Raw genomic sequence first — 139,975 nt, forward strand, 5'->3', positions numbered from 1 at the left:
CTGTTGCATGAGCAGTTACTCCAGCCAGGAGGAAATGCTGATCCCTCTGCCATCAAAATGGAAGTTACAAGCCAAAAAGGTACTCCTGCAGCCTTATTTTGATAGGGGTGTTAAGTCCTTGGTGTTAAGCTGAAATCCTAAATGGCTGAGTTAAGGACTTCTACATCCCCTCGGTCTGCATGGGAAGCAGGTGTCCACATCCTTTGGGAGGCTTAACTGTGGCACATAAATAGCCATGAGCAGATAAACATAAATCCATCAGCAATGCTGAAAAACTAGGGGCAAAGCATCCCCCTGCTAAACTGGTATCCTGGGAAAGCCTGAAGGGTCCCCCTAGGCTAAGTGCACCCCAATCCTCATGCCCACCCTTTGGGCACATGTGTAGCACCTTCTCAGACTCTCTCCAAATACTTTGCATACTAGTGCCCTGTGAACCTAAGGGATTTGTTCCCATTTAACAGACGGTAAAACTAAGGCCGAAAGCGAGAGAAGGGGGTGTGGAAAGGCTGCAAAAAGAACCCCGGGCCTGGCCTCGCCCTACAACACGCGCCGGTCCCTGAAAACGACCCCCTCGCCGTTCAAAGAACTACAGCTCCCAGCATGCCCTGCGACGCCTGCGCGCCCTGCCTCCTTATGGTTGGGAGGCGGGGCCAGCCCGGCTTAGAGCTGGGCCAATCAGGGAAGGAGGCAGGCGGACCAATGGGAAGAGCCGCCGGCGGATTTGAACGAGGCTCGGAGGGAGGGCGGCCCACGCTCAGGTAGGAGCCGGGCGTGCGGCCGTTAACGGCTCCCGCGGCGAGGGAGCTTGTGGAGCCCCGCGGGGGCGAGGGAAGCGCAGCCCGCTTTGCTGTGGCGGGGCCCCGCGCTCCGGTGGGGCTGAGAGCGGCTGGTCGGACCGGCCTGTTCCCGACGGGAGCGTCCCTGGCTCGGCCCGCCCCAGACGCGGAGTCGTGAGACGCTCCGCCCGCCGGCAGGGCACGGCCTCGCGGAATAGCACAGGCCACCGGAGCAGGGGTGGCGGGTACATGCATGTCCCCACACACATCTTTTCTATCCAGGTGGTCTGTTCAGTGCGTCTGTGCCCTGCCTGTGGGCTGAGCAGCTCACAACTCCGTGTTATACACACACATACACGTGTGTGCGTGCACATGTATACATGCATATATATATAGAGAGAGAGACACCCCCACCCCCCATTTAGTTAGTCTATAAAGGTGAATATCTACCCTATATACACACGTGCATGAAAACACGCATATCCACACACAGCCTGCCTTAATTAGTCTATATAGGGTAGGTGTGCACCTTTTATAGACTAAATAAGAGGGTGCATGTATGCATGCACATGTGTGTGTATGTATATGTGCAGGCAAGGTTCTGTGGGTAGATATGATATCTTTTATTAGACCAACTAAATAGTGGGGGGGGAAAGTTCGTTGCAAGCTTTTGGACACAAATACCCTTTTTCAAGCATAAGGAGAATCTGCTAATGATATGAGTTCTCCAAGGTAGAAAAAAAGCTAAAGTAAACAAGTCTGAAAATGCAAATGAGTGAAAGTTTGGAAAATGGTACAGTATGCGTGTGTGTGTATAGATACACATACAAATACATGTGCACTTTTTTGCATATATGTATGTGTGGGTGTGTATGCATCTATATGTATGTGCACAGGGTAAATATGCATCATTATAGACAGCTGTATGTAATTTTATGTATATGCACGTGTGTGTATAAAATTCAAGAATATCAGATGTTTGTGTGAAATTTTATTTGTATACATACACATGTGTATATATGTTATATATAGAGAGAAAGAGAAACTAAATAAGGTGTGTATATTATTTTATAAATGTAATACATTTTATATATATATTTCACACACATCTTCTCTTTAGTTAGTATGTATATATATAGAGAGAGAGAGAGTTAATATATATATATATATATATATATATATATAGAGGGAGCCCACAAGCTTTCGTGAACACAAGTTCACTTAATTAGATGCTGCGAAAGGACTGGCTGAGAACAGTTTACAACAGTGGTTCCCAATCTTCTTTTTCCCGTGCCCCGCTGCTGGGAGCAGTGTGTGGCAGCAGCCCGAGGGCAGGGGAGCTTCCAGCACATGGTATTACCTCTGCAACCCTCCTTTGGGTTGCCACCCGGGGTTGGGAACTTCAATTTATAAGATGGAGAGAGAAATCAATATGCAAGACAAATTGGGAGGGAAGGGGGGGCAGGGGTACTAGGAGAGAAAAGCAAAGGAGCAGTAAATCCATAGGAACAGGCGGGGGATCACAAAAGCCAATCCAAGTAGTGAGTTGGGATTCCACAGTCCCTGTTTAAATCATACTTAACCTGATCCAGTTCATGAATGATTTCTTGTTTCACCATTTCCTGTGCAAACTGGTTTTTAGTTTGTTTCTTGCCTGAGAATAGTAATCCTGAAGTCAATGATGCAGTGTCCAGGAGAGTTCTGCCACAGACTTTTTTGTCTTTCTGTACCTGATGTTCCAGTCAGGTGTGGGAAAGTGTTGTGAAAGATCCCTTCTGATACACTGTTACATGCAAGAGGCTGTGCAACCTTAACTCTCAGCTTGTATTGGCAGTGACCAGCAAGTGTTTCTCATGTTTTGTGCCCTGAGCTGATGAGATCTCAGTTTAATTTCTGATGGATGAGTGGCCCAATAAATCAGTGCTTCTCGGATTTGTAGACTCCTGGCATCCCTCTATAACGCTTATGAACTGAGCGGCACCCCAATTCAGGAAATAATTTTTATTGCAACACTTAGCTCCTGGAGGGGGAGCAGGGAGAGGAGTGAGCATTTAGTTCCTTGCAGGGCTAGAGGAGGGAGGGATCATCATGAACTTACTGTCTTGCACTGGAGTCAAGCATAGGAGACTAGCTCCTTGAACAGGGGGAGGAGATAGGATAGAAGAGTGAGCACGTATCTCCTCACACAGAGCCAGGCATGAACAAGTGAAAACTTACCGTACTTCCTGGCACTGGAGCCAGGCAGAAATAAGTCTGTGCTTACTTCCTTGCTTAGGGGCCCGTCAGGGAAGAGTGAGTGCTTATCTCCTTGCACCCCACAGCACCTTCAGAAGGTGATCATGGCATCCCTGTTGAGAACCATTGCAATAAAAAATACCACTGCTGTGATTGGCACTGACTTTCTTATATTAATAGGCACAGCAGAAAGGCTGTGATCTGAATGCCTTTCCTCCAGGGGTGCCTGAGCCTGCCTTACTGACAGGGGATGCAGGCTCTGCTTCCACAGATTAACAGAGGACTTCAGATTCCAGTGCGTGGTATTTAGAGCATGTGTAAGAGGCAAGTGGGCTTTAATTAAGACCATGTAGAAGCAAACAGCAGTCCAGTAACTTTAAGTAGGAGTATGCCCCAAGAAAATGAAGGCCTTTCACTGCATGATCGCTAAATCCATCCTTTATCTTGCTAGTCCCTCTTGAAGGAAAATGTAGTAAATTTGGGTTGTTAAGTCCGTGAAACCAGTGATTACTTCGTCATGGGAGTTAAGTGCCTTGTTCTTGACTGGCTTTCATTCTCTCTTTGGACACAGTGCTAACTACCTGAAGGGGCTCTAATCATGGCATCAGTCCCGCCCCCTGAAGAGGGCAGCGTGACAGTGGTGGTGCGGGTACGGCCACAGAACCAACGGGAGCAGGAAGGGAACCAGCACAGCACAGTGCGGGTGGTTGATGACAGAATGCTAGTGTTTGACCCCGAGGAGCCCTGCCTCCTGGGGGTCTTCATGGGATTCCGGGGACACGATGCCCCCAAACGTAAGGGCAAGGACCTCAAGTTCATGTTTGATCGAGTATTTAGCGAGCATGCTACGCAGGAGGAGGTGTTCCAGCACACAACGAAGGAGATCCTTGATGGAGTGCTGAACGGGTACAACTGCTCTGGTAAGGAGCCTTGCAGTAGTGTTCCATGATACAGACTTACCAGAATGTATTGCAGAGTTAAATATTCAGTTTGTCATTGTTCAGGGCACAGGCTGACTGCCTGCAAAGGTAAAAGGAATTTTTCTGTTACATCCAACACTTACCTGCAGGGAACTGCTGCCTTTTGAAGATGGGTCTTTTCAGCATGTTTTTTTTTTTTAATTCATCTGACTCCACCCAGCAGAAACCCATCCCCCACCATTTAGTCTGCATGATTAAACTTAAATGATCTATTTGATGCTTTAGGCAGGATCCTGGATGAGATTGGCTCAATAGAGGATCAGGCCTAGCTAATTTTATGTTCCTGTAGAACACAGTATGCTGTTTTGCCAATGAGCAGAGAGTAAGGCTTGCAAAACTTACTAACATAGCCTGTCAGGTGCTTCTCTCCTCCCTGCCTCCCCCAACCATTCTGCTCCTGGAATTTCTGTGGTCCAGTACAAAAATTTAGCTCTAGCAGTTTAGGAATTAGGAGGGTCCTGATGATGTAGAGCAGGGCTGTCCATCTTCTAAGTGACTGGGGGCCAAAGGCCCCAGAGGTGGCACCAACGAGGGGCCACACCCCAGGGCAAGCTGTGGGTCTCCAAGCCACATGCTGCCTGGAAGCTGCATGCCTGCATTTCCCCCCTGCCAACATACACACCCATGGCCCCCCCCACCCGCAACTGCTGCACTAAGCACATGCACCTCTTCCCACCCCCCACACCACTGCACCATGGAGCTCCAGGCACACCCTCCGTTCCCCACAGCTGCTGCATTGTCTCCAGATCTGCATGGGCCAGGGCTGCAGCTGTGCCAGGCTCTTTCCGGCAGGGTGGGCATTGGGCCAGGCTGTGCTCAGGGCGGGTGGCGGGAGGGGGGGGTTGGGGCTACGGTGAATTTTGGGGTGGTTGCAGCCCCCCCATGTAGCTCCCCTCCCAGCACTGTTGCCACCCACCCTGAGCGCAGCCTGGCCCAGCCCACAGCAGCAGCCACCCCCCCCCACTCCACCCCCTCCCACGCTGATCCAGGGCCACCCCCCCCATGATGAGGGCCCCCACTTGCCCCCCCATGCCTTCCTGGGGTTCGCGCAGCAGTGGAAGCTGCCCCCTGCACCCCCCAGACGAGCTGTGGCTCTGTCCCATGCCCTGCTCCACCCCAGCTGGGCAGCACCTGCCCCAGCCCCACTCCCTCCCTCACTGCAGGGACCTTAATCTGCCCTCAAATGCCCCTTGACTCCCCCCTCCCCTTGCACCACAACAGACTTACCAGCTGCATGCAGCTCTCCATGCTGTATCAGAAATTGGATGGGTATCAGCCAATATGCCCCCTTAAAAATCAGCCATCGGTATTGGCCCCAAAAATCTCTATCGTTGCACCCCTACTTATAATACTTGCAGATGACATCAAATGAGAAGGGTTGCAAGCACTTTGGACCCAAATTCAAATGATTTGACCAATTAGAGTAAATGACCTGAAGTCAGTAATATGAAATTTACTAAAGAGAAGTACAAAGTACTATGCTTAGGAAGGAGAAATCAAAAACACAAATACAAGCTGGGGAACATCTGGTTAGACAGCAGTATGATGGCAAAGGATCTGGGGACCACAAACCAAACGATTCAAGAGTTAGATGCTGCTGCAGAAAGGCAACCATCTTTCTAGGATCTCTTAGCAGGAGTGTCAACATTAGACACAGGAAGTTATTGTTCTACTCTACTCAAGGCTATCAGGGACTCAGTAAACACTGGGTGTATCTACACGAGATGCTAGAAGTGCACTAGACTAATTCTAGTGTGTATTAGCGCATCACAGCGAAAGCCATGCTAATGCACTAATGTGCAGTAGAATTAGTCTACTGCATGTTAGCATCACGGAAAAAATATGCACCAGCACTACTGCACAGTAGCACCGATTAGAGTGCATTAAGTTAGCACCTGTTATTACAGGTGGTAAACTTAATGCGCTGTAATTACGGCTCATTAATGCATGTGTAAACATGCCCACCGAGTCCTTTTTTAAGTTCTGAGGAAGTCTAAAAGGACTGAGTTTTTCCTCTGGCACGTACCGGGCTTTCTGTCAGTATATCCATCTTGCAAAGGATAGTGTGAGGCTTTGTGTGTAAAGTTTTGAGATGGTATCAAAGTACAAAGTGTTGCTAATGGGAAGAAATAGCAAATTCAGTCTAATGTCATGTCCTTTCTGGTGTCAGTGCTTCAAAGAAGATATTGAAAAATTGGAAAGGGTTCAGAGAATGGCTTGAGATCTGGAACGTTGCATCCTAGTGACAGACTTGGGGAAACTCTGTCTACTTCACTTTTTAAAGAGAAGGTTAACACATGACTTGAGCATGATCACAAGTGTCCACATAGGAAGACCTGATAGCAGAGGGCTTTTTGATCTAGCAGACAAAGCCTGAATGATATCAAATGATTGGAAGCTAATACTAGATAAAATTGGAGAACAAGTGCACATTTTTAGCAGTGAGGGCAACTAATCACTGATATACTTTCTCTAGGGCTTTAACTGGTTCTCTGTCACTTCCAGTTTAAATCAAGATTATTTTTATATGTAAAAAAATCCAAAAGGCCCTGGCTGAAGTAATGTCTTGGTGCAGGCATTGATGGGTGAAATTCTCTGGCCTGCATGTACAATGTCAGACTAAACTGTAATGGTTCTTAATGGCCTTAAAAGCAAAAGCTGAATTTCTGGTATATCCCATGTTTCCCTTTACAGTGTTTGCCTATGGTGCAACAGGGGCAGGGAAAACCTACACTATGTTGGGATCTGAGAAGAGCCCCGGTATTATGTACCTCACCATGGTGGAGCTGTATAAGAGGATTGAAGCCAGGAAGGATGAGAAGAACTGTGAGGTGCTCATTTCCTATCAGGAGGTACAGTATTCTGACATTGCCATCTGCTACCATCTTACAGGCTGAGGGATTGCAATACTTGGGGACATGTGGCTCTGTCCCCACAAAAGGTATACAATGCAGGCAAGACATTTAGATTCCTTAATGCTGTATTGTTGAGTAACTCATTTGGTACCGAAACACTGCTTTTCCCTTGGAGAGGAAGAAATGCGTCTCCTCCACTTGCTTTTTGACTTCTATACACTGCTTCCCAGACCCCAGAAGCCCTCCCATACCTGTCCTTGTGCATTAGGGATTTTGCATCACTTCTCTTTTGGGCCACCTCAGTGGCTTTGTACTCCTGTATAGCAACAGCAGCAATTTTCTCTAAACCAGCGGTTCTCAAACTCTGACAGATTACACACCACCAATTTAAAACAATACAACCTTTAAGTACCACCCACCAGCAAATTTTTGTCATATAAAGTAATTATAGTAAATCTGTCAACCTGTACCACTGACAGGTTGTCTGTGTACCACTGATGGTACCTGTACCACAGATTGGGAACTGCTGCTGTAAGCCCTCGGGACCAGTTCTCCCAAGATCTACAGAACCAGCAGGCAACTGGTAACAAAATCAGTGTGGTGTTCCTCATTTGCAGCTGACTGGAGGTGTGAACTTGTATGAATTGCTTAATTTCATAGAAGTCTATTCTTCCTCATAGGAATAAGTTGCACACATTTTAAGGCTTAGTGTTTGCATAACTTTCCAAGATTCCTGGGTGATGGGCTCTTCAAGGGAATGGTAGTAGTGAATTGAAGACAAATTTTTTGTAATGATGGAAAGTCCTCCTTAGGACCAAGTACATGAGGATAGGGTGCTGTATCATGATTTTCTCCAAGGTAGAACTTAGGTAAAAATATCTTTTCAGGAAATCGGCACTTGGGGATCCATGCCTCACTGGTCTGAGCCCCACTCTTTCACTCCACCTGAAGACCTGCCCCTGGTTCCCTGAACCCAGCTATCAAAGATGCTTTTTAAAATTCTTACCTTTGGTCCCTTTTTCTAGGTGTACAATGAGCAGATTCATGACCTACTGGAACCAAAGGGACCTCTGGCAATCCGGGAGGACCCAGAGAAAGGGGTAGTGGTGCAGGGTCTCTCCTTCCACCAGGTAGGTGTAAAGTCTCCCTACAGCAAACTGCATGGGCTAGCCATCTCTGCAAGTCTAACTGGTCTTCAATAAAAGGGCACAGAAGGGAATTCATTTTGCTTTGAGCCTTCTCATTTCTTCTGAAGAGCTGAGGTGTGGGTTATGATTGGGTGAGGAACGGCCAAGGAGCTAGGCTTATGAAATCCAAAATAGGTTATGGAAATTCCTCCACACGGGCTTTGTGTTCAGATCCAGACCAGTTCCGTAGGCCTGTCCGAAGCGGCTAGTATTTGCTTCGGATTCGGCTGATTCGGGGGACAGTGATTTGATTCGGTGATTCAGATTACTGTCCCGATTCGATTCAGCTGAATCTGATTTGGAGATTCGGCTGCTGCCAAATCTCCGAATCAGCCAGGCCCCTCCCCTGCCTGCTCTCCCAGCCCAGCAATGGCTGCCCTGCCCACCCCAGTTCCTGGCACTTAAAAAAAAAAAAAAAGCCCTGATTCGGGAGGGGGGGGCGATCCCCACTGCCCCACACTGTGTGGGGGGCTCTGCACAAGCCCCTTGACACCCCATGGCTGCCCTGTTTGCTGCAGCTGTGGCCCTTTAAGAAAAAAAAACCCGAGAAAACCCCCCAGACTCACCGTTCCTGCCAGCAGGTGGGCAATCCCCACTGCCCCATGCCACATGGGGAGCTGGGAGGGGATGGGACCTGGCTGGGGTCCCCCCATAGTCCGCTCCCCCAGCTCCCCCCCTCCTTCGCCCTCTACTTACCAGATCCAAGTCCAGCTGCAGCTCCCTGCTACAGCCACCAGGGACTGTCTGAATTATCAAAGCTTTCTGAATCTTTTCAAAAGATTCGGAGAGCTTTGAATCAATTTGGACCTTTTAATTGGTTCGAAGCTCTCCGAATCTTCCGGAGAGCTTTGATTTGGATTCAGAGATTCGGCCACCAAATCGGGCTAAATCTCTTCTGAATCGAATTACCACCCGAAGCTTTGCTCAGCCCTACAGTTCTGTAGTAGCTGACATCTGTTGCAGTAGCTGACATTACCATCTGTTGATGTCTGCATATAAAATCAACCTAGTTCTTGTTGGACAGATGCATTTATTGTGGTTGATTTGCTTGTTGTCCAGTGAATAAATTAACTTTGGAAAGTTTATGTTTCTTAACAAAGACAGTCCTTCATGTTTAGGGCTAAAGTGCTGCATCAGATCTGCACAGGGGAGTCCTGTCCTGCTGTATTCCATGTTTGTACCTGTCTTGTCTATAGAAGACTTCAGCCTCAGGGCGTGTTTACCTGGCACCTTTCCCCAGCTCAAAATTCACCCTCCCCATAAAGTTTGTTTTGTACTGAGAAGAACAGTAGTTTATGTGGGTACCTTTGACTGTAATCCGTGGGAGGGAGCTGTGTAGCTTCCCTATTTAGATTTGAGCTATAAAGACCTTCCTTTTGAAGCACTGTTTTGGTACTAACTTTTTTCTCTGTGTTCCTTTCAGCCGAAGTCAGCTAAGCAGCTTCTGGAAATGTTGGCTAATGGAAACAAAAACCGCACGCAGCACCCCACAGATGTCAATGCCACTTCTTCACGCTCACATGCTGTCTTCCAGGTGAGGGGCAGCACCAACTTCTATTAGGATGTCATGGGGCTTTTCACTTCAGGTATGGGTGCCCAAATTGACCCAGGTGAAGCTGGGAATCAAAATCTTGTGAGGCCGGTGTTTAAGGGTTCCTTATGATTTTTTATTAAGTGTATTGTGAAGAAAGGTTATGATTTCTTCTGAAGCATCTGACAGTAGCTACTGTCAGACAGGACTTGGGCTGGGCCCAGCTGCCAGTATGTTCTTATAGCTAGGAAACACCTATTGCTGTAAATTCTGACCAAAGTGCAGGATTCTTTCTGCAGTGCATTCAGCATAGTTTTAAGTGTCCCAAATGCTTGAGCTGCCCTTCCAGCTGTCAGGAAGCTTTTTTTAATATTTGGCTTAAGTTTTCCCTTGTTCATTCCTGTGCTCCTGTGTATTTATTACATTCAACCAGGGGTCGGCAACCTACAGCTTGCAGGCTGGATCCAGCCTGCAAGGAGATGTGGATTCAGCCAGCTGTGGGGGAGAGTACCTCCACTGCCCTGTGCTATGTATTGCTCTGTCATGTGCCACTTCCCTCCGCAGCATCCAGCAGATGGCTGTTCTGTTTTGAGGGCTGTTTTGTAGCCTTCACTTACCCTCACTGTCAATCCCTTTTCCCAATTGCTGCTGCTGACAGAAATCTGCAGCACTTGGTGGCAAGGGTAAATGGAGGCTCCACTGGGGTAGAGGGGGCAAGAGAGTGGCCAGTGGCACAGAGAAGGAAAGGCTGGGGTGCTGCAGAGAAGGAATCTGCAACCTGGTTGCAAGTGACAGCCCTCAATTCTTAAAGATTGCCAACCCCTACGTTAAACATTTAGACTGCTTCCATGGTAGCTTATGAATAGGTATTTTTTCCACACCATCCTATTCAGCATTTCCCTAGCTTTACTGATTTGGCTGTCAATATCCTCTCCAGCCTACTGATTATTTGTTATCTTCTCAGAAATCTTCCAATGTATCTTTACAATGTAACATTCAATTGAAAAAAAGCGGTCACACCTGGCCTGTGCAGAGAGAGCCTGGGACCTCTGATTGCAAGCTCATTTCTAATGTGCTGCCTTTCATCCCAAATCCATTCCTGAATTCTCCATACACTAAGCTTGTATGACTGGAATGATTTTCCCTTGAGTCAGGAACCTCAGACTTCTTGAAGTACCAACTGGAGCACCAGTCAGCAACTGCCCCCCTCCTCCCCCAGCTTTGCTGGGGACATTGTTGACTGCTTCAGAGGAAGGTGGAAACCACCCCCAGAAGCCAGTAGCATTCATGAAGGTGCCTGTATTGGGGGGTGGGGGGGAGGGCTTCCTTTCTGGTCCCTGCAGATAACCAACAAAAGTGCATGGTATTGTCAGGCACTTACCACACTGCAATAGAGCTACTACATTTACTCCCACACCACATGCGACCTTTTTTCCAAAATTTGGAGGGGGTGTGTCTTAAGTTAGAGCTGATTTTTCTTCATTGGAATAAAGTATGACAAAATAGAAGCATGGAGATGTTGTGCTAGAATGGCTGCCAACATTGCTAACACTTCCTTCTGGCCCAGCAGGCAGAAGGAAGTGGAGTTCAGTTATAACCTTCACAGCTGCCCAGGAATTTCTAGTAGCTATTGGCTGAACACTGTAGCTTGTGCCTGAAGGAGCCACTGGGCTGGCTCAGGGCAAGTAAACTGCTGTATGCAGTCTGTAGTATCTTGATGAGGTTTGTTGTTTGGAAACATTACATAAGTCCCTGTAATTTAATAATATAATAATAATAAGATGCTTCTAGGAGAACTTACTGGGCACATTTACACGTGCAATTAATGTGACTGAATAAACTCTGGTGCGATTTGAGCTGGAGTAAACTAATCCCACTGTCACCATCTGCACATGCATTTAAGCCAGTGGTTTTCAAACTGTGGGGAGCAAACCCCCCCCCCCCCCCCCCGAGGGGCATGAAGGAATGTTGGAGGGGCACAGGCAAGAAGGTTGGAAGGAGCTGGCACCACTGCAGCCTTATTGGGGGAATGTGGGGGTGGCGAGCCCTGGGCAGGCTCTGCCAGCAGGCTGCACTGCTCCTCTGAGGGGACGGGGGACTGGGGGTGGGGGGGACGACACACACACACACGCCCTAATTGCAACGTACATAGACAGTGATGCTTTCCTGTGCAGTAAATTAGTCTACTGCACAGTAAAGCGCACATGTAGATGCACCCATTGTGTTGCACAGTCCACCATGATTCTGAAAAAGTGTTTTTTCCCTACATTTTGCCTTCCAAAAAGGATGTGCATATATTATTTAGGGGTGTATGATATGTGAAAAAATACAGTGACTCCATGTCCCAATTTGGGGATGCAAATACTTGATTACACATATCATAAAATCATAGAAGTAGGGTTGGAAGGGACCTTGTAGATCTTCAAGTCTGACCCCCTGCCTGGGCAGGGGGAAAACTGGACTCAAATGACCCCAGCCAGGTAGGCATCAAGCCTCTTCTTAAAGACTCCCAGGGTAGGAACCAGCACCACTTCCCTTGGAAGTTGGTTCCAGATCCTAGCCGCCCTAACTGTGAAGTAATTCTTACGGATGTCTAATCTAAACCTACTCTCCAACAACTTGTGGCCGTTATTCCTTGTTATCCCGGGGGGCGCTAAGGGAAACAAGGTCTCCCCCAAACCCTTCTGGTCCCCCCTAGTGAGTTTATAGATGGTCACCAGGTCCCCCCTCAACCTTCTGTTGTGAAGGCTGAACAGGTTCAGGTCCCGTAGCCTCTCATTGTAGGGTCTGCCCTGCTGTCCCCGGATCATGCGGATAGCCCTCCTCTGGACCTTTTCAATGTTGTCCACATCCCTCTTGAAGTGGGGTGCCCAGAACTGGACACAGTACTCCAGCTGTGGCCTGACCAGTGTCGCATAGAGGGGGAGGATCACCTCCTTGGCCCTACTTGAGATGCACCTGTGGATGCACAATAGGGTCTGGTTGGCCCTGCCGACCGTGGCCTCGCATTGTTGGCCAATGTTCATCTTGGAGTCAGTAATGAATCCAAGATCCCTTTCTGCCTCCATGCTCTCAAGAAGGGAGTTTCCCATCTTATAAGTGTGCTGCCAGTTACTACTTCCCAAATGCAGCACCCTGCACTTGTCCGTATTGAAACGCATCCTGTTTTTGTTATCCCACCCTTGCAACCTATCCAGGTCTTTCTGCAGTTTTTCCCTCCCTACTAGCGTGCCCACCTCACCCCAAATTTTGGTATCAGCAGCAAATTTGAACAGGTTGCTTTTCACCCCGTTGTCCAAATCACTGATAAATAAATTGAACAGTGCAGGCCCAAGGACCGAGACCTGGGGGACTCTGCTGCTCACTTCCCCCCAGGTCGAATATGACCCGTCCACCACCACCCTCTGAGTATGACCCTTCAGCCAATTCGCAATCCATCTGACTGTGTAGGCATCGATGCCACAGTTGCCTAGTTTTTTAATGAGGATGGGATGGGAGACAGTGTCAAAGGCCTTGCTGAAGTCCAGAAAGACTACATCCACAGCGACACCTGCATCCAATACTTTTGTGACCTGATCGTAAAAGGCAATCAGGTTGGTCTGGCATGACCTGCCCCTAATGAAACTGTGCCTTTGAGCATCATCCTCAATGCCAGCCCATCACAGATGTGCTCCTTGATGATCTTCTCAAAGAGTTTCCCCAGGATTGAGGTAAGACTGATGGGCCTATAGTTGCCCGGGTCCTCCCTCTTCCCTTTCTTAAAGATGGGAACCACATTGGCTATCTTCCAATCATCTGGCACCTGGCCCAAGCACCACAAGCACTCGTAAAGCCGTGGCAAGGGCCCTGCAATAACCCCTGCTGACTCCCTCAACACCCTGGGGTGGAGAGCATCTGGACCTGCTGATTTGAACATGTCCAGCCCCTCCAGAAGCACTCTAACCTGGTCCACCTCAACCTTAGGTCTGGAGGCTGGTCCCAACTCTGGAGGATAGAAAAGAGTTACCCTTGCTTCCATACAAATACCCAGAATTTATCACAACACTAGAAATAATCCTATGATTATATATATATATTTTTTTTTTTTTTTTTTAAAAGGTAATCATGTTCCCTCTCAATCTTTATTTTATAAAGTTTAAACCAGCAGTCAGTACTGTTTTTCCAGCAGCGGGCTATACTGGCTCAGCATGGGCTCAAGGACTATGACCAGCACTAGGACCCTGGCTACCACCACTGCTGCTTCCTGCTGTGTGGCTGCAATGCAGCACAGGCAAAGCTCCCCAGTACCCAGAAATGGCATGGGCAAAGCCCTCACAGCTAAACACTGAAGCTCCCACTCTGTGGGCCAGATCTGGCCCAAAGGCTGTAGGTTGCTGACCCCTGAGGTAAATAAACCAAGCTCCCTTAATATGCTTTCATCATAGAATCATAGAAGTAGGGTCAGAAGGGACCTTGTAGATCTTTCATCAGGTAGTCTTCATTCCCTTAACCATCTTAGTGGACCACCTTTGTACTTGTTCTAGTTTAAGTCTTTTTTTAACATTGGTGACCAGAACCAGTATTTTAAAGGAGTCTTGTATAGTGGTGCTAGTACTTGTATGTCCCTACTTCAGTGATTCGCAACCAGGATACTGTGAGATCCTTTCAAGGATACAATATTAGTACTGTTAGGTGTGCATGCAAAATTCACAAGATAAACCCACAAATTTCAAATAGGAATCCACAGTTTTAAAAGCATTATGACCTGTTGTGGTCTTTCTGAATTCTTTGCAATAACATTGCTTTAGTTTTTACTGTAGTCAAAAAACAATTGAGAATTAATCTGGCATGTTCAAAGGGGTGCCTTGAGTCCAAGCAGATTAAGAACCACCGTTCTAGATTTTCTAAATGTCTTCCCAAACTTAGCATAGTCATCCTTTATCCTGGTCAAAGGGTATTTGACCATATCTTTTCTTCCTACAGAGGAACAAGTCATGGATTCTTGCCTGCTTCCATGAGAATCCTCTTCATCCTCAAATCTGTGTTTTGTATCTTTATTCCTGGTAGACAGCACTCTCTCCTGATTTTTCCAGTCATCCTTTGTGACCCATCCGTCTGTTGTTAAAAGTAAATAATGATTACTGTTTAATTCTTCAGACAAGGGACACAGATTCTGCAAAGGAATTTCTTAAGCCAATCACATTTTACTCATAGGTAATACATGTGAAAGAGGGAGCTACAAAAAACAATGAACAACTACACACAAAATCTTTCTTTCAGTGGCCTCAGTATGCCAGATCAGTTCTGGGCTTTTGGTCAACCCTTCCAGGGTTCTGGATTTCTCCTCTTCTCCTGGCCAACCTTGCCCCTTTTTCTGATCAGTGAGATAGAGCCCCTAGTAAGAGCAGAACTGTTTTTTCTGTAAAGGTCCAACTCCTTCCCCCACTCAGCAACTTCAAGTTCTTCATCAGGTAATTGGTTCTAACTAGTAACCTAGCAACTAAACTACAAACTAGTTCTCCTCAGCTGCTACCAGCTTTTCTTTTTTTCTTAGGGTGCTTATAGTTGAATATAAAATCATCCATTACTCTACATTGCTACGGGTATAAGGCAAAAGTGAAGGTATAGTGCAGTGATTCTCAGCGAGGATGCCTTGAAGACCTTTGAGAGGTGTTATGGGTTGCCATGTAATATTAGCCCTGTTAGGTGTTCAAACGTGATTCACAGGAGAAACCCGAGTTTTCAAATAAGAAGCCATAGTCGTAAACACATTCTGACCTGTTGTGATCTTTAAGTTCTGTGCAACAGAAGAATTGCTCTAGAATTTTATAAAGAGTGAAAACTAAGATCTGGCATTTTTCCAAGAGGTGTCTCAACTAGTATATTTATTGTCTCTCACAAGACAAGAACTAGGGGTCACAAAATGAAACTAGTAGCTAGTAAGTTTAAAACTAACAAAAGGAAGTTTTTCACGTGGTGTGTAATTAAAGTGTAGAAATCATTGCCAACAGATGTTGTGGAAGCTGACAGTTTAGCCAGATTCAATAAGGGACTGGACAAATTCTTGAAGGAAAGGGGCATCAATACCTATTGAGCATGGGAGTTAAGGTTACAGCCTCTGAAGCAGAACCTCCTAGACCTTAAATACTGGAGGCTGCAAGTGGGAGAGAAACAGTGGGGAAAAAAAACCATGGTCATACCCAGTTCACTCTCCTTTTCAGCATTCACTTTATGACACTGTGTGACACAGGATACTGGACAAGATGGACCTATGGTCTGACCCAGTAGATGGCAGTTATTATGTTAGGTGTCAGGTATCGTGTCTACCAAGGGGTGTCTTGAATCTGTGGAGGGATGCCTCCAGTCTAAAAAGATTGAGAACCACTGTTATCATGTGAGTTACAATCAGAATGGAATTTGCAGGCTGTAGGCCCAGACATGCACTTATCTGTTGCATCTTGTACCTGTATCAGTTCTCTCCATGGAAACCCAGACAGGTAAGATCCAGCCTTAGAGTTTTTAAGCCACCAGAATTAGCCTGTGCCTTTTCCCTTCTGATCTCCCAGCAGTGGGTAGGCACAGTAAAGGAGGAAAACACTGTCCATAGAGGTCTACCTTCTAAGCTATCAGAGAGTCTCTGTGGGGTTCGGTGCTATCCCTCAAGGTAGGAGGTTGCCTGTTGACTGTGTCAAGCAGCTTGTGTCTTCCCCTCACTACTCTTTCCCTTTCACAGATCTATGTGAAGCAGCAGGACCGTGTTGTTGGCATCGCTCAGGATCTGCAGGTAGCAAAAATGAGCCTGATTGACCTGGCTGGCTCAGAGCGAGCTTCAGCTGCTAACACCAAGGGTGAGCGGCTCCGGGAGGGCGCCAACATCAATCGCTCACTGCTGGCCCTGATCAACGTCATCAATGCCCTGGCAGATACAAAGGTAACACTCCTCCATGGATCACTCCCTCATGTTCCTACTGCCCAAAGGGCAACAAAGCAAAGACAGTATGGTTAATACAAGGATTTCCCTGTGTGCTAAATGTAAGGATCTCCCTGCAGATATCATCAGCTCCATACTCTTAGTAGGAAATAGCTCTGGTAAAACAAGGACTAGCAGTGTGTAGGCTAACTTTCCTTTTCTAACTTTCCCTGGCCTCTTAGCCTAGGGCAATGAGAATAAGTGAGCACTTGAACTTGCCAGTGCTAGGCTTCTTAGAGATATCAGAAAGCTGAGGTGAGTCCCCTGATCTCTCTCACTACAGAGCAAAAAGCCCCACATCCCGTATAGAGACAGTAAACTCACCCGCCTGCTGAAGGATTCTATTGGGGGCAACTGTCGGACTATCATGATTGCTGCCATCACCCCATCTACACTGGCCTATGAGGACACCTACAACACACTCAAGTATGCCAGTCGAGCCAAGGAGATCAAAATGTCGGTGGGTACCAAACATCTCTAAGCAAAACTGTAATTGTATAGTACCATTGTATTAAGGGAGACCAGGGGTGAATGGGAAGGAACTGGTTTAGTGGGTTTCATAACGTCCTATCTAGCTAAAGGGATCAAGGTATACTTACTGGTAGACAGTTACAATCTCCCATGTGTCTTGTCCTTGTATGTGTGCCCAGTAGACTGTATTCCAGGGCCAGCCACTATCAGAGGTGCTGATGGTGCTGAGTGCTAGATTAAGCTATACTAGCAATTCTATTAATGCTGTTTGGAGCTCAGAATTTCTCCATAGGCTACTATCCATGACCCTTTCAGAACTGTCCCTGAAAAGTGCTCTCCAAATGATGCAGGTATCCAAGCATGTTGGCTTAAACTACAGCACAGAATCTATCCATGAACTGCTGAGATTGTTGTTGAATTCTGCTGCTGTGTTAGTTCTCTCCCAACAATCCACGGTAAAAGAGCTGTCCTGCATCTGATGGTCTGTTTGTTTAATCCAGTCTCTTCCTTTTCTATGCTTCCTCTTCCCATTTCTGTCCTGTAGTTGAAGAGTAACATTCTCAGCCTGGACTGCCACTTCAGTAATTATGCAGTTATCTGTGAGCAGCTGAAAGCAGAGGTAATGTGCCTTACAGGAGGTCTGATGGGTGGTTTTGTTTTAGTCATTGCCAGACGCCAGCACTGCTCTGGGACGGTGAGTGCTCTCATGAGATCTTTGTGATACTACTTAACTCACTCTGCAGGCAGCGTTTTGTGATGTTAAGGAGTAATAGACTTGAATAAGTACTTCTGGAGCAGCAGTCAGCTCTGCTGTTGGATGTCTCCTGGGGCCTGTGTTATTCTGTCACCCTTTGGCACTTGTTCTAGAACTTAAGATCTTATCTTCCAAAAAACAAATTTCTGCCCCTTATTTGTAAAGTGAGCATCCCTCATGAGAACTGAGTATAACTGATGGAGTACTGCCTGCTTACATCTATAGAAAGAAAGCCAGAAATGATAGCCTCATGATACCAATCCCTGAAATTGAGAGCAATGACTCATGAGCAGGTGGGATTCTTGCTTGGTGACCCATATGTGGTGTCCCTTGCTACTTTGGGTCCCATGAAAGGTCAAGAGAAAGTAGGGACAGAGCAGCCCACCCAAGTGTCCAGTTCTCTCCTGCACCATGTAGGCTGCTGTTCTCAAAAGAAATGCATTGCATTGCATCTAGAGTTGCAGGCAAACGTTGTGAATGGAAGGGAGAAATCTGATCTAAATGGGTGGAATTTCCCTTACAGGTGGCAGCTCTGAGAGCAAAGCTCCAAACTTACGAGAGAGATGCACAAGTTGCAGACCAACAGGTGCCAGCTTCTCTGGCACACTGTAGCCCGCACCAAGCCGAACTGCTCAGGTAACATTTTACCTACCTTCAATCTCCTTCAAAGGAAGACAAAGAGCGAACAGTGCTGCATGCTGCACCCCTTCTCCCAGGAAACCTCAGATCAAGATGCTTTTGGCCCATTTTTACTCTTGATTAGAGCCCAAATGATATATCTGAGAGCAGAGCTGACTCAAAGGCAGACAAACATGTTGGCTACCCAAGTGCATCCTCCCTTCATTCAGGCACTTCTGCTGCTAATAAAGCCAGGTTGTTAATCACCAGTGCTTGCCAGAGCCTGGACCTAGTGTGGAATGAAGCAGTAGGGAGTGTGGAGAAAGGTGGTTTGCAAAGACCTCCTGTCAAAATGAATACAGGATAAACCCTGCAAAATCTGACTATAAAACTTAAGTTCTCCACAAGGACCTCTATTTCTGTCCAAGCCCAAGCACGCTGCAGCTTTGTATCTGGATCTTCTTTGACTTGGGAGCTGTTTCTTCTCAAGAGCTTTTTCAGGCCTTGACTGCTGCTTCCTCTGGCTTGTTGTAGGTCAGATGAGGCAGCCCAGGAGGTATGCTCAAATGATGAAGCCCTTTGTAAGGGGGCTCAGGGAATGATGACACAGCAACAGGAACTGAACATAAAACCATCTTTTCAGCAGCAGGAGCTGGGAACAGCAGAAGAGGTAAGAGAAGGGCTGGTAACTAGAGGAACACTTGTACAGGTATGGAATCCTGGAGTAACTATAACAGGTGTGCAGTAGGGACAGAGCTGAATGGATAAAGGTGTCTCAGAGGAAATGGGACACTGCTAAGGAGTAGCACAGCATATACTAGAACTGATGGAAGGGTGAGCAGCAGGGTTAGTAGAGAATCTGGGAACTATCTGGGGATAAAATAAGCATTAGCATGGGAAAAGGGTAAAGCTGTTCTGAGGCTATACTCAGCTCTTGGATCTCTAGGGAATGCTTTTGGTGGTGCACAGAAAGATGCCTTGGATTTGCTTTAAGGCAAGACTCCAGCTGAAGACCTGTCCCCTTCTTAATGCAGTATAAGCTTCCCTACTTAGTGAGCAGGATGTCTGTGTGCTGCAGCCTCTGCTCACTCAGGCTACAGAGATGCTAGTAAATGGCAAGAAAACCCCCACATACACTGCAAATATGACTTGGGGGTGAAGGAGTCAGTTATGGTTTGGGTGCACCCCTCTACTTTTCCTGTGCCAGGTAAGATTACTCTATAGTTTTGCTGCCTCCTGGCAAAGTAATCAGAAGTTAAGATGCTCTCCTTACAATCAATTCAGGCTTCAGAGAAGAAACCTTGCAGCTGCATGGAGTTCCAAAGCACAGATACCCAGCAGAAAACCCAAGGAGAAAACCCTCTCTTACAGGGGCTCACCAGCACCCAGACAGAAAGGTGAGTGCTCCCTGTTGTATGTGTACACATGAAGGAACCTGTGCCTTAGCTTGCTGGGAAAAACTGGTGTATATTTTCAGCACTATGACTGTGTTCAGGCCCAAAAATCCATACTGGGGACAGTCTACCTCAGGGGCGGGCAATTATTTTGGGCAGAGGGCTGCTTACTGAGTTTCGGCAAGCCATTGAGGGCCTCATGACAGGCAGCCCGGGGCAGATTAATATTAATTTTCTACATTTTTAGGGGCCCTGCAGGCCGGATAGAATGGCCTGGCGGGCTGCATGCAGCCCCCGGGCCGCATTTTGCCCACCCCTGGTCTACCTGGTGCTTGTGTGCGTTATGGTAATTCTGAAGCAGAGAATATTTAAGGATATGGAGCTTGTGCTTTTAAACAGTTACTAATCCTATACAGTGGCCCACATAAAATTGATCAAATGGATTTCTGCTACATGAATGGGGGATACTGTGCTCTGTATGATGCCATGAAAACTGGGAATAGCTCTCGCAGTCCTAAGAATGATAATGGCCTAATCTACGGAACTGATATATTAAGATACTCTTGGTGCCAAAACAAGGGCATGGGCAAACAGACCAATTACACTGAGTTAAAAAGGGGGAAAGAAGATTGGCCCTGCATCAGCTGTTCTGTGGTAATTCTCGTGTGTCTGCTCCTATTATACATTAAACTGGGGCAGTTTAACCCTGTTTTTATTCAGGGATGAGTTGCTATGGTTTTAGCTTTCACTTAATATAGGAAAGAAAACACTTTTTTTTAACTGTCAGCTGTTCCGTGATAGGATGCTGTGTCCTTTGCCTTTTCTACTCAGTATATTTTCCGTCCATACTTTAAAATACTTTGTGTCAATGATACAGATTCCACTAGCAGAGTAGAGGTAGAATTCCAAACACAGCAAGTGTGCAAGTCTGAATTTCAGACTTCCAGGATTCACCACTCAGTTACCTCTCAAGTTCTCCTTATGTACTAGGCTTCTACATGTTTTGCACCGGCATGGTACCCAGGGCCAAGGCTGCTGGTGTCTCTGCCCCACATGTCCCACCAGAATGGCTCCCTTTAAAAAGTAACTTGTAAGCAGGATGCTGGCTTGGCTTTGTGTGTGCATAACTTGAATTTAAAATAAATAAAGGCTGACTAGAGCCTGTTTGGCCAGAAGTGCTTGAAGCCTTGCCTTGAGCCCCCTGCTGTCTGCTCTGTAGTCGTACCATGTACCCACAACTGATAACTTATACTTTCTATTGTTCATGAACTTTTCAAGCAGCAAGTCTTTCCCTGCTACTGATGTGTTACAAAAGTCTGAGCAGATCTTATCACCTTGCCTTTGACTTAACTGACAGATCTATTTAACAGTTTAGCTGCAGTCTTTGAACTTCTAACAAGCTGCAATCTACACTTGTGCTAAGCTTGCCCACCCCTTACAATAAAGCACACTTAGCAGAAACCTAAGGGGAAGCCAGAAGTGAACAGGCACATGTACAGAGGTGGTGCTTTGGGGTGATGTGCTGCTTACTGTGATCCTGGACCTCCACCCAGCCCAGGAGGCATGCTACACTGAAAAACTGCTGGAGCTGGCATTTTTCCTATCTACTGCCACATTCTTTTCTGTTTCAGGCTGGTAACCACTATATTGCATGTTGCCCAAAAGCAGTTCTCTCTGCTGAAGGCTGCCAATCTCCTAACCCCTGACATGATCTCTGAGTTTGAAGAACTGGAACACCTGGTGCATGGGAAGACCAGTAGACATCAAGAGCAAGTTAGGACTCTAGACAGATCCAATGAGACCAGCCAAGCCCAAGAAACAGGACAACACTCAGACAATGGTGAGCTCATGGTGTGTGATCTTTGGAGCTGCTCTAGCTGATCACCACCTTCCTAGCTTCATCTCAGAGTTAAAGTGTATATTATGACAGCTCTGAAGAGACTGAATGGCTTAGAGCCAAACTTGCCTGCCCCCCAGAGCTTCTCATCCATATTCAGATGTGGCTGTGGTCATGGGGGTTAATTGCCCCGCCGCCCTCCTCGCCCCCCCTCCCCCCGAACATGTTGTAAATGGGGCTTCATGCCTCAGATTTCAGTAGCAGACCCCACCCGTGAATTGCTGCCCTCTCTATAGCAGGCTGCAAGTTTGACACCCCTGGCTTAGAGCAGTGGTTCATAGCTATAGACAGTGCTGGAACGTGAGGTTCTCTTAGCCTCTTGACTGTATAGTGGTCCCTGCAGTGCTACACTGCTCTCCTTCCTCTCAGAGGGAGTGACTGCTGGCTTCAGAGCCAGTAGTGCTCCAGGCTAGCTCCCCATACAGTGCAAACTCTATTTACCTAAAGCACCTCTGAGTGAGAAGCATACAGCTACTGGGTTTGTGGAGTAATAATTTGGCATGTGTGACCTTCTTAAATGCATGCTGAGGTCCCCAGTAAAGCAAATATGAATGAGTGAACGTTGTGCCTGAGGCACTGGGCTGGGTGCCATAGCAGTGCTTGGAAAGAGAACAGACATCTTCCTGGGGGCAGAATTATTATCACAGTCCTGTGATTGCTTTGATTGTGGCTTCTCTGCACTCTGCCAGCTGCCAAAATGCCAAAGAGTTTACCTGCTTCTTGCAGTCTGCTGCCAAAGAGAACTTCTAGACAGAGAATAATCTGTTCTTCTTTCCTCCTGGCTCACCCCAGCACTTTAACAGGCACATTCTCATCCCGCCACAGTGTTTTGCCTCTACAAACAGCTATGATGTAGTATCACACTGTTGATTGGTCTAAAATGATTAAGTTAACATTGGCAATAGGTGTTAGAACTAACACCTCACTTGATACAATGGAGTTAGTCACTGTTGATCTGATTGTGAGTTTATCTGCACAGCCTTCTGCATGGATGCGACTGCACCTGTTTAAAATAACACATCTAGTTCAATCTATGTGACTGTAGCTGAGTGCGAGTTTGCAGAGAGTTTCTGTACTGTCCATGTTTGAAAGTCGCTGGAACCATTAAGAGCCAGAGGGGATTTTTGGTTTTAAAAAATCCCAGATTTCTCTTATGGATATCATAGTGGAATTACAAATAGATCTTCACAACTAAGGGGCCATGCATGGCAATCTAACCACATCTCCAGAAACTTGGGATGCATGACCCTATACACTGTCTCCTAGCACCTTAAAGCTGAGGCTCTAAAGGGCTTCGCTGTGAGGTGGGCACTTCCTGATCTTTCAGCTTAACTAACTGAAGCACAGAGTTTCAAGGGCTTATTTTATTTTGTGTATTTGGCCTTAAGTGGTCTGGGTGCAAGTACAGAACTCAACCAAATGACAGCGAAGAGTTCTCGGCTGTTAGCTGTAGAAGCTTATCGTTCACTGAAACTTAAAGAAACAATGCAGAGGAGACCTCAAGCTTACCTATCTTAAGATTTTATACAGTTTGCAAAACCAATCACAAAGTTCTTAGGATACCTTGCAGACTCTTTAAGACCTCCCCCTTCTTGAGGAGTAAATTCTGTAAGCTTTATGGTTTGATACCATTTTAGACTCTATTAACTCAGTGTTCTAAGTTTGACTTTGTTCCAAGGTAACTTTTCTGAGGTGGGTTGGTTAGAAAGCGGTGTCGGACAGAGCTAGTGCCGATGCCAAGTATCCCTCCCTGAGCACAGCTTGCTTGCAGGCTGAAGCACTCTGCTTGATGACACATGTCTTACACTCACAGGTACATGGGCCAGAGTCTTGCAGACCTGCTTCTTAGATCCTGGCAAGGCCTTTGTTACCTGTCCTAGGGCAAATACGGGTAAAAGGGAGCTCCTACTATAGTACTGCTTAGTGAAAACCCTAGCGTTTGCAATGGATGGGATGGTGCTTAGAGGCCAGGGTAGGAAGTAATGTAGTGATGCCCTTTTAATATTCTTTTTACCTGCACTTCTAGTAGTGCCCTCAGGACAAGATGTGTCTGTCACAGAACATTCCACCCCAATGACAAGGTCTGCTGCACGGCGGTTGCAGGAGCTGATGCTGCTTCCCAATCCCTCACTCAAGACTTTCAACATGCCAACGAAGAAGAGGAGGAGGTCAGAAATGAGCAGCCCCTCCAAGTCAGGAACACCTCCCACCCTGAAAAGGCAGGCGAAACGCCAACGGAAATCATCCCTTTCTGGCCTGAACAGCAGCTCCATAGAGCAAGTGGCTTTTCCTACAGAAATGCACAGCCATAGCACCCCTCTTCCAAAGGAAGTCAAGCCATCTCTTTTCCCTGATTATCACATCCCCAAATGCTGCCCATCAACGGTCATCAAAAGTCGGGTGCCCTTGGCAGTATCTACTACCCAGAACTGCTGCAGTCCATCGGCAGTAACCATCAGAGACCTGAACATGACCTTTGACCTTTCCGAGGACAGCTGTTCATCAGGCTTGACTAAACCAATAAAGTTCAGTGCACCACAGTTCCCTGGCTGGGAGAATGTCCAGTGCCTCATGAACAAGCCAGATGTCCCTTTAATGCCCAGGTTAGTGCTGCTGATCTCTTGTACGTAGAAAATTCTTGCCCAGGTGGCCAAGGGAAGAAGCTGCCTGTCAGTCTGCTTACTTGACAGCTCAGGGTTTGCACAGGGAAGCCAGGCTGGTGATTTTCAGTCTGACTTCTAGTCAGCCTCACTGTGTAGTTCATCCATGCTTTTGTGACTTGGTCCCAATGCTATGAGAGAATTCTTTTCGAGACTCTCAGGCATCCAAAGAGCACATTCAATCTGATGGGTTGGCAAACACCAGTCCAAAAATGCTCATAAATTACTTACAAAGAAATTGGAAGTTTGAGAGCTGTCCACGTCCTCTCTTTTTGAGGCCTGAGATGATCAGCTATCACACATGTTAGAACCTGTGTGTCCAGTGGCTCCTCCCTGCCACCTCCACCAGCATCCAACAGCAGCTGAGCACCCAGCCTCAGCCCACCCTGTACCCTCTCTGGACTCGCCCCAGCTAGAGCAGACCAGCTGGAACCTATGCACATAGCCTCAACCCTGGGCCACCTCACACCTGCTCCAGACACACCCACCCATGCTGAGCAGTGGTGCCGCTGGGCATGGGAAAAACGGCCACTATACCCTTGCCACTGCCAGGCCACCCAGAGCCTGTGCCCAGGCTGTCCTGCAGCTCCTCTCCACTTCTGCTGGGTGGCCAGGAGGTGGTGCTGCTGGCAGTGGTGACAGTGATGGAGAGGAGCCACAGGACAGCCTGGGCATCAGTTAGGGGGTGGCAGCTGTTTTCCTTCCATGCCCCATTTTTCCCCTGTGCCCAGCAGCCCAGTTTTCACTGCTTAGCATGGGTGGGTGGCACGGGGCAGCCTGGGGTTGGGGCTGTGCGTGTAGGTCCTGGCTGGTCTGGAGCTGTTCTGTTCCTGCTGGGGCAAGTCTGGGCTGGGCCAAGACTGGGGCCATAGCTATGTGCGTGGGTCCCCATCAGTCTCCATGGGGCTGGGGCCAGCGGCAGCAGCAGTCAGAAAGTACTACCGCCTGGGCTGCCTAGTACTGGAGTCCAGCTGCGGAACTGCCCCGGGTCCGCTGCATGCACAGGGGCAGCAGGACCAGCCACAGACCCAACAGCACCTAGGCCCAGCAAAACTGAGGGACCCACCGCAGGCTGGACAAAGTCCTTCCATGGGCTGGATCTGGCCTGCAGGCCATATTTTGCTTGCCCCTGAGGTGTAGACTCTATTGTGTCCAAAGCACTCCTCAAATGAGGATTAAGTCTACAGTGTAACTGTCTGTGACTTCTGCCTGCACTTCAGAAATTACCTGTCTTTGTGCTGAGTTGTGTAAATGCGAAGTGTGGTAGTCTTAAGTGGTGCCTATGAATCTCCATGGTAACGACAGGCCACCCTTCCTAAAAACATAATGGGGAAGTGAACAGAAGGGCAGTGTTTTGCTGACAATCACTATGCAAGTTAATACTAGAGCCATCAATAGAATCAAGGAGGCCTGAACTCAAATGTCTGCACAAATCTGTGGCTACTGTAACTCTTAGAATTCTACCATAAAGCTTTGCACGTCACTTAGCTTATATGTAGAGCAGCAGTTCCCTGAATGTTTGTGGAGTTGCCTCCTAGATAATCTTGATGTAATGTGGCCTGGGACATTAAAGGACAGACAATTGAGATCCTATCTGTGGGAGAGGGTCTCTAGTGTATGTGTACTAACAACTTTGTTTTATTCAGGCCTTCTGTACCAGTGTTCATCATGAAGGGTTCCTCTATCCCCCGTGGGAGCATCACAAAGCCATCCTCATCAGTCTCTAAGGTGTCTGGACAGAAGAGAAGGCATTCTGTGAGGTAAGAGCTTGTCTGGAGTAGCCGACCACAGACCAGACTATTTGCTGGTCAACTGTAGACTCCCTCTCTTATCTGGTGAAGCCTGGCAGAAAGTCTCATGTCTGAGGGACCAAGAGAGTATGAAGTGTTCTACTGGTTACTCTTATGCTTCTCTTATGACTTGGCTGACAAAGCCCCCAGCTTGCTGTCTCCCACTGAGTGAAATGATGTGGTTGAAAGGTAGGCCTGTGCAAAGTGACTGGTATTCGATTCGGATTCAGCCAATTCAGGGGTCAGTGATTCAATTCAGTGATTTGAATCACTGTCCTGATTCGATTTGGCCAAATTTGATTTGGAGATTCGGCACCAGCTGAATCTCGAAATCAGCCAGGCCAGGCCCATCCTCTGCCCCTCTCCCAGCCCAGCAATGGCTGCCCTGCCTGCCCCAGCTCTCAGCACTTGGTGGGGAAAAAGTCCTGGCTCAGCAGGTGGTGCCAGGTGGAGGGCAAGCCCCATGCTGCGTGGGGGGCTCTGCACAAGCCCCCAGCACCCTCATGGGTGCCCTGCACGGGCCAGCTCCGGCCCTTTAAGGAAAAAAGAACCTGAAGAAACCCCGGGACTCTCTGCTGCTGCTGGCAGGGGGTGATGTCCCGCTGCCCCATGTCAGGCTGAGGGCTCTGCTGGAGCCCCCGAAGCCCCAAGGCCGCACCAGGAGCAGTGAGTCCCGGGGCTTTACTCCACTTTTTTTTTTCTTAAAGGCCAGAGCCCGGCAGGTGGAGCAGCTGTGGGGGGCTGGGGGAGAGGGGGGGTCATGCCCCATGCAATGTGGGGCAGTGGGGGGCAACGGGGATCTCCCCCCCACACCCGGCAGCACCCAGTGAGCACCAGGGCTTTTCTTTAAAGTACTGGGAGCTGGGGTAGCCTTGGGGGGGCTGGGGGAGTGGGCAGGGGTGGGGGGCTGACTGGGGTCCCCCCATGGTCCCCTCCCCCAGCCCCCCTCCCCCGCCTCTAGGACTTACCAGCTCAGAACGGCTGCAGCTCCCTGCTGCATCCACCGGGGACTGCCCAAATCATCAAAGCTCTCCAAATCTTTGCCAAAGATTCGGAGAGCTTTGAATTGATTCAGACCTTTAAATTGGTCCCCTGATTTGATTCGGATTTGGAGATTCGGCCACCAAATTGGGCCGGATCTCCTCCAAATCGAATCACCACACAAAGCTTCGCACAGCCCTACTAAAAGGTGGAATCACATCCCAGCCAAACGTGATCCTGTTCAGAATGGCCCTCCTGTGGCATAAGTGATTCTCATTCCTGACTCTGTTTCAGCACTGCCTCTCGCTCCTTGGGTGGCCTGCAAAGCCAAAGCCGAATCGCCCGACTCCAGAGCAACACCAGGAAGTCCTTGCAGACCCCAAGTGTCCCAGGTAATCATGTTTCTCCTCAGTGCTTGGTCAGACTGTCAGGAAAGAAAGCCCCTTGGTCTGTCCCTGCTACCTTCCTAAATGGTAGTGGGCTGTAGGAACAATCCCTGTGGTCAGATGAGCTCAGAGCCTGGCATTGCTGGGTACAGGTTCCAATCAAACTCATCCACACAGTTTGAATAGCACTTCTGTCCACACAAAGGGAAGGTTTAGAGAACAGCTGTATCCCAATGCTAACTTGGCATTATTAAAGCAGCAAATTTGGGTTTTATGAACCAAGAAAACAAGCAAATCTTTAGGTTCCTGTTGTATCCAGGTCCCCATTTTGGGTGTGCATGTATGCATCCCCAGTGGACCGGCCATTGGCTCCCAAGGGCATGCTCAAGCACTAAAGTGCCAGAGTGCCTTGCAGTACTTTTGTTAGAGCAGCACTGCTAGAATCCTGATAGAACGTTTTCCCTAGAGCTTTCCTGCCTGCACAGCATATGGGGAGGGGAGGAAGGAACTTTCTTTTGGTATTTTAATGAGACTAAAGACTGGCGTGAAATGAACTGGCTACAGCCAATAGAATCTACAGGGACTAGCAGGCAGTGGCAGTGCCTTGGATCCATCCAGAGGGAGTAACTTCATGACTTGCTGATTGCCCAGGGGCTTCCTCTCTCTTGCTGAAACACTTGGAGGTGCTGAGTTCTCAGTAGTTCCATCAAGGATCCTTGGGCCCTGGCCCAACTTCTACATTTGTCTTTTTGACTTGCATCTTTTCCCCCCAGAACATCCCTCCTGCAGCTTTGCCTGGAGAGGCAGCAAGACGAGCAAAAAAGAGCTGATACCAGTGAGTGGAAATGTGCTGGCAGGTCCCAGGCCATGAAGCTCCTCTACTAAAGCATCCTCAGACCAGCGCTGTCAAGTCAAGAGCCAGATAAGGCCATGGACTGAACATTGAGCAAGTTGTACCCACCAGAATTGAAGCATGGATCTCCCCTCATTTACAGCCTTGAATTAGTGCCTCACCTCCCAGTAACAGTTCTCTGAGCAAGTGGCCTGTCCCTCCCCTTATCCTCTGTCCTGCATTTGGTCTGCACCTGGATTGGTTACCAAACTTTGCTTTCCTGTTGCTTACATTTGTTGATTATCAGTGGTGCAGTCCCATATGGCTAAACGCAGTGTTGTTCCAGCTCACCTGGAAATGTAAGATGAAACTAGAGCCTTTTCCGCAGGAGGGAAGCAGTCCCCTCCTTACCTCAACTGAAGGAGGGAAGAATTGGGTGGGGCATCTGCCAGCAGTTTCTTCCACAACCCAAATCGCACCAGCTAGCCAGAAGGAGCAATGCACACTTCTGTCCCCTACAAATGTTTGCAGGACAGGCTCTCTGAAAGGTAAGTTTCAAGTGTCCTGCCCAGGCTGCTTTCTATGGTGCAGACTGCTCTTCTGTACCGCTTGTGTTGTGGAGTCTCTGAAGGGCAAGATTCACATCTCGGTGACTTCACTGGAAGAGCTCTAGATTTATGGCATGTCCAGCCTAGTTGTACTGATGGAAACACAGTTTCTGTCAGCTTCCTAAGCAGTGGTTAGAAACCAGTTAGAAACTGGAAAGCACGTCCAGGGCCATAGAGTCTAGTCCCCTGTTATTGCAGGCAACCACATCATATAATCCCTTTCATATAATTCTTCCCTAATCAAACATTTTTTTTTTTTATACCAGATGGATTATTGCTATTCTGTCTTAGTCCCTGTGTAATCTCCTCTGTGGTGTTGAGTGATAACAGATGGGCAATGCCTATTTTTATTAAAACTCTTAGTCTAACAAAGTGGGTGTGCATATTTCCTCTTTGCCTTTCCAAATACAGTCTAGCATGGATCTGTTGGTATGCTCCCTGCTGCCCCGAACCCATTCCCCATGGTTTGCAGCCAGGACTCAGGTAATGGGTTGAATCCCCAACCTGAACCCTGTAAAAGGCCTTTGGGACAGGCTGAAGATGTCCCACACTGGCGCAGAAGATCATGGGCCGTGAAAGCCTGAGCTGATCTCTGCCACCTGGCTTATCAAATGCTGCGGCCTCTGCAGCTGAAGCATACCCAGTTGTGTGGTGCAAGTCACAGTTAAAAGTGAGCTTGCACCTGAGGGTGGATATTCCATGCGGGCTCCTGTACTGAAAAGGGGAAGAGACAGAAAAGAATTGCATCTGCCTGATGTGTCTGTGATGGTGGTTCAACAAGGACTAGGAACTGCTGGTCCACATCTTCCCTGTAAACTCTGCTTCAGGTCAGCTTGGCTGGGGATTGTGCTTCTCTCAAGGCATCTTCTGCTTCCTTGTCCATCTGTCCAGTTCAAAAAAGGAAGGGGGGGCATGGGATAGCCATCCCTCAACTGCCATGAAAGCAATATTTTGAGATGCCTGCTCTTTTACTTCCTATTGGCACCAGGCCAACTCCAGCAGCAGACCTGGTTTCCTGTCACTACACTCTGTGCTGCCCCAGGTGGAAAAAGTTGTCATCCCCTAAAGTAGTCTCTCTTCCCCAAACTATAGAGCTTGAAGTCAGCACCCTGCCCAAAGCACCAACTCAGATTAAATGCCACAGCCTAGCAGGGCCATTGGCTTTCCTTGCGCTCCTAGTGGCTTGTATATAAGCACAGGAGGTACATGGTCCCACTAGGGGGAATGCCATACTGGATCTGGTATTGGCAACGGGGGATGACATGGTAGGGGACCTACAGATTGGTAGCCATCTGGGGGACAGTGATCACCTAATAATAGAATTCACCATAAGACATCGAGTGGGTAAGGTAACTAGTAGGGTGAAAGTACTAGACTTTAGGAAAGCTGATTTAAATGAACTCAGGCGATTAGTCAAGGATGCACTGCAGAGTAGGAGTTTTGAAATGATGGGAGCCCAAGAAGGGTGGCTGTGCCTTAAGGAAACGATCCTTTGGGCACAAAGCAAGACGATCCCCATGCGGGGTAAAAGAGGGAAAGGGGCCAGGAGGCTTCCCTGGCTGACTGCAGAAATCCAGGGCAGCCTAAGGGCCAAAAGGGGAGCACACAAAAAGTGGAAACAAGGAGAGATCACCAAAGACGAATATACCTCCTCTGCTCGTGCTTGTAGGGAGGCAGTTAGACGGGCCAAAGCTACCATGGAGCTGAGGATGGCATCCCAAGTAAAGGACAGCAAGAAATTGTTTTTTAGATATATAGGGAGTAAAAGGAAGGCCCAGGGAGGAATAGGACCCCTGCTAAATGGGCAGAAACAATTGGTGACAGATAGGGGGGACAAGGCTGAACTCAACGAGTTCTTTGCCTCAGTGTTCCTAAGAGAGGGGCACAACAGGTCTCTCACTGGGGTTGTAGAGAGGCAGCAGCAAGGCGCCAGACTATCATGCGTAGACCCTGAGATGGTGCAGAGTCACTTGGAAGAACTGGATGCCTTTAAGTCGGCAGGCCCGGATATGCTCCATCCGAGGGTGCTGAAGGCACTGGCCGACATCATTGCAGAGCCACTGGCGGGAATATTCAAACGCTCGTGGTGCACGGGCCAAGTCCCGGAGGACTGGAAAAGGGCCAATGTGGTCCCCATTTTCAAGAAGGGGAGGAAGGAGGACCCGGGCAACTATAGGCCAGTCAGTCTCACCTCCATCCTTGACAAAGTCTTTGAAAAAATTATCAAGGCTCACATATGCGAGAGCCCGGCAGGACAAATTATGCTGAGGGGAAACCAGCACGGGTTTGTGGCAGGCAGATCGTGCCTGACCAACCTAGTCTCTTTCTATGACCAGGTTACGAAACGCCTGGACACAGGAGGAGGGGTGGATGTCGTATACTTAGACTTCAGGAAGGCCTTTGATACGGTATCCCACCCCATACTGGTGAACAAGTTAAGAGACTGTGACTTGGATGACTACACAGTCCGGTGGGTGGCGAATTGGCTGGAGGGTTGCACCCAGAGAGTCGTGGTGGATGGGTCGGTTTCGACCTGGAAGGGTGTGGACAGTGGGGTCCCGCAGGGTTCGGTCCTTGGACCGATACTCTTTAATGTCTTCATCAGCGACTTGGACGAGGGAGTGAAATGTACTCTGTCCAAGTTTGCAGATGACACAAAGCTATGGGGAGAAGTGGACACGCCGGAGGGCAGAGAACAGCTGCAAGCAGACCTGGACAGGTTAGACAAGTGGGCAGAAAACAACAGAATGCAGTTCAACAAGGAGAAATGCAAAGTGCTGCACCTAGGGAGGAAAAATGTCCAGCACACCTACAGCCTAGGGAATGACCTGCTGGGTGGCACGGAAGTGGAAAGGGATCTTGGAGTCCTAGTGGACTCTAAGATGAACATGAGTCTGCAGTGTGACGAAGCCATCAGAAAAGCCAATGGCACTTTATCGTGCATCAGCAGATGCATGACGAATAGGTCCAAGGAGGTGATACTTCCCCTCTATTGGGCACTGGTCAGACCCCAGTTGGAGTACTGCGTGCAATTCTGGGCGCCACACTTCAAGAGGGATGCGGATAACCTGGAGAGGGTCCAGAGAAGGGCCACTCGTATGGTTAAGGGCCTGCAGACCAAGCCCTACGAGGAGAGACTAGAGAAACTGGACCTTTTCAGCCTCTGCAAGAGAAGGTTGAGAGGCGACCTTGTAGCTGCCTATAAGTTAATCATGGGGGCACAGAAGGGAATTGGTGAGTATTTATTCACCAAGGTGCCCCTGGGGGTTACAAGAAATAATGGCCACAAGCTAGCAGAGAGCAGATTTAGATAGGACATTAGGAGGGACTTCTTCACAGTTCAAGTGGCCAAGGTCTGGAACGGGCTTCCAAGGGAGGTGGTGCTCTCCCCTACCTGGGGGTCTTCAAGAGGAGGTTAGATAAGCATCTAGCTGGGGTCATCTAGACCCAGCACTCTTTCCTGCCTATGCAGAGGGTCAGACTCGATGATCTATTGAGGTCCCTTCTGACCCTAACATCTATGAATCTGAATCTATAACACATGCACACAAAATGTATAAGCCTTTTGTACTGCAAAGTGTTTTAGTGTTATGTTGCTGTAAAATATTGTTTTAGTTTGAATATGACCAGGTTTAATACGTGTTTGCTGTGCTATATCTCTTCTGTTTCTTAATCTGAAAAGAAAGGTCCCAGCACATAGGCAGGAAAACTCTTTTGTTAGAGACCTTTTGTCTAGAACACACCCTTCTGTTTACTATACACAAGAAAACCTGGCTTCCTCTCACATCAAGAGGGGGAAAGCAGACCCCTAGCATAAGTGGCTAACTGGACAGTGTTCTTTCTTTTCAAATTAATTGGTTAAGAGAAAAAAAACCTAGAAGCTTGGTGACCCGTGATTACATACTTGGGGTGATGTCATCCCTGGTATATAGGACAGAGGCTGGGGGGAACCCCAGGGAGGGCCCCAGCCAGAGAAACCCCTGTGGAAGGGAACTCCCAAAGCTTGCCTGCACTTAAATTAGGTGCACTTGGAGCTCTGCTGGGAATGTGATTTGTCTTTTTCCATTATTACAAGTCAATACAATTTGGTACTCAGCTGTCCCCTTCACCGGCTGGGGCTCTCCCTGGGGTTCCCCCCAGCTCTTTCCTCTCTTCCTAGGTACCTGGGGTGACATCATCCCAAGTATCATTCAGGGGTGGCCAGGCTTCTAATTTTTTTCTCTTAACCAATTAATTTGAAAAAAAAAACACTGCCCAGGTAGCTACTTAGGCTAAGGGTCTGATCCCCAAAAGCCAGGTTGTTTGTTTACAGTAAACACCACAGAGTTTCTAAGACAAAAGACCTGAACAAAAGGGCTTTCTCTGTCTCGCATATCTGCCTAATGCAGTTTCTCCTCAGATTAACCAAGCAGGGAAGAAGAGACAAGATTCTTAAATACAGAAAACATGATTAGGGTACATGGTGTACAAATCAGACACATGCAAACAAAAGAAAAAACCCATAATCATATTTAAACTAAAACAAAGCACTTGGCAACATGAAAACTAGAACACACTTTGTAGTAAAAAGTGGCTGGTACATTTTGCGTGGGTTGTTGGTGTTGGGGGGGAGGGGGTTGTAGCCAAGGCCACATTAGCCAAAACTAATTCCAAATCCAAGAGTCTAGAACCATAAGTGGCCCTACTACCGGCAAACATCCTTCACCCGCACCTGGGGCTTCAGATGTTTCCAAATTCTTTGGCAGGCATCCTACTTGCAGGCCCCAGAGCCTTGGGGTTCGGATGCCCCAGAGTTTTGCTTGTGCCTAGCCATAAGGCCCTCGGAGCAAGCTGTGTGGGTTACACTTGGATATCCCTAGTATCTGCTCCATTTCCATTTGCCTCGGTCTTCATGTGGCCTGATATTTAACACTTGTAGACCCTACCTGCTCAGCTCAGCCTGTCAGAAGTGCCACACACCCCATGCCTTTTCAGTTTGTAGTGCCCTTCACAAAACTTCCAAGCTGCTTTACTTCTCTCCAGTAAATAGGTTATTATTACCTGGTGCTGCCAATCCTAGCCAAGCTCCACTGCTTTGTGGCTGCTTGATGTGACAGACATGGAGGAAACCTGGCCACCTGACAGTGTTCTTGGTGCTTGTATGCAAAAGCCTGTCACAAAGCTGAGCCGCATGGCAGTACCTTTCTCCTGAATGGTCTAGGCAGGAGTTAGGGTCTCCACTTGAAAGCCCACAGCCACGGTCTGAGGAGAGGGCTCCAATCTGCTCTTCTGCACCTGCATCCCAGTCAACTAGTGGGAGTCTTGTGTGAAGCAGACCATAATCATCTGCTCTTCTCTTGTGAGCCCTGGCAGGCTGATAAAAACTGGAATCCTTGAGGAAGCTGCTATTTTTAGTCTGGGGGCCATTTTCCTGGGCTAAGCCTGTGCATGTAGGGAGGGGCTGGGGTCAAGTCCCATGCAGAGCCTGCCATTGCACTTCTAGTCTGGGCTGCAACCTCCTTGCTCTCCCAGCCTGCACATCAGCCCTGAGCTGCCCATGCTTTGGGCCCTCTGGATAGCTGCCAATCTAGCTGTAACGTCAGCTATGCCTGTTCACTTTCATCCTGGCCTTGGGTCCCCATTGCTATGCTATCCAAGGGTCTAACCAGAGCTCTGCCAATGCATCTCAGAACCAGCCTTGAGTAGTTTTTTTGCCTGTCCTGTGTGGGTGCTGATACCTACATGAACCTCTCCAGGGCCCTGTCTTTTGCTACTACTTAAGTGCTAGCACAAGGGGCTCTTAGGTACTTAGCCATGTGTAGGTTTACCATAGGTCTGGGCTTTCCCAGACATGTCCTCTTTTTGGATCCTCCCATCTCTGTCTGGGTAGGTTTTTGAAATCTGAACAAATGTCTGGGATTTTGCTCCGCTCCACTGGTGGGAGTGGGGGGAGGGTGATGGGTGATTGGAAGCAGGGAGCGCTCATGCATCTACATCCCTTCGGAGGTAATGGGAAGCTGCGAGGCCGGGCTAGTGACACGGTGGCCGTGCTTGCGACACCTGGGAGACGCTGCCTGGAGGGGGGTGAGCATGGCCAGGCTGCCTGGCACAGTGTAGGAGCCCCAGCACAGGGCGGAGGGTGCTACAAGCATCTCCTCCTCCCTCCAGCCTGAGCTGGAACCGCCAAAGCTACCACATTCCAGCCCGGTCAGGATGAGAGCAGCTGGGGATCGTCCCCAGCAGGGCTGGGGAGAGCAAGGGGCTGCAGGTTGGGAGCAAGGGGCACTGGCAGAGCTGGAGGGGGCTGTGGGTGGAATGAGGGACACTGGGGGGTGGGGGGCTGTGGGCCAGAAGTGCAGGACACTGAGCACCGCTGTGGATTGGGAGTGAGGGGCACCAGCTTGGTCTGGGGGGCGGGGGACTGTGGATAGGGAGTGAGGGGCACTGGCAGGACCAGAGGTCTGCAGGTCAGGATTGAAGGACAACAGCAGGGTTGGGGGGCTTCAGTTTGGGAGTGAGAGGCATTGGCAGGGCCAGGGGCCTGTGGGTTGGGAGTGATGTGTCCACCCGATAGGTGTCCTCTTTTCTGAAACTGGAAATATGATAACCCTACCTATATGGGTTCTCAGAAGCCTCTGGTACTGGGACATGTCAAGGTGACACAGCTCCTAGTTCAGTGAAGATGACTTTCTTACAGAAAAGTTTGAAGCTAGGCAAACTCCCCAGTGGAAGACGTGCAAAAAGGTCACAACCCAGTGAAGGGGGTACAGGAGAAACACAAGGGTATTAAACACGTCGATCTACTTAGTATGGCTACACCAGGCTGATTCCTCAGTGAGCTGTCCCCTTGGCTCCTGACACAACCCTTTCTGACATCCTGTTGCCTGTCTCTCAGCCCCGGGTTTGCTTGCAGATCCACTGCTTCTGAGCTCTTCCCTCTGGGGAGTGGGGTTACAGACTTCTACTGACCTAGTTATCTTAGCCCCTTTCTACCATGAAGCCAGAGAGCTGAATCGCAGAGCCAGATGCTCACGTGCATGCAGCTTTGTATTGGAGTCTGGCAGATCATAATTAAAACTTCCAGCTTCTTCTAAGTTAGTTTCTCTCATTAAAAGGAAGATTGGAGAAGGGGGAGAGCCCAGCTTTGCCTCCCTGCAGCTGGAGTGACTGGCATTTCTCACAAGAGACGTTAACACTTTGATCCTGTCTGCGTGGGAGCTGGGAAAAAAACAAATATCTGGGGAGATTAGCTGAGATTTTCAGTTCACCCCAAAGACCTTCCCTTCCCACCCCGCATCCACTCCTGCTACCGCTCTCTCTCCCACTGTTCTTCCCACTTGCACAAAAAGCCACTGACTTGAAGATAACAAGCTTGTGAAGCAGAGCAGACAGAAGTGGCTCCTGGCTGGCATGCTGCCTTCCCTCCTCAGCAAGGTGAGATAGGCAAGCAATTATGAAGGCTTATGGTGGGTCAGAGCTGCCTGTTTATAAGGAGTGGGATGCTGCTTAGGACTGCCAGCCTGGGAATGGGGCTGCAGCTGTGGCTCACCTGTACTTGGCATTAAGGAAGGAGCTGTGTGGTCTGGGATCTGGTTTGTAACACTCAAGCTACTGGAGGAGCAAAGCTAGAGCAACTCACCTGGTGTGGTGCTGTGGAAGGCAGGGGGTGAACTAAGCAGAGCAAAGAGATGTATTCTCATTGTTACTGGCCCTTCGTGACTCAGGGCTGATCACACCATTATCTTGCAGCTATGGTTTGCAAATGGTCTTTGGCTGATGTCTCTGTTCTGTGAAATAGGATAGCTCGTGACCCTGCCCCCAGACCATTTCCTGTCATGTGATTGCAGACTGGAGCCCCAGGTAGGGATCCAGCAATGTGCAGAGACAGTTGACCATCTTTCCAATTGTTGCGCCCTCCTAGCAGAAGCTTTTTTGCCCCTGAGACTGTTAACACACAGTGTTGCCATAATAGGGATATAGGCAAAGGATTAAGTCAATCTTCCTGGGCGGAAAGGGAGACTAGCCATGTCCTGTTCAGTAAGGTAACCCCATTCATCACACTTGAATGTCCAGGATGATCAGCCACTATAGGCTCAAAAAGAAGCCATTGCTGAATGTACCAAGCAACTACAAGGCTTAGTCCTGAGACTCTAAAATGTGAGGAAAAAGACATTGCCCAGAAAAGTGTATGCAAAAAGGATTTGCCTTAAAGAGGATCAGCATTGGTCCCACAGATTTTTAAGATCTGATATCATAAAATGGCATGGACACATATCACGGGTGCAGAGGCCAGGCTCAGATGAGCCAAGGAGTGTGTCCACTAGCTACGTATGGATACTAATAGCGTACAGGGGCCATGCAAATCATGCAGAGCATAGAGATAAATGGTATGAGACACTACAGTTTCTGGCAATACAGGCTGACCCTGGGACAAGATCAGGACATCCATTCCCTTCCAGTGGTAGGAGCTCTATGGGCACACCAGGTTACTGCTCCAGTGCTGAGGTGGGCTATCTGGGGGATGGTCAAGCAAGAGCCACGATGCAGAAATTGCAGGTACATTTCTCAGAGGGTGGCAGAGATGTGGCTCAGACAACTGACCATTGCCACCATGCTCTCTCTTACCCTGGTGTGACTGGGAGCTAAGCCACAGTAGCTTAGTTCTCAGTAACAAAGGGGTAAATTAGTGCAGATTATGGGGTTTATCTTCCAAAGGAACCCAGTTGATATCAAGAGCCCTTGTGCCAGGTGATCTACAAAAACACAGGGAGAGTCCCTGCTTCAGAGATCTCACAAACTTAAGGTAAAGCATGTAACAAGAGGGGGTAACAAACCACTGATTAGCCTGGGGCAGGGAGGGGAGGGCCAGCCCTGGTCAGACAGGACAGGAGTGAAGTGGATGTTCTCATCCTCGCACCCAGGCTTGAGGACAGATCTCGGTGTTCACTGACTCCCATTGCCTCTGTTACACCTTCCTTTATTTTTCAGAAAACTACTTGCCTGTATCACGTAGCAACCCCATGTGGGCACCCTCATAGCTCAAGCCAGATGGAAGCCCACAACAGAGGCAATGGAGGGAGACATCCTGCACTTCTCCACATCACCTCTCACGGGCACCTTTCAGTGATGGCTGTCTCAAGGGTTTTCTGATCCTGTGGGTGCCACTACCATGCTCTGCTAAGCAGCCCTGTTCTCTGCCTTGCAGCCTGTCTCTGCCTGGGCATGCATTTTTCAGTAGATGCAGTTCACATCTTTCTGTTGATTATTAATATTTCCATTTGGGAAGCATAGTTTTCATTGGCCCTACAAACAGCCCCGCTCCTTTGCCATGTCAGGCCCATTTCTCACAATAACCTTGTTTCAACCTGCTTAGCTGCTGTGCCACAAGTAATTGGGTCTCTAAGTAGTACTTCTGTCACCTGTTCATATTCACATGTGTTGGCTTTATTACAGAGCTCTGTGGCTTAATGGTCAGTGGTCTCACCTGGCACTTGATTTCTTGTAAAGAAAATGTGCAGTTCCCAGATGAGCAGTATTGCTGGGGGAATAATTTGATTTCTTTTCTTTTTAAGTTGGCTGGCTAAAAGGAACAACTAGAAAGGCAATTCTTTGCAAGTGAGCTCAAAACAAACCAACCCAAGAATTTTAGCTAATCAAAAAGTATTCCTTTGGGCAGGCTGCAATGTGGTGTTCCACCCAAAATAAAACTTCAATTTCAGGCATTTTTAGTAAATGCAAAGGCAATCTTGGAAATAAAGAGCCAGTCTTACAAGGGGGCTTAGAGCCACCCCCCAGGCTCCAGTGGTTAAGGCCCTTCCCGCTGCAATGCAGGAATCTGGGGCCCAGTCTCTCTGCCTGAGTCAGATAGTTAAAATAGTTATTTTATTTTATTTTAAATTCTGTGTCTCGAGCCAAATCAGTTCTGAATTCTATCAACTGAGCATAGCTCAATCATTTGAGTCTGCATAACACTACCACCAGCAAATATCCTACCTCCCAGGCTGTTCAGATATTCCCAAATCCATGGCAAGGATCCTACATGCAAGCCCCAATCCCAGAGGCCTTGAAGTTCAGATGCCCCCTTGTCTCACTTGCCTCTAGCCAAAAGACCAAAGAAGCAAGCTAGAGGAAAATGCAATCATATGAACAGTTACTTATGCAGAACAAGAGTGCCACTGAATCTCTAGTCCATTGGGGGAGGGTGGAACGCCAGGCATTCCAGTCCCTGCTCCAGTGAATCCTCAATTATTTATATCAAGTGGAACAGTTTCAACAGGAGAGATTGAGATGAGCCCATCCTGGAAAAGCCAGCAGGTAAGGTCCTCTCCTGGGGGCTGGAAGAGCCTTGTTCAACTGTTGGTCTGGGCAGGAGGAGGCATAATCTCAGTTCTCCCACCCCACAGAGCCTTAACCCCTGGGCTGGGTGTACAAGGACTTCTTTCCTCTGAGTCTGTGAATCCCCTGGTGAATCCATCTTGAAAATCAGAATGATTCAAATGGATCTACTTTGATGTTTCTGATGGTATCAGGTGTGTGCCAGGAGGGAAGGGGGAGGGACTATGCCAAATTCAACCCAAATTTGTGAATCGTTTTGGCTGCCCCCACCTCTGAATAATTTTTCAAAAGAAAAATCTCTGCCAGGCCTTGGAAAAGGAACCTTCCCCCGTCCCCCACGCTCTCTGTCAGTTCTAGCTGGACTGAATTAAGCACAGTGCCTTGACATTTACTTTTAATAATAACATCTGAAGATTCTTGTGTTGTCTGAAACAAATACTGCTCTGCTGAGATCAAGAGAGGCCAAGCCTGTTGGTCTGTGCAGAGCTCTCCCAGCCAAGAGCTCTCAGCTCCATCACTGCCTCTCTCTCGGTGCTCTCCGTGCCTCGGTTTCCCCTGCCATAAAACAAGTTGTGCTGCTCTAAGGAGATAGGAAGATTGACTGTTCAGATCCAGGCCCAAGTGACGCAGCTCTGCCATCTGTGCAGAGTGGGGGGCGTCTCAGGCAGTTGTCATTATGCAGGAGAGATCACAGGAATGTTTATCAGGTGATGAATTCAGAACTGAAGAACACAAAGCCAGACATGTCCCAGGGAAAGATATCAGCTACTCATCCACCATACAGGGCTCTGAATTGGCTGTGGCATCTCAGGAAAGGGATCTGCATGTCAGTGTAAGCAAAGGAATTGGAGAACTCTGCTCAGTGTGCAACTGCTCTCATAAGAGCTAACCAGGGCTGAGGGCACCTGAGGGACTGGAGACTACCAGGGAAAATATTCTAATGCCTCTATACAAGCCAGTGATGTTGCTACCTTTCGATCCAGGTGCAGACTGCTCTCCTGCTTCACACAGGATGCTACAGAACTACAGGGGGTGAGAAGTAACTGATGCCACTGATCACAAGCCCAGGAACTTGCAAAGGGAAAGAAAAGGAAAAGGCTGGGTGGTTCCCTTAGCAAGGAGATGGAAAGCGGATCTGATGCAAGAATGTAACCAAGGGCTGGTGATGGAGGTGTGAGCCAGAGCTTCTGACCTGGCTGTGGCACTGCGGACCTGCAACAAAGAAAGAAAACCATCTTCCGCACAATGTCAGCCAGCTGGTAGAGCTCACTGCCACAGGTCGTGGTTGAGGCCAGAATCTTGGCCAAATCCAAACAAGGATTGGATGTCGCTGTGATTAACATGAATGAAGTTCTGGTGGGAGCCTAACCTTTGTGCTTCTGATCTATGCTGGCCTCTTGAAGACCAGGATGGGACCCGCCAGGGCAGCAAGCATGGCTGTGAAGCTTTTACACTGTCCTCTGAAGCAGCTGGTGCAGGTCAGCACTGGAGACCTCCAGGTTGAGCCATTCTGGCAATGCCTGTGTTCCTAATAAAGCCTCTAGTTGAGCTGGGGGTGTTCCCAAGGGCTGAGTGTGTTCCTTGCTGTCCTGTGACAGTGGCAAAGCATCACAGACAACACTGCTTCTAACACTGAATGTGGAGCTTAACAGGAATAAGAAAGCCAGTGTTATCCTAGAACCACACTGTCTCTGTTCACTGACCACTCTACCAGGAGCTTTCCCCAGCCCCTCCTTGTGCCTGGCTTAAAAAAAAAAAATAGCACATCCCTTCTCCAACCCTCTCCTTGACCTGCGGCCTCATGGGCTGCGTGGGAAACAGACACAGATCCAGGCTCTTGGTGGGTCCATCTCAAGCCACTGCTGGCAGAAGCAGCTCCTAGTGCAGCTGCCCTGAGCTGCAGCTCGCTGGAGAAGATCGCGCACTTGCTGTTTTCAGGGTTAATCATCGAGCTGTCATCTGAACAACGGGCCTCTCGCTGGAGTGGAAGTAATTCCTAAGCGATGTACAGTACACTGATAGAGGCAATTAAGTGCTCTAACGATGTCAAGGCTCAGCAAACAAATCAATGGAGTTTTTTTCTCTTACCCAGAATGAGCGAACGAGCTATCTGCGGACTATGCAGGTAAAGTCTGAGCAGAGCAGCCATTATGAAAGCCACACTGGCTCCTGTTCAAGATGGCAATTACCCTGTAAGTTATTCCATAACGTGCCTCACTGTGACCTCCTCTACAAATGGAGCAGCAGGGGCAGGAAGAGCAGCTCTGTCATTACACAGTCCCGGGCCCTGTCTTACCAAAGAATTTCCAACAGCTTTACAAGGCTCAGCATTTCTGCTTTGTTGGCTTCTGTTAGCAGGGGGGTTTGCAGGCAGATCAGAGGAAGAGATTGGGGGTGAGGATTCATGGGCTCTGCCTACCAGCTGTGACACATCAAGTGATCCTAAGCAGGTCCCCATCCCTTGCTGTGCCTCAGTTTCCCCATCTGTTCACTTGGAGAATGACAGGCCTGCCACAAGACTTGATGTAGCAAGGATCACATCAGCGCACTTCTCACTGCTTCACCTGTCACGATTGCCATCTCAGCGCACAGAGGGACTTGACCTTCCCTGGATCTGGCAGTGGTCACCTTGATCAAAACACAGCCATGACCTTGTAAGTTGGGCAGGTGTGCCACTCCCTCCCTGGCTCTCAGTGTCCGGGGACCTCTCCAGGGTTTTTGTAGTTTGAATTGTAAGAGCCCTTTGTCTTTTCCTGGGGGATTGCAAAGCTACTGTTGCAGATATGATGAATGAACCCTCTCAATGCCTCCACACTCTTTATACAAAGCCAGGGGAGAGTTAAGAACAGAACCCAGGAGTCCTGGCTCCTTTCCTTGTCTATAACCTATAGACCCCTTTCCCACTCTGCCAGACTGCTGGGGAGACCCATCACTGCCTCCTGCTCAACCCTGGCATCCCCTGGTCATCATTGACACCCACTCTTGAGAGATCCTAGTGTCTGAGCTCTGTGCTGTAGGGGCCATACCAGGACCCTGGGCAGTGGGGGCCCTCTGTGCTCTACTGCAGCCCAGATAATTAATAATACAGTAAATGGGGGCAGCCAGTTCAGGGAACCTTCACTGGCAGCATAGGCATGGCCGACGTATAGAGAGAGGTGTCAGCAAGGGTCACAGGCCTCTAGGGCAGCATCGCAGCTTTGTGCCAGTGTCTATCTTCTTCCCTGATCAGTGGTAGTTTGCTGCAAAGCAGAGCTGTCTGCTTCCCTGGCCAGGCCTTGCTCATCTGTGTTGGTGAGTGCTGTCTCCTGCCCTGCAGGTTTGGGCAATCTCCCTTATGCAGCCACATCTGTGGACTGTCCTAGCTTCCTGCTGCACTCTGTCCTCTGATCAGTTCAGGAGCAGTCCAGATAGGCCAGAGGTTTTGCCTTCCTATGCTCAGCCTGGCTAAGGACACTCTAGGACAGAAGAGCCTGGGGTGCCACTTCTCTAGCTAGCCACTGCCATCTAGCTGTCAACTCTGTCTCTGCTGAGCACGGCACACACCTGCCAGCCTTGCTCACAGCAGAGTACAGCACAGCACCAGCCCCTAGGCCCCTTGGAGTCTGTTTCTGCCATTGACTCGCTTGCTGACTGTGAGTGAGCCCCTTCCCTGCAGTGCCTCATTCTCCCCTCTGTACTGCAAGGCTAATGTTTGCCCCCACCTCCCTTGTGCTGAGAGGCTGTTAGTCCATGGATGGCTATAAAATGTTCTAGATGACTGTAAAGACCCTCAGCTGATGGGTGCTAGAGCCGAGGGGGAGAGGGACAGGGAGACTGAATTAGATGGGCTTTTGCTCCGGGATCTGTGTTCGGCTCTCTCTGTAGAGTCCTGGCACAGAGATCAGCCAACAGTGCCTCTTGGATGTGAGTCTGCTTCTGCCAAAGGGAGTGCTGGGATGACTTTAGACAAGGCCTGTCCAGCTGGCCATCTGCAGGCCACATGCAGCCTCCAAGGGATTGCTTTGTGGCCCCCAGGCTCCCAACAGCTGTTCTTCCCTCCATTGTTCTAGCTGCAGCAGCAGCAGCTGGGGGCTCCAGGCTCCCTCTCCCCCTTTGGCTTGTGCCTCCTGCCCTGCAACTCCGAGAGAGTCCATGGCCTGGGGTGCCAACAGCTGGGGAGGTGAGGATGCAGGCCAGGAAGCTGCCTGCATGCATGGTTCAGTGTGTGTGGGTGGGGGTACCTACACAGTGTGCACCCTGGGGGGCTTGTGGCTCACATGGTGTGTGGCTCCTGGCTGCTTAGAGGTTGAACAGGCCTGCTGTAGTGTAGACTAACTTCTCACCTGCTGAATGTAGAGGACAGTAGTACCCCTGCATCCCTGACCTGCACCCTCCATGCATTTGGGCCTGCCTTGCTGTGCAAAGTCCAGCAGGCTGGGCATCTTATCCAATAAGTAGTGAGACAAGCTCCTAGGGAAACATGGCCATTTCCTGGCCCCAGCAGCAACAAATGGGACCAGGGCAAAGAGCCAGCTGTTTGCTTCCTGGGCCAGGTGAAGTAGCCTTACCACCCCTGTGTCTGGTAGCAATGCCCAGGCTTTGGGGGTTCATTACCAACTTGTAAGAGGGATCCAAAGGTTCCTGTTAATTTAAGAGAAAAACCACAGCAGATATGTCTACAGACAGGTGCAGGCAGTTGAACATGAGCTAGCTGCTAGAGAGTAGGCAGCCAGGGATGTATAAGGTTACAAGTGCCTGCTGCACAGCTAGCTGCCTAGCAATAGGACATTATGACAGAGAAACACCTGACTAGAAGATGAGGCACTCAGGAGATATAAGCCTGGGTTACTAAGGCAGAGGGACCAGTGTGGCCTTGAACCCTGCCAGGAGGAGACCTCCTGCCATCTCAGGCTGGCAAGGGGCAGAAGCTGCAGGGCAAGTTGGGTATTCCCAGGGCTAAGAGAGCCAGTGAGTGGGAAGGTGGCTTTGGCAGCAGGATAGTGACCCAGAGGGGACTATGGGTGTTTTGTTGGAAGCAGGTTGCTTACGTTTTTGTTTCATTTAAAACTGGAGGACTGGATTGTGGCTGTAGGGGTGGTTAGGAGGCCATACAAGAGTGCCTGAAATCCCTGCCAGGGGAAAGGGTATGATGAAAAGCAAGAAGCAATCAAAAGGGCCATGAGAGTGGAACAGAGACAAGCTGAGGCTGAAAGAGCCAGAGCCTGAGCCAAAAGGAGGTGACGTAGACAGGCTGAGACTGAGAAGCCAGGAGAGAGCATGTATGCCTAGGCTAGACATCTACTGACAGAGCAACAGGTGAGCTAAAGCCAAGAGAACAGAGGCCTGTACAGGAAGGCATGTGATGACAGTGACACCTGCAAGGCATAGGCATGGCTATGGGGAAGTCTGGAGGCCATGATCACGTCTCTAAAGCTCAATCAGGGTCAGTAGGGTCATAGGTGGTGACCACAGACTCAAAGTAGTGCCAGCCAGGCATAAGTACTGAATTCCTTCAAAAAACAGCTGGATTTATTTCTTGCTGGGGTCACTTGATCCCAGCTGGCTTCATGCCTATGGTGGGGGGGCTGGACCCGATGATCTCTTGAGGTCCCTTTCAGCCCCTAACGTCTATGTCTGAGTAGGTCCACCTAGGCACAACAGATGCCCACAGAGGACAGAGAAGATTTGGTTTGTGGGAGGAGGGCCCAGAGACCAAGAGAGTTCGGTTAAGTTGGTTATACATGCCAGGACTCAGGGACAGCCTCCCAACTGATAGTGAAAAAACATCAAAGCATGGCAGTGAGAGAGAAAGGGGGTAGAGCAGGGGGTAGGAAAAATATGGCCTGCCAAGCCATTCTATCTGGCCCGCAGGCCCCTCCAAAAAACAATTATCCCCGGCCTGTGGCTGTCCTTCTGAAAGCTCTTGGGAGGCGCAGGCTTTCAGAGGTTGCGTCCCACCGGATCAGGCAGGCTCTGTGCCTCCACCTCCATGGGACTCCTGGCTCTCCAGCTGGGAACTCCATGTGGAGGCACTGAGCGTAATGGCGTGTGACTGGACAGCTGGTGAGTGGGGAGGAGAGCTCCTGCCTGTAGTGCCAGGAGCTGCACGTGGCAGCACAGAGCTCCGCTGGTCTGATGGCTTGCGCGTGTGTGGATGGGTCTGAGGAATGTGTGTGGGTGCATGTGGGGCTTGAAGGTAGGTGTGCCCCCCTCCCCCCTCTTATGGCACAAAGCTCCCACTGTCAGTGAGCAGCAGCAGCAGGCAGCAGGCTCCACAGCGGTATGTGGATCTGTCTGAGTCTCGGGAACTGAATGTGGCAGCACAGATTTTTAGTGTATGATTTGTCTTTTTTTCTGGTTCCAAGATGACAAACACCCCCTCCCAAAAAGAGTACTTCTGGGGACAATGGCAGGGACTTCCAGTGGCAAAGCACAGGGGTTAGAGGTGGGACTTCCAGTCCCCAAATGGAGACTAGGGGGCAGGGCACCTGTCAAGGAGCAGGGCTACCCTTGTGGCCCTCAACAGCTCACCAAAAGTTGTTAAGCAGTCCTCCAGCCAAAATATTTGCCCATCCCTGGTGTGTAGAGTTATACAGAGGACCCAGATTACAGGCAGAGTTAGGGTGGTACCTAGGGAGAAGCCCTTGGGACTTGTTTTGTCATGTCCTAGCCCTGGTCCTAGCTGCAGAGCTGCAATGTGCCGTCTCTGGGCTGAGTTATTGATCTGGAAATGGGCACTGCTTGCCAGGGTTTCCAGCCCTTCTGAATCCTGAGCCTTACAGAAAACCCAGGAATGCAGGCTCCCATGCACAGAGCCCATAGAGCTCTGTCCCCTGCCTTGTGCAGCTCCAGGGCCAGCCTGCTATGATGAGCTATCACTGCATCCTGAGGCTGCCCGGAGCAAGGTCATCCCAGGAAACTCATCATGCCTTGCCTAAAGGTACCAGAAGTCTATCTCTAAATCCAGGGTGACCCACCAGGTCAGGTCAGGTCAGGACAGGGGGCAGGCTCATCTTCTGTAGACAGCTTTGCTCAGTGCTGCTTTGTTGGCACATTCTGAGAGAGAACTCTAATCCTGTTAAAGGGGTGTAGGTTGTAGCCGTGTTGATCTAAGAACATAGACTAAGGACATGATTTTGACATATCACCCCTCCCTCAAACCTGTACAGAAAATCCTCAAACAATTACAAACCATACTAGAAAGAAACCCTATTCTTAAAGAGATCTTCCCAGAGCCACCCATCCTAGCCCTCAAACAAGCACTGAACCTCGCCAACCTCATCACCAGAAGCAAACTTACTCAGGCCCAGAACACACCAAATGGATCCAGACTATGCCACAACAAGAAATGCAAAACCTGCCAACACACCTTCACCACCCCCACACTCACTACACCCCGCAACAGAGCCATCAGCATTCCCAAATCTTTCAGCTGCACCTCCAGAAATGTAATATATCTCATCCAATGCACCAAATGCCCTGATGGAAAATACGTAGGAGAGACCAAACAACAACTGCGCACCAGAATGAACGCAAACCGGGAATCTATCAAAGACAGAAATACCCAAGTACCTGTGGGGGCACATTTCTCACAAGAAAACCACTCTCTCTCCAATCTCTCAGTCCTGATCCTCAAAGGAAACTTGCAAAACACTTCTCAGAGACAAGCCTATGAACTCCATTTCATCAACCTCCTGGACAGTAAAAATCATGGACTAAATATAGGCATTGGATTTATGACACATTATAACCTGCCTGACATCTGACTCCCCAGGTATCTCTCCACTATTCATCCCCCTTCTCTCCCCCACCACCCCGCCCAGCCTGTCTCTCACCCATTGACTCCTCAATCTACATTTTCACTGACTGCCTATCTTGCATGCATACCAGCCCAGCCGCTGGCTTCTTTACTTTTCATTCCATCCAGGAAGAGCACACACCAACTGCAGAAACTTCCTCAGCCTGACGAAGGGTTTTTGAACCCGAAATCTTGCTTAATAATTGTTTTACAACTATTTAAGTTGGTCTAATAAAAGATATCAGATTCACCCAAAGAACCTTGTCTCCCTAATCCTGTTAAGACATTGCTCAAGTGGACCCCCGTGGGTCCATTGCTGCCATGGGCAGCAGCAGTGCAGTGCATATCTGAAGAATTTCAATGAGAGGCCAGGTGGCATGGGGAGCAGCCAGCTTGCTCCTATGATTGAAATCATGATTGGTCTACTACCAGGCTCTGTCTGAGGTGAGAGCACCTGGTCTCCACCCAGAATCAGCTATGGCGTAGGCCCCTGCCCAACAAGACCAAAGCTGGTGGAGGACTTTCTTGGGTAGCTGCTGCACTTGCTGCTCTGTCTGTGGCACAAAACACAAACATGACAGCATCTTCTGTAGGGGGTGATCAGGGCTGAAGGACTCTTCTCCAGAGTTCCTGTCTTTAATGAGCCCATCACCCCATTTTCCACAGCCCCTAATAAGTCTTGAACTGTGCCACTTGCCCTATATTTGCCAGGACATGGATGCTTCCCGCTGCTCCTCAGCACTTGCAGCCACCACCACGCTTCTTCCTTTGCCTTGGCCATTGTCCTTCGCAGCTCAGAGTGGCAGCTGGAGGCTGGTAAGCCAGGGGATGCCCAAAGTAGGCTGCAGGCTCAGGGGGCTCAGGCACCTCAGGGCGTCAGTAGCTATGGGGCAGCGGTCTGCCCATGAGGGCAGGCTGCTGGGGGAAGAGGCAGGTGTGTGGAGGGGAGCTGCCAATGGGGAATTCGCATCTGGCTGTACCTGGCCCCATACAGCCTCCTCTGTCACCTCGGGCAACACCCCCCTGGCCCTCCTCCCTGTCTCTGGCACTATTCCTTGGCTTTGCTAAGTGTCGGAGACCACAGTTGAGTGACGGGCTGCCCCGCTGCAGGCAGCCTCCATGGCTGAGGTGCACTCCCCAGACCCCCAGACCCAGCAGTGAGGTGCAGCTCTGCCCAGCCCTCAGTGAGCCAGCCCTGCATGACTGGGTGCTTGCATACCAATCAGCTGCACAACAATGGCCCCTTTTCCTTCGTGCCCTGGCTAGAGGGTCTTGCCTCGAGCCAAATGGCTGTGACTCAGGAGACTCTTGACAAGGCCATGGTGCAGTGCGTTCCCGTGTCCATTCAGGAACCATGAATAGCTGCTCTGTTCAGCAGGGGTCAAAAAGACAGGGCCCTGCACAGGGAAGGAAGGCGGGGGGAACAACCTGCGTGGGCCAGAGGGGCAGGGAGGCCCTTCTCCAGCATCTGTTCCCTTAATGAGCCCTGTAGCTCAGAATATAAATCCTATCAGCTCAGGAGAATAGAAACCCCATCGTCTCCCTAGGTTACTAATGGGCCCTGGGCTGGGCAGGGCTCAACAGCTTTCCCTAGAGGAACAGATCCCCAGCTTGTCCTGGTAGTCCAGAGGTCCCCCACCTCATCATAGTGGGGTAGCTGTGTGGGCTGAGCTGTTCATATGAGAGGAGAGTGTGTACTGAAAGAGCCTGGGGGTTGTGAGGGTTGTGGAAAGGTAATGTATATATGAAATGTGTAGGAAGGAGGTCAGTGAACACTGAGGATGTGTGTGTGTGTTGGGGGGTGGGGGTGAATAGGAGGGAGAGCGCAGGAGCTTGACCCCAAATCTCTCCTCCCCTCCCAGTCCCAGGGTTCATCAGCCAGACCAAGCTTATTTTTCTGCTATTATCACTGCCCTGCACAGCCAGCCGGGGATGCTCTCACTGTGTCATCACCATCACTAGGCTGCACACTTTTGGGGGGAGCTCACCTGCCATGTGTTTGTTTCATTGCTTCTCCCCCAGGCACTGGTTTCTCACCCAGCACAGAGCTTGCAGGGGCAAGACACCATGTGTGTCACTGTCCTGCAGAGCCTGTGTACATCCATGTGCTGTTTCACCCAAATGGACTCATGCAGATGATCCCAGTGAGGGGCCTGGCCTGGATGTGTCTCATTCATCTCAGTCAAACCCTTATGCTCTGAGGGGTGTCACCTCATTCCCTTCCAGAAGGGAGCACTCGCTGCAGCCTCCCTTGCTTTGTGATGGGTGTCAAAGAGCAGCAGCAGGGGCTGGAAATCCCTGTGATCCACCTTGTTTGTCACTCTTTTCAGCTGCACTATTCCCAGAACCAAGTGGCGCTGAATCAAGGAGCCGGATAACACATACTTCTTTTCCCGACATGCCAACTCAATGAGAGCTCAGGGATAAAGGCAGCCTCATTGCTATGCATGGGCAGCCAGTTTCTGTCCCGCACCCCCCATTCATGGGGAGCAGATCATCACCCGGCAGCCGCACCACGACAAACAACGTTCCTTTCATAGTGCTCCAATAGACGACATGCTTTAAAAGACTCCAGAACTGGCAGGGAGCCAGGTGCTCCGGATGGGAGCTTAGCCATGGACCTGGGGGGCTGCCAGGCCCCTCCTTGGGTTTTTGTGGCTGTAAAAGGCACCTCTGGGGGTCAAGGAGGTGCATGCATTTGTGTCTGCATTGGCCCACCTGTGGGTGTTTGTGAGCATCTGTTTAGTTGGAAGTGTGTCCATGTGAATGCGTGTGTCCATGCCAGTTTATGCCTCCATTGCGGTGTCCACCTGGAACAAAATGAGTCTCTGGTGAAGTGTGTGTTTGGGTGTGCATATGTCAGGAAGCACATGCCCTCCTATGAAAGCAAGTGCCTATATTGGGGAACATGTCCCCTATAGGAGAATAGGCATCTTGACTGAGGTGTGACCTTGGACGTGTCCATCTCCACAGGAGGAAGAGAATCCCAGTGTCAGAGTACGTGTCCCCATAAACCAGTGCCTGTCTGTGCTGGGGTGTATCCTCATTCCCAACACTGTTAGCAGGTTCCCTTCACTTCCCTCCACAGGTATTCAGGAGCACAGGAGTAACTCAGGGAAAGAGGGTGCTTCCCTGCAGGGTAAGGCTCAGAGGGGTGTGCTCTGCATTGGCTCTAGGGATCCAGCCCATACAGGAAAGCACAGTACACACTCTGCTGTGGGCTACTCCAGCTTCTGAGAACCTGTTACTCAAATTGCCAATTGTTCAAATCACAAGCGAGACTTTATAAAAGGGGATAAGACAAGGTGCCATGTTGATTGATTACATGAGTTAGACATAGAGGTTTGGACACACCATTCATACAAACACACACAAATCATCATACACATTATTACACACAGGCATACACATACACAAAACAACTATTCCATCCACACATACACCAGATATAGTTACCAGCAATAGTTACTCAAATCAGCCTAGGGTGGCCAACCCAGGCTTATTGAGTAGATGATGATGATTTGAAGACAACAGATTTGAAAATAACAGCTGGAGCGGGGTGAACAGATGCATCTGTGCTCTGATGAAACAGCAGTAGAGAAAGAGACTCACCCAACTTGGCATTTTCAAAGTGTTCTTTTATAGGGATTGGCATCCTTTGTTTCAGTGCTTTGGGGTTTTTTAATACCCAGCTTCTGTTTTTGCGGTTGTTCTTCTTTTGTCTTCAGCTTATCTCAGCCTTGGAGTGTTCTTGCTGCCCATCTGGCAGGATGGGTGCATTCCTTCTCATTATCTTCTTTGTGCCCTAGGCCTAAAAACGATTCTTCAGCCATTCATTAATTAATTTACTGACTGGTAACTTACATTTGGAGCCTTGTTGCTCACAGTTAAATCTTCTTCTCCTGTCTCTATGCTATTTTCTCACTATTTACTCTTTTACACACACTCATACATAAAGGCTATGCAGAGTTCATTCACTTATGTCAAGCAGAATAATTCAAAATGGAGTTTTTAAGTTGCTTACAGGACAAGACTAACATGGTTATATTTCACTATTATTACACTCTATGTTAACATCAGCTACATAAGTTCAGTTCATGCTACAGACCCACACAGACACTGGGCATCAGGGCTAAGTGAAGACAGTCAAAAAGCCCAAGGCTGAATCAATTCAGTCTTTTCAGGTTAGTCTAAACTGCAAAAATTAAATTGAAACAAAAGTGAACAGACATTTACCTTTGATTCAGAAAATGCAGCCACATGCCTGCAGTGGCTCAGGCTAGAAGCCAGGGAGTGCTAGAGCACAGCTCTCTGGCTGCGTGTTCACTTCCTCTTCCTGCTGCCCCTGAGGTCCTCAGGATTTTCAATCCAAACTCACACCAACAGGACTCTACATGGTTGTTCATCACTTCCTCTTCCAGCTTCCAGGTGCTTCTGAGATTTGCAGTCCACAGTTGCAGCTGGCAGTAAATTTGAGTGGAGGAAGGGGTGTTTAACTCCCCTCCCTGGCCCCAGACACCAGCCGGGGTATGCCTGAGGGGCAGCCCCCTCTCCCTCCCCTGTAGACTGGGCTGCATCCCCAGTCAGGCTTGTCCCCAGACACTCCTTTGTCAGTCAGCCCTCACTGCTCCAGCTAGGGAGCAGAGGGGTGGGGCTGGTGCAGACAGCCCAGCCCATCCCAGTCCAGAGCTGGAAAGCATTCTGGGATGCTGGGGGACTGTGATTTAACTTGAACCAGGAAGGGGTCTCGGACAGAAGTTTCATAAACCAGTTTGACACAAATCAGTTAAGTCTATTACATTCAACCAGGTTTATCTTAAACCAGTTTCAGCCAGTTTGAAACTGGTTTATGTGCACTGAGCTTCTGTTCTGTTACAGGTTTAAACCAGTTTCTGATCACTTAAACCAGTTTATGTGTAACTTCTGTCCCTAGCCCAGGAGACCTGCTCACTTCTACCCCTAGCTGTGGGAGCAGATTTTAGTATAGTAGTTACAGAACATGCAGCCAATTCAAGCAGGAGCCTAGGGGCCCCTGGGTGTTAAATCCTGAGTCTCTAATCTTCAAATCATGAAGCCAGACCACACAGCCTGGCCCCAGCAGCATCATAAACTCATCTGTGGTCCAGCTAGTGGAAAGGGAGAGTAAGCCATAATGGAGGCGCAGTCCCCGGCTCTGCTTGTAATACTACATGGGCAGGCTCCCAGCTATTCAACCTGGGGGGTCAGGGGCTGTCACCCAAGGAAGGCAGTGGGACCTTGGCACCTCATGAGGCTCAGTACACAGAAGGATTAGCAGCTGCTGGGAGCAGAGCACATCTTTCACTATCCTACCCCAATGGCATGGCATTCCTGGGTGGGAGAAGCCCTCCTGCTGGGCTCTGCTCAGCTCATCATGGGCAGACTAGGGAGTGGCGTCTGCTGCTACAGCTGTTGCACCAAAGTCAGTGCTGAGCTATAAGGCCTTCAGGCACTGCAGCTCCACGGATGAAGTACAGCTAGAACAGTGCACTTCCTTCTCCTGGTGGAGGCAGGGGGAGGTGGGGAGGGCAGAGATAGCACACCAGGTGTGGGGATAAGGGGAACTGGGTCTTTACTTGGTGGTGGCAGACATATCTCCTCCTGGCAGGGCACAGACTGAGTTCCTGACCCCTTTTTTTCTGGATTGTGGCCTCCACTTGTGGCCCAAGGTTTGGGCTGGGAGGGGGCAGGAGAAGCAGGGGGAGACCCATGTGCCCTGGAGCTGAGCCATTTGCTGTGGTTCTCACAGCCCCTCAGCCTGTCTCCCAGTACAGCAGATTTAACAAGGGGCATCCTCGGTAATTTTCTTCCCACAGGCAGAACCTCAGTCCCCCAGCTGCTGGGGACGGTGAGTTCCTGTGGTGGGACCGGGCCCCCAACAGGGGTAGCCAGCAGGAATCAATCCTCCTGCAATGATCATTGCCTGGACAGCACCTTGGGACAGAAATCATAGCACAGGGTATCTTCTGTGCCAGCCCCATGGGGGGGTTCATGCCGTGGCCTTGACCCCATTCATAAGGCCTTTGTGGAGCTGTCGGCTTCTGGCTCCAGGAACATGGGACAGATCAGCAGGGCTGTACTGTGGCAGGGCATAGCTGAGCCTGTGTGATCCTCTCCATAGCAAGGCCCCAAGGTTGCCGGGAGCCTGGGAATGCAGTGCTGCCTTGGGGATGGGCAGTGGGAGCACTGCCGGGACCAGCCTCATCCAGACTGCAGCAGCCTGTGAGCCCTGCCCTCTGCACTAGTCCATAGGCCACACTCTTCATCACCCCTTCACTGTGAATACCCCCTCTCCCTCTTTTCCCCCAGGGTGGGGACCATACCTACTTCTTCATCAGGACAGTATCCAGCACTATGAGGCTCTGGTGTTAGCTGGGGCCTCCTGCCACTGCCCCTGTAAACATGATTAATAACAACAAGGATGCTGGGCCCATCTGGAACAGCCTCACCTGATCCTGGAGATGCTCTCTCCACCCCAATACACCCCAGGCTGGAGGCTGATAAGTGGTCAGATGAGAATAGGATGGGGTTCAACGTAGACAAATGCAGGGTGCTGCACCTTGGGAGAAGGAATCCACAGCATACATACAGGCTGGGGAGTTCCCTTCTTGAAAGCACAGAGGCAGAAAGGGATCTTGGAGTCATTACCGACTCCAAGATGAACATGAGCTGCCAATGCCAGACTGCAGCCAGCAAGGCCAGCCATACCTTGTCATGCATCCAAAGGTGCATCTCAAGCCAGTCCAGAGAGGTGATGCTCCCCTTCTATGTGACTTTGGTCAGGCCGCAGTTGGAGTACTGCGTCCAGTACTGGGCACCGTACTTCAAAAGGGATGTGGCCAGCCTGGTGAGGGTTCAGAGGAGGGCTACCCACTTGGTGAGAGGGCAGCAGGACAGGCCCTGCGAGGAGAGACTGAAGGACCTGAACCTGTTCAGCCTCAGCAAGAGGAAGCTGAGGGGGGACCTGGTGGCTGCCTACAAACTCATCAGGGGAGATCATCAGCAAATAGGTAGAGCCCTTTTCTCCCCAGCACCACCGGGGGTGACAAGGAACAATGGTAATAAGCTGAGGGAGAATAGGTTTATGTTAGAGATCAGAAGGCAATATTTTACAGTTAGGGTGGCCAAAATCTGGAACCATCTTCCCAGGGAAATGGTCCTTGCCCCTACCTTGGGCATATTCAAGAGGAGGTTGGATGATCACTTGTCTGGGGTCTTGTGAACCCAGCATTCATTCCTGCCTGTGGCAGGGGGTCAGTCTAGATGATCTGGTCAGGTCCCTCCTGACCCTAACTACTATGAAACTATGAAACTGATCCAAGCAAGGACCCCTCTCCATCCCCCAGAGAATTAATTCCAGATTTCCCACTGGGACTACACGAAGCAGGTAGGAGCCATGGAATGAGTCTCATGTTGGGTCAGTCAGGCTTCAGCGGATCTCTCTCCCCTGCTGCAGGACAAGCCACCTGTACTTCAGCTACACTGGCTGAAGGGAGGACAGTCCCACTGCATAATGCCTCTGGAGCTGCCACATCTGCACTGGCGTTGGACACGCTTATATGTGGCACCAACAGCTGTGGGGGTACATCTTGCTGCTCATAGCACTCTTCGGTCCATGAGTTCTTTCCCAGTGAATGAGGAGAGTTTGTTGCTCCTTCCTGGGTCAAAGAGGGAACTGTGGGAAGGCACAGGAGGACTAGCAGCACCTGAGTGGCACTAGCCTGCACCCACACAGCACAGTGGTTGTGCTGGCAGCTGAGGCATTATGCTCCCTCAAGCATGAGCTGGTTCCCACTATGGGGCAGCTATCCTATGCTAAAGTGCCACTGGGTCTGAGTTAGGGACTTTGTGTGTGGATGGGGTTCAGGTTGTAACTCAGTCAATCCTGCAGTGAAGGAAAGCCCCCACTTTCAACCCCTCTCTGGAGTGTCAGGGCTTCAAGGAGCTCCCCATCACCTGGGCCTTACCAGTGATTACTTATGGCCAGACACCCTTGCTTCATGTCTTTGTTGAGCCCTGAGCTGGAGGTGCCATTTCTGGGTGCTCCTTGGCCATGGCTGTAACGAGCCTGGACCCAGTCATCCCTTGGGCTATACCAAGGGAGCCCTATCCACTCAGGGCTATACAAACCCAGAACAGATGGGTTCAAGCTGTTTGGCCTTCAGGGGACTTAGCTGGGCTTGGCTTGGCTTCTTGCCTGGTTGGAAGGCCTGGCTCAGGCCTGGTTCCTGCCTTGCCTCCTGGGCTCCTCAGGTCCTCAGTCCTAATTCCAGCTCTTTGACTCCTTGGCTTTGGACTCCTGCCCTGGGGGGCTTTGGCTCCTAGCCTTGACTCTTCAGCTTAGGACCCTGGTCTTGGCTCCTGGACTCTGCCCTCTGCCTTGGGAGGCAGTCATGCTGATGTCAAGCAGTGGATGGCTCAAACAGCATATCCCTTAGGAGCTTGGAGAGCTGGAGATGTGGGGAGCACCCAGTCCTGCAAACAGCAGATGCTCTGTGTGCCCCATCATGGATTCATTCTTAATGACCAGAGGCCTTCCAAGCTGTGATATCAAGAAATGAGGGGGAAGAAGCCCCATCTGAGAAGTGAGTGGCAAGCTCAGAATCAGTATGACCATGTGGGAATAGATACCAAGGAGTCCTGGGCCCCTCACAGGAAACTGATCTTGCTACAATATACAATATGGTATTATTTCCCCCAACCCAGAAGTCTGCACTCCCAGACCTTTGCTCTAGCTCCTTAGGTAACACTCTTCTAGACTTGGGAATAGGACCCAGGAGTCCTGAGTTACTCTTTTTAATAGCTAGGCTACACAGGGTCAGGAGTCTTACTCTCAAGCATCCTGCTCTAATTACTATATCCCATCATCTTGCCAGAACCCAGGAGTCCTGAATTCCAGCCCAGGGCTGGACACAGTGACATTAGAAACTTCAGGCTGTAAAAACTCCCACAATAACAATAGAAAATGACTTGGAAGTTTCCACTGCTTCTACAGAACCACTGGAGTGGAAACCAAGTTCAGGGGTTTCAAACAAATACTCAATTTAAGTCTTTCTTAATTAGCTTCTCAGCTGTCTGCCTAAACTGGCCTCTTAAAAAAGGAGTCTCCATCCAAGAGAAATCAAAGTCTTGTCATCTAGATAATTTTGACGGTAACAAGCTGGGATGTGCAGGAATACAGCTGGCCATCAAATGCTCTTGTGTGGGGAGCAGAGAACAAGGGCTCTAACATGTATGTTTGAAGCCTGATGTGTGCATGTGTGTTTTGCTAAATACAGTCTGTAGTGTGGATGTGCAGCCCAGAGCACTGGCTGCCCCCAAACCACAAGAGAATGCCTGGCAGAACTGCACGTGTATTTTTAGACCCCAAAGGTTTGTCTTTCCAAAGTATTCATAATGGAGGGCCGAGGACAGGTGTGAAAGTATGCTGGAAGAGTGTTTTGTGACTATTATGTTTTTAAGCAGAGCCTCATGCCTGAGTTTATAATGTGTAAAAGTATGAAGTGAAGTGCTCATGGGGGGCACAGAGAAGCCCTACAGGACTAGTGTCAGATAAGCATAGTTGGTTGTTATTAAAATTATCACGCATTATCACAGTGAGCACCAAGCAGGCCCACTACACCGTGCTCTGTAAGTATGCATCGTATGAGATGGTCCCCCACATGGTGGGTTGCAATCAACATGTACGTATTCCTCAAACTGCAGCAAAGAAAATTTAGGTTTGAGATTAGGAAAAATGTTCTGACTCTGAGGGTGATCAAGCATTGGAAAAGGCTACCTAGAGAAGTTGTGGACTCTCCATCCCTGGAAGTTTTCAAGAGCAGGTTACTTGGTTGGGCTGTTTTAGTCACAATGATCCTGGCTTGAGAAGGCGACTGGACTAGATGACCTCATGAAGTCCTTTTCAGCCCTACTTTCTTATGATCCTATATACAAGTCAGATAAAGGGGAGGAGGAAAAATGAGGCACAGAGGTAGGCAGTGACTTGACCACGGTCACCCAGCAGAGCAGTGGCAGAGCAGGAAAGAGAACCCAGGTGTCTGGAATGCCAGATGATATTTTTAAGTAATACAAAGATCTAAAAAATGGGCAAAACAATACAAACTTATCTTCTCCCCACTCGGGGCCTAATTGTAGACATGCCAGTGCTGTAATTTGTATGTACAAAAGCACATCTAAGTTAGGAAGAATGGTCAGCTGCGTTTTCAGTGTACTAACAGCATGCTTTAATGCATATGTTAATGGTGCCTGTGGTATTTTAAATATATTATGAGACCATGTTTCCAGGGGTACAGTGCAGAAGATTTCTTTCCCTTGTGCATAAATAAGAAGTGACGTAAGCTCAAAGCAAGACCCCTTGTGTCTGTGTGTGTGCCTACACACACATACATTCACACACATACATGCGTGTGTACACACCTATTCACCCCTTGCACGCACCCCCTCATGCACTGCTTGGTTGAACAGAACTCTTCTTCCCCTGGGAAGTCCCTGCTCCATCCCTCTAACAAACTGGAGACTTACTCTGACAAGCTTGCCCCTCCCCACCATGTCTCTGAGACTCCAGAACATGTTGGCTCGTTCTAGTCTCCAGGACTCTGGGAAAAAGGGCATGTACTGAACAGGGTGTCCTTTGCTACAGCCACCTCCCAGGAGCACACAGCCATGACACGAGTTTGCGGGATGCTGATGCCCACCCACCAGGGGGACAAGGGGCCCTGGAAGCTGTGGCCCACGCGTCCCCCACGTAGCACGTCAGCTGGTATTCACTCTCCTTTGCCCAGCACAATGACTGAGGGTTTCTGCTTCATTTGTCGGTCTTTGTTCCTCTGCCAAGGACTGGGCAGTTGGCACGGTACATGGCAGCTTCTAGGACCAGGCACACAATACCCACCCCCTTCAGGCTCCCCCCTCCTTTAGCTTCTCTCACACACACCCTGTCTGGGGAGGGCCAGTCCTCTGCATAAAACCCATTGCAGAGCAGCCAGCGTCCTGTCGGAGCTTTGCCACTGCCCGCAGGACTAGGCCTGGCCTAAAGGAGCAGGAGCATGAGTGTGAGCATGGAGGGCCAGAGGATGTCTTCTTATGGGAGGCGATTTGGCTCCCAAGCCACCATCCACCAGTCCCTGAGGTACTCTCCTGGCCGCAGGCCACTGTCCTCCAGCCCTACCTCCCGGGTCTCCGTGACCAAAATGAAGACCTCCAGCCTGAGCTTCCACACCAGCCCCCGCTTCAGCCAGGACAAGGTGGACTTTTCCCTGGCTGACGCCCTCAATGCTGAGTTCAAGGAGACACGCACCAATGAGAAGGTGGAGATGATGGAGTTGAATGACCGCTTTGCCAGCTACATTGAGAAGGTCCGTTTCCTAGAGCAGCAGAACAAGGTCCTGGTGGTGGAACTCAACCAGATCAGAGACAAGGAGCCCACCAAGCTGGCCGACATCTACCAGGAGGAGCTACGGGAGCTGCGGCGGCAAGTGGACCAGCTGTCTAACTCCAAGGCCAGGCTGGAGATCGAGAGGGACAACCTGCTGGAGGACGTCAGCATCCTCCGGCAAAAGTAAGGCACTGTCACAGAGCAGGGGAGCAGCTGATGTCCCTAGTGTTGTCAGTGCAGTGAAACAATGGCACAGAGCTGAAGCTATGGAGTCAGACAAGTCACACCAGGAGAGAGGAAGTAGTCACTTGCCCTGGCTGAGTAGCTGGAGATTCAGTACACTTTACAAGTTTTCCTTATGCTTTAAACTGATGGGAAGTAGGGCAGTGCCCTCACCCCCCTGCTTTACCTGCGGCAGGTTAAGTTGTTCCTGGCATCCTTGGACTACATGCCTTGTAGTTATGTGGCAGGTTGTTTGTGGGGTCTTAGGAATATGTTAGACAAATACCTGGCTGCGATGGTTTGGATATAGGGATGTTCCTGCCTCAAGCAGGGGGTTGGAGTGGGTGATCTCCGGAGGTCCCTGCCAGCCTTGCTTTTCCGTGATTCTTTGATATGATTCTGTGAGGGTGGAGGGAGGGGAGGATGAAAAGATAGATGGATAGACAGTGGTAGGACCCAGGGACTCATCTGCTGGTATAGATGGCAGAACTCCTGGGTTCCCAACACTGCTGCTGGCCTGATGGGTGACCTCAGTCAGGTCGCTCTCCCCTTCTCTGCCTAATGTTCACTGCCTGTAAGGGGAGCTGGGGGAGGGAGCTGTGAGCGCAAGGGGAACCAAGTGTTATCCATGGCCAGATTTTCAGGAGACCTCACACTAGTCTCCCATATTGTACTGGGAAAAAAAGCAACTATGCAGGGAAGTGTGGGCTTGTACTCCTGCATTTTCAAACCCTGGCCTGAGAGCTGGGTACCCAGCTGCCCAGTGTACCCATGCCGACTCTTGCCTGATCCCCCAGAGCTGCTGTATGCCCTGATGGGCAGGCATGAAAGCACATGTACCCAAGTGGTTTAACCAGCACAGGGCAGCAGTAAATGCATGTAGCGGAGGGACCTGCTCTCCCTGCCTCCCTCACTGCAGCCCTCTGTGACAAACAGCATGCTGGAGCAAGGCTCAGGAGAAAAGACTTCAGTCTGTGAGCCAAATTGCTTGCACACTGCACATGTAACAAAAGCTCTGCTCTGCTGAAGCTCTGGGGGCAGGACAGGAGGAGGAGGGGGAAGGGCTGCCAGCCTCATTAGAGAAGGGCTTGTCCCTGTGCTGGCTGCGCAGTTGTGCTGGCTATACACCAGCACACTGTGGTTTTTGGAGGAAGTGTACTCTAACAGTTTGGGCAGACAGCTAGACACCCAAAGTGGCATGTCCCAGTCCAGGCTGGGAGAGGTATGCTCTAGCACCAGGTTCCCAGTCTGTCCCCTGCTTTGAGACTGGGATGCCAGATTAGCATGGGTACAAGGATTTGGGAGTCAGGACTCCTGCGTTCCACCCATTTGAGCAAGATGTTAACTCTACTGTGTCTGAGGGAGGGCTCTTTGCTCACCCACAGGCCTTGTGAAACGTAGGCCCGCGAAAGACGTGCAAGTAAAGGTGCAATGGGGTCTGATGCAGGATCCCCACAATTGTGCTTCTATGCGCATGACAGGAGGTGTGATTGTGGGATTCTGCATCAGATCCCAGAGCACCTTATTGTCAGCACAGGAATGATCCTGGGCTCCCCCTGCACTGGCAAGTAGCAAGCTCCCATGTCTGGGAGACCCCTCAATTGAAGGGACTCCCAGCCACTGGGGGACACAATGCACTCCCAGGGCTGAGAGCCGTCAGCTGATGTGGCACCCAACCACTGGGGTGCATCATGTCTAGGAGCCCAGTCAGCTGATCCAGGCTCCCAACTGCAGGGTGCATCCCCCAGCTGGGAGCCTGGATCAGCTGATAGAGCTCCCATGCTGCTGGCAGCACCATCAGCCAACAAGGCACCCAGCCAGGCTCAGCCAGGCCACACATTCAATTGATGACATGATAGGAACCAGCCACAAAGTTATTCAACATTTTTTTATAATAGTTTTGTGGCTTATTCCTTGTTTTATGACACCATTAATTGCATTAATGTGTGGCTGAGTGACAACTTAAGACATGATGAACTGGTCAACCACATCTTAAATGCAACGTATGCCAGGGGCTGTAATTAGTTCATGTTTCCATTACAGCAAGGACTCAGGATTATTGTAGTTGACTGAAGGCTGTTAGCAGCAGCTCTACCCATGTCCCAGCCAAACACAGATGCAACATGCTGCATCCTACAGTGCACGCACACAACAGACCACCCAACACACTGCACCCCACAGTGCATGTGCACACAGACACATGGACACATGCACGTATGCACAACAAACACAAGCCAATGCACTGTGCCCCACTGGGCCCACACACAATAACCACTATGCCTGATTACTCTATGCCCACACCATGCATACAACAAACACAACCCCTGTGTGCTCCACCCCACAGAACACCTCCCAAAACAGCCCACTGCACACTCCACACCCACAGCATGCACACAGCAAGCACAACCCCTGTATGCTCGGCCTCCTGACCTCCCTACCCCATGGCCTGCAAGCCGCAGCCAGCCTAGATGCCTAGGCAATCAACACAGACAAAGGTGCTTCCTGCTGGTACCCACCACAGCCTGTCAGCATGTGCAACCCAAGCCAGCCAGCTCCATGTCAGTGCAGACTTCTGCTGACATCTGCCCTCTCCCTGGGTGAGTTCTGCTGCTTCCAGCTGACCATGACACCCTCCTTGACTTCAGGAACCTTGACAGTCAGGACACACTGGGCTCTACAGCCAAACCCTTGAAGCAGATAGTCTCATGCATCCACTAGCAATCGACCTTCTCAGCACTTCGGGCTCCTGCCCCCACATGCTTCTCCCTGCCACCACCCTCTCCTTGGCTTTCCTTGTCATTACCTTCTTGGGCTCTAGCCAGCATACTCCTCTGTGCCCTCATGGCTGGCAGTCTGGAATGATGCTCTCTGCAGACCATCTTTGGCTTGTACTAGATCCTGGAGGCCAGGCAGCTGCCAGGAGAAGCAGCATGTGAGTCCCCCCATGGCCCTGCAAGAGCCTACATCTTTCAGGAAACCTGCTTTTCACTCTAGGCACACTGCAGGGATCACCCCACTGCCCTTCCCAACCCACCATGCCCTGGCACCTGATTCTGCCCCTGGGCCTGACCTGAGAGGTGCTGTGTAGCTGCTCTGTAGTGTGGGACTAGGCAGTATTGGGAATAGCTTCCATGAAACTTGGCACTTCTGGGTCCCTGGGCCAACTTTTGCCTTTCCCAGAACAATGCTAGCATGCTGTAAGGGAGATGTGCCTGCTGGTGTCTAATGCTGCACCTGGGATGGGAACAAGTGCACTGATGGAGGAGGGGGCTGGGGTGTGTATCATGAGGCTTTGTGGAGGTGGGGGACAGATAGTGTGTATATGTGGTTGAGGACAGGAAGATGCTTGGAGATTGTGCGCCTGATGGTGATTGTCTGTGGGTGTCCACGCGAAGGAAGGTGTGTATTAGGAGTCTTGGGTGAGGGCAATCGTGTCTGTGTGAGATGGAGATAAATTCTGGGTATGTGGGTGAGGAGGATGGTGCATGTGAGGGTTGGAGGATGAGGAGGATTGTGTATGCAAAGAGGTGTGTGTGTGCGCGTGCATTAATGAAAGGGAATTATATGGGGTCTGTATGCTGCGTGGTTGTTTTGACCTTGAGGGTTTGTTTGTTTGGATTTAGCTGTTTGAAAGAAACAGAAAAGCCAATAATTAGATTAAAACTGTGCCAACTTCCCTGTTTGTTTCTTGTTTAAGGTTGCAGGATGAGATTAATCTGCGGCTGGAAGCTGAAAACAATTTGTCTTCCTACAGACAGGTGAGGGGAGCATTGCCTCCTGCCAGACAGGCCCAAAACTGGGTGCTGTGGGGCCCCACACATTGCAGGATCAGACCCCCTAACCCTAGAGACCAGAGTGTCTTGGCTGGAGAAGCCTGGGCCTGGGTGGCAATCAGAGTTGGGTCAGGACTGGGACTCAACATGACAAGCAGGTTCAAGGGACAGGCAAGCCCAGCATCCAAAAGTATGACTCTACCTGCTGAGCTCCTTCCTCCCAGTAGGGCAACTAACTTGGTCTGAAATCCCCCCACCCAACATCTTTGTCCCTCAAAGGCAGTATCACACCACCTTGGAGTGAGGGGGCAGCCTCCAAAGTTGTATCCACAGCAGAAACAATGTACTTGGGCTCCTGAGCCAAGGTGCCACTTTGTCCCACTCAGTCAACAGTTCCAGCCACAGAGGGGAGGCCACGAATGTCCTCTTCATCTGACCTCTAGTGCTATGAGAATAGAGGGGAAGGCAGGAAAATTCAGGCATACAGCACAGCCAGGCTTGGCCAGCTAATGTCCTATCTGTGTCACTGGACTTAGAAGGAACAAGGTCATCTGCAGCTCCCCCCACATGCAGTCCAGCACTTCAAGGACACAGCATTTGGCCCTGCAGAAGAGCGGGAACTCTTTTGGCTGTCTCCTCATGCCCTTCCAGAGAAGGCAGCTGTACTGTGGGAGCTGGGTTCAGTAATGCCAGGCCACTGAAGCTGGGCATGCTCTGCCAGCCCACTGTTCCTCTAGGTTTCTGAAACAGGTAAGATTCAGACCAGGAGGCAAAGAGCTAACTTTTATCGGTGACTAGCTTGGTGGATCCAGACCCAAGTAAGCAGGGTAAAGACCTCTGCTGTCACATGTAACTGAACTAACGTGGCCTATATAGAAGTGCAAAAGAAAGATTGGACCTTGCTTGATGCTGATTGAACCAGGTGGTGTCTCTCCCTTCATCTCCCCTGCTTCTCCGCTGGCAGGATGTTGATGATGCTGCATTAGCTCGCTTGGACCTGGAGCGGAAAGTTGAGTCCCTGCAGGAGGAGATTAACTTCCTGAGGAAAGTCCATAATGAGGTAACATGGTAGATCTGCTTTCCCAGCCCGCACAGCTCCTGGGCATAGAGTGGGCCTACACACATCTGTCCTTGCTCACTGCAAGTGGTCTGGGGGGTGGGGAGGGGCTCTTCACTTTCCTTGTATTCTGGAAGCTTTGCCTCTCACCAGGGGCAGATCTTGGGTGGGGAGCAGTTGTGTGGTTCACTCCACCCAAACTTTAAAACCAACTGCCTGGGAATGACAGCAGCATTTCTATTCAGGCAGAGCTGAGAAAGTCATTTGACTTCATGACTCACTATCATCTCCCTGATTCCTGCTATTCTCTTTCTACTCCACAGGTGTTAATAACTCTCTCCCCTTTTTACTGATCTTGATGTTCCACTATTCAAACTTTCCTTTCTTCTGCAATTCTGCTATCTGTTAGCCATTCCTGGTAATATCTTCTTTTTCACAGCCCTGCCAACCATTTTTAGCTCAAGCTGAAAACCTAACTCAGGTGCGGTAAAATTAACTCTGGTGTAGAAATGACTGACATTGGAATACTGCAGGTGCTGTTAAGACACTCAGGAAGGCTAGATTTTGTTTTATGAATATGAATAAGAGACATACATTTAACTATAATGACTACAGGACTAATGATGCAATGTCTTTTGACTATTTTGACTATAGTTCATTGTGTTATTTAAACTTTATGTATAATCTATTACATTAGTGCACATTCCAATAGGTATATTTGTTTTTGCTTTGATCTTAAACTGAATAATATAGTGCTAGCTCCCTACCATATTAGGAAGACTTCTAGTTTCTCTTTAACTGGAGAAAAATGTATTGTGTATATGCAATGATGCACCACATCACCTGCACCCCCATTTTCAAAATCCTAGATTTGCCCATGCCTTTCACCCCCTCCCTCCCTTGGCTCCTTTTGTGCCAGCTGTGTTCCACCATGGCCTGTTTATTCTGACAGGGAGAGTAAGAAGTAGAAGAAAATCTTTGACCCAGAGGTGACATGTAAATTTTGCATTAGCAAACAGTTGTCACAGAGCCTACGTCGATATTACTTACACACCAACAGACCGCAGGGAGGAAAACGTTCATACAAGGAGACCCTATGACATATATCCCTTCCTTTTAGAATGAGCAATACCAACGCTTATCTTAAAACCAGGCACTGCTGGTTGACTTCTGTTGTCTTATACAAGCACCATAAACAGAGGGTTGAATGGATAGTCTTCTGAAGAAGCCCCAGAAACAGTGTCATGCCTTACAGTAACCAATGGAGCATGTTGCAGAAGAGCTGTGACTGGCACCCTCTTCCCTACAGGCAGCTCCTTCCACCTTGTGGCCACTAAGGCAGTAGCAATCCCCCCACCCCATGTAGGAGCATCTCAGTGCAGGTCTCTTTGCCCATCTGCCTGCCATACTAGTATGGCCAAGCCCTGTTCCTCACCTCCAACGTTCATTGCTTGTATCTTTTCAGGAGCTGCGAGAGCTCCATGAGCAGCTGGCCCAGCACCAGGTGCACATTGAGATGGACATGACAAAGCCAGACCTGACCGCTGCACTGCGGGAGATTCGCATTCAGTACGAGTCCATGGCCACCAACAACATGCACGAGACAGAGGAGTGGTACAAGTCCAAGGTAACATTGCCCAAGGTGAAGGCCATCTGATCTCAGGGGCTGCTCGGGAAGCATTGGTGAACTGTGTATGCATAGGATGCTGATGACATCTATCTGTTCCCCGTTCTGCAACCAGCCAACCACTGTCCACCTGGCAGGTGCTGCATTGCAGATGCCTCCAGGCTGGTGCCACCTTTGCCACATGCTGCCAGACAAGTCACCAGACAGGCTGGACAGGAGATGAACACTGACAGTGCTGGACAGTGTTAGCTATGCAGCAGGCCTTTCCTAGCAAGGTCTTGAAGGCCTCCACCAGCTCACAGCAGTGTTCCATGGCTGTCTCTGCCACTCCTGTCTCCAGGATTACTGTGCCCTTTTTACAGGCAGGGAAGGTAAGAAGCAGCAGTGAAGAGGCTCCCCCAGATAGGTGGAGACAGGATAGGAATAGAGCCCCAGAGTCCTGGCTCCCCATCTTGCATGTCCTTCCCAGGGCTAGGACTAGAACGCAGGGTTCCAGGCTGTCGGTGTTCAAACATTCCTCTTCCCCAGCTCCTCTCCTGCTCCTCGCTACCACAGCACCAAGCCCCTTCACATGCTCACTTCCCCAGGAGGTAGTCCTCTAGCTTTTGGTGCCATATGTGCTAACACCTCTCCCCCAGTTTGCAGACCTGACGGATGCTGCTGCTCGCAACATCGAAGCGCTGCGCCTGGCCAAGCAAGAAGCAAACGAGTACCGGCGCCAGCTCCAGGCCCTCACCTGCGACCTGGAGTCCCTGCGTGGGTCGGTAGGTGAGGGTGTTGGGGAGGGAGAGGCAGCAGTAAATAGGGCTCTGAGCCCTTGGTTGGGACTTCAGGCAGATTTACTTGTGCTGACAATGGAGATGCCTTCCATTAGCATCTCCCCATATTGAACAACAACTGTCACATAACCCAGTTCTGGGTTATGGTTATCAATTCTCTTTAGTCTCAAGTAATCCCAATCACATTAACCTTCTCTTCCTCTGTGGGCTATGATGGCTCCATCCCAGGCAGACCCAGAGGGGAGGGAGAACCCAGCAGAAGTCAAATAACATTGTGCTTCATTGTGGCCCTGTCACCTGCAGAGAGGGAGGCTGCCAAGCCAGAGGCCCAGGGCTCCACTCCAGGAGGTTTGAGGCAGGAGGGTTCCAGCATTAGTGCATGGACATAAGGTGTGAGACTGGACTAGATGGACCAGTGGCCTAAGCCAGCCTCTCAGTAACAGCACTGCAGTTTGACAATATCCCTGGGGATCCTGTAACCTTAGTGGGCTGGGTCCATGTCACCATGATTTCTAGAGAGTGAAGGGGCACCTCTCAGGGTTAGTATCTCCTTGCTTTTCCCCTCACCTCTCAGAACGAATCCCTGGAGAGGCAGCTGCGGGAGATGGAGGACCGCTATGCCATTGAGACAGCCAGTTACCAGGACACAGTCATTCGGCTGGAGGAAGACATCCAGAGCCTCAAGGAGGAGATGGCCCGGCACCTCCAGGAGTACCAGGACCTGCTCAATGTCAAGCTGGCCTTGGACATTGAGATTGCCACCTACCGCAAGCTCCTGGAGGGAGAGGAGAGCAGGTGAGCCTCCCCAGATGGATGGAAAGAGGAGCATGATGGTCTGGAAGGGCTGTGCCTCCTCATGGTGCTGATAGTCCTATTCCCAGCACCTCCCACCCCTTAGGATGCCAAAGCCTTCTCTGGGTGTCCACAGGTGCCATTTTCCCTCAGTAGAGGAGGTCTCGCCAAGGTTTCCCACATTGGCAGGGTAGGGCAGGGATATTCATTCTTTCCTTTTGGAGAAGGGGTGTTTCAAATGCTGCCCATGTTCAGCCTGTTCTTTGGATACCCAGCCAGCCTCTGCCTGCCCCACACTGTGACCAGCCCTAAAACATGTCAGTTAACAGGTGCTGCAGTTCATGGCAGCAATGAGGGCCAGGCATGGGATGCTTTGCCCCCAAAACCAGGGGCCAAATTCATGTCAGCTTTGAGGAAAGTCCACATTTGGAGCCAAACATGACACCTGGGACCCACTGAGGCCAACTGATCCATGCAATAGGCACTGAATGAGCCAAAATCTGCTCTCAGCTACACCCATGCAGTCCCACTGACTCCCACAGGGTGAGTGAGAGCAGAGGGTTAGACATGGGATCGGAGCATATCTCCAGCCACCCTGCTGTCTCAGACCTCCCTGAAGCCTTGGATTTCCATGGGGGGCACCCTGCAAGGGCTGCTGTCATGAAAACCTGTCTTGAGACCCATCTGACACCCTGTGCTCCTCCACTTTGTCTCCACAGGATCACAATCCCCGTGCAGACTTTCTCCAACCTGCAGATCCGAGGTCAGGACACTGTATGTCTCCTTTGGAGAAGGGGGTGTGTGGGCTGGTGAGATGTGGCACCTTCCCATATTGCTACGAAGTCCAGTGGCCCTGAAGCTTTATCCTAGTAGGAAGGTGCAGCACTGGCGTGAGCAGACATTAACCATCAGCCTGGAGACAGCAGACTGGGAGTGTGGGGGGAGCTGGATAACTGATGTATTACAATTAGTGGCATTTGTAGCTCTGGGCACTATGATGGAGACCATCAAGATTTCTTTGTCATCTGTCAGGGAGACAGAGGCTCTGGGGGAGCCTGGCTTTTTCCCATGTGCCAAAAGTTGGTGCTTGGGTCAGGAGTTGGCTTATGGTGGAGGTTGGGAGGGGGTGTTTGGCCTGCTCTGCATGGCAAACTATGACTAAACTCTGTACTAACCCCCAGAGACTAGCCTGGATACCAAGTCCATGTCTGAGGCTCAATTGAAGAGGAACATCATGGTCAAAACTGTGGAGACCAGAGATGGAGAGGTAAGGAGATGACTTCACCTCCCTGCCATCGTCCATCTGCTTCCCTTCCTGCTGGAGCTCCCTGATTCTGCTGCACTCCACTCCACTGCTGTTGGGACTTAGAAATGTTCACCTCTCCCAAGTAACAGGTCTGACTGAGACAGGTCCTGAGAAGGCAGCTGACTGCCACCTCTGTTGTGACATACAGCTGTGCATTCCTTGGGGTGGGGAAATTCTCCACAGAGAGGAGCAGCCACTTTTGGTTCTGCTGGTACAACTCACCACTTGCCAGCTGTGCTGGCTCTGGGACTGGCCCCTCATGTGCACTGGGAGCCCAGAAAGGCCAGTGTCCCACCGGGAAGGCACTGAGGAGGGAGAACTTTGTAGGAGAACAGTGGATGAGGAATGTTTTGGAGGGATGGGCACAGAAAATAGGCAGTTTCAATGGAACATGTCAGTGCCAGTGAAACTTCCCAGCAGGAAGAAGTAAAACTGGATAATGCCAATTCCCCATTCCATTTTGACTCTGTGTACCATGGTTAGTTCTTTAATATAATCTAAAAACTTAAACAGAATGAATCCAGACAAGAACAGTGACACAACCTGCTTCAGTGTTACCAAACCAAAATGATCCAACAGCAGTGACCTTACCCACCTTTATGGGTCTGACTCTAGATGCCTGAGAATTCCCATTTCATGGGAAATTTTGCTTTTTCTTTCAATTTGGAAATCATTTTTTATTTTTTATTTTTTTAATATCCGGTTTGCCCACTGGGCAGACATTCTGGCTCCTGGCTGGCTCTGTGTTGTGGTGATGGCCCTAGCATAGGGATCAGGGGATCTGGGTTCTGGGATAGTCGGTGAACTTGTTTGTGCCTGTCTTTGGCCTCGAGTTTTCCATCTGTAAACCAGAGTGAAAGTCTCCCCGCTCCATGTAACTTGTCTGTCCAGACCATGTCTATAGTGGCAGTCCTTTACTGGGACAGAAATACTGGGGCACTGCAGCAGCAAAGCACTCTTAGTGAGGATGCAGCCATACTGACAAAGCACCTGCCCACCAGGAAAAAGACAAGCCATCCCCATGACAGTGTAATGCTGAGTGTATAACTGCACCTGCCCCAAGGGCCTTTGGTGGCACCGCCTTGTCAGTAGATGAACCTGCCTTATCCCAGCCCTGACCATCAAGTGGTACCTGCAGGTGGCAGCTGGGTAGGGCTGGGATTGTGAGCCCAACAAGACAGGTCTCTAACTATATGCTCATGTACCAGCCTGGGAACACAGGAAGAGGTGATTATGGTATTGAATCTGGAAAGACAGACAGAGTTGGGAGGTTCAGGGAAAAGTCCCACAGAGATTTTAGTTCCCACGTGCTGATCAAGGCAATAAACCATCTTCTTCCCAGCGCTGCATCTTGGAAGAGTAAAGAGTTCCCTCTTTTGGGTCCCACTTTGAGGCGGCCTCTGGAGATGGGCAATGCCCAGCGGGTGCATGGGCAGAGTTGGGGGGATGGAGAGCCAGGGCTGGAAGGGCAGGACAAGACCAAAGTGTTTTGTGGCCCAAACTGGCAAGTCAGCGGGAGGTGTTTTGGCAGAGCAGCATGGGATATGCTTGCACAGCACCTGTGAGCTCTATTCCTGGCTATTGGCCCCTCACTCTCACTTGCACACTGGGGGAGGGAGATTCACAGCATCCCGCTGAAAGCAGGCACCTGTCAGGAGGTTTTGTTAATTATGCATACACAAAGGATCCCAGTGGGAGCTCCGCTGAGTGACTACACAGTGCCCTCTGCCGCTCTGAGCACAACACACCGTGCTGCCCTATTCTTTCCCCATGCTCATGACTACTGCTGACAGCCTGATCGCTGGTCCCTGCATATGACAGGGACTTTCAAAGTGGGGCTGATGACTCTGCAGGACTCTCTCGTGACACCTTTCTAAAGCCTGCATCAGGGAAATGAAGTAAAGCAGCTGTTTGCCAACACTGGTCCAGCTCTGGGGACATGAGCTGTCCAGATCCTCCCAGCTTCTTCCAGGAGGAGTGTCTTGGATCTGGAAGATTCCTGTCCTGCAGACTGGGACTGCACTTCGTGTCACAGACACCCTGTGCTGCAGGGCAGATAGGCTCCCACCCTGAGCTCACCAGTGGCCTGTGGGGACTGTGGGGCTGGGGTGAGGACCCTGGCACTGAATTTTTCAAGCTCAGGGGCTATTTCAGGCCAGGCTAGAACACAGTGAGCATGTAAAGAGGCATGGATGGGCAGCACTGTAGCCAAATAACTTTTGCTTGCTCCTAGCTTCATAGGGCAGTCATGGGCACAAATTAAGGCTGCTAGAGCTTGGGAGTTGCCAGACAGAGGAAGCCTGAGCTCCTCCAGCCTGTCTGGGTACCAGTCTTCACCCCACATGAGCTAACCCCCATCCCCCATCCCTGGCAGCAGTGTGCTTATGGTAAGGACCTGTCCCTCCCAGGGGAGCATGGGTATCCTCAGCTAGCTCTGACCCCCAAGAGAGCCTTATCCCCCTGAGGACAGCAGTGGGACTGACATAAGAGGTAACTGTCCTTCTCTTCTCTGTCTGCCTCCAGGTGATCAAGGAGTCCACCCAGGAGCACAAGGAGTGAGACAGGCGGTGCTGGAGGGTGACACTAACAGCAGAAGCTTGTAGCTGTAGATCCTAGCAGCAGTAGACCCTAGCTGGCACTCCATCCCTCCAGTGTGGCAATGTAAGGGCATGGCTGCTCCAGCCGCCCCTGAAGCCCACAGCTGGCTCAGCCACCACATGGAGGAGCAGGTGTCACCAACTGGCAGAGCTACAGCAACCAATTCCCACCCCTCCAATTAGACCTGCTGCTGACGGTCACTGTGCAAGCAGGCTAGTGCTTCAGACTGTGTGGGAACAAGTGATGTCCATCATCCCCTTCCCTCCCAGTTCTCACCCTCAGCTTCATTCTATTATCCTGCCCCATCGGAGTTAGCTGCCCACAAGATGCTGTGTCCCCCCCAGGTAGGGTAGGTCCGGCCGGCACTCTCCTAGCCATAGGGCTATGCTATGTTCCCTTGCCCTAAATCCACTAATACGATAGTTCTCTTATTGCAGTAGCTTTGCAGGAGGCTGCTGGGGAGGGGAGAGGAGGGGAGAACAGGGGGAGGCAGAGCAACCAAACACCCCAATCCTGCCCAGAGGGGAAGGCCAAAATCTGTGGCCTGGTGACTGCAGAATCCGCCCCTGGGGTTGAAAGGGCGGATAGTTTGGCTATATATGCCCTGTGCAGGAGAGGATAACCCAGTATCTGGCCCTCCTGATTGTCTGGGAGACTCCCAGAGGTCTAGAAGCAGGGTCGTGCTGGGGAGAGCAGCTCTCTTGTAGCTCAGTCTGCAACCCTTGCACACACCCCCAGCCATCCCTACTCCACTGCTGTCTGGCCTTCTGGAGGTCAGACAGAAAGGCTTCACTGGAGGGGGATGCTGCTGCCCTTCCTGCAGTGCCCCATGGCCCAAAGGTGTAGGGCTTCTGTTCCTGGCACCTTGGAGTAGGGTCAGTTTTGCCCTGTGAAGCAGGCTCTGTCCCCTTCTTTCCCCTCTAGTGCACAAGAGGCAGGATAGGAATAGCCCATCAAGTTACACCCCCCTTTGCAAAGGCAGCAGTACTGTACTCAGTGCTCTGGTCCACCCAGGAGCCTTGGCTATGCTCTTGTCCAGTAGAATGGAACTGGTGAGTCTGGAAACAGGAGAGCAGGGGCCCTGGAGCCTTAGTGAGGTTCATCTGTGTGCCCGTGTCCATCTTGTTGGTCTGCCAGACATACGTGCCTTGGAGATCCAATTTACCCTCGGGGAGAGAGGAGAACAGAGTCTCACAGGCACCTTTCTGCTGCTGTCAAGATATCATGAGGCCCCAGCAAGGATATCAGGGTAATGCACTGGGGGTTTGCCAGAGGAGGATGTGAGCATGAGTGTGAGCCGCAAGGCCCCACAGAGAGGGGTTGTGCATAGTATCTCCTCTGTCTCATGGTCAGGGCTCCCAGTACCCCTCACCGAAGTAGCACTGAGTAGCGCCTGTTGTCAGGGCCCTCAAAGTAGCACAGCTCAGTGCCCAGGCTGCAAGTTGGGTGATCTGTATTCTGCCCCCTGCTGTGCTGCAAGCCATGGGCCACATCTGGGTCCTGCTCTTGCTGGAGTCAGTGGGAATCTCCCTATGAGAGTGGGTCCTTAATTCTCTGTGCCTCAGTTTCTTCCTTGCATTGCAGTGACATTTCCCTCCTGTGCAAGTGTGCTGGGTGGCTGAGCTCATTCATATTGAGGGTGGGGTGGGGAGCCTCTGGGCACCTTGGAGGGACAGCTTTAGCTGATTCTCTGTGGGAGGGAAAACTCTGGGTTCTGCACTGAACCCGACTGCAGATCCAAGGAGCACCTGAGATCCTGGAACCCAGAGGGTCCCATCGCCATCAAAGGTGCTGCAAAATAGGCCTATCCTAGAGGAGTACGGGAAGCAGAATCCAGTCTTGCACCAAGCAGCCCCCTCTGGGGTTTGCACTGGAGCAAAGCTGCTTGTGTCTGCTTGCCCTGAAGTTCAGGGCAGTAGTGTGTGCTGCTACACAGGCTGCTGCATTCTGCCCAGGAGGTGGCTGGATGGCAGCGCTGGGTGGACAGAGTGTAGTAATGCTAGGCATGTGCTGTGGTTCTTAGGGTTGTAGAGCCAAGTAGTCAGCTGATCAGGAACCAGTGCTTTTTCCCTCAGCTGAATGGTGTCTAACGCAAGTGAAAACGAAGAAGGTGGAGAGAAAGGGAATGAAGGGCCAAGAGTGGAGGAGGATGGGGCTGGCCCCATCTGGGAACCTGATCATGTAGTCAGGTGCACAAGAGGCCTCCTTGAGACCAAGCTATGCTTGGGAAGAAAGAGACCTCCATTATCAGAACAGGAGCCATGAGGATGGTTCCCTGGCTTGGTGTCCTGGCACACAGGTGTTACCGTCCCAGCTGGGGAGCCATGTCCCTTGGAACCTACCCTAGGCCCGTCATCTAGGTGCAGATATTGTGCCCATCTCCATGCTGTCCCACAGTCTCAGGTAGGGATGAGCAGGGGGAGAGGGCAACCTGATCCTGGGCAGTATGGAGCTGCCTGTGTTCCCAGTGACTTCAGTGCACTTGGCAGCTTGGCAGAAGCAAGCTCAGTGCAAGCTCATGGTCTATGTTGAATTATGCAAGGGAGATTTGGCCTGAGCCCATTGCTACTGGGCCTCTGCAGCACATGCTAGAGCATGCAGGCTTAGACCAGAGCCTCGGCTAGGGTGGCCAGCCTTGCTCCACAAGTGTGCTGGGTACTTCGGAGTCGGACTTGGCTGTAACTTATCAAATCGGCACGGGGCACTCTTTGCTCCATCTGTTGGAGTGTGTCTGCCCGCTCATGGCCCTGGGTTTTTCTGTCTGCCAAGCTGCTGGGGATCCCAGCCCTGCCCCTGCCCTGAGCACTGTTTTCTTTAGGAGCCAGAAGCCAGTGACTGCTTGTCTCAAGGTTTTCTTTGAGCAGTCAGTAACAAGGTAGCGTGACGCCCATGCACACTGCACCTGTAGCTCACTCATCCTGGAGCCTGCATGTGTTTTATGGTCTTGCAGCCTCCTTGGCAGGCAGGTGAGTGTTTTTATCCCCTCCTTATCATGGGGGAAACTGAGGCACAGAATTGCCCAACAGCACTCAGCAAGATGTCAGCAGGTGGTAACAGAATCTAGCTCTCCTGGATCCCAGGCCCGTGCTTTGAATCCCAAGCAATTTGTCCCTTTGGAGTTCACCAAAAGGGAAATCCAAGGGGTGCTCCTTGTGTGCCTAGATGAGACATCCTGGTCTGGAGCCCTTGCCATCAGGATGGTACATTTAAATCATGACTCATCCTATTGTTGGAAGATGAGGGAGAGGCCAGACGCAATGAGCTACAGAGCTTGGCAGCCCTGTCTGTTTCCCTGATGCCTGGGGTCTGCTTAGGGCCCAGGTTAAGGGACGGCATTGGTAGGAGAGGGCTTCCTGGTGGCCATCTGTGGTGCACCTTGTTTGCACAAAGCTCTCCCTAGTCTCCGGGAAGATGCAGATTTGCTACTGAGCAGTCTCCTGCTGGAGTGTTTGCAGCACATGTCACTCCTGAATTAATACATTAATGTCAGCAGCCAAAGCGTGAGAAAAGAAATAAAGCTAAAGCAAACGCCCTGGTCTCACTGGTCATATGACTGCAACCTGCACCTCACTTGGGTTCTGGGGGAGAGCCCTTGTCAGGGATCACAAAAAACAAGGGGTAGTTGGCCTACAAGGCCCTTGCATGGGCAACCCTTGGACAGGTTCCACCTGCCAGTGCCCCTCAGCCCCATTTGACATCCCCCAGCTGTTCCAGGCTGGCCCCTGAGCTAGGCAAATGCCTTTGATTTCCACCCCAGAATCACACTATTACTTCAGTTCTAGGAGCCCACACAGGGCTAGTGTCAGTATTGGGATTCGTAGAGCTCCTACCACTAGTTCTGGGACTAGTGGGGCTCTCCAGGTTATGGTTAAGATTCAGGCTGATGAGTCTTTTGGCAATAGGGTATAGGCAGAGGCTGGTAGGGCTAGGGTTGGGCTGGTCAGTCTCCCTAGGTGGTGGGGATCCTCTCTTGCAAATCCAGCAGCTGGTGAAGAACCAGGGATGGCAAAGGGCTCTTGCATCACCCAGTGGAAGGCCCCTGCACCATGTTGCTGTGATCCTCTCTAGGCAGTGCTCCCATCCCAACCAACAAGCACTGCTGTGTTACTAAAAGGTAGTTGTACAAAAATAGCATTGAGGGCCCCCCACCAGGATCAGAGCCCTGTGTGAAGATCACTGCACAGAGGAAGAGTGAGAGCACAACAGCCCTGCCATGAGCAGCAAACTGCCTGAACAGACCTGTCAGACACATGCCAGAGATGTGGGTATTTACCCATGGTTGCAGTGGCAGCTGGGCCAGCACCCAGGGCACCCAATGCCCAGACAGATGAATTGTGCTATCTCAGACACTAGACAATGGCCTAGATGGAAAGATTCAACCACAACAGAAGTCCTTCTGGCAGTTGATAGCTCACAATCCAGGTGTGGAGCTGACCTCTGCAGTTTCTCCCCCTGCTTCCTCCCCATCACCTCCTACAAGGGACAGTAGCCTGAAAACTATCCAAGTTAGAGTGCCACACAACTCATGGCCACCAACTGCTTCCTCCTTCCCTTGAGTCACCTCAGGGTACAGTCCAAAGGGCTTACACCCCATTCCCAGGGTGAACCTCCTCTTCCCAATGCCCCAGCTTCCCAATCACAGCTAGGGCAGTGTATTGTGCTGCTAGGTATTCATACCCTGAACTCCATTACCAGAGCCTACCTTTGCAGGGGCTACACTGCAGTGCCAAAGGCTGAGCCTTTCAGCATCTGGGCCCAGAAGCAATCTGAGATAGAGGACCACCCTGAAGGTCATCACATACTTCTTCTTTTCCGTGGAGCTTCAGTGCTGGGGTACCAGGTCCCTCCGCACAGAGATGTAACGTCATGTGTCAGGCAGAACCCCTCTGCAACTGGTCCCTAGAGGCTGAGGCTTGCACAGCCCCAAGGTGGCAGCCTCAGCTTCTTAGCTCATGTTTTTAGCTCTGGGAGGGTTGCAAGTCCTCTGCAATAGTAGCTGTCAGTGCTCTCTGCCTCAGCCCTTACAGAGGAAGGGGGGATGGGACTGATCTCTGGGGCAGGGTTTAAAGGGGATGGGGAAGGTGCCAGTGGACACAAGTATAGACAAGGCCACTTGCCATTGCCTCAGCTCCCCTGGGCTTTGTGTGTGCTAAAGCAGGTGAAAGTTGCACTGCTCTGCCTCTGCCAGATGACATTAGCCAGTGTGCTAACCACAGCCCTTTAAACCTCATGACAGTGCCACCTAGAAGGCTGACACAGAGAATAGTGCTCTATGCTCCACCAAGCCTCCTCCTCACATGAGCCACCAGGAAATCTCCTGGGAAGCCCCTGGACTGCTACACAGGCACCCACTGGTGGTTTTAAAAAAAGGTGCAATGGAAGTCTATGATCGAGGATGTGTATAACTAAATATATAGGGATACATATTTTAATTTTTAAAAAAGTTCCTTGGATAGGGTGACCCAGAATGCACTGCACACTCCAGAAAAAGAAGGAAGCAGCCTGGGGCTCTAGGCAGAGTGGGTTTTCTAACCACCCAGACCATAGGAGCTTGGAGAGGGCAAGGCACTTCACCTTGTTCCATTCCGCTCCTGGGAGAGGTCTGAGTTAAAAATTGTCTCTATAATATACCTAGGAGCTTGGGGAATGAATGAGGGGCAGGGGGAACCAGCCAATGGTAGCATCTTATGAACAGAGGCAACTGAATAGCAGTGAGCCCCACCCCATAGCATGGAAGAGGAGCTTGCAAGCAGGTGTTCTAAAGAAAGGCTGAATTGATCAGCTGCTGCTTAAGGCCAGACCTTCCACAGGCCCAGTGTCTTTCCTCCTTTTTCTGTGGAGCTGCAAAACTCAGCTCTACTGCATGCACCAAGGTTAAGTGCATGGCCTTTCAGAACAGCCAATAGGCACTTTCACTCCTAAGCCCTCCAAAGCCTGCCTCTATGTGCCTCAGCTTCCAAACCTTGTAAACAGAGATGTGAATCAGTGCTGGGTTAGGATTTTCAGCTGAAACCTCCCCCTCCCCATGCCACCCCACCCCAAAAAGAAGATTCACTGCAAACCTGTGCTGATATTGGAGAAACCTGTGCTGATATCAGTGACTTGTTTCAGCTGCAAAAACACCTTCATGAAAAAAATAAACAATGGACGACAGGTTTTGTTTTGAAATGTGTTTCTTATTTTTTTTAATTAAAAACAACTTAAAAGGGGAAAAATAAAGTTTAATTTCAAGTTGATCCCAAACTGATATTTCTCAGTTTTTTCAGTAAAGCAGATTCGGGGGGGTAGGGGGGAATCTGATTATTTGTTCAGCTGTAAGAAACCTACTAATATGATATTTAGCTATTCTGGAAAAGTGCTTTAAGACCCCTGACCAGAACACACAATGTAAATGTAAAGTATTGTTTGAAAAATGAATAAGTAGCAAGACTTGCCCAAAGTCAGGGTATAAGCAGGGCCTAGACTAGGACTCCTTATTCACAGACTCTGTCCCCAACAAGCTATGGCAGTAATATTCTGAATGCAATTATCTTTCCAGTTCAGCTCCCTCTTTTTCATGCTCCACAATGAAAGGAAACAACCAAGCATGTACTGGTAGCTTTTTACTTGTCCTTATTTCTAACAGGCATTAGGAAAATTCACAACAGCCCAAGGGAAAAGGTTCCAAATGAGTGTAACAAGTGGATGAGATAAATAATTCCCTTGGCCTGTGGCCAAGCACTTATTGAAAAGGCTACCCCACAAAAGTGCCTCTGAACACATAAAAGCAGCAGCGGCCGAGATGGATGCTAATGAAAACTATGGTGATAAAGACATAACTTGTGAGGATGGCCTTGATGGCGTATCTTGTCTCAGGATCGTTAAGCATCCGTTTGCGTGGACTTTGAAACCCCACAGAGAGCCGGAAACCAGCAATCATTTGACTCTCTCGCCAGCAGTAATAAGTGCCCCTGTCATTCAGCTGGGCAAATCGAATGTGCAGGTGATTGCCATGGTCAATGAAGACCCGCATGCTCTTGTTGACTCCTTTGAGGAAGTGGGTACGGTATAGTGGAGCTAAGTCTTTGTCCCAAGCCACTGCATGCTCTGGCCTGGCCCCAGGGCAAGAGATAATCAGACTGCTTCCTATCTGCTGCTTATGGAACTGAATGGGAACTTTGGGCACCCAGGGTTTTTCACCCAGCTTTGCAATAAGGTTGGCGATGGCAAGCACTCCTTCCTTGGGGGCTTTTTTCTTTGGACAAGGTGTCATGCAGCTTCGAATGACGACCTCAGGCTTCCTGAGCTGAATGGTGCTGTGGAAGCGCATGGGGACAGATCTTGAACCACAGGACACCACATCTGCCAAGGTGGTGCGGTACCTGGGGTTGAGGTAAGTGCTGTTCACGTAGCAGAGACCAATTCTCCGTTGCTCACCTCGTACTCCGCAGCGGTCACATTTGGTCCAGTCCCAAAAGGTGGTGAACAGACTGAACAGCTTTTCAATGTGATCCTTTTGTGGGTGCTGGCCTATGTCTTTGAAGGCCGCAGTGATGTACTTGGATGGCTGCACATCCACGTCATAGCCGTAGAAAAAGTCCCCTTGCTTTGTGCCACAGAGATAGTGGCCCGAGTCCTCCACTTGGGCCCGAAAGACAATGAGACTAAACATCCTAATGCTGAAACGCTTCAGCATGTCACTACCCATCCGGATGTGGCCTGAGTCCACAACCATAGTGCCATCAAAGTCTGTTAAAACCTTGGTCTCCCGGCTGCCTGGGCTGTTCTGGAAGTACCACACAACTGAGGTGATCTCTTCTGGCTTGCAGTTGCAAGGCAGCTCAAAACTCATATCAGCCAAATAGGCAGCGTTGTTGAACATCAGGAAGGCTGGACAGGGTGTTTTCTTGAATATGTCTTCCTTCTCCATAATTGCAAAAGCATGGAGAAGGTCTATCATCCACAGAAGAAAGGTCATTCCAACCAGCCTCATGGTCACCATTCAGACTAGACTGTCTCCAAGGAGTATGAGTCAAACTTGCATCCACATCGAATAGTAAGTAAGTGTTGTGAGATCTTTATTGATCTCCTAGTTACCAAGGTTAACAGTAGGATGTCAGTGGTGGGGTAGGGAGTGCTTTATGAAGATAGGGCTTGTAGGTAAGTTTTTAACAATAGAATTTCCCCTCTGCACTAGTTGGTAGATGGGAGAGGTTGAACAGGAGTCATCAGAAATATGTCATCTCAGCCTAATAATTGCTGGGGAGGCTACTGTAAGAAATCAGTCTATTGTATCAAAGACTGCACTGAAAGGTCAAGGCTTTCCATTGGGGCCTCAGAAACATTCATTCTAGAACCTTTCCCTTTCTTCGTCACGTCTGCTCTAGAACACGAATGCAGCCCTGAGAATGTCAGATTCAGAATTTGCACAGCCCTATTCAGCTCTGAACATATGCAGACAATATCCACATAGCTTCACTGAATTGCAGCTGCCCCTGGGGCTGAAGGCCATGACCAGGTAAATTTATGCATACGTAGCACAACAGCGAGAAGAAGGAAACTCTGACCCAAATGCAGATGGGAACAACAGTGCAGTGCATGGTGCAGAAGCCTCCACTGTTTAAGGTTTGCCTGAAGGGCTTGAGCAGTAGCTGCAGAGAATTGCTCTTGGAGAGACAAACAGGGAGAGGGATCCACACTCTCTGCATCTCACTGTGTGGGTCTAGGGACTTGAAACCTAATATTTAGGCCACGTCAGCTTCCCAAATGGTTGGTCTAGGGTGCTGGATTCCATTGATATAAGGAAGTCTTGAGATGTCTCCAGCTATTCAAATAACATAGTAGATTTTTTTGGCCACATCACCTTCTCCTCAAGAGTTCTCAGCTTAGTGGTAGGATTATAAGTGCATAAGGCTGGCATGGGAGATCTTGGTTCTATTCCCTGTTCTGACACTGACCCACTGCATAACTTTGGGCAAGTCACTGCCCCTCTCTGGCCCTGATTCTTGCCCTTTTCCTATTGTTGAGAATATTATCAAAAAATAATTTTAGATGAATGCATGAGTGAGTGAATGAATATGGCTTCAAGCATACCCAGTTTACTGAGAAAAGCAGCCTCAAGAACAGGAAGATAAGAAGAATAAATAAACCATTTACAAGAAGATAAGAACAAGAGCAGACTCCCTGTCTCCCTGTCTCAGGAGATTATAAAACAAGCAATTCCTTACCATCCATCCATCTGCATACCTAAGCCATGACGTATGTAACCAAAAGACTGAGTTTTGATGAAGTCAACTCAGCAACTCAACTCAACAGCAACAAGGTGATTGGTTTAGCAGGTTGTCAGAGGCACCATAGCAGTGTGTCTGCATAAAAAGGCAGTGAAGACAAGGCCCCCAACCACGTTGTATCCCATCCACATCAACTCGGGAGAAAACCGCTGGTGTCCCTCCCATAAGATCATTGTGTCCAGAGGCAATGCAATTGGCCATCGTGACTGAACCTGAGCACTAGTGGATTGGCCTGTATGTGTGAGTATGAATGGTTTTAGATAAAGCATTGCTTTTCCCCATTGGTCTTTCGTCCAACACTATCTAGCTTGTAAGTTCTGTGGGGCTGAGCCTGTTTCTCAGTACAGTGATTAACACGGTGGATCCTGCTTTGAGTTGGATTCAAGTAATACCTTACATGTGATTGTAACAGAATATAGGAATGCTATCTAGACATCTAAACATGGGGTTATTTCCATCTTACCTGTTGCCCTTAGAGTAGATGTTCAGGGACAGAACTAAACTGGTTGCCTCTGTCCCATTCCTGTCAGTTCAGGACTGGATTGAATCCTGGGCTGCTCCTATCCTCTCCCTATGTGAATATGCTCTGATCTTTCTCAGAGGAAGACCACATCTGACTTCTGCTAAGTCATTCTATCTGCTTTTAATGTCAGATTGTTTTCAGTTCCTGTTAGATAGGAGGTTCTTCTTCACTTCCTGTCCTAAGCATTGCTTGCTGTACTTGTTCAAACCCATGGTACTCTACCCTTCTGCAGCCCCTAGCATTTGCACAGTAACCTCAGGTGTATATTCCATGGAAAAGCAGTATTTTGTAGCTTTGAAAAAATAATTCCAGAAAGCTCCAAAAGTACCACCAGCATCAATGCATTCCCAGGTAGCCTAATTTAAAATAAAGCAGCGTGTGCAGAACCCAGAGATCCTGAGGGACTCCACAAGAACAAACCTCTATGTGTATCATGTAAAATAAAGGAGAAAATATATAAGGAGAAGAGACCTCAGATTCAAGCTTCTAAAATGAAATACTTTCATTTTGATATGTTGAGAAACCCTCTGTTCATTTCAGCCAAATAACCTCTCTTTAACCCAGCATTTCCCAAAACATGCCCTGTGTCTCCTACGGGTTGCTGAAGATTTGCCAGGAGGCACAGAACAGACCTCTTAGCTGCACTCCAGATCTCAGCTTTTATTAAAAAAACAAGTCCCTATCTGCTATGATTGCAAAAAATCCCTTCAAACCATGACCCTAGTGCAACAAGATTATCCATCAATTAGCAGAGGCTCTGAGGTGTGAACTGCACCATTCATTTCAAGGAAGCCAACACTAATGCCTCTGAGGATCCTTCAAATGTCCATATGGTTAACTACTTCACTGCTCATCAAACCTGTGGGAAGGGAGGGATGATCTTTAGGAAGAGACATATCTGCATTTCCCAGAGGGAGGTCACAGGATTAGCCACAAGGTATATGTGGGCATGTGCATGGAGATGTACACCTGAAGGCAGGTACTTAGTTAACAACACCTGGTGAGGCTTGCAGGAGGATGTGATTCATTTTATTTTACTGTTGGGGGAAGACAGGACTAATCTTCCCAGAGCTGGGTAAAATCTGACAGCTATTGATTATGTTCAAATGACCTTTCAGGATAAAGACCCAGAAGGACAGAATTTGTACTCTGTGAGTTTCATCCGGTTTAGTTACACAAACTTCATGGCTTAGTCTTTTTTGTGACCTACACATGGTTTTACTTCTGACGCCTAGGGCTGAGAAACATCCAGTTTCCTATCTCTGTTTCCCTCTACATCACTCCCTAAACCTAATTCTCCTTTTACAGGCAGTGGCCAGAGTTCTACCTTGCCACCCATGACTATCTTCACTCCAATGCAATCTGCTTTCTTGTTTATGTCCCAAACCTTCTGCATCCCCACTGCTAGCCAGTCTGCAGCTTTCTACACTTCAGTTCCTGCCTGTCCAGATTCACTTCCTCTAATAATCCAAGTAAAATACTAATTAGGGTGGAGTGGCCTACAGCAAGGTCATGTCTTGGCATGGAGATTATTGCTAATCTTTGGTGCATGACCATGACACCTCAGGATCTGCACTGTAATAATTCTGGTCCTGTTTAAGAAAGTGATCACTCAACTCATTCCCAAATGTTAAACTCTTGGAGGCTTGTACATGAACACCTTCCAAACGTAGCTCTGTTTAAACATGGTAATATAACTGATTTGTTTCTCAAAAATGCCCTCTAGGCAAGAAATATGTAGAAGTAGGGTAGATTTGGTTAGCCTATAAGGTGCAAATCTACCCTGCCTCCTATTTGACTTCAGCTTAACATGGCTAAATGTCGCTCTGCTCAGGGAATACATAAACAAAGAACAAAAAGAGGTGAAGAATTGATTTTGATTTTATTTTTTACCCTACTAATACCAGAAAGACTCCCTTACAGCTTTGCCCTCAGATAATCTACTGATTATTACCTATTTATATCAAGGATTCCTTTCTGCGCGTAGCACTTTTCCAATTCCTGCAATACCATTCTTTCTGTAACTAACACTTATTTGTACTGAGGTAAGCAACTAAGCTAGGTACTAAGACAGATACAGAGAGGATTAGATCAGCAACACTCTACAGAGAGGAATTCTCAGGGTATGTCTACACCAGGTCCCTTGCATGTTCAGGGAAGGATACCCCCAAGCATTCCCCACCCCACACAGACCCACTCACATGCACTGGGAACAGAAAAGTGGTAGTGCAGCTGCTTAGAGATGTCTACTCACATGGCCACTCTCAAGACCTTGGTCTCTGGGGTGCTTGACAGTGGCTGTGTAGAAATCCCTTACAGCAGCTTCACCACTGTGTTTCCAGGCCCAGTGAATGCAAGTAACAGGTGGGTGGACTGTATTTGGAACCATCCCTCTTTGGACATGCCAGGGACAAGGTGTCATGTATCCTAAGAGTCTTGTGATCTTTGATCGGAGAGTGGAGCTGAAGGATCCCTACTCTGGACTCTGCTCCCACACACCCTTGCAGTGAGCCTGTTGTCCTTCACATGAGTTGGTAACATTTCATCAGCTCCATCAATCTCCTCTCATCTGCCTCCCTCCCCAGGTCACACCCCTGGAGATGCATTTCCCTCTCAGTTTCACTTGGTTCTTCCCCTAGAGCTTCTGATCCTGCCTTGGCTTTGTCAACAGGAAGCCCACAAGTGCTACAATTTCTGTTCATGCTCTTCAGTTTCTCAAACAAGTCCCTACTGCTCTCCTTTTCCACCTGGCTCAGGAGATCCACATTGAGCCCAAAGCGCTTAGTTTCTGAAAGGCTCTGTAAGATATGCAGGGTGGCTTCTCTGTCTTCACCACAGACATTCTCTGCCAACAACCTGAGGAACTCGCCCAGGAGGCCAAAGCCGAGATCCGCTTGAAAGATTTTGCCCAGGCCTGTGCCTCCGAGCTGCAGTAGGAACTGGTATTTTTCTTGCCCACTTTTTAAGCATCTGCGCCAATCTCTGTAGAATTCTGAAGAGGTTTCAGGTAATCGGTCCAACCCCTGGAAAGAAAAGACCAACAGCAATAAGTGAGCACCAGGCTTCTCCTGTTTCCTTTCCTTTCTACTTCTGAAATCCCTCTCATTAGTCTGTACACACTGATGACTGTCTGAATGTATGTGTGTGTAAGGGGGTATGGGATCCTAAGTAAACTGGCAAAACTCCCATTGACTTCAATGGGGCTGAGATTTCATTCCAAGGAAAGAATGGATGGTGGTCACACAAAACAGGTCACCTGTGGTAACTGAAGTCACAGGAAGAAAGGTAAAATAGTGCTATGGCTCAGAAGCCAATGAAGAGACAGCAAACAAAGTTCAGGAGTAAAAGGCTAGTTTTCACCCTGGCAATAAGGGAACAGTGGCAGAGACAGGATGTAGGACTAAATGGAGATCTGATCTACTCAAGAGATTTCAATATTTGGGATTTGTTTAGGGCTTGTTCACATATGGAACTGCTATTTCTTCTGAGTGGTCTTTCCTCAGGTTGGGGGAGGCCTGCTTTTTCGAATCCTCATTCTCTGCAACCTAACATCCACTGCTTTCTCTACTGAATGGCCTCTGGTCTGTTTTGAATTTCACACGCTATCTTGTTCTGCAATAACTTTCAGATGTCAACAAACCAATAGTGATGGAGGATTCATAGATGTAGGGTCGGAAGGGACCTTGTAGATCTTCTAGTCCGACCCCCTACACTGGGCAGGAGAGAAAACTGGGCTCAAATGACCCCAGCCAGGTAAATGCTGAGCCTCCTCTTAAAGACCCCAGGGTAGGAGCCATCACCACTTCCCTTGGAAGTTGGTTCCAGATCCTAGCTTCCCTGACTGTGAAGTAGCGCCTTCTAATGTCTAGTCTAAACCTACTCTCTAGCAACTTATGGCCGTTATTCCTTGTTACTCTGGGAGGCGCTCGGCGGAACAAGGTCTCTCCCAAACCACGCTGGTCCTCCCTAGTAAGTTTATAGACTGTTTTTTTTCCTCACCTGGGCTATTTCCACCTCGCTGTTCTGCTGGCACTTAGCTTGGGTTGCACAGGAATTCCACAGTAGGTTTTTCTTTTTTCCAAATTTATCCTTTTTTTCCAGGGGCTTCAGGTGTGATGCCTGCACAATATCCCTATAAGCAAAATCCTGTAAGAGCAAATACCCTCCACATCAACACCAACGCAATCCTGCAGGGAAAGGAAGTTGACTGGGCCCTGCAGGGGAAGGGATTGTGGCCAGGCCCCAACCCAACTCTGGGGTGGTGGTGGCCTGGCCCCAAGGGGTTGGAAGGGGTGCCCCAGCTCCAATAATCCAAAAACAGGGTGAAAGGAAATGGGGTGCTCTAAACAGCTGCACAGGGCTTGGGGTTTTGGCAGCAGGGAGAATGACTGTATTAATGTTCACTGCTCCCCCACCATCACATTTCTGGACCTGTGGGGAGCCCCATGGGCCAAATGAGTTGGCTCCATGGGCCACTATTGGCCTGTGGGCCAGAGGTTGAGCACCCCAGTCTAGAAATAAAAGTTTTTCCAGCCAAATGATGTTGGTTAAGGGTATGGTTTTTGTTCTCTCAGTTTTCTAGCAGATGCAGTTAAATGAAAATATAGGTGTCTTACATCAATATATAGCCTGTACTAGTTCCCAAATCAAACTAATACAAGCTTTTTTTATACTAGTATAACCACATCCACTTTAGAGGGGTTTGCCACTTATGCTGGCAATGTGTGTAAGATCTGTGCTGCGAAGGCCAGTCCCCTTTATGAGAAATGTTATAGTATGGGTGCTAAATAAACCTTTCCTTTCTTTTTAATTCCATTCTTCTTTGTTTTTAACACATCTTGTTTTGATTCAGATTCCTAGGGTCTGAGTAATTTCCCCACAGAGAGGAATATCTCATGACTTTTCTGAGAAGCTGCAGGATAGAGCTTTTGGAGTTACACGTCCCTTACCCAGCAAGTTGGCCTAGACAAAGAGCTCCTATCACAAGAAACTGTGTTGCCATTGAGTTGTGGGTGAAAGACATGGACCTGGTCACACATACTCCTTATTGCTTCAGACACTCTCACAGATTCAGTCCTCCTCACACAGGTGGGAGGATATGACAATACAACTTCTGAGCAGACAGTGTCACTACATGACACTCAGAAATACAAACTTTCATCCTGATGAAAGAAACACTGGATTGTTGTATTCCCAACTCCAGACTCGCCACATGAAACAAGTTGCCTGCAAACCTAAATTCTTCATAGGATGCCACCTTCTGGTGAACAGCTCGAAATTTGGCATCATTTTCTCTCCAGTACTTTTCATCAGCAGCAACAGCAGCCTGTAGTTCTCTCTCCAAAGCACAGAAATCTATTGCTCCAGATTTGTCCATGATGATAACCTGAGAGCAAAACATAATTAATGGCATGCACAGACCAAACAATTATACCAGTTTACTGTGACTCATGCTGAACCAACTTAACTATTTCATCTGTCCTCTCTGTATCAGTGTAACTTTACACCTGTTTCATTCAGTTTAATTCTGTTTATGCTGGGATGAGAATAAACAAGATGAAGCAGTTATAAGTGGTAAGTCCCTTTTACACACTATTTTAATATAGTGTATAACTGCATCTCTGATTTAGTTACTTTATAACGTCTGGCCTGCAGGCTGGATCCAGCCCATCAAACTGTTCCATCTGGCTTGCTGGTAGTCCAGCAGGCTACCAGAAGTTGACAGCATAGCTAGGAGGCGTGGTGTGCATACAGCCCTCGTTTGCCTCGTGCTCATCCCTGGACCCATGCTGTCACCAGCCCCCAAACCAAGTTACCTCATCCCCTGCCCTACACACCGTTGGCTTTGCAGATCCAGCCCAAGAGACCTTGGGGTCTAAATCTGGCCTAAAGTGCCAGGTGAGTTTGACACCGCTTATCTACAAGGTGCAATTCTACCCTGCCTGCTGCCTGACTTCAGACTAACATGACTAATGACCTCTATCTGCCCACAAGCCAGAATTACTTGGGGTGCATGAGCACCATGCAAGGGGAATATTCCTTGCTCTTTCACATCCTGTATATTACTTGAACTCTTGTTAGACTTGCTGCACGTATCTAATTATTAAAGGTGTACCAATACATTGGTCCCATATTGGATCAGCACCAATATAAGGCAAATTGAGTGTATCGGCTTTTTTTGGCTGGTGTGGCCAATAAATGCCCCATACATTCGCGAAGCTGCAGCACAGCATGCAGGCAGCCAGGAGTGCAGCCTGGCAGCATGAAGAGTAGACGGGTCTGGCCGGTAAGTCTATAGGGGGGGGCAGATTGAGGCCCCCATGGTGAGGGAGGGAGTGGGGCTGGGGCAGAGGCAGGTGCTGCCCAGCAAAGCCGGGGTGCAGGACTGGCCGCGCACAGGGAAAGGGGGTGATTCTTGCTGTTGTGCGCACCCCCAGGGGAGGCATGGGGGGGGGGTGCCCCTGAATCTGCGCGCAGGCCGAGGGCAAGCTGCCGCTGGGGGCTGGGGCCAAGGCAACACTGGGCTCTTCCCAGGTGGGGGGGCTGGACCAGGCTGTGCTTGGGGAGGATGGCGGCAGTGCTGGGAGGGGAAGTTGGGAGGGCTATGGCAAATTTTGGGGTGGCTGAAGCCCCGCCCCTAGCCCCACCCAGTGCCACCACTGCCCACCCTGAGCACAGCCCAGCCCAGCCCCCCTGCCAGGAAGAGCTCAACACAGCCCTGGCCCAACCTGCCCTAGCCCTGCACGCAGATGCGGGGGCACACGCCCCGCATGGCCCCCCCAAGGGTATGGGCAGCGGTGGGAGCTGCACCCCCCACCCCACACCTTCCCAAATGAGCCACTCCTGGCTCCGTCCTGGGCCCCCCAGCCCCACTCCCTCCCTCAGCGCGGGGTCCTCAGTCTGCACCCTCCACGGCCCTTCCCTCCCCCCACAACAGACTTATCAGCGGGAGGCTGCTCTCCACACTGCCCGGCTGCACATCAGCGATTGGAACGGTATCGGCTGAAACGGCTCGTTAAAAATCGGCCATTGGTATCGGCCCCCAAAAATCTATCGGTGCACCTCTATTAATTATACAGTGAGTTCATGCAAACCCCAATCTGAAATGATGACTTTGAAGTTGGGCCCAACTTTCCAGGGCACCTGCGTTCCATCTCAGCTGAGACAAGTCTCAGAAGAACACAAGAACTGCCCTTGACTGGGTCAGACCACCAGTCCATCTTGTCCAGTCTCCCCTGTCACGCCGCACTTCGGACCCCAGAGCGCTCCCCGCCGGGCCCGATCCCGGCCCCGGGGCTGCCCCGACACTGGTTCCCCGTCTCACCGACCGTCTCCATAGCAACAGCGGGACGCGCCGCCGAGGCCCCTTCCAGCCGGGGCTGCCCCACCCAGCGCCTGCTCGGAACCCAGACACTCCTCCCCCCAAAACTCAGGCCGGCCGCTCCCCACCCAGCCCCCGAGCTCTCCCCACAGCGGTTGCCTGGTGGAGGGGCACTGAAGTGACCAGCCCCTCAGGCGGGCAGCTTGGCCACCCCCCACGCGGTGGGGGGGGGGTCCTTCGACGCGAGCGTCGCACGGCGGCCGGCGCGCGGGAGGGCAGGCGCGCGGTAGCGGAGCCGGGTGCGTGTCGGGGCCGCTTTCGGGAGGGGAGGCGGAGACAGGCCTCGTTTTCGCCCCTTGGCGCCATGGACACGGACTTGTACGACGAGTTCGGCAACTACATCGGGCCCGAGCTCGACTCGGACGACGACGACGACGAGCTGGGCCGGGAGGCCAAGGACGTGGACGAGGTGCGGCCCCTCCCCGCGGGGGGCGGGGGGCCGCCGGGAGACGGGGCCCTCTAGACTCTCTCCCGTCTTCTCCGCTCTTGAGAGCTGGCTTTTGCAGGCAGAGGTCCAACCTGCAAGGGGTTGCTTGGGCCCCCCTGCCCCACACAGTGGGGGCTGGGGCGTGGGGGCAGGAGGCAGCAGGTCGGGCGTGAGGGGTCAGGACTGGCCACTGATGTTTACAAGTGGGTCCTGGTGCAAAAAAGGTTGAGAACCGCTGCACTAGGTCAGATGGATAGTGGGGGAGAGGGAGAGAAGGGCGGAGAGAGAGCGAGCGAGTTTTCACGAGCTGACACTTGCTTCACTTATGAAGTGAGCTTCAGCCCATGAAAGCTTGCATGCACTCACTCTTTCTTTATATGCATGTGTGTGTGTCTTAGTTACTTCCTAAAGGGGTGTATTGGCCTTGCCTCCTGATATAATGGAGAGACAGAAGTAGTGTTTATAACCCCAGAGCAGAGGCATGGTCACTGGGATGTGTTGTGTGGTGAAAGGGGCTGCACCTGATGACCCAGAACAATGTTCCTAATGGTGTGGTTGTTCAGAGTTGTTTACAGGCAAATGAAAAATAGTCACCAGTTTACCACGCAGATTCTTCATAGTTTCATAGTAGCTAGGGTCAGGAGGGACCTGAACAGATCAAACAGTTTTCTGAACAAATCTTATACAGTTAGAGTTTCATGTGCTGTATTTTGCAATTGTGCTTTGATGTGGAGCGTAGCCTGGCTTGCTGCTTGCTTGGCAAAACTTTGGTAGCCTATGTACATGTACAGAAGGCAACATCTTGTGGTTGCACAGAATCACAGGGTTGGGAAGGACTTCAGGGGACCATCTGGTCCAACCACACCTGCATGAATGTAGGAATGATGCTCCTAAATCATCCACATCCAGTGAATATTTGCATTTGGCAGTGGCCTCTGGAATGGATTCAAGGTGGGGAAAATGGCTGTTAAATAAAAATTGGGAGAGATTGTCAGCACTCCTGTCTGGACCTGTTTCTGATCAGTGCTAGAGATATTCAGTCCCGGTGCAGGTCCCAATCTTGGTGTAAGTCAGTGTGGCTTCCACCTGTGCTCATGATTTGATATGTGACCACAAGCGTTTTTCTATCCTAAAATGGGGTTGAGAATACAAACCTTAGAAGGGGTTTTGTGGATCTTAACATCTAAAAAGCTCTTTGAGATTGTTGGGTGGATAAAGTATTTCTGTTGTCGGTTTCAGCTTGATGATGATGACGATGATGACGATATGGGAGACCATGATGAAGATCACCCTGGAATGGAGGTGGTACTGCATGAGGATAAGAAATACTATCCCACTGCAGAAGAGGTCTATGGGCCTGAGGTAGAGACTATAGTGCAGGAAGAGGATACACAGCCTCTCACTGGTAAGTAATTATAGTCAGTAAATCAGATTTCTGATCAGGAAAGGTTTTTGTTGGCAATCATGGAAGGAAGAAAGGCTCTGAAATCCTGCTGGTGGTGGTATTACTTGCATCTTCTCAGACATTCAGTCTGTTTTGTCTTTGGCATTTTAATAGAAATTCTACTGAGAGTATTAACAAAAAAGAATTTAATTCATAAAGTAAAAGAACCAAGTCTCTGCTTAAAGGGAAAAAAGTGATAATGGAAATTGAGTTAAGCCTGCAAATGAGCCAAATATTTGGCTCCTTACCAGTTTTAATTTGCCTTATAAAAATCCTTTTCAACCTCCAAACTCCCAAGACTCTTTCCACTTTGTTAAAGATGCCCAGAGGCATCAGTGCACCATTGCGAACGCCAGAGGAGTTCTGTTGTGAGATGTGCAGAGCATACACTAACTGTGGCTGAAAAGATCTTAAAAGAAGGCAAATGAAAATCTGTTTCAGTTATGTCTTAATCTTCCCCAAATAAAGCAGTTAAAGTGGTGTCATCAACCTTAAATATCACTTTTTTTGGTCTAGTAATATGCTTAGTATTGTCTCAGTTAATGCCTTAGGTTAATGTCTCCAAACATCAGCATTTTAAGAACATTTTTTTTCACTGTAAAATTTTATTTTGGTTTCAGAGCCAATAATTAAACCTGTGAAAACCAAGAAATTCTCCCTGATGGAGCAGGCATTACCTGTCACTGTATATGAGATGGAGTGAGTACTGTATAGTTTTTTGGCTTTGTTTTTTAAGTGCACATCTGGTTTAGCTCTCCTGTATTTTTTTTCTCTTTCACTTTCCACCCAGGTTTGCCACTGGAGGGAAGGAAAGTTGGGGTGTGTGGGGGTTGCCTTGAGGAGAAAGCTGCTGCAAATTGAAGGTGCAGCCATTGTGCCTTTTAGTAGTATTGGAATCCTATTAATGTAACTGCCAAGGCAGTAACTTTCTGGTTATGTTTCTGTTCTCTACACAGGTTGCTCCTTAGTCATCTTGTTCTCACACTTTCTTTATGCCGCACAGATTGATCTTGTGGCTCTATTAGGCATGTTTTCAGCTTTCTCATGACTTTTCTTTGAACTCTTCTCATGTTGTTAAAATCATTCTTGAAGTGCAGACATCAGCACGACACACTGCCCTAGCAACGCTTAGTAAAGTTACTGGTAAATACGAGAGGTGCATTACCAGTAAAGTTACTGGTAAATACTATGCCCCGTGCACAAATCCGGGGCACACATGCCCCCCATGTTTCTCCTGTGGGTGTGCGCAGCGGTGGGGAGCCGTCCCCCTCCCTATACTCCCTGGCCAAGATGCCTGCAGGGTCACATTCACTGCCCTGGCTGGGCAGCACCTGCCTCTGCCCCGTCCCACTCCATCCCTTACCGTGGGGAGCTTTGATCTGCCCCCCCCGCACCTCTCTTTCCTTCCCCCACACACTTACCAGCCAGATGCTGCTCTCTATGCTGCCGGACTGCATTCCTGTAAATCACCTATCGGATCAGTATCAGCTGATATGGCTGGTTAATAATCGGCCATCAGTATCAGCCAAAAAAATCTTTATCAGTTCGCCCCTAGTAAATACAGGGGAAATGTAGCTTCTACTTGAAATTTGTTAGTTATGCATCTAAGAATTACACTGGGTGCATCTACACATCGTCTTGTGACAATGTAGCAATGTTCTTTGTCACCATATGGCATCCTGTGGCGAGGTAGCAATCACGCAGGTCTACATGTGAGCACTAGCTACATCAAGGTAGTGGGGAAACTTAAGTGTGCGACGTAACAGGGAAATTTAACAGCCCATATGGGAGGTTACTGCACTACATTTCAGTACTTCCCTGAGGAAGTACGATGCAGTAAAACACTAAAGCACGATGCAGTAACAACGTCGCTGTATGGTCATGTGTATACACGCCCACTGATGCTTTTAGCTATCACCCTGGGCTCTCAAAGTCAGCTGCTTATCCATCACGATCCCCCAATCACTGTTTCCCAGGACAGAGTTCGCCAGATGGCCTGTACTCCTTGTTCTTAGATGTCTGTGACTTTGCATTGGCTGTACTAAAACAAATATTGTTTCTTTGAGCCCACCATGTCAGGAGCTCAGATTGCCCTGAATCAATGGCCTGTCCAGTTTGTTACTTGCCCCTCCCCAGATCCTTTTGTCATCTGTAAACTTTTACAGGAATAAGTTTATATTTTCTTCCTGCTCATAGATACAAATCTTGCATAAGGCGTGGACATGCATAACACTTAGCATGGTTTAAATGTGGTTTCAACCTGTTAAACCATTCCAGGCAGATCTAAACAGGCTTAAAAGTGTACTTGGAAAATAAAGTGCTATTTTAAACCAGTTCACTGTGAACTAGTTCAGTGTTATGTGTGGACACCAGGCATTCAGTGACATGGATTTGGTTAGCCCTCAAGGCATCTCATGCGGCATTGTTCCTCACCCTCTCCTCTCTACCACTGCTGCATGTGGCAGCTCTGGTACACTACCAGAACTCTACTGCCCCTTTTTACTTTACTGCTTGTTCAATGAAAGCTATCTTCCTGAAAACAAGTTCTGTCCTCACTCCCTGTTTCACCATAATTCTCCTCCACCCCATTTCCCTGCCTCCCACCACCTCCCCCAGCCATTGGGAACCAAAAGGTATGAGTCCAAACACTCCTTCTGCTCTTGAATACCCCAAGTCAGGCACGTATACTGCTGATTTCAGTCAATTTCAAACTATTGAAGTTTAGTGAACTCATGTTTAGGAAAGAAGGAAAGCAGAAAGTGAAAATATCTCAGCCAAAGGTCACCCACCCCTGGTGTTTGAGCCACAGCACTTCATGCCATTGTGAACAAGTTCCCAATTGGTGACATTTGGAAATGGTGCAGCTATGTACATCTGTACTTGTAGTGTAGGACCAAGAAGATGTCCCTGTAGGACCTCACTGGAAACACAGGCTTGATGATGATTTCCCAGTTATGATTACTTGTCGAGATCTGTAGACTAGCTGGTTTTTAATCCAGTGTAGTAATTCTGATTCCTTAACTAAATTGCTATATCTTCTTTGGCTGTCTCTTGCAGTCGAGGAGGATTGTCTTCCATGATTATCTTATCTGTGGGTCCAAAGATAACTGATGAGGCCGATCCGGGATCGACATACTCTATTGCAACTTAAGCATGCGTTTCTGTGCAGGATGGATGGCTCCGAGTTCTTGATTCAGTCAATGACATGCTATTTCCACTGTTCCTGCTTTTCCATCTCCTTATAAGGTTTCAGAGTACTGAGATCCTTGCAGCAGCCTTCCTACATTTGGGGCAGTCCTGGGTGATTGTCTCCCACAAGTTGATGTTGATGTTGCATTTTTTCAAGTTGGTCTTGACATCCTTGAAGCGCTTTTTTTGTCCTCCTCTTGAGTATATGCCTTGACTGAGCTGGGAGAATAAAATTTGTTTCAGGAGTCTGGGACATCAGGCTGATGTGGCTGGCCCAGCAAAGCTGATGTCAAATGATGGTTGCTTTGATGCTTGTGACATTTGCTTGTGAGAAGATGCCTAATGTTGAGGCGTCTGTTTTCCACTGGATTCAAAGGATCTTCTGCAAGCAGCATTGATGGTACTTTTTCAACAGCTTGAGGTGTCTCCTGTACATTGTCCACATCCTCAGCTCTGTGCAGTAAGGTAGGGATCACAACTGCTTCATAAACCATGACTTGGTTTCAGATCTGATGTTGTGATCTTGAAACAGCCATTTCCTCAGGCATCCAAAGTCTGTACTTGCACATTTGATGCAATGTTGGATTTCTTCATCAAGGTCATCATTCTGTGAGAGATGGCTTCTGAGTTATAGGAAGTACTCGGTGTTCTCCAGAGTTTCACTGTGGATCTGAATTGCTGGAACTGGGGACTGCTCATTAAGAGCTTGTTGATGGAGGACCTTAGTCTTCTGAACGTTAAGCATCAGTCCCATTTTCCCATATGCCTTGGTAAAGGTGTTGACAATTGCCTGAAGGTCTGCTTCCGAATTGAGCACATACTACAGCATCATCAGCGTACTGGAACTTGGTAATGGAGGTCGGGGATATTTTGGTTTTGACTTGGAGTCAGCTGAGACTAAACAGTTTACCATCCATTCAGTAGCTTAGCTCCACTCCGTCTGGAAGCTTGTTGGTGGTCAGATGTAGCATCACAGTAAGGAATATCAAGAAAAGTGTTGGAACGATGACACGGCCTTGCTTAACTCCCTTCTTAACCTCGAAGGGATCTGCGATAGATCCATTAGTGAGAACCGCTGCTCACATACCATCACAGAGCCAGCAAAGAATATTGACAAATTGCAGTGGGCATCCATACTTTGGAAGGATCCTCCACAGCACTTCTCAACTGACAGAGTCGAAGGCTTTCATGAGGTCAAAGAAAGCCATGTAGAGAGGTTTATGTTGTTCTTGGCATTTTTCCTGCAGCCGGTGAGCAGTGAAGACCATGTCATTTGTGCCACTTGATGTCCAAAACCTACACTGAGATTCCAGGAGGAGCTCTTCAGCAAGTGGAAGGAGACATCACTGCAAGAAACCTCCTGAACTCTTTCCTGTGGTGGACATCAAGGCGAACCTCTGTAATTTCCACATTCAGACATATCTCCTTTCTTGAAGATTGTACAATCATGGTATCCCTGAGGTCATCTGGGATTTCCTCATCATTCCAAATCCTTAAGATGAGGGCATGGAGCTTTGATGTAAGCTCCTCTCCCTCTTGCTTGAAGATTTTAGTGGGGATTCCATCAACTCCAGATGTCTTGTCATTCTTCACCTGCTTTGATGGCTTTCCTTACTTCATCAAGGGTTGGAGGGATTCTGAGATCATCTCTGACTGGGTATTTCAGGATGGAGTTGAGGGCACTCTTATCAACAACAGTCTCAATTGAGAAGGTTTCAAAATGCTCCTTCCAGCAGGCATTGATGGCTCTCCTTTCCTTGATCAGGTTTCCTCCATCCTTAGGTTTCAAGGGGGTTAATCCCCGAGTACTCGGATTATAGATGGCTTTTTGTGGCATTGAAAAAACCACACACATTGTGGATGTCAGTAAGATGTTGAATCTTCTTTGCCTTGTCTTCTCACCATCCGTTCTTCATATCGTGGGGCCTCCTGTGGACCTCTGCCTTGGCTTGTTGGTGATTCAGTTTCTTTTGCTTAGAGTTGGTGTCGTTCTGCCAAGAACAAAAGGCCTTGCGCTTAAAGTTGATCAGCTCTTGGATCTCCTGGTCAGTCTCATCAAATCAGTCTTGATGTTTCCTGATAGAGAATCCAAGTGTCTCTTCGCAGGTGCTGATGATGGTGGACTTGAAGGTATCCCAAGCACTGTTGACATTCATCCCTTGTTGACAGAAATTCACCAGTTTTTCATTGAGGCATTAGTGCAAGAGGTCTTGCTTGATTGGGTCCTTGAGTCCTTCAACTCTGTATGATGATACCTAGTCAAATGGCTTATAGAATTAAGCAAAATATGATGCCTATATTATTATCTTTATCAATTGAACTTTTAATCTTATAAACAAATGATGCTGTGACTAGACTTATGTTCCATATACCTGTGTTGATTGGAATCAGTTATGTAATCCTCTTTTAATTATCCAGTCATCAAACTTTGTATCAGCTATTCCATTATTTTTCTGAGGGCTGATGTCAGGCGGTCAGGTCTATAATTACTGAGGTCAACTTGTTTACTGTTTTACAATATTGGCACCACTTTAGTTTTCTTCCTGTCCTTGAGAACTTCCCCATTAAGATTTACTAAAAGTAATTTTAATTGTCCAGAGCACTTCTGCTCTTTTAAAACTGTTGGATACAATTTATTCACAACTGCTGATTTAAAAAGAACTAATTTCAGTAGCAGCTGCTTATCACAGCTATTGCTGAGTGAAAAGGGTATCATTGTCATGTGCTATAAATATGCAACAGGGAAACAGACTAATTTGAAATACTTATTGAGCAATTAGTGTTCCTTCATTATTGACAATTCTGCCTTGCCCATCTCCTCATACTAAATATAGTTGGTCCAGCCTGTGCGCCTCAGTTTCCCTGTTCTCAAAGTAAGATGATTTTCCTGCCCAACAGGGAGCTGGAAGGAGGAAAAAATGTTGCAGCATTTACTGCTTCTCCCTTCCTGAGATTGGCCTTAGCCTAGGCAGTCCTGCATTTGGGACAGTAGCTGGCTCTCTGTTGAGGAACCCTTCAAGTTAGGGACATTGAGTGAAAGGTACAACTAAAGTATCAGCTGCTACTGGGGCATCTGGTAATATAGGCAGAATGGAAGCAGCTAACTCTTTTTGTTTCTTGTTTCTTCAGTTTCTTAGCAGATCTGATGGACAACTCAGAGCTGATTCGTAATGTGACTCTGTGCGGACACCTCCACCATGGCAAGGTAAACCAAAGCTGAGTCTCTGCCTAACAGAAGCTGGAGCAGTTTCAATGTTAATGAATCAGCTACTTTTTTTTTGTGGAAGGATGACAGCTGTCTTTTACTGTAGCATATATTGCTAAGAGTGCCTATTTATCCAGCTCACTACCTCACAGTGATTAGCAGGCAAGCCTCATTCCGTCTTCCATTGGTGAAGCTAGTAAACCAGAAACCAATTTCCATGTTAATCTTTTTGTTTTCCAGCTGATGTTTGCTGGTACGTAACCCTTTGGGTTAAGCAGGGAAGTGTACGTCCATCAGCTTTGAAAGTGTTTGGAAGCACTTATTGATAAAAGGCCTGGATTAACTTAATGAAAGGAGGAGTCCCATTACCATCACCACCTTGAAGTTTTTTCTACAAGCATGCCTGTTTCCCTCCCTCCCCCCCACCCCACCCCCACAATTCTTATTCTGCTGAGGGAGTGGATTAGCTATGACAGTCTCCCTCTCCTCCCACCACCCCTGTTCTCTTTCTAACACACCCATTTCACCTTTCTCCTCATCCTAAATTAAAACAAGTCCACAGATGTAGCCAGCAAAGCTGTAGCACTGCTACACCATGTGCTTGTACATTGTATCCCCAGCCCATATGCTGCACCTTTTGTATACTTCATTTTGGAGCCTGCTGGAGCTCAGATTCTCTTACCTATGAATGTGAGTTAACCACCCAAGGAGGGGACCCCATTCTGATTCTGTCTTTTTGTGGCACTGTCATCTGTCAGCTTCTTACCTTAATGATCTCACAGTTGTAGTTTCTTGAGGGAGAAACTTGCAGAGAGGTACCATTTGCTAACATGCAGCCGGCTTTGTACCTTTTGGTCCAGGTCAATAGACATAGTATCCCACCAGCTCCGTTCCATGCTGCTTCAGGTAGAGGTACAAGATATTTAATGGTACATCTGTCTTTTTTTAAACATAAGGTCACTTTGCTTTCTTTTGCTTTCTATGACTTTCAGACTTGTTTTGTGGATTGCTTGATAGAGCAGACGCACCCAGAAATAAGGAAGCGCTATGATCAGGATGTAAGTGTACTTTCAGTTTGTTCTAAGCCTTTTTTGTGATAGGGCAGAGGTGGTCTTCACGCTTACATGGACAAAGAGATCATTGCATAGAGGTTAGAGGGGGGCTCTGGTAGTCCAACAGACATTTGGGTTTTATTTCTACTCTTCTCATTTACTTGCTGTGTTAATCACATGTCAACAGTCATCATTTTGTGTCTCAGACTTCAATATATTTAGTTTAAATGTCCTGTTTAGTGATCTGTCCTGAGGATTGTGCTCTCTTTTTGCAGCTTTGCTACACTGATATACTGTTCACAGAGCAAGAGGTAAGTCCTCCCTGTAAAATGGGCAATTATTGTGACAAGCTGCCTTCTGCCTACAGAAAGTCATGGAGGAGAAGAAAAAGCTCTGAATCATGTTTTATAATATTTCCCTTCAAGAACTGCATTTTCTCGTGGAAAGAAAGTTGATTCACATTCTGCACTGAGTAGTAAACCAGCAATCTTATTACTTCAAGCAGCAATTAGCAGATCAAGCCTAACTTTCTTTTCATTTTCCATATCCCCAATCTCTGCCTAAAGCTTTAATGGATACATTTTATTGAATTAAACTTGGCAACAGTTATTAAGTTAACTTATAGTTGTCCAGTTTATCGGTGGACACATGTGGGGTCACTCTGGAAAAGGAAAGAGTTAATGGGATCATTCACTGTTTTGGTAGGTGAGGAAAATTCTGAGATCAAAATAAATTAGATCAGAATAAATGGATTTGGTTTCCTGAATCTGGATCTTCACCTGGGTTTTCTTGTTATATGTAGAAAACCATTTAATTTGACCTACAGACTAAATGCTGTTGCAGGGTCATGCCTGGGATGCTTCTGTCAATTCTTTCTCTCGCTATCTCCTCACCATTTCTTTATGCTGGGTATGATCAGATCTCATGCTTCTGGGTGTAACCTGGTAGCAAGAGGAGCAAAAAGATTTTTTTCTTCCATATGCAACATAGGATAATTAGCACTGTTCTGAGCAGGCTTCACCTTCCTCAACTGAGCTAGGTATTAGATGCTCCTAGACAGGGGTGGATGCATCAACAACATAGTCCAGTCAGATTGAAGGTGGGAGAAACTTGGCTGATTTGTGACAGTGGTGCACGCCTGTCAGGCAGGAACTAGGAAACTGGGCTGGCTGGGTAACTTTCTATTGTCCGACTGATTAATTCTTTGGGTGATTGCTGCATTATTATCTTGCTCAGTAACATTTTTTCTTCTAAGAGTGCTTTCCTTTTTTTCAGAGGGGTGTTGGAATCAAGAGTACTCCAGTGACTATCGTTTTACCAGACACCAAAGGGAAATCTTTTCTCTTCAATGTCATGGATACTCCTGGTGCGTTGAGCTCATTCAGACACTGACAAACTTAGGACCTTAAAAATGAAACAGTTGAATAATGGTTTGGCAGACAAGGTTCTGCCTATGTCCTTAGACCAACACAGCTACAACCTATACCCCTAAATAACAGTTATACACTCTTAGGGCATTTATACACATACTATTTTTCCTGCAATGTGCTGCTTCGGACCAGATTAATCAAGTCTGCTCTGCATGCAAGCTGAGGCAAACTACGCTGCAGCATGTGCAGTTGTATAAGTGGCAAAATGTGTGTCAGCACACAGAAAATGGCAGTGATGCACTTTTGAACTAAAGCACCTCTGAGGTGTTTTAGTTCCAAAGGAGGAAAAACCCGCAGCATGCTTATAGGCTCAGCAGTGCTACACTGGCTAGCACTTCTGACGAAAGGGACTTGGGGTCGTGATTGACCACAAGATGAACATGAGTCTTCAATGTGATGCTGTGGCTAGTAAAGCAAGCAAAGCACTGGCTTGTATCCATAGATGCTTTTCAAGCAAATCCCAGGATGTCATTCTTCTGTTGTACTCGGCCTTGGTGAGGCCACAGCTGGAGTACTGCATCCAGTTTTGGGCTCAATTCAAAAAGCACATGGAGAAGCTTGAGAGAGTCCAGAGGAGAGCCACACGCATGATAAGAGGTCAGGAAAACAGACCTTATGATGAGAGGCTGAGAGCTATGGCACTCTTCAGCCTGGAAAAGTGCAGGCTCAGGGGTGATCTGGTGGCCACCTACAAGTTTATCAGGGGTGCTCATCAGGATCTGGGGGAACATCTGTTCACCAGAGCACCCCACAGGATGACAAGATTGAACGGTCTCAACTCCTCCGTGACCATTTCAGGCTGGACATAAGGAAGAACTTTATTCCAAACCTTGGGTGCTCGGTCAGTAGACTGCCGCCAGAGGTGGTTCAAGCACCTACCTTGAACGCCTTCAAGATACATTTGGATGTCTAGGATCCTATGACCCCTGCTGACTTCCTGCCCTTTGGGCAAGGGGCTGGACTCGATGATCTTCCGAGGTCCCTTCCAGCCCTCACATCTATGAAATCTATGAAATCAAAGTGCACAGCTGCCATTTTCTCAGTACTGACTTGCATTTTACCATTTATACAACTGCAAGCATTGTAGCACCAGGCTCTTTTATGTGTAAAAATGCCCTTAGCTGCTTACTGAACAGTGCCGATGAAATGAATAATGTATTAGAAAGATGATTAAAGGAGGGGATTTGAGGAAGGAGTATATGGACTTTTGCAACAAACCAGTTTACATTTTTTCTTTAAAAAAAGAAATCCCTGTCTCAATCTCTCAAATCAGTTGCTCTGTTTTAGACTTTTCAGAGTAATATGCTTTTTATAAAGCTTCCCTTTAAAGATGAATTTGTGGGTTTTCATGTTTGTTCCTGGGGATTCTGCCTAGCCTTGACATTTGAGCTTAGTTCTGGGGTCCTTCCACCTCTGAAATCATTTCCAGCCTCAGGGATTCAGCAGCTGATATTTTGCTGGTACAATCTAAACCCTGTACAGTGGGCTTGTTTAGTAGCCAGGAAATTGTCTGATACCTATAGTAGTAGGTTAAACCTGCAGGCCCCTACAAGTTAATGCCTGACCGTGAAATAACCCCCATATCACTAATCCACAAACTGAGCCAGCCTGCTTGTGGTTTGAAAACCTTTCATCAATCAGCACTTGCAGTCAGGCTGTAGCTACAAGAAACTACATGTTCCTTCAGCCAGGTGCTGGGTGGCAGCAGAAGACTTACTATGGATAATAGAGGGGAGGTCTCTGCTCCCACAGGGAGAGCCTTGACTGCATAGGCACTCAGTTCTGCTGGCAACATTTTGCTATGTATGGCAGGGTCTGTCTAGTCTATTGCACAGACACAGGTTGTTAAATGGCTTAAATAGAACCAAACAATGTGCCAGTGACTGCTCAGTTTCTGCAGGGCTCCGTGTAACTAGCCAACCTCGACGGGACTAACGACACTGTGTCCGCCATGTTCTACCATATAATAGACTGGCTTAATTTGCTTTAAGTTCTGCTGTTATGTAGACATCAGTAGGAGTTGGCAAATGGCTTGTTCCACTCCATTTACACATTGTAAAGGGCTGCACGTGTTACAGTGTCTTAAGTCCCTTTTTTTTATGGTTTTGTTTCTGATGTACAAGACAGAATAGACTGCAGCTTATAGGCCCTCTTCTGGATTGATTTCTGCAGTGATAACCAGACTGAAAGCTAGTGTATCAGATGGTTTAGCAAGTTTTGATTTTAAATTTATGTAAAGCAGAGATCATCAAGATCTTCCATAATGGGGACCACATGTTTGCCATAGATTTCCCACTGTGAGGTCAGGTTTTGAGATCTATGTGCCTCCCATACTAAGCTCTCTTGGAAACGCAACCCACATTGGGCAAGAAAATGGAACTTAACCCTCACTGGTCTGACCAAACCCACACTTGCACATAGGTGTTTAATTACAAAACAAGATAAGATGCAGCACTTCACAAATGACCATGCCTGGTATGCCTCAAACAACTTGCAGCCTAAAGCAAGGGACGGTAAAACATGAAACACCAAAAAGAAGGTTGTTGAGAGAGATTTATTGTTCCTGCGTGCCACTTCCTTAAGAGCAGAACCATGCAGTAAGTCCTTTTCAGATCACTGAACTTAATTAATTGCCATCTCTTCTCAAGCATTTGCACAAAGCTAAGTCTATTAATTTAAAACAACATTACTGTCATGCTGTAGTTTGAGAGAACTGCCTTAGAAAGTGAGAAGGATCCACATACACAATGCTGGCAGTAGCTTCCCTGCCAACTTAACTGATGTACCATCTTGGTGATAAATGGATAACACCTTTTTTTGCCTACTAGAAGCTTGCAACTCAGAACATGTCAATGGGGCCACGGGACAGCTCTGAGGTGTACTCACCATAGTCTTTCATTTGGTTTTGTTTTGAAGGCCACGTGAACTTTTCGGATGAAGTTACGGCTGGCCTTCGTATTTCAGATGGAGTTGTGCTTTTCATTGATGCAGCCGAAGGGGTAAGTGTTTCCTGCGGGTGTTTTTTGGAAGCTCCTTGATCCTGACTTTACCACAAGTTGAGCTCACATATTATCTGTGGTAGAGCATCCTTGGAGGGTGATAATTAGAAATGGAAGCATGTTCTAGTAATGGAGGTGGGGAGTCATGGAGCCTGGGTTCTATTTCCAGGCTTGACTGGCTAAACTAACTGTGTTAGTTCTCTGCAACCCTCCTAAATTTGCATTCCTGCAGAACAGCTTTCTAAAGACTGGCTTTTTTCATACTGAGGGATTTCTAACCATCTTTCATATCTCTCACCATTTTTAATTTCTTTTTTTGTGCCCGAGGAAGGACGCGTGTGTCCGAAACCTTGCAAATAACATTTTTGCAACTATTTAGTTTGGTCTAATAAAAGACATTGCCTCTGCCCAAAGACTTAGCCAGGCCTGACATGATGTGCTCTGACTGTGAACTAGTATTAGTGGCATATCTTCTTTTAACTCCGATTTCACTAACTTCTAAAACTGAGATGGCTATTTAGGTTGGAATGTTTGAGGAACTGCCTCCAAGGGACACTATTGGGTTAAACCTCTGCTTTCAAAATTCAAATTATTAGCTGGTCACTGATGACTGATTTTAGACTTTTTCTACAGGCTGCTGGCCCCATGAATAAGGATCACTGCTTTATCTGTCATGCCCCACATAGCACATTATCAAGGGCTTTAGTTCTTCACATTGCTACTCTGTTTCCCACAGGTTATGTTGAATACGGAGAGGCTGATCAAGCATGCAGTGCAGGAGAGGCTGGCAGTGACCGTGTGCATTAATAAGATAGATCGCCTTATCCTGGAACTGAAGCTTCCCCCAACTGATGCCTATTACAAACTTAGACATATTGTGGATGAAGTCAATGGCTTGATCAGGTACAGACCTGTGTAGGGAGCAGTCATGGAGCATGCTGTCTATATAATGCTTAATTCATCTTGAACATTATTCTTGGGGCATTACAGCTGCTAGACTCACAAGTATATTTATTTACACTTGCATGTTCTCTGTGGTGGAATCTGTTAACACCCGTAGAAAGTTTTCAGTCTGCACATGTAAATAGACATGGATTTTTTTTCCATCAGAGAGGATTTCATTTTACTCCTATGTATGTGTCTTTATATTAATTGTGTGGGGCCATGTTAGCAGGTCTGACTGCTCTGTGACCAGCATCCTCAAAAGTGCTAGGAAGCTCTGGGCAGTTCCTAAGAGCAAAACTGTGGGAGAGGGAAATGGGCTCAGTTTGAAACAGATGTTTTGCTGTTTATCATTACTTCTGTAGACACATATCCTGCATGACTGCCCCCGCTAGGTAAATCATTGTTCAAGCAAGCCATCCTTTCTCTGTGGGTACATCTGCACTGCAGACACAGGTGTGACTGCAGTAATATGTAAAAAATACTCATGCTACTTGTAAGCTAGCTGGCTTGGGTACCAGTAGCAGTCTAGCTGCACTAATTTACCGTATCTGGCACGTTTCCAAATTCATAAGAACATGTCATTGTATTCCATTCCTGCCCTGGTTGCCTTGCATCAGTTTCTCCCTCAGTTGTTTGACAGTTCCCCCCACCCTCATTCTCTTAAAACGTAAAGAAGTTCTTATTTAAAAAAGAAATACAAAATACTTGCAGTTTTGGCTGCATTTAGTTGCAAGTATTGCATGGGGGGGGGGGGTGTTGGTTGTTTGTTTGGGTTTTTTTAAGTAGGGTCAGAGTGTTGTTGTAGCCGTGATGGACCACGAAGTATACAAGAGGCAAGGATGTGTTGCAATATTTTTTTTTATTGAGCCAGCTGTGTAGCTGGGAGAACTGTAGAACAAACTTCGGGGCTTCATCAGGTCTAACCTATCTCTTCTTTTGGAGTCTGACTTAAGGAAGGGTATCTGATGCTCAAAAGCTTATCCAGTTGGTTCAATAAAAAAATATTGCAACAAATCCCTACCTTGTTTTGTTTTTAAGAATGTTGGGGCATATTAGTTACCATTGAAAGTTTGGTGCAACTTAGGTCAATGCTCATGTAGGGCACTGTCCCTGTGTGTTAAACATGCTGGAGCCATCTGCTGAGGGTGCAGGTAGCAGTACAAAGTTATGAGATCTTATTTCTGACCTGCAGATATGCTTGGTTACAGCATCTCCCTCTGTTCGTGCCATTAAGATCTCCTCCACTGCTCTGTAGAGTTATGCAGTATGTAACATTCCCTCTCTCTTTCAGCATGTATTCCACTGATGAGAACCTCATCCTCTCCCCTCTTCTGGGAAATGTCTGCTTTTCTAGCTCCCAGTACAGCATCTGTTTTACACTGGGATCATTTGCAAAGATTTATGCAGACACATATGGTAAGGATCAGCCAAAAACCTTTCATGTGTCAACATCTCAGCTCCTCATTATTTCTGCACGGCCCTTTCAAATTATTACAGCATTTCAGACTTCTACTGGCTCATGCACATATATGGCTTGCAAACCCATTCCTAAACATCTGGAGAGCTGGGAGCTCAGTCTGGGCCTTTTTAACACCACCTGGCCACTTTCTAGTTGTTAAAAAAACAGGAATTCCATCAAAAAACACTTTTTGGATATTGTTCTGCTATAGTTCCTTTACTTTGTAAACTTTTGAGTCTTTTGAAGCTTCTGTAATGGTGCATACACTGGTAATGTAGAAACCTACAGCTGCTGTTTTAACTAAAAGGTGGCGTGCACAGTGCTCTTGGCATGAAAAGCAAAGGTGTTCAGAGGCAGAAGGGTTAAGCATGTCAGTATTTCTATGAATAAGCCCTGTCCTCAGGAGCCTGAGACTCAGCTGGCTGTAGACTGAAGCTTGGCCCAAGAGACTTTGCATGTTTGTAGGCCCTAGATCTTTTTTAAGTAACCATGTCTGTCTTCTGGCTGTGGTTTGATTCTCCAATCCCCAGGTGCCAGCTCCAGGCAATCTGTCTTTCTTTAAAAAGCAATCTGTAAAAGAACTGCCTTTTGCTTGTGGGAACAAGCCAGTTGTGTCCCCTCCCCAGGACTTGTGAGTTTTTGTGTTAAGAATTTTTCAAGGGATGTAATTGTAGTGAAGTTAGGGCAAAAGAGATGCTGCAAAGCAGCTGTTCTAGCTTTACAGTAAAATAAAGCAGCCTTGAGTGGAGCTAACATAGCAGTGCCATTATTCACGCCATCTTACATCTAGAGCAGTGGTGTTCAACCTTTTGGTCCCATAGGTTGGATCAGCCTCATACTGCTAGTGTCACCTCCGCTCAACCTGACATGCCTAATCTAGCAAGCTGTGCCACTCTGTACAGCCTGTGGGGTTCCACACCGGTCCAGAAATTTGGCAGCAAGGCAGTGGCAATTAGTGCAGTCACCACTCCCCCCACCACCACATCTTTGGATTGTTGGGAGCCCTGCGGCCAGATGACATGGCTCTGCAGGCTGGATCTGGCCCATGGGCCAGAGGCTGAGCACCCCTGGTCTAGACGAATGAATGGGGGTCTTCCGTGCATTGTAGCAATCCCATGGTGCCTGGCATGAGGATTTCCCAATTTGCAGGGGCTAATTTAGATTGTGGGCAGCAGTTATAAGGGATGTAGTGACAGCCTTCCACTGGCTCCTGCTATAAACTTGTAGTGTTGTCTTACCACTGGTAAATCTGCTGCAACTTGAAGTCTAGAATCATGTTCCAGGCTATTCCTCAAGTATTTGAGGGCAGGCATTTTGGAATAGGCTGAATACAGTAGCTGACAAAAAGTAGGGAGAGAGTGGGGGCGCTGAGAGATACTTCTGGTTTCAGTCTGGTTTTGGATGGGAGCTGTAAGTGCTTCTGTGCCAACTGCACTCCAGTGCTCAGGCTGAAGTGTCAAGTTTTCAGAAGGCAACTTGGTGAAGTGAATGAGTTTGCCAGGTCAGTTCTCGCTTCATTGACAATTTTGGTGGCACTGTGGCAGTTCTGATGGCCCCCTGAAGTAACCAGTTAACCCTTTGCCCTGCCTGACCCTGGTCAGCAGTGAAGGTCATAGAGACCCCCCCCCCCCCCCCCCCCCCACACACACACACACACACCCCTTGCCACTGGCTCCTCGAGATGCTTCTTCCAGGTCAAGGCTGAAGTGCTTTGGCAAGGACCAATATGAGAGAAGCTTGCTGTGCAGCCATCTGAGTTCCCATACCTCACACTCTCAAGTGGCCCCTCCCCAGCACTAAACTTCTTATTTAAAAAGAAATACAGACCCTCCCAGTATAGGGGGGGCAAAACTCCCTCTGATATCACAATAAATTGTTATATTTCTTCCCCCTTTTAGGAGATATCAATTACCAGGAGTTTGCAAAGCGGCTTTGGGGTGACATCTACTTCAACCCCAAGACGTAAGGAGCATTTTTAATCCCTTTTGTCAAGTTCTGCTGCTATCGATGTCTTGTTTGCTCTTTGTCCGATAGAACCAAAGAGTGATTGGAGGGAGCTGAGTTGAGGCCTCAACTTTTGTTGTGAATCTGCATTGTTATCTTGCAGAGCAAGTGCAGTATTGCTCCACTTGGTGTGGCTGTGTCATTTTTCATCTTTACATGTGGAATAAGTGTATCCCCTCTGCATTATTTGTGTAGCAAGGGATGTTACTTCCTGTTCCTCTGAGGATTCAGGTATTTTGAAGGGTTGCAGGTTCACTTCCTTTAAGGGTGCACTGTTGTCATGTGTGTTTAATAGCCAGGTGTAGAGCTCCACGACCTTTTATAGAACTAGTCAAGTCCATTTGCCTGCTCAGGAGAGAACTGGGGCAGGGAATAAGATTGTCTGGTCTCATGGGGAGCTGACATATATGACACCTGTGAGACAGCACTGCCACGTTGCACAGGACTTGCCATTCGCATCTTTCCTCCTGACTTTCTCCCACAGGCGAAAATTCACTAAAAAAGCCCCAACCAGCAGTTCACAGCGCAGCTTTGTAGAGTTTGTCCTTGAGCCTCTGTACAAGATCCTGGCTCAGGTAGGTACCTGCTGTCTCCTTTCCTTCCCTTTTTTGAAGCTCTGGTTATGAGTCGCTCCAAACACTGAGGAGTTACAATCCTTCCAAGCCACGAGCATTTAAGCACTGAACGCTAGGTGGTTCTGCATGTCTGCTGTCCTTTTGGGGAAATTCAATGATCACAGATGCCTGCATATAAGAAGGCCAAGAAGTTGGGCAGCTCCTTTCCTTCCCTTCCTGCTCCTTATTCCCAAAACCGTCATGCACCCAGAACTCTGCTTACCAGAACACACATTAAGTGCTTTGGTTTTAAGAAACTTCTGCCACTTAGTAACTTCGAACCAGATGATTCCCTGGCAGTTGCAAAACCAGTCTGAGCCCAGCTCTACAAAGGTACAAAGCCAATGTATTAACCTGCAGCCTGGATGTAGGTTTTATGCTATCCCAGTGATACTTTAAGTGGCTAAGAGGTATCATTGACTGCACCCAGGAGTTAGTGGCATGGAGTCGGCACAATAACCTGTATTCTCTTACAGGTGGTCGGTGATGTAGACACCACACTCCCCAGGACTCTGGATGAGCTAGGCATTCATCTGACCAAGGAGGAGCTGAAACTGAACATTCGACCCCTGCTACGACTGGTCTGCAAAAAGTTCTTTGGGGAGTTCACAGGTAAGGCTCTGTAGTGTGAGCCAGACATTCAGAGCTGTGGTGCCACAGAGGCAAGTTTGACTTTCCAAAGTGATGCTCCCAGACTGTACTTCTTGGCTGGGGCTGTCAGAAGTTTGCACTTCATTTGAACAGTCAGTATATAAACTGTCTCCAGAGAGAGCTAAGGCCATTACTTTCATTTCACTTGTGACTTAGAATGCATACAGTCCTTGAAGGTGAAGGCTTTGTATGTTCAAGCAGCCTTACTCTCTGTACTTTCAGTTCATCTAAATAGCAACATTCTCATGTAGCTTTGCTCTCCTAGGATTTGTGGACATGTGTGTACAGCACATTCCCTCCCCAAAGGTGGGAGCCAAGACCAAAATTGAGCACACCTACACTGGAGGCATCGACTCGGACCTGGGAGAGGCCATGAGCGAGTGTGACCCTGATGTAAGGAAACTTTTCTACTCTCTAAATCTTCCATAGCACAGCTGTAGCAAATATCATCCTCACCACAGTGAGAGGCTTCTGCACAGATTTGACTCGCAGCTTTTCAAAATCTCTCATCCGGTACTGAAACAAATCTCTCCACTTGGAGAAACATTAGCAGCCTGCCAGGGCAGCCCGAGAGAGAGAGGGAGGGATGTGAGGAAAGGCAGAGACTAGGTCAGAACTTCACAGCTGCTGGGTATTGCAGTGCGGTGATTAGTTGTTCATGTCCTTGTGCTGATCTTTTTTGCTATTTTCAGTGAAGGCTGATTCTCTCACGAAATTCTTAACTGGAAAAGCTGGCTGGAACTAGGTGGAATAGAATCTTGCATTCATCTGCCAATGTAGCTTTGCCTGGGATGGAATTCAGCAGCTATTTGTCAGCACCACCAAAGCTAGACAGCTGTTTAGAAGAGGAAGTGAAGAGCTGAGTTCTGAATAGCAAAGCAGTGGTCACCCTAAACTGTTGAAAGGGATAGTACCTCATACGATTCCATTTGTATTTGAAATACAATTGCCCTGGTAGGATTTTACAAAGGCAGATATGGTCATGAGATCTTCTACAAGTGGGTACAACCTGGCTTCTGTCTGAAAGATGGGACCTCCAACAGCCCTGGCTTGCTTGCAGTGGACAGGGGCTTAGGTTTCTTGCTGAATTGGCAGGTCAGCAGGTCACTCTCATCTCTTCAACCTCACTTTCAAGGTATTCTGTCCTGGTAGGGGCAGCCATCTCCAAATTGTTTCGCTTGCAATCCCATCAGACGTTGCTCCATGAGCTAGGCCAGCTGCTGGCTACATTGGTGGTGCCATTTAGGGATGGCAGCTGCTGGACTTGGTTTTCACTTGAGTGACATCATGCCATTAGCACAGGCAAGAGGATTCATAATTCCAAGCAGTGAAGCAAACTGAGGATCCAAAAAACCTTCCTTGTGACTTCCAGCCTGAGTTCCAGGAAACAAACCTCAATTATTGCATTCACAATGATTCCTCTAGGTCTGATTTCTGCTTTGGGAGTATATGCATATCTTGGAATTGACTTATTTTGCTTTCTTCTTTTTTGGGGGGAAAGGGTCCATTAATGTGTCACACCACAAAAATGTACAGCACGGATGATGGGGTGCAGTTCCATGCCTTTGGCAGGGTGCTGAGTGGGACCATCCATGCAGGGCAGCCTGTCAAGGTCCTTGGAGAAAACTACACCCTGGAGGACGAGGAGGATTCCCAGATCTGCACTGTGGGGCGTCTCTGGATCTCGGTTGCAAGGTATGGTAGTGTCAGTGGAGAGTTTGAGACTCTCGGTTATGTTCCTCTGGAAGAAAAATAACAGTTAATCGTTATCTTGCACTTCAATGAGAGGAGGGAAACTCAAGGGCTGGGGGAGTGATTTGCTGCTGGTGTGTGGTCCCTTGTCTGACAGTTAAGACTGAGAATTGGCTGTAACCCTATCCCAAGACTTGTGTGAGCAAAGGGAACAGTGATGTATAGAGGAGAGAGAAAGAAAAACAGTTTATATAGGTGTTATCTCATTACATTATCTTGCCCTTAGACATAAATTAAACACCAGGTCTTCCTGTCATCATTGTTGTACTATCTGCATCTCTCAGTGGAAGAGAGGTTTGAATGGGTGCAGGGCATCAACTAGTGGGCATAGCTGTGGTTTCTAGGCACTGAGCTGCTTGGAGAAAAGTTCAGATAAGTTTATGTGATAACTGGGGTATGAGGGGTCTGTGATTCCAGAAAAGTGGAGCATTGTGTCAGGCAGCACCATGAAGGGCCTCACAGCACTGATTGTACTCAGTACACTCCCATCTTGTGTACTGTAGGTACCACATAGAGGTGAACCGGGTACCTGCTGGTAATTGGGTGCTGATTGAAGGAGTGGACCAGCCCATTGTGAAGACTGCAACCATCACGGAACCCAGAGGCAATGAGGAGGTACTGTGTGAGACCGCATTGCTCCTAGTTGCTTGCAGAGTGATAGCCCCAGAGAGTGATAGTTGATGGAACCAAGTCAACATGGCACATGGTAACCAGTGGTGTCCCCCAGGGCTCAGTACTCAGACGAGTACTCTTTAATATATTCATAAATGATCTAGTTTTGGGTGTCAGAAGCGGACTAGTTACGTTTGCAGATGACACCAAATTATGGGGAAGTGTGGTCTTGCTAAAGGACAGGCTGGCAACTCAGGTCAACTTGTACAGGCTCAGAAGGTAGGCGGATCAAAACCAGATGACATTCAACACGGAGAAATGTAAGGTGCTCCACCTCAGGAGAAAAAAACCCACATCATACCTGTAGGGTTGGCAATGCTACACTCACTAGCACCACGACTGAAAGAGACTTGGGGGTCGTGATTGACCACAAGATGAACATGAGCCACTAATGCGATGCCACAGCCAGCAAAGCAAATAAAACTCTGGCTTGCATCTACCAATGCACCTCAAGCAAGACCCAAGAAGTCATCCTCCCACTGTACTCAACCTTGGTGAGGCTGCAGCTGGAGTACTGCATCCGATTCTGGGCTCCACACTTCAGAAAGGATGTGGAGAAGCTTGAGAGAGTCCAGAGGAGAGCCCCACATATGATTAGAGGTCAAGAGAGCAGGCCTTATAAGGGGAGGCTGAGAGGCATGGGACTCTTCAGCCTGGAGAAGCAAAGGCTCAGGGGTGACTTTGTGGCAGCCTATAAGTATATAAGGGGTGTGTATCAGGAACTGGGAGAACATCTGTTCACCAGGGCACCCCAAGGTCTAATGGTCACAAACTGCTGGAAAACTCTTTTAGATAAGGAAAAACGTATTTACCACCTGAGTCTACCAGGTTCTGGAGTAGACTCTCCCCAGAAGTGGTGCAAGCACCTACTCTGTATACCTTTAAGAAATGCTTGGATGCTTATCTTGCTGGGGTGATCTGACCACAATTGACTTCCTGCTCCTTGGGCTGGGGCCTGGACCCAATGATCTTGCAAGGTCCCTTCCACCCTTAATGTCTATGATATCTAGTTAGGGCAGTGCCATTGTTGTGATGGATATGACAGCTGCTCAATGACCAATGTCCTTTCAAGCACTAGTGACTTCCCTGCCCTGCTTCCTACATACACAAAACCACTGCTTTCTATTATGAGCAAGGTAGCCCCAGTAAGTGATCAGTTTTAAGGGTACTGAGAGGTGCCTGTTACTACCAGGAATGGAGGGAGGATTGAAGAAGCACTCTGCCTTGGAGGAGGCTTTTTCTCAACTGTACAGCCTCCATGATATGGTCCCACATGCTTTTTCTCATTCAAGGCTCCAACTGTAGCCAGTTTACAAAGTGGTGAGTAGGAATCTTATTATTTTGAGTTTTGTTTCAGGCTCAGATCTTTCGTCCTTTGAAGTTCAACACCACGTCTGTCATCAAAATAGCTGTGGAGCCAGTCAACCCTTCAGAGCTCCCTAAGATGTTGGATGGCCTGCGGAAAGTCAACAAAAGTTATCCATCACTCACCACCAAGGTGTGTGCCAGGGCAAGGCTGATCCTCATGCCCCTAGCTCTTTCACTCCCAGGCCATGTCCCACTCTTTGGCCCACAAAAATGCTGCCAGTTTGAGCTATTTAACATGTTTAAAAATAGTTCATTATTAGCTTCATCTTTTTATCTCCATATTCATGACAGTCTGCTTCCAAGCTCTTTTCTATATTGGTTCTCAGAGGGATTAACCCAGCCAGGACACCTGTGTGATTCCTGGAGATACCTTCTTATGAAAGAAGGTGGTGAAGATACCTTTTTCCCACAATACATTTTAGCACACACTGTCAGAAGAGGCTGGGTATGGAGTTCTTCTGAGCTGGTTCATAGCCAAACAGTCCTGCACCACTTCCTAAGAACCTCAGGCTGGGGCTCTTCTTTCTCCTCTCCCTCCATTGCCTGCCGGAAGTTATCTTTGCTTACCTTGTTCATTGGACTCAGGTGCCTGGAGTTTCTCCCATTTAGTTCTGGTTCAAACACCTTTATTCCTGGTTAATGTTGCCTTGGGCTAGAAGGGAGTAGGCCAGAAGGGATGCAGCATACTGCGTCTGTCATGGTGTAGCTTAAGTCCATCTGTTCTTCATGTTTCAGGTGGAAGAATCTGGAGAGCATGTGATCTTGGGTACAGGGGAGCTCTACTTGGACTGCGTGATGCATGATTTACGGAAGATGTACTCAGAGATTGACATCAAAGTGAGAGAGATTTTTGTTCTTGCCATTTTTACTGAGGAAAGTTGGGAACTCTACATAAGAAGTATCTCTGGGGTGTGGAAATTGGTTGGTGAAGGGGATTTGTTGCCACAACCTCCATTGCTCCACAGTATATTAGGGCCATTCTTTATGTCTTTAGGTTCACAAGATGTAGGGAGACTTTTCTGGTCAAACAGATGTTAAGGCAAATCCCTTTGCTTGGGATGCAAGTGCTAGGCAGTTTCTACCTCTGCCCTAAAGAAATGTCAAGCTTCTTCCACAGTGAAATGCCAGAGCTCCTCAGTCTGGTTGACTTCACAGTCTGATTTTGTTGATTTTGCAGCATTTACCCTTGAAGTTGAAAACCTAAAGTGTATACCTGGTTTTTAATTGTTCTATGTACTTTAGACTCATGATTAGTAAATTCAGAGCTATTGTCTACAATCTGCTTTTCTAGCAGGTTTTTGCTACTTGCCAAACTAAATCCATCTCATCTCACTGGTTGAGTCACTATTTCGGTAAAGAAATCTATCGGCCATAGAGACAGACATGCAGCTGGGGCTATGCTTGTTCCACTGGCAGCCACCAGGGTTGAAGGATTGAGAGAAACCATTGTAAGCTCCTCTTCATGATCTACACATGGGTTAAAGACATTGAGAGCTGGCTGTCCATGCAACATTGCAATGGCTGAGCCCTGTAGAGCAGAACCACTTCAATACAGTAGAAAAACTCAATCAGAAATGGTAATTCCTAAAAATAACTTCTGATGAATTGTACATCAGTGACCACTTCCAACTCAAAATTCCAATCCACATGCCTTTGGGGAGGAGAAGGAGGTATGTGAATGGAGGTATTTTGTGCAGAGGCAATAGATTACCATTATCAAAGAATTTGGTGGGGTTTTCTGTGGTCTATGTTCCCGTTGTGCTGTGGAGCCCAGAGTATAAGTTATGGGCCAAAGCTACAACCTATACGATCACTAATTGAATCACTTTTTGTCTTAATGATCTCAGGAGTTGCTAGTAACTATCAGAGTTTTAAAGATTTCAAATAGTCTGAGTGTTACTGTAAAGTTGATAAATGCAAAGAAGTGACAAACCACTGGTGCTGCTGTTTTTGAAGGTTGCTGATCCAGTTGTGACATTTTGTGAGACTGTGGTGGAAACCTCCTCCCTGAAGTGTTTTGCGGAGACACCCAATAAGAAGTAAGGCTTGGTCACCTGATAAGGTGGCGCTCAGGGCATTTAGTAGGGCATTTGGTGTGTCCATTGGATCAGGCATTGCAAGAGATCAAGCCTCTTTTCACTGTAGACTTAAGTATTACCAACTCCCAGCTCAGTGTCCAAGGAGTCTGCTCTAATTTGTTGCTGTCTGGAAAAGCTGTGTATTTAAGTAGCTCATACGCACTGTGTAGTTCATGCCCTTATACATCAGTGGCTCTTGTTCATAACTCCACTGTATATCTCCACTAATTTGAAAGGCATCTCTGTGTCCCCTTGTGCCATCTGCTGGTGCAGACAGAAAGGGCACCTCCACAGTCTCCCCACAACAAAGCAGCTGAGAAGTTCCCACCTTCCTTTCTTTCAGTTGTAATCTTCAATTCCCAGTTCCTTTTCAGAGCATCTGTTGTCTGAAATCCCAGAGACCTAGTAATGTATTTCTGGGGTCCCAGAGCAGACGAACCCAGGAGCCTTACCCTGACCCCAAGATCTGCCATGCACAAGAGCACAATTCCAGCTTCTAAGCTTTTAGTAATCCATAATAGTTTTGCTGCTTTCCACAACCCAGTGGAGCCTTGCAGCCTAATGCTCCCTTTCACCTTCTGAGGTAGTGTAAGAAGAGTATTTAAAAAGTAAAGCCTAGGGAAGAGGAGGGACTGTTTGGGGTATCAAAGGGGGAGGTATAACTAGGAGGTGTATGGTGGCTTGAAAAGGAAGTGTAGGCAGAATACCAAGGAAAATTGCTGAAGGGTGAAATCTGGAAACATCAGACTGGATGGAGCTTCCTTGGTTATCACATCCAGTCCCCTGTCACCACAGGCTACTATAAACCACTCAGGGAATCCCATTAATGCATTCATCAAACTCCATCTTGAAACTAGATTGTGGTAGGGTTTTTTTTGGTCCTTCAGCTTAAATAGTTCTTCTCCCTCCAAGTTCAGCTCTGAAATGGTCTCTCCAGGGTGATAGTGGGAAGTCCCTTCCCCTGGGAAACTGCATGCTTTAAGACTTAAGTCTCCCTAGCCACATGCTGCACAATGTACCTGTCTCTTGGTTCCTCCCAGCCTACTCCACTTCACTGCAGCCTTCTAAAGCTAAATCTCTCTCAAAAGACTCCTATCTCTTCTACCAGCTAATGGGCATTGCTTTTTTGCTCAGGAACAAGATCACCATGATTGCAGAGCCACTGGAGAAGGGGCTTGCTGAGGACATTGAGAATGAGGTGGTCCAGATCACATGGAACAGGTATGGCTGGTTTGAAGTATGGCTGACTTCCTTCACCCCTCTGGACGACCTGCCCATGGCTCCGTCCTGTTTCTGCCCCAGCTCTGGGGTCCCATTCACCACCCTGGCTGCGTAGTGCCCCCTGCCTCTGGCCCACTCCCTCCCTCACCATGGTGGCCTCAATCTGACTCCCATGCCCCTTCCCTCCCCCATGCCCCTTCCCCTCCACAGACTTACCTGCAGGGCCCTGCTCTCCACATTGCCTGGCTGCATTCCTGTAAATCAGTTATCGGATCAGTATCAGTCGATATGCCTAGTGAATAATCGGCTATCGGTGTCCGCCAAGAAAATCTTTATCAGCACACCCCTAATAAAAACAACCCAAACTATACCTACAGTATGATAGACTCTACATTAGCTGTTACCACACAAGAAAGAGAGCTGGGGGTCATTGTGGACAGTTCACTAAATCTTCAGCTCAGTGCTCATCAGCTGTCAAAAAGGCAAACAGAATGCTAGGGATTATTAAGAAGGTAACTGTAAAGAAAACAAAGTATCATTATGCCCCTTTATAAATCTGTGGTGCACCCACACTTTGAATATTGTGCTCAGTTCTGGTCCCCACACCTCAAAAAAGATACAGAGGAACTAAAGAACGTACAGAGAAGGGCAGCAAAGATGATTAGTGATAGGAAGGGACTTCCATATGAGGAGAGACTAAAGAGGCTAGTCTTGTTCAGTTTAGAAAAGAGATCCTGGAGTGGGGACATGATAACAGTTTGCAAAATACTAAATGGCGAGGAAGCAGTAAATAGGGAGTTATTTACAATAAAAATACAAGAACTAGGGGTCACAAAATGAAACTAGTAGGTAGTAAATTTAAAACTAACATAAGGAAGTTCTTTTTCACACAGTTTGTAATTGAAGTGTGAAACTCCTTGCTACGAGAGGTTAAACTGTCTGCTTCCACAACCAAATTCAAAAAGAGATTGGACAGATTCTTGGAGGAAAGGTACATCAGTAGTTATTGAGTACAGGAATTGAGGATACAACCTTAGAATCAGAACTTCCTAGATCTTAAATGATGGAGGCTACAACTGGGAAGGAACAATGGAAAAAACCCATATCATACCCAGTTCACTGTCCCTTTCAGCATGCGCTCTCAGCCCCCCTGTGTCACAGCAGACTAGGCAAGATGGAACATGGTCTGACCCAGTAAACGCCTGTTCTTTTGAGGAAAGCAGAAGCTTTTGAAGGGTAGATAGCATGCAAGATCAAAGGGAAATGTGTGGATTTGGGAGCTGCACAACACCAAGTTAGAGCCCCCATGGAATAGGAACCCAAAAGGGATTCAGGTCTAAACTGTCTACCCTCCTAGTTCATAAGCACTTGTGGTCCAGTAGAGCAATCATTTAAAGACTGGGGAGCTGTAAAGCCCCAGGGAATAGGAGCAAGTCTCTAAACGATGAGTGGTAACTGGGTGCCCTAATGCTTTTCCCCTTTTTGTTCCCTTTCCATCAGGAAAAAGCTAGGTGAGTTCTTCCAGACCAAATATGACTGGGATCTGCTGGCTGCCCGCTCCATCTGGGCCTTTGGACCTGATGCTACTGGCCCAAACATTTTGGTAGATGACACGTTGCCATCAGAGGTAAGCAGCAGACAGGAGCGGGTCATTTAGGTTAGGCTCCTGTGGGGTGTAGTCACACCAGAATGGCTGGAAGTAGCTTTGTCCATCCTGCAGTATGTAGAGGAAGCAAGTTTTCCCAGGTCCCCCTGGAAAAGGTTCTGAACAAGTGCTGTCTGCTGATTAGGACAAGGGGAAACTCTTGCCTAGTGCCAGCTTTGCTGCTGATTTGCTGTGATTTTTGTCCCCAAAGTTTTCAGAGTTGCCAAAGAAGCAGCTTGTCCTTTAGTGTTTCCTAGCACCTTGAAAAACCAAGTCACTTTTCTCCTTAGATTTGAATTCTAACCTCTGAAAATTATGGTCCCGAGATCTCTTTCTTTTCTTTCTTGTCTGGGAAAGGAGGATTGCTCAAACAGTGCTCTTAGAAACACGTGTCTGTCTCTGTCTCTGCCTCTTGATGCAGTATCTGTGATTCTTAACATGCAAGTTTGTTTCCTTCTAGGTGGATAAGTCGCTGCTGGGCTCTGTGAAGGACAGCATCGTGCAGGGTTTCCAGTGGGGGACTAGGGAAGGGCCCCTCTGTGATGAGTGTAAGTAAGAGAGCTTAGAAGAAGTGAAAATAAAGCAGAATAGTGAATTCACTAGTTCTTAAGCATCTTGGTGTTCTCTCTGGGGTAAACCCCCTCTTCCCCCCCTCCCCCTGCCCCCAAGCTGTGTTAAGCAGGCTGTTGGACTAGGTCAGGGCTGTCCAGCAGGTGACCTGTGGGCCTCTTGTAGCCCCCAAGGGCTTAACAAACCGTTCTCAGTCCAAGTACTGCTTTCCCCACTGCTCTGGCAGCTGCTGCTACCTGAGTCTCTGGGCTTTCCCTCCCTTCTCAGGATTCTGCTGTCTGAGCCTACCCCTGCAGGTGAGACCAAGGGAGTGCATGGCCAGAATACTCAGGGGCGGATCCAGAAACCCTATGTGGCACAGCCCAAGTTTCCCATTGCATGGCACAGTGGGAGGGATCCACGTGGCACAATGTGCAGGGTGTGGGAGCATTGGGAAGGTACTGCAGGGAGGTGCATGCAGTCATGGTGCAGTGGCTTGAGATGGGTCATGCACTGTATCATGAGGCCTTTGGCCTGTGCAGCGTGTAGTCGGGGTGTGGCCCAGGGCCCTGCAGCCCCTGGCCACCCAGAAGTGAGACAGCCTTGATTAGGTGACTGTAATGGTCCCTTCTGGGCTGAAGCCTCCAAGCATGTCCTTTGGCAGCCCTAGATTTCTGTTGACACCTGGTCTCTGGGGATGGGTCAGGTGGTCCCAGGGAGGAGCAGTCTGCTGGGGTTTGTGGAATCCCTTTTGTCCCAGGAGATCATTAACTGTCTTCTTTCCTTCCCTGCTCCCAGTGATCCGCAATGTGAAATTTAAGATTCTGGATGCAGTGATTGCTCAAGAGCCATTACACCGGGGAGGTGGTCAGATTATCCCAACAGCCAGGAGAGTTGTATACTCTGCCTTTCTTATGGTAAGGAATGTGCTGTGCATAGAGGGGACGTGGGCTAATATTGCACCAGTCTCCTTCAAGATCTGTGAGGAGCCAGTTGTTCCAGTGAGCAGCGGTAGTGAGTGATGAGGAGGTGTGTAGCGTTATACAGACACCAGCAAGTCCTTATCCCAGGGAGTTGAGTCTAAATCGGTGCATTCATCAATTAATCTTCCAAACACCCTGGGAGGTAGGCAGGCAGGCTGGCCTAGCAATAAGTGATGTCAGCCTGTTTTACAAACTGCATAAACCCAGCCTGGCTGAGAAGGTGCCAGTATCTGCTCTGTCTCCAGTTCTGTTGATGTGTTTGGTCTGCTGAGAGATTGAGGGGGGGGGGGGGACGGGACGGACCAGCCAAGATGCTTTGAGCTAAGACAAGGGTAGCTCCTTGTGTGGGTTTGCCCAGAGGAGCTTGTAAAATGGACAAGAAACCTGCAATAGCTTGACAGGAGCCTACATGTCTGCAACAAGGCAGTTGTTCTGGAGACTGGCTGGGGTCAGGGATCAGATACACAGCAGTAAATCCTTGTCTTCCCGACAGTGCTGGAGGTACAGACAGGCTCATGCTACATTTGACGCATGCCTGGCATCTCCTGTCTCTCTCTTTTTTTGTAGGCCACCCCACGTCTGATGGAGCCATACTACTTTGTGGAGGTGCAGGCCCCTGCTGACTGCGTGTCTGCAGTCTACACTGTGCTGGCCAGGCGGAGGTAAGCTATACAAACTGGTTTGCCTGTTTGCGATCGTATCACATGCATGTTTGCAAGGCCATACCTCTTTACCCCAGAAGTCCTGTCCCCCTGGCATCCCCGGGGAGTTGTAGCATACAGGAAACCAGTGAGAGTCCATCTTTATTGAAATGGAATCCATATTTAAATGGAATTCATACCTGTGAAAGGTGCCTGACCTCATCAGGAGATCCCACCTGTCATGACAGTGCTACCGTGCTTAGAGATTGGGGTGTAGGCTTGTCAAGACTGGAATGATAAAGAGCAGGGGTGGGCACTATTTTTGGGCATAGTGCCAAAAACACCCACAACCTCAACTTATAAGATGTTGATGTGCCAGGGGTAGACAGTGGAGAAGCCACAAGGGGCCCAATCCTTGTTATAGCAGTGCAGCCCCGGCCCCTTCCTTGCTGTCTGCCTTGAGGCACACATGCCAAGTCTTTGTGTGCCATGTTATGACATGTGTGTCAGGGTTTGCCTACCCCGATATAGAGTCTTAGAGCTCAAACCCAGCCCTTTGAGTGTACTTGGCTCTGGTCTACAGTGCTGACTGGGAGGATGAGCAAAGATAATGTTGTGAGGGGTGGTTTTTGTCTAATGCCTCAGGAGCAGATATAGGAAGAGTAATCCCTTGTAACTCTTTGGCAGAGGTCATGTGACCCAGGACGCTCCTATCCCAGGTTCCCCTCTTTACACCATCAAAGCCTTCATCCCAGCTATTGATTCATTTGGGTTTGAAACCGACTTGAGGACACACACGCAGGGACAGGCCTTCTCACTGTCTGTCTTCCACCACTGGCAGGTGAGTTTCCATTGGCTAAGGCAATCAGTGAGAGCATCTTGCCCAGCCAGACTGGCACTGCAGACCTGTGTTGTGCTGACCTGGGAAGGGCCATCCTTGCTGTACAATTTGAACAAAGGAAATAAAGATTATGAGGGGAGGTAAAAAAGAGCCTCCGATCTGTCCCAGGTTGTTTGCTGTAAGCTTGCTTCCTGTTTATTCTCCATGAAGGAGAAGAGGCAAGCTGCTGAGGGCAGTGACTCCCAATTTTTCTCTGGACTCTGATGCCCTCAAGTACTTTCCAGTTTGCTCTAATTAAGGGTTGTTCATGAATATGAGTTTAAACCAGTGGCCCTCCATGGTGGAGTGATGGTTCTCTCCCAGGCTGACAATCTGATCCTGTTTTAGATCGTGCCTGGAGATCCCTTGGACAAGAGCATCATCATTCGACCCCTAGAGCCCCAGCCAGCGCCTCACCTGGCCAGAGAGTTCATGATCAAGACCAGGCGCAGGAAGGTAAGGCCAGCAGCAACCTCCAGGACTCGTCTGGATTGTTTATGTTGGCACAGCATGCACCTTGCATCCAGGAGTGCCATGGGATCCACAACTGTCATCCCCTTGTGAAATGGCCTAGTGTTCTTGCAACCATAGAGACCACTGTGCCTTTCAGCAAGCCTGTAACCAAGTTCATGCTTTGGGGCAAGCCAGACTCAACAGCTTTAGTAAAGAGCATCATTAGCACAGTCTATTAGAACATAGGTGCCAAATATGACCTTGCTTTGTTCTCTGGGGAAGAGGGTTACTCAGAGTGGGTTAGGGAGCATGCTGGGGATGTCTTGGACCCTCAAGTGCAGAGGCTTGTGGGTCACTTGCCTCCTTCACATCTGGGGATACTTTCCACCTGTTAATGAATCGCCCTCATTTGGTAGCTGTCAGCATTTGTCCACCTATTTTAGAGCTCCTTCCTTAAGCCAATCAGATAGTAAAGGTGGCTGTGGCTCAACTAGAGCTGAGGAGCCCCCAAAGTCTGCAGCAAGCCCTAGACATGCATCTCTTGTGCTGTAGCATAATGGGTCCACTGCTGTACCTGTCAGTCCAGCTGTCTGACCAAGTGCCTGCCCTGGGGGGAGTTGCTAGGGACTACATGAACTTTTCTAGCATCACATTGCTGCTTCTCATTCTGCAGGGCTTGAGCGAGGACGTCAGCATCAGCAAGTTCTTCGACGATCCCATGTTGCTAGAGCTGGCGAAGCAGGATGTTGTCCTGAACTACCCTATGTGAATATGTTCATCGGGCTCTCTGCAGCAGAGGCTAACCAGAGACTGCTCCAGTGTCCGCTGCCCAGGTTTCTGAGCCCCTCTCCTTATCACATGCTTCAGGGTATCATCTCTGTCCCTCTGAGCCCTGCTGCTCTTGGACTGTAGGTGGAATGCAGCAAACTGCATCCATAGTCCCTCTGCCAAGGCCACAGCAATATCTTGGTCCTTGAGCTTCTAAGCTCTATATGTTTGGTGCCAGCTAGAACAGAGATCTCTGTCCCTAATCAAACAGAGCATATATGCCTGCTGCCTTTGTCAGGAGTTTATCTTTTTGTCACCAGCAGTCTGTCACTTCGGGTGCTACAGACAAGTGAATCGTCTAGCTGCACTTGGCAGTTCCAGGCACAAAGGGGTTATTCCCCACGTGTGCATTCCTCCGTTGTCAGCAGCAGTTTTGAATACAATGTTAAGGTTACTGGGGACATGTTTGAAAGTCCTGCCCTGCTGTCCAGCAGTTCTGCTAAAGCCAGGAGCTGCCCCAAGTTCCTGAAGCCAGGGACACATCATACGTTTCACTTGCTGGACAGAGCATCTCCTGTGGCTGCTGAAGAAAGGCAGACATTCCTTTTCTGGGTGGGGGCTTCCTAGTGACCTCCCCACTGCTGGCAGCAGGAGACTGGACCTGCTGGCAATCTTGCTTTTTAATTCTATTTTGTACAAGTTTATTTTGTTACCCTTGTGACAGTTGAATACAAACCCCTCACCTGGGGCTGTGTCTGTGTCCTCATTTGCTGTCTGCTTTCCTGGAAGGGAGAGCCTCTTGGTTCAGAGTGCACATAGTGAATCCTGGAGCCATGTAATTAGCACAGACCTCTTGTGCTGACTGTTCTTAAACCACACCACCCAGTGGTCACCGATGTTCCCATGCATCCCAATCCCTGTGCCCCTTGCTTCTGGGGAGCATGTGCCAGGTAAGGCAGTAATAGAAATGCAACTGACAGCAGAATGTGAATCACCCAGTCGTGTGACATGGCAAGGTAAGTGCTTCCTTTTCTGTAAAGAGACATTTGGAGCCCTTGGGTCCTGAGTCCAGGTGATGGGGTTCTGGGTCAGTTGCTGTAGCTCCTTCTTTCTGTGCAGACACCTTATTCTTTCTAGAGCACTTATGGGCAGCTGTGGCAGGTTCATAGATGACACTGAGTGCTCATGCTCCGGACTTTACCTTTTCTGCTCATCTCTGTAAATCTTCTTGGCCCTTCTCACCTTAGCTCACAGCACTGCTCATGTCAAACACCTCATAGCCCATCTTTGCCTTGAGGGCAGCCTAGCACAGAGGGAGCCAGACTCCTTCCCATCTGCCTGCTGTTCAGTCGCTGCGTGGAAAGAGTGTGGGGTTTGCTTGACGTACAGTTGTCACGACAGCTGTCTCATTTCCTGTCAGCCCTTGAAGAGGAGCCAGTGACAGGGTGGCTGATGACACTGACCTCCCTCCCACACCTCTGCTGCTCATCCCTTGCAGTCAGACAGGGCCAAAGTTTGCAAAGCCCCTGCTTGAGTCATACCTGGTATGAGCGTAGATAGCAGACTGACCTGCTTCTGTGCCCCTTCCCAGCCTTTTGCGTTGGGGCTGACGGGGCTAATGTTCTGTTCTGGTTCTAAGACTTTCCAAACCTGTATGAATTAATGCTTCTTATGGACCTATACCCTATCCACACAGGGTGAGATGCCCCCTAGTAATTGCTTAAGCAAGGTCCCCCTCCCTCATGACCTCTTTCTGCATCTCCCAGCCATTCCTATAGGCAGAGGGGGAAACCAGCAGAGGCTGGACACGCCTGCCCTTTTTTTGTGGTTAATTCAAGCATGCCTTGATGTCCCATGTGCAAGGCGAGGCTGAAAGTCCTGTGGGTGTCCAAGTGCTGTCAACAGGAATGAGCTCTAATGAGTCCTGAGTGCGTGAACTGGTACTCTGGTCTGAGCACCCCATGCTCAGTGACAGGTAGCAAGGCACACAGCCCAAGGCCACACCTCCTGTCCTTATACTAATGGGAGGGAGGCAGAGGAGTGCATGGCTGAGGAGGTTGTAGGGATGGGGAGGACCTGGGGCCTATGGCAGAGCTTAGCTCCTCATCTTGTAAACCATATGTAGCTGCCTGTTATGGCTCCTAGAGAGTGGACTGGGATAAAGGAGGAATTGGCCTTTTGGAGGGGACTGCGGGACCATAGGACCTGTTGCCAAGTGCCACTTGTCCCACTCTCGAAGTGCAGTAGCACAGGACAGGGGTACTAGAGATGTAGTTTTACTGCAGCCTGAGCTACTGAGGCACCTGCCCTTGCTCTCTGACTTGTCAGAGGCAGGGGGTGGGCTGTCCTATCCCTCAGACAGCCTGGAGGACTGATGTTCAAGGTATCACTCCCCAGAGCAAGACCCACTTGTATCTGTTCCCCTGCCTCTTGCAGCAGGGTGGGAGGGCTCCTGAGCCCCCACTGTGATCTCCTTTTCCTTGGCAGTATCTGTTTAACAAAAGGTTTGAGCTCCTGGGTAATGTAGAGGGGAGTCCTGACTGACCCGGATGTGTACCTCTTCCTTACTCAGTACTGCATCCCCATGGAGTTGGTGGGTCTTTAAGCTGCAACAGTACCTGGAGACCATCCCTACACCACACACCTGAGGGCCAGGTCTAATGAGGAGCTTGGGAGAATCCAGAGCACGACTTGATAAAACCTATATCCACTAGGCACCTCTGTAAGAGGGAAATAAGTGGTCCTACTGTGTTTTGTGAGGAGACCAGTCCAGTCAGCATGTGTTAGGCTTGCTCTGGCAATCACTAGATTGGGGGGGGGGGTGCATCTCTCAAGCAGAGAAACACTTGGAGCCTGGATCCTTGCTAGACTTAGGCAAGAGAGTTACTGAGCTTCTCAGACTAGCACAGTCCTGAGCATGGGGACAGGCTGAGTCATAGATGCATAGATTGTAAGGCCGGAAGGGCCCTTGGAAGATAATTGGGTCCACCCCCCTGCACAAAGCAGGAAAGATAACTGGGGGTCAGGTGACCCCAGCAAGGTGGACTGTCTAGATTTCCAGGGTAGGTGATTGCACCATCTCTGGAGGGAGCTTATTCCGCAGTCTGGACACCATGACTGTGAACAGGTTTTTCCTAATGTTGAGCCTGAACTGGTCTTCCAGGAGTTTGTGGCCATTACTCCTGGTTTTCCCCAAGGGTGCCCTAGTGAACAGTTGCTCACCAAGCCCTTGATGTACTCCCCTAGTATAGCGGTGAGCTGCTACCAGGTCCCCTCTCAGCCTTCTTTCCCTCAGTCTGAAGAGTCCCAGATCCCTCAGCCTTTCCTCATATGACTTGCCTTTTAAGACTCTGATCATATGGGTGGCTCTTCTTTGGACTTTCTTAAGCTTGTCCATGTCCTTGTTAAAGTGTGGTGCCCAGAACTGGACGCAGTACTCTAATTGCGGTCTCGCCCGTGCTGAGTAGAGCGGAAGAATCACCTCCTTGGTTTTGCTGAAGATGCATCGATTGATGCATGCCAGAGTATTATTTGCCCTACTGGCTACAGCATCACACTGCCAGTTCATATTCATACGGTGGTCCATTATTACCCCCAGGTCCCTTTTATTCATGGTAATAGTCAGTTTGGTGCCGCCAGGCCTGTAAGTGTGTTGGGAGTTGCTCATCCTGAGGTGGAGCACTTTACATTTTTCAACGTTGAACTTCATCAGATTCCGATCCGCCCAACTTGCTAGCCTGTCTAGGTCCGCCTGTATCTGTTAGGGCTGTGCAAAGCTTCAGGTGGCGATTAGATTCGGAGGAGATTCAGTCTGATTCAGTGGCTGAATCTCCGAATCCGAATCGAATCAGGGGACCAAATTAAAGGTCCAAATCAATTCAAAGCTCCCTGAATCTTCGGCAAAGATTCGGAGAGCTTTGATTCAGGCAGTCCTCGGTGGATGCAGCAGGGAGCTGCAGCCACTCCAAGCTGGTAAGTACTAGCGGTGGGGGAGAGGGGCTGGGGGAGGGGACCATGGGAAGGGACCCCTGCCAGCTCCCGGTGCTTTAAAAAAAATGCCCAGGTGCTGCCAGGCAGGGGGCGATCCCCACTGCCCCACACTACATTGGGGGGGGGGCTTTGCATGAGCCCCATCGACCCCGCTCCCCCAGCTCCCCCCCCCCATGGCTCTCCCATCTGCCAGGGCTCTGGCCCTTTAAGAAAAAAAAAAAAAAAAAGTAGAGAAGCCCTGGGACTCACCCCTCCTGGTGCAGCCTCAGGGGCTCCTGCAGGAGCTGTGAGTCCCGGAGTTTCTTCAGGGGGGGTTTTTTCCGTAAAGGTCTGGAGCTGGCCCATGTGGGGCCCCCCATGCAGCATGGGGCAGTGGGGAGCAGCTGGGATTACCCCCCACCCAGCAGCACCTGCTGAGCCAGGGCTTTTTTTTCCCCAAGTGCTGGGAGCTGGGGCAGGCAGGGCAGCCATTGCTGGGCTGGGAGAGGGGCAGGAGATGGGCCTAGCCTGGCTGATTTGGAGATTCGACTGCTGCCAAATCTCCAAATCAGATTCAGCCAAATTGAATCAGGACAGTGATTCAAATCACCGAATTGAATCACTGTCCCCCAAATCGGCCAAATCCGAAGCAAATTCTAGCCACTTTGCACAGGCCTGTAACCTATCTTCAAGCTTCCCCATAACTTGGTGTCATCCACAGGCTTGGCCAGGGAGCTCTTCACCCCCACATCCAAATAATTAATAAAGACATTGAAAAGTACTGGACCGAGCACCGACCCCTGCGGGACACAGTTGCCCACTTCTTGCTGCCCACTCTTTTGTCCTATCCTGCCGCCAGTTTCTCACCCACCTGACTGTCTCGGAGCTGAGCCCACAATCCTCCAGTTTTCTCGCAAGGACATCGTGGGATACTAGATCAAAAGCTTTTTGGAAGTCAAGGCATACAATGTCAACCTGTTCTCTCGTGTCCAGGTGGCGAGTTACCTGGTCATAGAAGGACATGAGGTTGGTAAGGCAAGAGCTGCCTACGATGAAGCCATGCTGGCTGGCATTCAGAATCTTACCTTTCGCAAGCTTATCACAGATAGTCCTTGAACTTTTCTAGGATATTCCCTAGGATGGAAGTTAGGCTGATTGGCTAATAGTTACCCAGGTCCTCCCTCCTGCCCTTCTTGTGGATGGGCACAACACTGGCCCTCTTCCAGTCCTCAGGGACTTCTCCAGAGCACCATGAGTTGTGGAAGAGTTTCGCCAGGGGTTCCACAATGACTTTGGCCAGCTCCTTCAGCACTCTTGGATGAAGATTATCCAGTTCCACTGAGTTGTATATGTCTAATTTTTTTAATTGGTCATATGCCAATCCCATGGCAATAGTAGGAAGGTGAATATTCCTACCATGCTTATCCTGTACTCTACCTGGCATTGTTTTCCCCTTGGTCTGGTGAAAGACCAACGTTAAGTAGTTATTCGGGAGTTCAGCTTTCTCCTGGGTGCCAGTAACCAGCTCTCCTTGCAGTCCCAAGTACCATAAAGGTAAACAGGGAGACACCAATTGCATGTAAGCCTCTATGTCCAGGGTGAGACAGCTGCTGTGCAGGAGAGGGTTGGGTGACAGTTTTAATGGTGGGTAGCTGCTCTGTGTACATGCCTCTGCAGGAGCTCAGTTCCTTATCCTGAGTATGCACCATGGACAAAGGGTGAGGGAAGGACCTGGTTAAGAGAAGGAGATTGAATGCATGTCTTCTAGGTCATGGGCCTGGGCTTTAACCACAAGAGCATCTTTTCTCTTTTCCCTATTTAGCACTGCTTGTCCATGGTGCTCCCACACCCATTCCTACTTTGCTGAAGGCCATGGTCATTTACCTACCTATTAGGCAGAGCATCCCTAGTACAAGTGAGAACCAAACCAAGCCCAAACCCCTCACCACACTCCCTCCCTGAGTTGCAAAAAGAGCCCAACAGTCCCTACTCACAGCCCTGCATGGCCCAGTAGCAAACACAGCCTCCCAGCAGCTTCCTTGACACCAACTCTCAGTGTGATCCTTGTTTTGCCTTTAGATGTGACTTTATGAAAAGTGAAAGCAGGGATTGTTAGATGTACAGCAGAAAGGAGGGTTTGACTTCAGGGGCCTTGGGTTCTGCAAGAGATTGCTGCATCTCGACCTCAGGCACACCTCTGCGCACTCAAGTGGAAGAGGCCATGCAGCTTCCTCTGGTTTATTTCTGGGCTCTGTCTGTGGACGGCTTCAGCATGTAGTCTTTGTACATGGTATAGGTTGTGCCTGCAAGAGAGGAAGTGATATCAATGCAGGCCTCAAGAGGTGCAGGCAAAAATCTGCTACATCACTTGCATTGCTGTAGCATCATCTTTGTCACTGTGTTGCTTCCCCCACTGCTTCAAAGCAGAAGCAGCCAGCACTGGAGTACAGAGCTGCTGCTGTTCAGTCATGCACTGTGGGGTACAAGGTAGGAGTCACTGGCTGAGGTTCTCCTGGTCTGTGCAGAAGGTCAGAATGGATGCTGTCAATCAGGAGGTCTGATTCTCAGTTAAAATATCTTGGTGAAAGTGCTACTCATTGGCCCAGTGACCAAGGGTAATTGCTAAAGCAGGAACGGGGCTGGAGAGCAAGGATCCTGCACCCATCTACATCACAAAAGTGTTGGAAGAGCTCTCATGAGGGGCTGGACGTGGTGGAACTTGCTAACGGCATGTTCCACAGAGCATTTCTGCTGCTCTTAGAGTCCAGAAGTTTTACATGCACCTCTTGCTTTGAGTGGTGTTTATCTTTGTAGTTCTCATGTATTTGGCCCCCAGCCCAGCCAGCCTATCCATGTAGCATTCTCAGAGTGCAAGTGTCTGCTTAGTCTCAAATACTTATCTAAGTCTCAAGTGGGGAAGGGAAAGGATGCTAGGCTTTTCCCCCCAGTCTGGATGAAAGGAGATGCTGTTCTCAGCCCCGTGAAAGTAACATGAAAGTTCCATGATTTACATGTGCTTTGTTAAATTCAGCAGCAGCCTAGGGGTAGTGACAAAAATTATCCCTTCCTACCCCTGGGTAGAGCAAGAGCACACTGTCCCTATTCTACAGTGCAAAAAAAGTATTTTCTTCTATTTAGAGCCAAATTCAAATAATACCAGGTGACTGCATAGTGTTTAAGGACCCCCCCCCAACTCCCTGGCTTCCCACCACCCATTCAAAGGTTTTGTTCAGACATCACTCACCCAGAGTGATGGCCCCAACCACACAGGCCTGGGCAGCCATCCGAGTGTGGATCAGGTGCAAAGACATCTTCATCTTCCCCCTACCCTTCAGCAGGTAGAGTCCATAAGCTACCACCGTGACAAAGCTTCCTAGACCTGTTAAAGAACACAGAGCACCTAGATTAACCAAGACAGCTGCTGGGGCAGGCAGGAAGATTGTGTCTTGATGGGATGAAGGCTGTCCTAGCATTTGGGTTATGTGCCTCTACTGTGCTGCCTATGGCAGCCTCCTTCCTTAGTGTGACCAAACTTGTGGGAGCTGGCCACCACATGGACCCAATAGGAGTTGGATGGTGCTCTGGAGCTAACTTTTTCCCCTCCCCAGTCCCTGAGGTTGTGCCCATTGCAGCTCCTTTGAGTGCTCTGTGCTGAGCTGCTGTAGGACATGCCTGGCTGGGCTGGGTAGGGGAGGAAGGTCTCTCAATGCATGTTGTCACTTGAAGCTGAAGAGAGTGTATACAGGGGAAAGCACAGTGCAGGGCAGGTGCTGTGAAAGCAACCTCCTGGCATGTAGCTCTTCCAGTCCTGCCTCCACTTCTGTCTTCACTGAGCTCTGACCCAACTGGGAGCACCCACCCACACCTGGGGCAGGTGGAGCAGCTCCTGTGGGGGTTCCCTTGCTCCTACTCACCAACAGGCACAAAGGGGGATTCACGTGCCTTCTGTAGGAGCTTCGTGTAAGCAGTGTCTTCGTGCTCAGGGGCCCACTGGCTTTTGCTTTTTGACATCCTTTCCCTGCACACAGATGGTGACAGCCAAGACCCCATGAACCCAACAATACCCACCACCCCTCTACCCTATGTACATCCTAGCTGGAGAGCTGCACACCACATGCCCCCAGCATGCCCTAGGTGCCTAAGCCTTGTCTTCAAGTGACAGTTCCTGCACCTTTGTGCCTTCAGCATGTGCAGCACCAGTTGCAAGGCTCAAAGTCCTCTACAACATGAACCAGCCAAACCCTTGTCTGCTCCTTCTCTCCCCAGTGTAGATGTGGGAAAACCAAACCATCAGGAGTGCTGACTCCTGCAGAAAAAGGCTGCCCAGCCCTGCTACTGCTTGTGAATTCCCAGGTCCCTGTGCCAACTGCTGGGCTATTCTTCCTATTAACTATGGAGGGAGAGGAGGGCAGGTTCCCAGATGTCCCACTCCTTTCTCTTCTGTGCCCCACTCCCAGTTGTACCCTCATCTTGGGGCTGCATCATGTTTTTGAGATGTCAGCTAGGCTCCAGCCTCTCTGACTTGCCTGGACCTAGTCATTGTGCTCTCACCCATTCTGCTAGCCAAACCTCAGCTGGCCTGAACTGCTGCATCTGCGGTGCAAGCATGTGGGCATTGGCACTAGCTATTCTAAGGCTAGAATATATCAAGGGGCCTGTATGATGCCAAAGTTCATGATACCCAAATTTCATGACCATCTCCAGAGGTCCCTTCCAACCCTACTTTCCTATGATTTTTTGAAGGGAAATAGCTGATATAAAACTCCATCAAGGTGCCTGAGGTGAAGAAGGTAAAGTGTTACTGATTTGCTACAGTTTGGGGCTATACCATAGCCATAAGCAAAGCAACTGGGGGAAATGACACCGTGAGGGTCCACATTTGTTCTCTGTGCCACTGGGGTAAAATGGTCTTAAGGCTCAAGTAGGGAGTGGGAGTTAGGACTCCTGGTTCTAGTCCCACCGATAGTACAACCTCTGAGGCCTGGATATCGAACCCAGACACGGTAGTATAAGGAGGGCTGGGAAAGTAGGGCATGGGCCCAAGGTACCAATTTCGATGGAAGAGTGCCAAAATGGTGTCCTCTTGGGGAACACACACAATGGCAGCCATAGCCAGGCAGGGTACAGGGAGCCAGCCCAGAAGCCATGGCTGGCATCAGGTAAAACCCTCCAAAGTTTGGCCCTCCTTCCCTTCCACCTCCCCCTCACTCCCGTCTTCCAGCTCTCTGGCTCTTGGCACAACCCCTGTGTCTCACCCACACACACACATCTCTATCGAGGGCACACAAATTGCTAGCTAAACCTCTGCCCAGGGGTCCTGCTTTTGCATTACTGCTTCTGCTCGCCAGAGAATGCTGCCTTTGTCTGGGTGGAACAAGCTGGCCTCCCCTGATTGTTGCCAGGCCATGACTGCAGGAGGATGTCCATTGCTAATGCCCTGCAGCCATGACAAGCCATGGGGGCAATGCTTGCCATATGACCAGGGCAAGGATTCCAGGAGGCTGTTCCCTCCAAACCCACGTCCTTCCAAACTTCTCTGGTGACAAACCCACAGGCAAACCTCTGCTCTCTAATGCTTGCAAGGCCTTGAGCTGAGACCCTGATCCTACATCCCTTTCTAGGTGACTGGTGAACTGGATTGCAAGAGTGCCCTGAAGCGCGCTAGGCAATAGCTGGGCTCTGCCCTGGTGGGGAGCAGTCCACACCCACCCTGCCCTCCAGAGCTGCCCAGTGCCACGTGCCAGCTGACACTGGGCTGCTAGTACTCACCTCCTTGCAGCATTCCCGGGTTAGGTCCGCAGCTGCCAGTGCAGGATCCCCACTCCGTCTGGCCTTATAGGCGTGTTTGTGTGGAGCCTGCTGGGACATTTCCCATCCCATCACTTTGAGGTTACAGCAAAGTCACCGGCTTGGTTCTTTATGCATTTGATGTTAAAGGGAGGGGAGTGAGGAAAGGGAGTGGAGATGGGGCTGGCAAACTGGCATCCCTTACAGGGGCTTTAACTCTTTGTCTGCCAAACCCCAGCACCTCTTTCCAGGGTAGAGGACTTGCTGGGTAATGAGACTTCTGTGGATCCCACTTTTAGGCAGCCTGGGAACCAGGGGCTGGGTTTTCCACCTACTGAGTGCCTAAATGTCCCCTGCCACACCAGATGCTCAGGGTTGCGCTGCCCCTGTTGTGGGTCTAGTTCTTAGAGTATGTTACTGGTGACTTAAAGCTTTGAGCAACACAGCGAAGGGGAGCAGCAAGGAATGGAAATGATGGGTCCTTTCTACAAAGCAATCTGGGTCCACTCAGTAGGCTGGGTACAACCAAGCAATTAGTCTTTATATGCGGCTAAATGTAAAAATATAGATGTAGGAACAAAAGACGCAAGCCATGTTAGCAGGATGAGAAAGAGCCAGGGTGGATAGTAGTTGGACATGAGCTCCCAGGGTAATGCTGAGCTCACACAGGCTAAAGTGATCCATGAGGTGAAGGGGGGAGCTCATGCAAGAGTAAGGATGTAGTAGTATTGTTGTCCTCGGCACGGCAATGACTGCCACTGTTCTCAGTGCTGGTGTCTGCAATACAAGGATGCTGTTAATATATTGGGAAGAGCTCAGAGAAGAGCCCTGGGACTAGTCAGAGGACTCCTTACAGCACGAGACACTGGGAGGTCAGTTGTTTCAGTTAACAAATATAAGGGTAAGGGGGTGAGTAGATCATAGCCTACGAGGGGATTGATCCAAGAAAAAGGACATAGAGGTACAAAATAATAGACATTGCCACACCTAATTTTTAGGTACCTGGCTCCCAGCAGATTCCTGGCCCCTTTATTAGGCACTAATGTGCCCGTTACCAGGCATGAGAAAACGTGGCCACACTAGACCTGGATGTATCACTGCCACAACAGAAAGTGCTAGAGCCAGGTCTGGCTGATAGGAACCCCACCGACAAGGGGAGTCTGAAATCCAGCCTCTAATACAGGGTGTGGGAGGCACCTCAGACCTCTCTCTCAAAGAAATGGTTAATTCTCTCACTGTTAAACTTTGCCCTTTATGTCTGGATTTGCCCAACGTGCAGCCCTCAACTCTTGTTTTGCCTTTGGTGGAGGGAGAGGCTCCAGCTGTCAGTGAGGGCAGTCAGTGGAGCAGGAGCTGCAATAAGCCCACATCCTTTGTGGGCCGGGCACTGCGGTAGGGGATAACACAATGTGGTCAAGGGGTTTAACCAACCACCTCATGGTCTTTCCTGAGACTCTGCTCAGGCAATGATGATGTTGACTGTAGAAAAGCTCTGCTGGGCATCCAGGCTCTGTCCTGCCTGCCCATTTTGAATGAGTGTGTGAAGGGAGGAAGTTCCTACAGCTTTCCACAAAGGACTCCAGCCCGACTGCCCCCACTCACCTTCCATATATCTCACTGTAGTGACCTAGTCCTGCCTCCCCCACTCCGGCACATGCCAGAGTATTCACAGCCAGGAATCCCGTCTAGCATCCTGTAGCTCACATGCCTTGTCCCCTATAGGGACAGGCTGGATGTGGGGAACTTCCAGTGACTTCCCTGTTTCTGTTGTGCCCAAAGCAACAGTACACCCAAGTTCTGCATTGGGGCAAAGGGAGAGGTTGAAAGCAATGTCTGGCAAGGAGACCGACTGCAACACACTAGTGTGACCCCATGTGCTAGCTCAGCAGCAGAGCACTTCCCTGGGACATTAGGGACCTGGTCTCTCCTTCATCAGCTGCAGTGACTTCATAAACAGGCCTGAAGTGTAAGCAGGGTGAGGGTAGCCCCTGGCTGTCTCCCAGAAAGATACCCTGTGAAAGAAGCAGTTCTATAAACAGACAGGGCTGAATGAACCATCAGCACATGTTCCCCAAGGAACAACACGTCCACACCCCAGCTAACATTCAAAACAGGTTCCTTTCTCCTGGAGCATGTGACTGTGTTGGGAAGCCCAGCTAAGATAAGCAAACTGCAGTAATGGAAAGAAGCCAAGCAGAGGTCCTGCATCACCAGGAGCTGGGACTTCCACCTCACATGTTCATCCAGAGGAGTTGGAGCACGGCGCGGAAAAGGTTGGTGTCATTCCTCCTAATTTATAGAAAGGGAAACTGAGGCACAAAGTAGTTTGCTCAAGGCCACTCAGCACAGCCAGGTGTCGATTCCAGCTTAGAGTAACCTGCAGGCCATAGGTGACTGGTAGGGGAGGCATGCCCCCCCTGACAAGGCTGTCCCCACCGCTGACACAGCCAGCAGCATCTGCAGGTGCTCGCCAGCTCCATCCCCACTGCCAATGCCACCGCTGGCTTCTGTGGGTGTCCCCTCTGACTCAGGAGGCACCAGTCGCCCATGCTGCAGGCCTCAGCCTCGTTCTAGATTCTCGCCTGGTGCCAGACACAAATGTCCCAGCCACAAAGTCCCCAGCCCATTGGCATCAGTAGAAGGAGCAGAGTCACTGGTGAGCACCAGTGTGGCTGGGAGAAGGATGTGGCCCAGTAACTTCTGAATGAGCAGCATAAGGCCAGTGGCGAGATGGAAGAGAACAGATGGAGAGCATGACACAGCCCAGTCCTCCCCACCACCCCCACCCGCCATTGTGATGTTCCCACCAGATGGGAGGAGGGAGCTGTTTCGGTCTCAGGCAGGATGTTTACTGGGGACCTGGGGTCAGAAGTCCTGGCCAAAGCCAGCGACATTCCACTGTCCCAGCTCGCAGGGGAGCACGGCTGGAAAACGCTGACCTCTCATTAGTGCGGAGGGCTGGGAGCTGGGGCTGTCGGACCCTGGGAATTCCCAGGGGCAAGAGGGAAAGAGATAAACAGACATTTCCCAAGCAGGCTGCGTGCTCTCTCGCATGCTCCCCCGTGCCCCAACAGGGTGAGGCAGCCAGGCTGGCTTGACCCTCCTGCTTCCTCTCGCTAGGAGTTCACAGCAGGCCAGCCACTTTGTTCTCAGCACCTGGGCTCTTTATGGCCTCTGCAAGGGCTTCTGTTTTGGGTGAGGCTGAGGGCACAGGAACACCCCACCTAGAAACACCCTCCCCACACAGAGCATGCTTCCACAGTCATGTTATTTTCCTCACATCAACACCCCCAGCCACTTCCCTCCAGCAGAGGTGCTTGGTGCCCACCTGCCACCTGGATGTGGATGGTGGGATGCCAAGAGGGAGGGTGATGGAGCACATGCTTTGCTGGGCTGGCTGACCTGCCTTGCAAACAATTCCCTTCCGAACTGTAACACTGAAATAACAACCTCCGCTCAAGCCAGGTGGGGATCGTCCAGTGGGGTGGCTTTTCCATGGAAAGTCTGCCTCATCAAAGCCACAGCTTTTCCTGGGCATAGTCATATCTGTTTCAGTTTGGGTGGAATTTTTTATATGGAAGAGAGACATACAACCCCATCTCCCTCCTGATAGCCTGGACTTTGGAGTATGCAGCTGGGTTTGGAGAAACTGGAGTTCAGTTCCCTCCTGGTGGGAGTCAGGGAGAGCTAACTCACGTGGGGTTGGGGAGGGCATCTTCCCTCTGCTTTGTCATTTTAAAAGCTCTTGGCTTCATTCTGATACAGAACAGGAGAATATTTGCACTCTCAAAGGCTTTTGTATGCCAGGAAACTCTTTCCCACCCAGCTTTGAACTCACTGTGAGAGACTCCGCTCCTTAGGTACTTAGGTCCCAGCTGGTTTGCAGCTGGAAGGAGCTGTGCCCTGAAGCATGCACTGCCGGGATCTGTGGGGCTGGGAGTACTTACCCATCCCTTTTTTTCCACTGCAGAACCTGGTGCCAGAGCTAGTGGGCAGGCAAACAGGTAAGGACACATGCTGTAGTTCTAGCTCAGTCTCCCCTGCACGGGCAAGTGGCAGGCTGCTGTTTTTGCATTCTGCAATGCCTAATCCACATGCTCCTAAATTTCCTGAGTCTGGGCAGAGGCCAGGCACTGCCTCTCTAGGCAGGCTCTTGGGGTGCATATTGTCTTTCCAGTATTCCCTTTTCAGAGATGATACCTTGCAATCCAAATGCCAAGGCTCTGGAGACTGCAAAGTCCCCCAGACTCCCAGTCACCTAATTCTACTCTCTCGCAGACCTCAGCTGGGTGGGAACACCAGTTTACTTCTTTTACACAACTTCTGGGTCACAGTGGAAGCAAAGAGACAAAGGCTTTGTATAGGTCCAGATAGACAACCTCTCTTTGCTTCAGTCCAAACAAGAGATATATACAGAACAAAATGGTAAAACCCATGCACACCACTCCCTGCCTCTCTTTAATATCCCTCCCAAGTACCCTTTGGGATTTGGTCACAGTGCTCCAGGACATCCAGGATCCACCTCCTTTAGCTCCTTCCCACCAATCCTGGAGAATCTGTCCTTACTCTCTGCAGTCAGTGTCATTCTGCTCCCTCTAAAAAATGACCCAGGATAGCCCCATCCTTTTATGTCTAGCTGACCCTCCTGAAGTCTCTCAGCAAGTGACTCATTGTCTGGGTACCAGCCCACTTGGGAAATCAGTGTTCTTGGTTTGGTCATGCAGGTTGTTCATTCCCTAGGGAGACCTATTCAAGTGCCAGTGGGAGCATCTACATGTGCATATTAATGCAAAGCAACAAACTCCAGTGTATATGACACCAGAGTTAATTGCTCCTGGGTACCATGCCTACATGTGTGCCTGGGACCACAGCATGTTGGGCTGAGTCAGAGCAGCCCCAGCTGGTAGAGGATCCAGGTGGTCAGCCTGCCAGCTGGGGGCTGCTCCAGTCCAGCTCAATGTGCTGTGGAAGGACTGGCTGGGGCACAAGGGTGTTCCAGTACGGGGCTAGACAGCAGGCAGCCCACGCACTGAAGCACCCTCATGCCCCAGCCAGACCCATCAGCATCTATACGTGCATCTCAGTGCACTAAATAATGCCACCGCAGGATAGTACTTGTGTTTACAAGTACTAACCTATAAGGGCATTTATTAGTTTCCTGTGGCTTAATAGGTCTGCACATGTAGATGCTGAAATGTTTATTGCACAGCTAATTAGGCAACTCCTCAGTAAATGTGTTGTGTAGATGTGCCCAGTGAGATTTAGCAGCCTATTCCCCACACCCAGAGTGCACAAGCCCAGTGGCAGCATGTTCCTTTCTCCCAGCAAATGTCTGTGTAAAGAAGTCCTTGAGGCCAAGGAACAAGCAGCTTATGATTAAACAGACAAACCAAGTCACACACGACAGTAATACCACCATCTCCCACATCCTGCGCAGCAGAGAATCTCCTGTGGAAAGGGATGCCCTGGAGCATTGCTAATCCGGCCGCATTATTCAGGGACCCCCATGGCAGTGTCAGGGGCACTCTGGGGTTCTTTGAGCAGGATGCTTGAATGGGACAGTTTAGTGCAATTCCCCTACATTTCCCTAGGGCTTGCCCTCATTGTGCCTCTGCCCACAGTTGGCAAAGGGTGCTTGCACCAGGACAGTGAGATGGGAGAGAAGGGAGGAAGGAAGAGGCGCGTGGGAGCTTGTGATGTTCCACTTCATTAAACTAATTGGTCTTTTTGTACATTCAAGACCACACGCTGTTTTCCTGAGGGTTGTGTCATTTCCCCTGGAGCATGTTAAACCACTCTGGTAAGTGCACACATGTGTCCTTTGTTTAACAGCTGGTGGGATGTTGGGAACACGGTGGGAAGGAGCAGGCTCCTGGTCTCCTGGCACAGCTGGGATTCAGGGCAGTGGATTCACAGGGACAGGCCCTGAGCCACTTTTTGATCACACACTGCACTAGCCTTGGTAATGCACGTGGCTGAAGCTTACAGCTGGGCCTAGTGAGTTCATTCCTCTAGCCAGCTAGTACCACCATCACTAGATAATCTGTGATGTAAACTCACAGGGCCCTGGTCACTCAGATAATGTCTTGCATGTAGCATTTCATGGGACCAACCAATAATTATTCTCCTGATTGATCTACAGCAGATAGAACCTAAATCAAGGCCCCCTATTCCATGGGCTGCTTAGACACAGAGTGAGATACGAGCCCCCCCAAAGAGTACACAGTCTGACAAGATGCAGGGCAGGAAAAAAGAAGCTTCCCTACCCTTGTTCTACTGATGGGAAACTGAGGCTCAGAGACATTAAATGACTTGCCAAGGTCTCACCAGGAGTCTGTGGCAGAGCCTAGAACAGCTTTTTACACTATTCCAGTGCCTTACCCACAAAGCCACCCTGCCTTATATAGGGTACCCTGCATATAGTAGCCAGGCTGTCTATAGCTTCACCCATCCTACTTTACAGGGGCAGACTGTACAGACAGCACATCCTTTGAGTCACATGTGAGGCTGGGTGTGAGCCATCCATGTGATAAATGCATTTATTTTAGGACTGTGACTGCATCTCTCCCTGGGACCTTTTCTATCTCCTAAGTCTGGGAACAGCTATTTCCTCCTTCCCCAAAAAATGTGGCATTTCTGCCCCCCACCCTTACCAGCTAATGTGCCTCCCTGCCCAAGCCGGACATTGAAATACCTGACGTTCAAGGGCTTGGTCTGGCCTTACCCCCACAGATATGGCCAACTGACATATTCATGGTCACAGAGCTTTATGCTGAAGGGAGATGAGATGATCTCACCTTCACCTCTAACCCTGATAGGGTCTGAGCTTTCAACATTGCCCCATATTCAGGCCTACGAAAGCCATTCTAGTGATGGCCCCTTTTGAAAGTATCTTCTTTTGGGTACCCAAAGTCATTAGCTGCTTTGGAAAATCAGAACCTGTGTTTTTTAACGTGCTCAGATTTCATGATCACAGAAGCCTGTGAGAGCTAAGATACAGAACTGCCTGTACATGGGATGTGCTGCACCCAGGGCATGACAACCTTGCAAAGAACCTGAAAGACCCTTAGATCAATGGAGCTATGGAAGAGTGAAAGCAGCTCAGAAAGTGGCAGTGGGGGAATGTCTCAGCTGATGTGGCCAGCTGGCTGGATCTCTCTCAGAGCTTACTATCCACAGAGGGTTTTGATAGCCTCACGCCTTCCTTGTAAGGGCTGGTCCCAGAGGCCAAGCTGATGGATTCTGTATCCCTCTAACATGGTGGCTAGGGAGGACAGCATGAGTTGGGGAGAGAGAATAACAGGAACACAGCTTGCTTTCCACTGCATGGTCTCAAAGCACTTTATAGAGAAGAATGTATTAAGCTTCAACATGTTCACCCTGCTTCAAGTAGGAAGACAAATACCATGATCACTGTTTTATGGTGATGGGGAAACAGAGGTGTTGTTAGGCAGGCACTTGGCTGAATTAGAAAAACTACTCCCCTATCTTGCCTGCTTTCCAGAGGGGTGGAATAGAGTGATAAGCCTGGAAGGATGTGAATTTGAGACTGGGATTTTCCAATTAGTTTAATGAAGTTTCATGGAGATTCATGGCCTGGAAGAGAAAGTTGGGTTCCTGAATCCTTTGGGGATAGGAGAAGGTCTGAGCCTTGGAGTCTGGTTCCCATTGGATGTGGTCAAGGGCAAGTGGCTGTAAGGAGCCTTTGCAGCAGTGTAACCATTTCTATGCACAAATCAAGGGCACCTCTGAAAATCCAGGTTATTGCAGCACCCATCCTCCTCTTCATCAGCAGAAGCAGCAATGGGATGGCTGCAAAGCATTTGCCATGTGTTAAAGGGGACTGGAAGCTCACACCCAGCCCAGCATAGACTACCCTTGTCCCCAAACAGGCATTGACTGAGCAGTGGAGAAGGAGGAGTGAAACTTGGAATGCTACCAGAGTGTCAGAAAGCCTTATCATTAGCTGCCATGTCTGGTGAGGACAACGCATCAAGGGTGATGGGGGATAAGAACTGAGACTGAACCCTAGGACACAGACCCATTGTTAGACTGGAGAAACCAAGCTTGGTGACATGTTGCTAATGAGGTACAAGAAGTGTTTGGCTCATCTAATAGGAAGGCTGCATTCATTACTGCTAATAAACCACCCTCAGAGCTGGAAGCTGTGACACAATGAATTAAAAAAGGCAAGACCAAGGAAACTATAAAGCACTCCAAGGTCCCGAAAATGTGCTGACAGGGTGCTAATGAGGGCCCTAGGACACTGAAGCTAACAGGAAGTGAATGCTGGGCTGGTTCCATGATCTCCTTCCCAAAACTGAGTTTAAATTCACTTTGAAACAGCCTCTCTCCTTAGTGCACATCAGTGCTGGCCCAGCTCTACAAGACTGGCTGCAAACACATGCCTGGCTTCTGAGCTACACTCATGCCCGCTTTGGGTTTAGCCTTTGTCAGTGTCTGTACTGACATGCCTTGGAAATTACTGCTCCAGATACCTCTCTCTGGCTGTGTCTACACAAGACACTGACTGTGTAGCAGCTCGTTACTACTGTGCAGTAGCGTTACATGGCAGGAAGTGTAACGTAACACTACTGTGCAGTAGTAATGAGCTACTGCACAGTCAGTGTCACCTATAAGCAGTTTGGTGATGCCGCTATGCAGTAACTCTGGTTACTGTGCAGTGATTTAGTACGTGTTTATACGTCTTGTGTAGACAGCCACTGAGCATTGACAAAAAATATTTGGGAGGGATATGAAGGAGACCTTTAAAAGTTTCATTCATCCAGTCAGGGAGCAGAAAGGAGAGAAAGTGACAAGTGACAGCCTGCAAAGAGACAAGAGTCTAAGTAACCTACTTAAGAGATGGAAATGGTTAGGTACCACCCAGAAAAGAGTCACAAAGAACAGCAATCCAGATAAGTTTGCAACCAGAAAAAGGGGCTGTGTCTCAGCAAAGGCATCCACCCTATCTAGCACTACAACAGACCCTAAGGGCCTACCCACAATAGGGTGTCTGTTCAGAGTTTATCCAAGTAGATGCTTGAATATTGATAATCCCAGTTACTAAAAGGCCACTCTTCCTTCATATTCACTGAGCATACTACAACTGCTCTGTTTTGTCAATTTGGTTATTGCACAAATAGCCTACTGGATCTTAAGGCCAATAGTGGCCATTAAGTCATCCAGCCTGGCTTCCAGAAAAGTGCTAGGTCTGGATCTGAAGACGCCATGAGCTAGAGAATCCATCACTTTATTCAGGTTGGTTCCTAGTTCATTCCAGAGGTTAACAGTGGGCGCCGTGTCTAGCATCTATCTTGGTGCTTTGCTTGTAAATGTTCATCTTCACTATGAGGGCTGCCATATCTTTCCCTCTGCTCAAGGCCACACAGCAACAGGGCCTGGATCATCTGACTCCCACTGTGAACTGGATGGCATTTTCTCACAAAAATGCAGAGAAAGGAGCAATTAGCATATGGAGCAACACAGAGTTAATACAGAGGTTCCTACAGATGTCAGGGCTGGAATGCACAGTGCGCTAGAATGGGTTGCACCATGCTGTGGGAGACTGTGGTGAGTGACCCCGGTGATTTCATAGATTTCATAGATTTCATAGACATTAGGGCTGGAAGGGACCTCGGACGATCATCAAGTCCAGCCCCCCGCCCAAAGGGCAGGACGTCAGCTGGGGTCATAGGATCCCAGCAAGATAAGCATCCAGTTTCATCTTGAAGGTGTTCAATGAAGGCGCTTGAACAACCTCCGGCGGCAGGCTGTTCCAGACCTTGGGGGCTCAGACAGTAAAGAAATTCTTCCTTATGTCCAGCCTGAAACGATCTTGTAGTAGTTTGTGACCATTCGTCCTCGTCATCCCTTGGGGCGCTCTGGTGAACAAACGTTCCCCCAGATACTGGTGATCACCCCTGATAAACTTGTAGGTGGCCATCAGATCACCCCTGAGCCTGCGCTTTTCCAGGCTAAAGAGCCCCAGGGCTCTCAGCCTGTCATCATAGGGTCTGCTTCCCTGACCCCTGATCATGCGCGTGGCTCTTCTCTGGACTCTCTCAAGCTTC

The 139,975-nt window shown here is 49.0% G+C and overlaps 6 protein-coding genes across 11 annotated transcripts; 3 read left to right on the forward strand and 3 right to left on the reverse strand.

The window, feature by feature from the left end:
- The first annotated feature begins 684 nt into the window (after positions 1 to 684).
- KIF18B (kinesin family member 18B) lies at positions 685 to 29,276 on the forward strand. Of its 3 annotated transcripts, none has more exons than XM_019476105.2 (16): positions 685 to 758; positions 3,583 to 3,931; positions 6,686 to 6,843; positions 7,872 to 7,976; positions 9,457 to 9,567; positions 16,277 to 16,474; positions 16,797 to 16,973; positions 17,529 to 17,678; positions 18,262 to 18,374; positions 18,891 to 19,026; positions 19,641 to 19,753; positions 21,382 to 21,590; positions 23,674 to 24,250; positions 25,954 to 26,067; positions 27,373 to 27,470; positions 28,238 to 29,276. In XM_019476105.2, exons 2-16 carry the CDS (start codon positions 3,610 to 3,612, stop codon positions 28,333 to 28,335), a joined length of 2,679 nt encoding a protein of 892 aa, XP_019331650.1. In that variant the 5' UTR covers positions 685 to 758; positions 3,583 to 3,609; the 3' UTR covers positions 28,336 to 29,276. The 3 variants fall into 3 exon arrangements, with proteins under 3 accessions (XP_019331650.1, XP_019331654.1, XP_014451745.1); XM_019476109.2 differs by having other exon boundaries at positions 23,677 to 24,250; XM_014596259.3 differs by having other exon boundaries at positions 17,529 to 17,603.
- Positions 29,277 to 57,992: 28,716 nt separating this feature from the next.
- On the forward strand, positions 57,993 to 74,075 carry GFAP (glial fibrillary acidic protein). Its single transcript, XM_006278581.3, has 9 exons — positions 57,993 to 58,573; positions 62,310 to 62,370; positions 63,350 to 63,445; positions 64,908 to 65,069; positions 65,708 to 65,833; positions 66,423 to 66,643; positions 67,360 to 67,403; positions 67,822 to 67,907; positions 70,470 to 74,075. The coding sequence occupies exons 1-9, from the start codon at positions 58,062 to 58,064 to the stop codon at positions 70,503 to 70,505; spliced, it is 1,344 nt and encodes a 447-aa protein (XP_006278643.1). The 5' UTR covers positions 57,993 to 58,061; the 3' UTR covers positions 70,506 to 74,075.
- A 3,097-nt stretch (positions 74,076 to 77,172) lies between these two features.
- On the reverse strand, positions 77,173 to 78,776 carry FAM187A (family with sequence similarity 187 member A). Its single transcript, XM_006278593.4, has one exon. The coding sequence runs from the start codon at positions 78,523 to 78,525 to the stop codon at positions 77,278 to 77,280; it is 1,248 nt and encodes a 415-aa protein (XP_006278655.2). The 5' UTR covers positions 78,526 to 78,776; the 3' UTR covers positions 77,173 to 77,277.
- Positions 78,777 to 82,199: 3,423 nt separating this feature from the next.
- CCDC103 (coiled-coil domain containing 103) lies at positions 82,200 to 87,679 on the reverse strand. 4 transcript variants are annotated; one of them, XM_014596264.3, is made up of 4 exons: positions 87,661 to 87,679; positions 85,571 to 85,722; positions 84,336 to 84,468; positions 82,200 to 83,359 (listed from the first exon to the last, which is right to left on the reverse strand). In XM_014596264.3, exons 2-4 carry the CDS (start codon positions 85,711 to 85,713, stop codon positions 82,859 to 82,861), a joined length of 777 nt encoding a protein of 258 aa, XP_014451750.1. In that variant the 5' UTR covers positions 85,714 to 85,722; positions 87,661 to 87,679; the 3' UTR covers positions 82,200 to 82,858. The 4 variants fall into 4 exon arrangements, with proteins under 4 accessions (XP_014451750.1, XP_006278642.1, XP_019331684.1 ...); XM_006278580.4 differs by lacking the exon at positions 87,661 to 87,679 and adding an exon at positions 87,431 to 87,654; XM_019476139.2 differs by lacking the exon at positions 87,661 to 87,679 and adding an exon at positions 87,593 to 87,651.
- A 232-nt stretch (positions 87,680 to 87,911) lies between these two features.
- EFTUD2 (elongation factor Tu GTP binding domain containing 2) lies at positions 87,912 to 120,894 on the forward strand. Its single transcript, XM_006278579.4, has 27 exons — positions 87,912 to 88,126; positions 89,384 to 89,549; positions 90,209 to 90,287; positions 95,907 to 95,982; positions 96,975 to 97,040; positions 97,310 to 97,345; positions 98,310 to 98,400; positions 101,381 to 101,463; positions 102,200 to 102,366; positions 103,700 to 103,824; positions 105,766 to 105,829; positions 106,356 to 106,446; positions 106,962 to 107,097; positions 107,402 to 107,529; positions 108,638 to 108,831; positions 109,392 to 109,503; positions 110,918 to 111,058; positions 111,664 to 111,765; positions 112,885 to 112,967; positions 114,141 to 114,227; positions 115,728 to 115,854; positions 116,333 to 116,420; positions 117,220 to 117,338; positions 117,972 to 118,066; positions 118,733 to 118,886; positions 119,274 to 119,381; positions 120,052 to 120,894. Exons 1-27 carry the CDS (start codon positions 88,022 to 88,024, stop codon positions 120,145 to 120,147), a joined length of 2,919 nt encoding a protein of 972 aa, XP_006278641.1. The 5' UTR covers positions 87,912 to 88,021; the 3' UTR covers positions 120,148 to 120,894.
- A 5,294-nt stretch (positions 120,895 to 126,188) lies between these two features.
- On the reverse strand, positions 126,189 to 130,038 carry HIGD1B (HIG1 hypoxia inducible domain family member 1B). Its single transcript, XM_006278592.3, has 4 exons — positions 129,885 to 130,038; positions 128,030 to 128,133; positions 127,360 to 127,494; positions 126,189 to 126,418 (listed from the first exon to the last, which is right to left on the reverse strand). The coding sequence occupies exons 2-4, from the start codon at positions 128,124 to 128,126 to the stop codon at positions 126,354 to 126,356; spliced, it is 297 nt and encodes a 98-aa protein (XP_006278654.1). The 5' UTR covers positions 128,127 to 128,133; positions 129,885 to 130,038; the 3' UTR covers positions 126,189 to 126,353.
- Positions 130,039 to 139,975: the final 9,937 nt, after the last annotated feature.

Source organism: Alligator mississippiensis, chromosome 4 (assembly GCF_030867095.1).
Source record: "Alligator mississippiensis isolate rAllMis1 chromosome 4, rAllMis1, whole genome shotgun sequence".
Classification (NCBI taxonomy): domain Eukaryota; kingdom Metazoa; phylum Chordata; order Crocodylia; family Alligatoridae; genus Alligator; species Alligator mississippiensis.

What these genes read in the sequence shown, in the direction of transcription:
- KIF18B (XM_019476105.2), top strand. Translation starts at nt 3,610, where the DNA reads ATGGCATCAGTCCCGCCCCCTGAAGAGGGCAGCGTGACAGTGGTGGTG. An exon ending in ACCAGCACCCAGACAGAAAG is followed by an intron (nt 19,754 to 21,381) that starts GTGAGTGCTCCC and finishes TTTCTGTTTCAG; the next exon opens with GCTGGTAACCACTATATTGC. An exon ending in GATGTCCCTTTAATGCCCAG is followed by an intron (nt 24,251 to 25,953) that starts GTTAGTGCTGCT and finishes TGTTTTATTCAG; the next exon opens with GCCTTCTGTACCAGTGTTCA.
- GFAP (XM_006278581.3), top strand. Translation starts at nt 58,062, where the DNA reads ATGAGTGTGAGCATGGAGGGCCAGAGGATGTCTTCTTATGGGAGGCGA. An exon ending in GTCAGCATCCTCCGGCAAAA is followed by an intron (nt 58,574 to 62,309) that starts GTAAGGCACTGT and finishes TTCTTGTTTAAG; the next exon opens with GTTGCAGGATGAGATTAATC. An exon ending in AGGAGTGGTACAAGTCCAAG is followed by an intron (nt 65,070 to 65,707) that starts GTAACATTGCCC and finishes CCTCTCCCCCAG; the next exon opens with TTTGCAGACCTGACGGATGC.
- FAM187A (XM_006278593.4), bottom strand. Translation starts at nt 78,525, where the DNA reads ATGGTGACCATGAGGCTGGTTGGAATGACCTTTCTTCTGTGGATGATA.
- CCDC103 (XM_006278580.4), bottom strand. Translation starts at nt 87,556, where the DNA reads ATGGACTGGTGGTCTGACCCAGTCAAGGGCAGTTCTTGTGTTCTTCTG. An exon ending in AGTCATCATTTCAGATTGGG is followed by an intron (nt 85,723 to 87,430) that starts GTTTGCATGAAC and finishes TTTTGCTCTCAG; the next exon opens with GTTATCATCATGGACAAATC. An exon ending in GCATCCTATGAAGAATTTAG is followed by an intron (nt 84,469 to 85,570) that starts GTTTGCAGGCAA and finishes TTTTGCTTATAG; the next exon opens with GGATATTGTGCAGGCATCAC.
- EFTUD2 (XM_006278579.4), top strand. Translation starts at nt 88,022, where the DNA reads ATGGACACGGACTTGTACGACGAGTTCGGCAACTACATCGGGCCCGAG. An exon ending in AGGGCCCCTCTGTGATGAGT is followed by an intron (nt 116,421 to 117,219) that starts GTAAGTAAGAGA and finishes CCCTGCTCCCAG; the next exon opens with TGATCCGCAATGTGAAATTT. An exon ending in TCAAGACCAGGCGCAGGAAG is followed by an intron (nt 119,382 to 120,051) that starts GTAAGGCCAGCA and finishes CTCATTCTGCAG; the next exon opens with GGCTTGAGCGAGGACGTCAG.
- HIGD1B (XM_006278592.3), bottom strand. Translation starts at nt 128,126, where the DNA reads ATGTCAAAAAGCAAAAGCCAGTGGGCCCCTGAGCACGAAGACACTGCT. An exon ending in ATCCCCCTTTGTGCCTGTTG is followed by an intron (nt 127,495 to 128,029) that starts GTGAGTAGGAGC and finishes GTTCTTTAACAG; the next exon opens with GTCTAGGAAGCTTTGTCACG. An exon ending in GGTTGGGGCCATCACTCTGG is followed by an intron (nt 126,419 to 127,359) that starts GTGAGTGATGTC and finishes CCTCTCTTGCAG; the next exon opens with GCACAACCTATACCATGTAC.